Raw genomic sequence first — 141,674 nt, 5'->3', positions numbered from 1 at the left:
AAGGCCAAGAGTTTGAGGTTGCTGTGAGCTGTGTTGCCACGACACTGTATCCAGAGCAACAGCTTCAGACTCTATCTCAAAAAAAAAAAAAAATTCTATTTTAACTAATCAATCACAGCACTCTTTCCTGAACCTGGAAAATAGCTTCAAAATCCGTCTTAACACAATGCTGCAGGTTACTGGTAGTGATAGAAGCCAGCCCTATTTGGCTCTACCTTAACTGAACCCCCATGAGTAGGGTTCTACCAGACCCACCCTCACTCTCGAGACCTGATGCAAAGTGTTCCAGTAAGACTAAAAGAAATACGGGGACTTAAAACTCCTACCTGGAGATCTGGGGGGAAATACTGGGCAAAAAGGGAATGCCTAAATTCCTGAATCTTTGGCTCTCGGTGCCCTACCCTCACTGAGAAACAGGTCACCTGAACAATTTATCCCAGATCCTACGAGTATTCACATGTCCCAGTTCCCTGTGCCAGTATCTGCATCAGTCAGCTTCTGCTGCATAACCCACAATTTAGTGGCTTAAAATACCGATTTACTACCTCTCCATGAGTCTGTGACCAGCTGGGCTGTTCTGGTCTGAGTAAGATCAGGTGAGGCCGGATGAAGGATTAGGACAGCCTCCCTCCCCCCTCACATGTCTGGAGTCTAACGGGACAGCTGGAATTCTTGTCTTTTCAGCATTCACCCAGAGTCCCATTGAGCAAAGCAAATCATGAGAGGTAATAAATCAGCATTATTTTAAGCCTCTGAGTTTTGGGTGGTTACACAGCAGAAGCTGACTGACACAGTTGCTGGCACGGGGAACTGGATCATGTCAGTAAATGCAGGGTTTGGGATAAATCGTCCAGGTGTCCTGGTTCTCAGGGAGGGCTCATAAAAGGCATGAGGCCATTACGGGAATAATCTATCACAGCCTATTTGTGGACCTCTTACCTTCACCTCCCAGCCTTGTTAGCCACCAAATGCCTGGCTACCGCCTATTCTGATGAGAACACTTGCCCTCTGCCATCTTAACCAACCTCCCCTTTCCCTCCCCTGGCCATTTCCCAGGCTGGCCCCACTCCTCTGCTGCTGCCCTGAGCTCAGGCCCTCTGCCCCTCAATGCCCTCGTCACACTGGCCTAGGAAAATGGCCCTGGATCTCCCAGGGCCACTGGCCCCCTAGACACTGTAGTGCCCAAATTCATGATCAGACAACAGCTGGGGCCCCAGTGCTACCTGTTCCCCCTTTGCAGCCTCTCTCCCTATCCCCACAGTGGCCAGAAGCTGTCAAATATGATCCCTGTCCACTTTCTCCAGGCAGGTGACCAGGCTCCACAGAGCACTCTGCTTCACTTTTCTTCAGAACCCACATCTCCACAGGCACATCATGCAGATTTGTTTGTTCCGTTTGTCTGCCCTCTCCAGACTTTAAGCTCTGGAAGTTAAAGGTTTTTGGCTTTTGTCTTTGAACTACTCTATCTTCAGTACCAGAACCATGGCTGGCAATTGGGGGCAGGAAGGGTTAGAGGAACCCTCAGTGTCTCATCCAGGAGGGTGTGTTAAGCTCACGGCTGCCCTGTTCTCTCTCGACTCTCCTCCCTCCAGGACAGGGAAGAGCTTCACCATAGCTCAGAATGAGAGAGCAATCCCCAAGCAGGAGAGGGCATGGGGTAAAACCCCTGGAGTTCAAAGTGTGGCTGCAGACCCCCTGCATAAGAATCACCCACCAGGGGCGGCGCCTGTGGCTCAGTGAGTAGGGCACCGGCCCCATATGCCAAGGGTGGTGGGTTCAAACCCAGCCCCAGCCAAACTGCAACAACAAAAAAATAGCCAGGCGTTGTGGTGGGCGCCTGTAGTCCCAGCTGCTAGGGAGGCTGAGGCAAGAGAATCACATAAGCCCAAGAGCTGGAGGTTGCTGTGAGCCGTGTGACGCCACGGCACTCTACTGAGGGCAGTAAAGTGAGACTCAGTCTCTACAAAAAAAAAAAAAAAAAAGAATCACCCACCATTAGTAGTTAACATCCCTGCTTCCAGGCCACACCCCAGGTGCCTCTCAGTTCGGCTGGAGGGCCCAGGAATCTGCATCTTTAGCCAGTGCCAGGTGATCCCATACTATGCTAGGGTTGCCTCTGAGTCTGAGGAAGGTGTTCCCCAGTCTTGGTGTGGACCTCAGGATAGGGCGACAATCCAGTCCCCATCCTCACCCTGGGCAGAGGTCACCCAACACTGACAGCTCTGTGGGCAGGAGACTGTGGCCTGCAGCCAGCAGTGAGAGCCTGAAGAAGCTGGAGAATGTGGCCATGTGGGCTGTGGGAGTCAGGCCAGAACAGGACCCTGTCCCCTTCTTGGCTCCAGGGCAGGAAATGGGGCACAGGTAGGCTCTATGGGGGCATGACTGGTGTGACTGGCCTGGGATCCCAGGTGTGAGCTCAGCAGGGAGGCAGGTGAGGCCAGTCAGACGTGAGCTCTGGCACCCTAACTCGCAGTCCTCATCTCCTGCCCCAGGAGGGAGGACCTGGCAAATGTCCCTGTGAGTAAGGCTCTGAAGCCAAGTCTATCTAGGGCCTGTCCTAGGCCCACTCAATGTCAGCCCCCAGGGATAGCCATGTACCCCGAACTGTGAACCCTGCTGCTGAAAATGTCACTTCCTGACCCAGGTCTTTAATCGCCAGGGACTCCTCCCCAATACCTGGTGAGTATCAGGCTCTGCCCACTAGGCCTTGACTCATGCAGGCAACAGTCCAGGCTACAACTGCTGCCACAACCTAGGGATTGTGGGCCACTAGGGAGGAGGGTCTGGACCTGCACAGCCTGGGACACAGTGGCTAGGTTTTGCCCACCTAGCTGCCACACCTTGTTAACTGCTGGAACCTGGGGTTGGGCTCAGCTTAAGGTAGGACATCATTGGAGACCAGGAGAGCCACCCATGGCAAGGACCGAGCAAGGGCCTATTGCACTGTGCCACTGACCCCCTTCGCACATCTCTGTCCACCCACCCCTACCCAATGATTTGAGAGTCCTGAGTTTTGCAGGTGCCCACTGGGTGCAGAGGCAAGAAAAACTCTTCCCAGCTCACTAGGGGAAGATGGTGCAGAGCTCCCAGGCTTAGGCTATGCAGACAGGACTGCACTCAGGTCTCCATGTTCCAGAGGGACCCGAAGATAGTCATCAGGGAACCACGAGCAAAACCCTAGAGGGAGGCAGAGCCCAGAGCAGCACGGGGAGAAAGGCAATTTTATTCAAGAAAATGCACCAACAGAGGGTGAGGAAAGCAGCAGTCTGGGCTGCGTCCTGTCCTAAGTGGGGTCTGAGATGAGCCCAGGCCTGCCGGGTGGGAGTGAGAGGAGCTACCTCTGGGCTCCCTGTGGCAGGAGGAGGGAGCCAGGCAGGCCCGGAGTCAGGCCTTGCTCTGTTAGCACCAGGAACCACCCGCAGCTGGGCCTAGCCATGGGACAGTGTGTGGCCTTCCTGCCTCCACCTGAGCAGTCTGGGAGGGGCTGGCAGCAGAAGGCTCCATGTAGGCAGGCGGTCACCTGCGTGTGAGTCTCCAATTCAGATTCCTTCTGTCCCACAGCCCCTGTAAACATGAGAATGAGCTGGTGACCTCCCAGCCCCTCAGGACAAGATGAGGGTCCGAGAGGTGTGGCTGGGCTTCAAGCGGCCCAGGAGCTGCCGGGCTTTCTCCTGCATGAAGAGCTGGTCCCTGGTTCCCCCGCAGGCCACTGTCTTCCAGGCTCTGGTCATCTGGTGGGAGGCAAGAAGGTTACCCATTGAGGCAGGGATGAAGTGCCCAGCAAACCCAGGTGATTCTGGTGGAGAGCAGGGGGCCCCCCTCTCTTCAGAAGCCAGAAAGTTTTGTGTCTCTACCTTCTGGGAGGGCCCAGAGAAGTGACTCCTGGCTGTGGGCTTCCCCACTATAAAGTGGGAAGCTGGACAAGGAGACAGCACAAGGAACACCCTCACTTTACCCCACTGCCATGCCCCCAGTGCAGCACCAGCCTCATGAGGAGAAGCCATAGGGACTCGAGCAACCCAGGCCAGACCCTGCCCTCAAGGACAGACATATACAAAGCAAAGCAAATACAGACATAGCGTCTTGGTTATAAGTGAGACCCAGGCCATGAAGGTGGGAATGAGGGGTGTCTCTGTAGTATGTGGGTCAGGGACGCCTTCCCTATAGAGGCATTTAAACTGAGATCAGAAGAGTACGTTCAGCAAACAGCCAAGGAAGGCTGTGGGAGGAGCTCTAAGCCAGAAACAGCCTATGCAAAGGTCCTGGGGTGAGAAGGGGAGCATGGTAGCACTCACAGGGGCAGGTATTGGGAAGTGGCTTCGGGGCTTCTGGGCCACCACTGCCTTGTTGGGCTTGGCCTGCAGGAATCCCTGGTTGAGCAGGCTGTTGTCCCCTTTGATCCCTGACAGGGTGAGGCTAGAGGAGCTTGACGGGGCATTTGTCGGCTGAAATCAAAACAAGTCAGAGTCGGACATGTTGCCATAAACTCTTAGTGGGAAGGAAAATTGCCCTGCTGGCTGCTGAGATCCAGAGCAGGGGGCACTACCTCTAAGCCTCTGTCCTCTTCCAGATGGGCCATACACAGGAACTGAATCTTACTTTCTTACTTAAAAGATTAAGAATGGAACTTAATCTTTAAACAGGGTCTCATTTTGTCATCTAAGCTGGAGTGCACTGACCTGATCATAGCTCACTGCAACCTCCAATTCCCAGGCTCAAGTGATCCTGCAACCTCAGCCTCCAGAACAGCTGGGACTACAGGCATGAGCAATTAATTTATTTTTTTGTAGAGACAGGGTCTTTCTATGTTGCCCAGGCTGGTCTCAAATTCCTGGCTTCAAGCAAACCTTCCACCTCGGATTCCCAAAGTGCTGGGATTATAGGTATGAGCCAGGCGGCAGGGCTCCATTTACAGTAAACAAAAAACAAGGGCTTGGCTAGGGGCAGTGGCTCACACCTGTAATCCTGGCACTCTGGAAGGCCCAGGCAGGTAGATTGCTTGAGCTTAGGAGTTTGACCCCAGTCTAAGCAAGAGCGAGATTCTGTGTCTATTTTAAAAACAAACAAACAAACCCAAAAAACCAACAGGGGTTCACACCAGGGAGTAGTGCTCATGTCAGGACTCAAACCCAGGCCCACCTGACTCTAAATCTGTGCTCTTCACTGTTGGTCATGACACTTTTTCTTTTTGGCAATCTGGCTGGAGAGCACTAAGCACCAAGTCCCCAGCCTGGCAGGGATCCCCAGCTAGAGTGAGTTTTCTCTGCAAGGACCATGAAGGCAACAGTCGACTTCCAAGATCTGGCAGGCAATTCACAACCTCTGCTCATGACAACCCTGCCACCCCAGCCTCTCAGTACCTCCACACCGGCAGCTGTGCTCACCACACCTTGTGTGAAAGACACAAGCAGAACTGCTGACTGAAGCCAGGGTTGGGCACCCAGACCCACCCTCCCAACAACCCTCTCCCTGCCTGTGTAGCCCAGTGCTCCGGAAGCCCCATTTAAGAATCACTAGACCACTCCAAAGGCAGAAGGCTTCCAGCGAGTCTCCAACCTCCCTGCGCAGAAGAGCCCTCTGCAGTCTTGCAGTGGGCTGACCCCTCACCAAGGACAGAGTCTTGGGCAGCGCGGACATCATCAGCTTCCCATCCTCATCCACAATGTCAAGAGCCAGAGATTTCCGGACTTTCTTGATTGGGCTCCGCCGCAGCTGGGGGGTGTGGAGAGGAACAAGGAGGTGGTCAGGGTGGGTATCAGGGACTCCCGTGGTCAGTACTTGATGACTATGGTCACAGGCAGTCACAGAAACAGGTCCTGCTGCAGTGGGGCTTTGCTGTTGGGGATGTGAGGTCCCTGTGAGACTTGGGACCCATTACACACCTTGCACCCCAGGCAGACTCTGTCCTGCCAAAAGCTACAACAGCAAGGATATAGCGTGAGCCTCCACACACAAAGGAATGTACTCCTCACCCCCAAATGGACCAGACAACCCCCAAGTCTCTACCATACCAAACACACCCTCACAGGGCCAGCAGAGAATCATCCAAGTAACCCCTAAAACGTCCACCCAGACAAGTAATGTGGACACGTAAAAGCCCTCGAGATGGACCCTTCTAAAAATGCCCATTACAAGGAACACCCTAACCTTACCCCCACAGGTCTAGGGTCTGCTCCAATACCAGGGAAGGGCTCTGAGACTAACACCCCCCCCCCAACCCAGCAGCACCCCCAGGAGGAGCTGGCATGGCGCAGAACCAACCCCACATGGAGAGACCAGGGAGGGCCCTGGAGGTAGAGGCTGGCTTAGGGGCCGAGTTCTGTGCTAGCCTCGGGACCCAGGGGTCCCTGGCAACCGCCGCCCCCACACTGCTTCACGCAGCCCAGACACCCAGCAGGGTGCTGCCTTGCCTGGCAGCCCTTCCTGACCGTGCTGCACTCTGGATTCCTGTGGACTCCTCCCTGCCTTCTCTCCATACCCTGTGTTTCTCTAGTGTCTGTCTCACGGAGCTCCGAAGGAGAAATTGTGTCTGGCCTTTGTGCCCAGGCCTCCCTTGGAAGAGGCCAGGCGCAATGCTGGGTGAGTGAACAGTTCAAAGTGGAGCAGGGGAGGGTCCCACCTCATCAGTTCACTGATAACTGCTGTGAGGAAGGGACAAAGGGCACGCGCTGCCCACCCTCTCCCCAACCTCCCTTTATCACCCATCCTTAGACCACCCCCCACCACCACCACCACATGGCTCCCAATCCCCCACCCCACACACTCACCCCCGGCTTCCTCTTCTGCTTCTCTGGCTTCACATCATCCTCCAGGGTGAGCTCGATGCCGGCCTCGGAACGCAGCACCTCCTTCAAGTCCTCCTCCAGGTGCGGGGTCTGGGGCTGCAGGTAGGGGGCGTGGTGGGGATACAGCACCCCACTCAGGTGTGTGGGTGAAGGCCGCAGTACAGACCCAGTCACACCTGGGCTGTCTTGGCTAGGCAGCAGGGAGGCCTGGCGCCAGGATGCTGACCTTGTGCATACCGTTCACAGCCACTAAATGTCCTGCCCTGGACAAGCAGCACGCACCCAAGGCAACCCTCACGTAGCGCAGGGTGGTGGCGGCTGTTGGCCACAGAGATGGAGAGCCTGGCCACAGTCACACAGCCACTGAGTTGAAACCTAGAGTGGCTCAAAGCCAGGCTTGCTCACTCCGCTGTATGAGTAACGAGGATGCCGTCAAAGTCATGAGGCTTCCCCTCTTATACCTGTCCCCTTTCCATACCCAGGAAAGGGCAGTGTGAACTAGTGTCTCACCTGGGCCCATGCAGCACGGTCCCTAGAAACCCTGCTTGACTCAGAATCACTATGTTGCAGGACCAGGGGAGCCCCTGCCCAGCCATCACAGGCTTCACAGGAGGCCCCACACAGTGGGGAGAACCAAGGGTCTACCACAGATCCCACCCATGGTCCAACGCTCCTCCACAACCATGCCTTTCTTTCACCTTCCACTGATTTCTAGACGCCTGCCTATCTCAGACAGCACCAGGTGACAGTGCTTTCTGATGCTGGGAGATGCCAGAGTGGCATTCTTCAGTGGCAAGACCCCCCAGGAGGGGCTTCTCTGTGTTGTAGAGACCCAGGAGTCAGACAGAAAGTTTAGGCTTGAGCAGCCACTTGTCCAAACTAGGTGTAGCACCTGGGAAGTTCTCCGTCCCTGGACTACCCATTTTCTTCACAGCACTGTCACCCAAAAGGATTTTAGTTATTTTTTTAAGTATTTCCTGTTTTTCACCCCCACCCTGAAGGCCAAGCTTTACGGGACACCACCATGCCTCCAGCCCTGGCACACTGAATGCTCTTGGGAAATGTCAGGTGACACCAGCAACCTCAATTTCTCCATTTTTTGTTGAGACAGAATCTCATTTTGTCACCCTCGGTAGAGTGTCATGGCATCAATAGCTCAGTCACCTCCAACTCTTAGGGTCAAGCAATTCTCTTGCCTCAGCCTTCCAAGTTGCTGGGACTACAGGTGCCCACCACAACACCCGGCTATTTTTTTTTTAGCAGGCCCTGGCAGGGTTCAAACCCACCAGCCCTGGAGCATGCGGCTGGCACCCAGCCTTGATTTCTCCATATTATTATACAATGAGAATCTCTGTGTCTTCTTAGGAGGGGAGAAAGTAGCAAGTTTTCAGAGGTACAGAGCCCTATGAACTGCACATGGTTGGACACACCCAAGAGAACCCACCACGAGGAGGGGGCCGTGATCGTACCACGTACCAGGGGCTTTAATGGTCCGTACTTCTCCAGGGCATTCTTGAACGGGGTTGGCGTATGGGGAGTGTTGTCCCTGGAGTACTTCTGATCTGGGGTTACAAACCTGCCAGGGGCCAGAGAAGGATGCTCAGTGACAAGGTGGGGGATAGACACAAGACACTGTGCCACCCTGACCCCACCTTCCCTCCAGCTGACCTTTGGCCCTAGCAGAGGTTTTCCCACAGCACTCACCCATCCTATAGGTCTAAATCAGAGGCCCAGAGGAAGGGCCTACCTCAGAAACAAAGAATAAGAAAGAGCCTAAGAGGGTCCAGGAGACCTGCCCTGTCACAGTCCAGACTCTGGACTTACCAGAAAACACAGCAGCCTGTGGCCACACTTTACACACAGCACGAGAGGGGCCGGGGAGCAGGGGCAAGGTGGGAACCTGGGGAGACCACATCCCCGCCCAGCCTCTCTCTGGAGACCAGGTGGTGAGCAGGGTGGCAGCAGCATAGCCAAGGAAAGGAAGGGCGGACATCAGGAGCCAGCAAGGCCAGCATCTCCAAGTCTCTTCTATGTCACCACTGTGGGGACAGACATGTGGAAGGGACGCTCCAGCAGATAGGACCCTGGGCCCAGCAGGATCCAGAAGCAGATCTGTAAGATGCTATTACATGTGGACTTGCCATGTGTGATATCTGCTTGGGGTGAAAAGGGCCCCGGGGATGTGGAAAGGGACAGCACACCTGGAGCAACAGAGCTTGAGGTGCAGGGCAGGGACAGAGTAGGCTGCTGTGGGCAAACTTCAGCTCAGCCACAGGTACCAGACACCAAAAACATATCCCGGCGTGCTGCCCCATGAAACCTCAGTCACCCACATACTGTCACAGCTAACTCTCAAGGCATAACTGGGGTAGTTAGAGAATGCACAGGACATGCCAGAGAGCCAGGAACTTGGTGCAGAGGCCAGCTCCTAGACACAGTCGCCTGGGGCTGTGCATTCAGCCTGCAGCCACCTCACGGGGAGGGGAAAAGCCCAAACAAGTGCAGGCCACTCTTTGCTCCCTTGATCAAGACCCAGAGACTAGACAGGGATCCAGTCTCTTCCAAAATAGACACAGAAAGCCCCTCTGTGCGGAAGCATGGAGACAGGTACACACAGGTCAGATGTACGTATCACACACATCTCACGGCTCGGACCACAGCTCACAGGGATGAATCTGAGCCATGAGGCCGAGCACATCTGTGGGACATGAAGTTTCTGAGGAAGGTGAGAAAACTCCAAAGCTCTCTAAGTGCGGCATCAGCAAGGACTAGTTTGGGTAGGGAGGGAGGGGGACCTGAAAATGATGGATCATAAAACATATATACATCAATAAAAAATATAGAAACTTCAAAATTAGTAATGTAAATAGTAATGTGGAAACTTGAAAAATAGCTCAGAACTCACACGACAATTAACATGTTAAGTTTTTGGAGAGTCAAAAGTTGTACAACAGCTTATTGCCCGTACCACAGTGGTTATGACACCAGCCACATGCACTGAGGTTGGCGGGATCAAACCCAGCCTGGGCCAGCTAAACAACGAAAACAGCTGCAACAAAAAATAGCGGGCGTTGTGGCAGGTACCTGTAGTCCTAGCTAGCTGAGAGGCTGAGGCAAGAGAGTCGCTTGAGCCCAAGAGTTTGAGGTTGCCGTGAGCTGTGACATTACAGCACTCTACTGAGGGCAACATAGTGAGACTGTCTCAAAAAAAAAGAAGAAGTTATACAAAGATTTGATTGCATGGAGGACAGTGCCCCTAACTCAGCTGTGCAAATACCAACTGTATTTCTAAGTAACTTTAACTGCATCCTGGAACAAAACTCTAGGAAATACATAGGAATACTAAAATATTCAGCACTTGACGAGGTAAAACTCACAATGCCTGGCATGTAATCAAACTGCTCGCCATTCAAATAAGTAGAAAATAACCCAGTAAGACCCATAATGGTAGCTGGGTGTTATGGGTGGGCGCCTATAGTCCCAGCCACCCAGGAGGCTGAGGCAAGAGAATCACCTAAGCTCAAGAGCTGGAGGTTGCTGTGAGCTGTGATGGCACTACACTCTACTGAGGGCAACAAAGTGAGACTCTGTCTCTCGAGAAAAAAAGAAGATCCATAATAAGAAAAAAAAAATCTATCAATTCAAATGAACCCAGAACCAATATGCATGCTCAAATTGGCTAACAAAGACATTAAAATAATTTTTCTTTTTTTTTTGAAACAGAGTCCAGTTGTCGTCCTGGATAGAGTGCTGTGGCATCATCATGGCTCACAGCAACCTCCAACTCTTGGGCTCAAGCTATCCTCTTGCCTCGGTTTCTTCTATTTTTAATAGAGATAGGGTCTCACTTTGTGCTCAGGCTGGTCGTGAGTTCAAGCGATCTACCCACCTTGGCTTCCCAGAGTGCTAGGATTACGGTGCGAGCCACTGGCCTAAAATAATTACTGCATTTCTTTCTCTCTTTCCCTCCCTTTCTTTTTTTTTTTTTTTGAGACAGTCTCACTCTGTAGCCCTGGGTAGAGTGCTGTGGCATCACCTGAGCTCACAGCAACCTCAAAGTCTTGGGCTCAAGAGATCCTCTTGCCTCAGTCTCTCAAGTAGCTGGACTACAAGCACCCTCCACCACTCCTAGCTAGTTTTTCTATTTTTAGCAGAGATGGGGGAGTCTCACTCTTGCTCAGGCTGGTCTCCAACTCCTAAACTAATGGAATCCTCAGCCTCCCAGAGTACTGGGAATATAGGTGTGAGCCATTGCACCCAGCCCAATTATTAAATTTCACATGACCCAAAAGTAGAGATAGGGAAGATAGAGCCAAATTCAGTTGCTAAAGATAAAAATTATAATGTCCAGGGCGATGCCTGTGGCTCAAAGGAGTAGGGCGCTGGCCCCAGGTGCCAGAGGTAGTGCATTCAAACCCAGCCCCGGCCAGAAACTGCAAAAAAAAAAAAAAAAAAATTGTAATGTCCAATGGCTCAGTGCCCATAGCTTAGTGGTTAGGGCGCTGACCACATATACCAAGGCAGGCGGGATCAAACCCAGCCCTGGCTTGCCAAACAACAATGACAACTGCAACAAAAAAATAGCCAGGCTTTGTGGTGGGCACCTGTAATCCCAGCTACTTGGGAGACTGAGGCAAGAGAATCACTTAAGCCCAAGAGTTTGAGGTTGCTGTGAGCTATGATACCATGGTACTCTACTGAGGGTGACATAGTGAGACTGTATCAAAAAAAAAAAAAAGATAATGCCCAAGATGAAAAAATGCACTAGATAGGGTTTCTGGCAAATTAGTAACAGCAGAGGAAAAGATTAATGCACTTGAAGACAACAGAAACTATCCAAAATGAAACAGAAAATAATTTTTTTCTCCTCCTTTTTTTTGAGACAAGAGTCTCACTACGTTGCCCTCAGTAGAGTGCTATGGTATCACAGCTCACAGCAACCTCAAACTCTTGGGTTCAAGTGACTCTCTTGCCTCAGCCTCCCGAGTAGCTGGACTACAGGCACCGGCCACAACACTTGGCTATCTTTAGAGACGAGGTCTCGCTGTGGCTCAGGCTGGTCTCAAAATCATGAGCTCAGGCAATCCACCCACCTCAGCCTCCAAGAGTGCTAGGATTACAAACATGAACCACCACGCCCGGCAAAAAAAAGTTTTTTAAATGAACATCCATAAGCTGTGGGATAATCTTAAGTGGCCAAATACATATTGTAATTGTAGAGTCCCCTGAAGGATGGGGGTGGGGATCCAGGAAGTATTTTTGGAGAAATAATGGCTAAAATTTTTCCAAATTTGATGAAACCATAAACTTACAGGTCCAAAAAACACCCTCAAAGAACAAACACAAGAAACAAAAACTCACCAAAGTACATTATAATCAAACCATTTAAAACCAATGACAAAACAGCACTAGCCAGAAGACCTAAAAACACCTTCAAAGCATTGAAAAATTTAAACAAAAGAACAACAATCTGTCAACCTAGCAGTCTATATCCAGTAAGAATATCTTTCAAAAACTAAGGCAACTTCAGATATACAAAAGCTGGAAGAATTTATCACCAGCAGACACAACAGTACAAACGATGATAAAAGGCGACTTTCAGACAGAAGGAACCAGAAGGAAATGTGGGTCTTCAGAGGAATGAAGGGTGAAGTGTACTAGAAATGGTTCCTGCTGCAGCAGAACAGAGAGCTGAAGAGAGGCAGCAGAGGAGGGGCACAGATGAGAAGGAAACGGAGAAAAGAGAACCCTCAGTGCCTTCTGTGGCACCAGCATCTCTGTTTAAGGGTTTAGATGTAAAATCCAGAGTTCTGGTTTGAATGGAGAATCATTTCTCACAGCAAATACCTGTTAATTGGTGGGACCACACCTGTGGTGCACTTTACAAGGGTACATGTTAAATCTCTAAGTGTAGAATATAAATGTCTTAACAAAATAACTAAAAAAATGCAGTGAAGGTTATGTTAACCGTTTCATGAAAGTATTTCAAATTGTATATAAAACCAGCAGATTGTACCCCATAATTGCATTAATGTACACAGCTATGATTTAATGAAAAAAACAAGAAAAAAACAAAAAAAACCCTGTGTTATGCTTCAGAACAACTGTTTAGAAACTGATATCTGACAGGGGATTTATGACTTTTTTTTCTGAAATCATATACCATTATAAGGGCTAAAATTCTCTAAGTGACTATTTTTTAAAAAATGCAATAGTATCTTATTCTCTCACCCAGGCTGGAGTGCACCATAGCAGCTCATTGTAACCTTGAACTCCTGGGTTCAAGTGATCCTCCCCCGGCCTCTCAAGTAGCTGGAACTACAGGTGTATGCCACCACATCCAGAGATCTTGCTACGTTGCCCATGTTGGTCTCAAGTCTCTAGCCTCAGCCTCCCTGTGCACTGGGATTACAGGCATGAGCCACCACGCCCTGACCTAAACTGATTCCTGAATCACATAACTTACTCATGAAATAACAGCAATGCTTCTCCTGCAGCAAATGTAGCAAGCAAAGAACAGTCAAGCAGCTCTGGAACTCAGAGTTGTGGTGACCTGAGGAAGTAAACTTAGGAAAGCACCTCCACACAAGCAGGATGGCGAGCAACCTGGACGGGCTTTGAGATGGGAAACTCTAAGCTCTATGAGCTACCACTGTAGGTGGGGAGGCAGCTCCTACCGCTGACCAGCACCAGAGATGGAGGGAGTAGGGCACTTTCTTCCTGCACATAAGGCTACTCAAACACACACGAGGGACTTGGGGAACACATTTCCATTTTATGCCAAAGGCAGTGTCCCCAGTTAAAAAACAAAACAAAACATATAATATATATATATTTTACAAAATATGGATTTGCACTTGATCATAAAAGGGAGAAGAGATTATGTTTTGGGGTGCAAATTTGACTCTATTCTTGAGACTAAAAAATTATCAAATTTAAGGCCAGACATGTTAGCTCACGCCTATAATCCTAGCACTCTGGAAGGCCAAGGTGGGTGGATTGCTTGAGTTCAGATGTTTGAGACCAGCCTGAGCAAGAGTCAGACTCTGCCTGTTTTAGAAAAAAAACTACCTGGGCGTTGTGGTGGGCACCTGTAGTCCCAGCTCCTCAGGACTCTAAGGCATGAGGATTGCTTGAGTCTAAGAGTTTGAGGTTGCTGTGAGCTATGATCCCACAGCACTCTACCTGGAGTGATAGTGACACAGTTTCAGAAAAGAAAATTGTCAAATTTGAAAACAAAGCTCGGCACCTGTAGCTCAGTGGCTAGGGTGCCAGCCATACACACTGGAGATGGCAGGTTCGAATCTAGCCCGGGCCTGCCAAACAACAAGAACTAGAACTGAAAAACAGTTGGGTGTTGTGGGCACCTGTTGTCCCAGTTACTTGGGAGGCTGAGGCAAGAGAATCACCTAAGCCCAGGAGTTTAAGGTTGTTGTGAGCTGTGACGCAATGGCATTCTACCGAGGGCAACATGGTGAGACTCTGTCTCAAAAAATAAAAATAAGAAAAGAAAAAAAGGCACGGTGCCTATAGCACAGTGGTAATGGTGTCAGCCACATACACCGAGGCTGGGGGATTCAAAGCCCAGGCCAGCTAAACGACGACAACTGCAGCAGCAGCAACAACAAAAATAGCCGGGCGTGTGGCGGGCGCCTGTAGTCCCAGCTACTGGGAGGCTTAGGCAAGACAATCGCCTAAGCCCAGGGGTTTGAGGTTGTGAGCTATGATGCCACAGCACTCTACCAAGGGCGACATAGTGAGACTCTGTCTCAAAAAATAAATAAATAAAGGCAGCACCTGTGACTCAAGGAGTAGGGCGACGGCCCCATACACCGGAGGTGGCAGGTTCAAACCTGGCACCGGCCAAAACTGCGAAAAATAAATAAATAAATAAAAACAAACGTGAGAAAAAGCAAAAGGTGGGGGCCCTGACTATATTGACGAAAGTGACAAAGCATGTGGCCAGAATAGAGGATGCGTGCTTGAAATCAACAGTGTTTTTTCCAAGGGTACTGCTCTCCATCGCCCTGCCCGCGGACCTGGGGCCCTGGGCTGGCCACAGCTGGGGAGGACACTGGCGGACAGCGCAGCACTCACGCGGCATGCTTCTGGTGCAGGGGTGTCTTGTCCCGGTGCAGGGGCGTGGTGACCACCACCTTCTGGCTGCACACTGGGGTAGACGTCAGTGAGGGGCTCTCCAGCTCCAATGTGTCCTGTTTGTTCCAGAAGTTCAGAAACTGCCAGAGAAGAGAGGAAACAGACAAAACAATGACCTGCACGTGGATTTCTGAGAGGGGAGTGGGAAAGACCCCTCAGCCCCTCCCTGCAACATGGCCGCTCCTCTCCAACACAAAGGCTCCCTCCTAGCCTGTCAAGCACCAGAGAACCAGGACCAGGACAGAGCGAAAGAAGTCCACCAGGGAGGTTCCTGATCACTGCCCCTAAACCTGGCTCTTGTCATCTCAACCCTCACGAGGTAAAGAAAGCTGACTGTGCAGAGCAGCCCCTTTCAGAAGAATCAACGACAGGGAGAAGAGCAGTGTCTTGCCCTTAGTGGACCTGCCAAGGCATGGGGCATGGCAATGGTGGTGAGGTTGCCGTTAAGAGAGCACCTGCTAAGCACATGACACAAATAACCTCATTTACTTCCCACAAACCTGAGACACAGGCTCTCTTACCGACCCCTCCCCCTTCCAGATAAGAAAACCCAGGCTAAGAGAGGCTTAGATTCTTCCACTGAGTACTAGGGTCAGACTCATGAGCCAACGGCCATGCTCCAAAGTGCCAAACTCTCCTCCCTCTCTGCCCTGAAGGTGCTCTGCAGCCTTCAGAGCCACCATGCCCCCTATCCTGGGCTGCCATTTGTTTGGGCAGTTCCACTGTTTTCCTACCAGCCAGCCGGTGGCCCTTACGTGGATGTAAGGATGGGAGTTGGGCTGATCCTCAGCACTTCAGAATGGGGCTGTACTTGGAGACATGGCATTTAAGTGGAAATTAAGTCATTAGGATAGGCCCTAATCCAAAAACTGGTGTCCTTGTAAGATACAAAATAAGAGCTTTTAAAGAAACGATGAGGCTGGGCATGGTAGCTCATGCCTTAATCCCAGAACTTGGGAGGCCCTGGCAGGTGGACTGCCTGAGCTCACAGGTTTGAGATCAGCCTGAGCCAGAGTGAGACTTCATCTCTAAAACTAGCCAAGCATTGTGGCAGGCGCCTGTAGTCCCAGCTACTCGGGAGGCTGAAGCAAGACAATTGCTTGAGCCCAAGTGTTTGAGATTGCTGTGAGCTATGACACCAAGGCACTCTACCAAGGGTCATAAAGTAAGACTCTGTCTCAAAAAAAATAAAATGACAATAAAAAAATAAAGAGAAGATGAGAGATTGAAATACACACAAAGGAGGATCATGTGAAGGCAGGGAGGAGATGGCCAGCTACAAGCCCAGGAGAGCGGCTTCAGGAGACACACAAGCTGCTGAACTTCCGCTAAGCCTCCCAGTCTGTGGTACTATTACGGCAGCCCATGCGGACTGACACAGGGCCTCTCTCAGAAACAGCCGGTGACAGAGTGGCCTCGCTCTCTCCCACAGTGAGACCCTTGCCCTACCACTCCTACCTCGGCCCTTCCCTGTTTCTTTTTCTTTTTTTTTTTTTTTGAGACAGAATCTATGTCACCCTGAGTGCTGTGGCATCACAGCTCACAGCAACCTCAAACTCTTGAGCTTAAGCGATTCTCTCGCCTCAGCCTCCCAAGCAGCTGGGACTACAGGCACCCACCACAATGCCCAGCTATTTTGTTGCTGTAGTTGTTGTATGGCGGGCCCAGGCTGGATTCAAACCCACCAGCTCCAGTGTATGCTCCCTAGCCACTGAGCTAGAGGTGCCAAGCTAGCCCTTCCCTGTTTCTGTTTTTTTTTTTTTTGGCCGGGGCTGGGTTTGAACCCGCCACCTCCGGCATATGGGACCGGCGCCCTACCCGCTGAGCCACAGGCACCGCCCACCCTTCCCTGTTTCTACACCTTTGTTCAAATTGACTGAGGAAACCAGCTCAGGCCCTCTCCAGGAAGCCTGAGCACCTTCCCAACGTCTAGGAAAGACCCTGGTGCTCTCCGGCTCTCCCTGTGGATGTGCCGTGTGTATTACAGAGCCTGGGGATAGCAGCACCCACAGTACTGGAGCTCAGCACCTTCGCACCTGCTATCACCACACCGCTTCCCACACTCCTCTCTGGTTAGCACATTACAAGCCTGTCCCCAGCACCTGGCTGGCCTCTTCAAAGGCAAGGCTGCATCATGTTTACCTTTGCTCCCTCATGCTGGCAAATCTGCTATGAAATAGGTTCAACAAATGAGTTCTTTTGACAAATACGACAGATTCTCTTTCTCCTCTTCATTACGCAGTTATCACCTACTATTTCCTCCACTCAAGCAATTTCTCCTCCTCCTGGAGGTCTTCCTTCCTGGACCTCTCCCAACTAGACTCAGGCACAGTGCCGTAAGCTTTCTTCACACCACTTGTCACACTGGGTGGCCTTTTTTTTTTTTGGCCAGGGCTGGGTTTGAACCCATCACCTCCGGCCTATGGGGCTGGCGCCCTACTCCTCTGAGTCACAGGTGCCGCCCTTGGGGAGGTCTTTTTAAATTTACTACCTGCTGCTGCTACCGGAGTGTGTGCTCCATGAGGGCAGGGCCAGGTCTGGTTTTGCCCACCTTTGTGTTCCCAATGCTGAGCACAAGAACAGTTATAAATAGGTGCTCAGAGAGTACCAGACAGTGGTGTGTGCCTGAGGGCCAGGCCCCAGGCTGGGCACTGGTCATCTGCAAACCAAACCTGACAAGCAGGCGGAGTGGGGGCCACACACCTGCGAGGGGGAGAAGGGCAGTGTCTTGACAGGTGTGCTCTTGGGAGTGAGGCTGTTGCAGGAGTCCAGGAAGGATAGGCTGGCACTATTCTCTGTGACAGGGGACAGAGCCACACGCCTCTTCTTCTGCCTCTTGCGCACCGAGGGCGGTGTACCCAGGCCCAAGCCCCCGACTTCAGTGCTAGGGGAGATAGGGATCAGCTCGCCGCGGCTGCTGCGGCTCAGGTCTGAGATGGTGTGGCCGTCCAGGCGGTACTCAGTCACAGTGGGCACCGGGGCGGCAGGCTGGCGGGGCGGCAGGGCCTGCTGCTGCTGTGATGCCTTGGGCTGAGCAGGGCTGTTGTTGATGCTGCCTTCCACAGATGGCTCCTCGGGGAGGTCAAATTTACTCAGGTCACACCAACCATCGGGGTCCTGCCCAGAGAGGGAGATTCCGAAGAACTACAATTACTCTGCTTTTAATGCAACAGGACTCTGTCACCACTGGGAAACCCCAGCGTCAGATTCACTGCAGTGTGACCCTGCTGCAGAACATTGACCACTGAGAAACATCCTGCAATTTCCTCAGTGGATGGGGCTGGCCCATGATGTATGCCTCTGTGGGGCACTTCAACAGCCCCACCAGGGTTTGCATCACTTTCCCCACTTTTTTTTTTTTTTTTAGAGACAAGAGTCTCACTTTGTCACCGTTGGTAGAATGCTGTGGTGTCACAGCTCACAGCAACCTCCAGCTCTTGGGCTTAAGCGATTCTCTTGCCTCAGCCTCCCGAGTAGCTGGAACTACAGGCACCCGCCACAATGCCCAGCTATTTTTTGTTGCAGTCTGGTGGGGGCCGGAGTTTGAACCCGCCATCCTCAGTATATGGGGCTGGTGCCCTACTCACTGAGCCACAGGCATCGCCCCACTTTCCCCACTTTCATGTTGAGAAACCTAGGGCTGTAATCTGTCCCAAGTCACCAAGTTTCCAAGAACAAACCTGAGAATCTCCCCAGGTCTTAATGCTATACCCAGTAAATTACAACTCAAGCAAGAAGGCTCCTGGAGCCAGGCACAGTGGCTCACGTCTATAATCCTAGCACTCTGGGAGGCTGAGGTGGGGGAATTGCCTGAGCTCACAGGTTCGAGACCAGCCTGAGCAAGAGTGAGTCCTTGTCTCTAAATATAACCAGGCAGGCGCCTGTAGTCCCGACTAGTTGGGTCAGTAGGCTGAGGCAAGAGAGTCGCTTGAGCCCAAGAGTTTGAAGTTGCTGTAAGCTATGATGCCATAGCACTCTACCAAGGGTGACAAAGTGAGAGTCTGTCTCAAACAAACAAAAAACAAAGGATTCTGGAGACAGAACATTCTCCTTTTGTCGTTGTAGGTAAGGCCCTAAGTAGACCCAGACACAAGGGGGTCAACTGGTCCCTGAGTGTTACAGCAGCCTGGGAAGTTCATTTCCAAGGGTAGAAGCCAGCTCAGCACAGGACTGACCTCAGGCCCATAACCCAACTTCAGGGAGATCCCAGAACTGACAGAGTTGGATGGACTGGAAGCACGTCCCACGGTGACTGCTTCAAGGGGATGCCGTTAAGTCCTCCAACAGGCACTGAGGGTCTCTGTGGAAAGAGCCTGAGCTCTGAGCTGGACAGTTGATACTAGCAGTCACCAGGTATGTGACATGGGACAAGTTACCTAACCTCTGAGCATGGGATGTCCTCACTGGTGATGAGCACTCTCCCTCCCGCCCTTCAAAGTTGTTAAAGGACGAAGAGCACATACAAGTAGCAAGGAAGTGGCCCATCCTAGGCACTCAGATGCTGTGTGCTAATCAAGCACTGGGACTGCATATGGTGGGTACTCAATAAAAAGTGAGCTGTGCCTTTCAAGCTGTCTAATGAAAGAGAACAGACTGAGGGGGAAGGGTGGTAACGCTGTGATGTGCCAACAGTGCGAGGCACAGAGGGGCCAATTCTCATCTCCACATCCCTCTTAAGGCCCAGGGAAGCAGCCTCAGAGCCATCTGCTGAAAATCCATGAGTACGCCAAGGCCAAGTAACTTGGAAATTCCCCCAAGGTGGGGCTGCCACAGACCCTGCCGATGGGCCCAGTCCCATCTATCAGGGCCAACAGATGAGACAGCCAGTCAGAGAAGGTATGACCAGGGGTGGCACCATCTGGCTGCCGATCAGCAGGGGTGGCAGCACAGCACAACAGTCATTTGAGACCACCAAGCTTACTTGCTATGCAACCTTTGGTAGTGACCTGACCTCTCTGAGCCTCAGAATCATTCACAAAACAGAGAAAGGACACGCCTCACAGGACACTGAGTGGACAGTACATTAAGCTCAGAGCCTAGTGTAAGGTGTTCGGGGAGGGGATGCCCACACAGGAAGGTGAGTGTAGGCGCCTCTCGTTGAGCTTCCCAGCCCCCAGTCCCCAGCCTGCCTATCACCTCCTGAAACCCACCCCATGCTGCAGGCCTGGCTGACACAACTAGGAGCCAGGGTGTCACACCAAGAGTCGCAGTCCCCAGCAGCCAACTCTCTGCAAAGGGGTACAACCTATAGGCAGCGCAGTCACCACAGCACAGCCTTAGGGGTGCTCTCCCCTGAGAAACCAGAAGCCATTCACCACTGCAGACCCAGGCCCAGTACTTCCTGGGCCTCTTTCCAGGGAGACCCATTCATGTGTGGTGCCATGAGCACCATGCTGTCCCATGCTGTTCTCTGCCCGTCATCCTTGAGGACTTAGCACAGTGTCACCTCCTCTGGGCAGCCTTCCCACCTCATGCTGGACACCTGGGTCAAGTGCCAGTGCACACCCTGCTGCTTGCTGGGAGCTCCCCAGGCAGGGACTACAAGGTGACTACCTTGGTGTCCCCAGGCCCTGGCTCGGGCAGGAGGGGGAGAGGAGGAGTCACAAATATCAAGCCTAAATTCATGAGTAGAACTGTGGAGCGGGCAGGATCTGAGCCCCCAAGTGAAGCACTCCCTGCTTGGGGGTGTTCTGAGCCCACTGTGAAGTGCTCTGACCAACATACCGACTCAATCAAGTCCAGGGCTTCAGAGAGGCTGGACCCCACGGCAGGTATGAGGAGGTTTGCTGCCTCCACCACCCACTTGTAGGGCAGGCTTATTTCTGACGGGGAGCCTTCCTGGTCCTCACGCTTGGGGAAGTCTTCCAAGGGCTCTGGCGTTCGCACCCCATCCAGCTCTGCAGGGACAGGCTCCTGCTCCTTAGAAGTGGTGGCTGCTGCGGCCTCCTCCTCACTGCTTTCCTCCTCCTTTGTGACAGGGAGCACTGAGGGCCAGCTGGTCACAATACTTCCCTATTGGACAGAAGGGCACACTTTTGAGTTTTTTTTATTATCAGATAGAGACTATGCAGTAATTTCCAGCTAACACGTAAGTTGGATCTAATAAACTCAACTGAGCCAAACTGAAAAACGGTCTATAAAATAACTAGCTACACCATATACTTCAAATATATCAGTGTCGGGGCCCACTAAATCCTAGCACTCTGGGAGGCTAAGATGGGTGAATTGCTTGAGCTCAGGAGTTCAAGACCATCCCGAGCAAAAGCCTGTCAATAAAAATAGCCAGGCATTGTGGCGGGCACTTGTCATTGCAGCTACGTAGGAGGCTGAGGCAAGAGAATCACCTGAACTGAAGAGTTTGAGGTTGCTGTGAGCTATGACGCTATGGTACTCTACAAAGAGCAACAAAGTGAGACTCTGTTATATATATCTAAAACAATGTCACAGGACTAATAAAGGCTGATGAAAGACAAGAGTGCAATTATTAATAAATGCAATGTCTGGTCCTAGACTGAATCGTAGGCAGGAAAAAATGGAACATAGACTACATAAAATTCCTGAACCCAGATTAAATACCCTGAATTAGATATAGCTCTACCATGGTACCATGGACTCGTAAGTGAATGGCCTAATTCTCTGGAAACTTCCCACACTAAAGCATTAGGAGATAAAGCGGCATAATATATATATCGATTCTCAAACAGCTCAGATGGAAAACAGTGATTATCTTTTTTTTTTTTTTGAGACAGAGCCTCAAGCTGTTGCCCTGGGTAGAGTGCAGTGGTATCACAGCTCACAGCAACCTCCAACTCCTGGGCTCAAGCGATTCTCCTGCCTCAGCCTCCCAAGTAGCTGGGACTAAAGGCACCCACCACAATGCCTGGCTATTTTTTGGTTGCACCTATCATTGTTGTTTGGCGGGCCCAGGGGCTAGATTTGAACCCGCCAGCTCCGGTGTATGTGGCTTGCGCCTCAGCCACTTGAGCCACAGGCGCCGAGCCGAAAACAGTGATTATCTAGAGAGAAAGATAAAGCAACTACTTTGGCAAAACATTAAAAATTAATGAACTCAGTGCAAGGCATATGTTGAGTTCATTGTAGTACTCTTGCAACTTTTCTCAATGCTTCATATTCTAAAATGAAAGCTTAAGAAGCCTCTACATTAATCTCGTGATTGGGAAAAAAAAAATAAATAAGAGGAAAATCCTTTGCAGAAACAGCACTCCTGGCAGAACCGTAGACACAAGATGGGCACGTTAACCTGACAGGCAACCCATGTCAGGAAGTAGGGGCCAGCCTGGGCAACATAGGGAGACTTCATACCTACAAAAATTTTCTTTCTTTTTTTCCCCTATATTCACAGTTTAAGTTCACTACAAAAAATTTCTAAAATTAATCAAGTGTGGTAGGCGCCTGTACTCTCAGCTAGTCAGGTGGCTAAAGCAGTGGGATCACTTGAGCCAAGGAGTTTGAGATTACAGTAAGCTACTGCACTCCAGCCTGGGTGATAGAACAAGACTCGGTCTGAAAATAAATGAACAAGTAAATATTTTAAGGAAAAAAGAAAATGGCCCATGTAATTAACAGAGGCCCCATGGAAAGCCAGGAGCAAAATCCTCTGCTAATGAGGAACGATGAGGCTAGAGACACAGCACAGACTCCCAGCAGAGACGGAGCTGTGCCATTTACCAGCTGACCTCTCTGAGTTTCAGCATCCTTGCCTGTAAACTGAGGGCACTAAGTTTACCATGCAGGATTATTTTGCAGATCAGCAAAGATACATAAAGTACCCAGTCTACGGTTGCGTGCCTGTGGCTCAAGCGGCTAAGGCGCCAGCCACATATACCTGAGCTGGTGGGTTCGAATCCAACCCGGGCCTGCCAAACAACGACGGCTGCAACCAAAAAATAGCCGGGTGTTGTGGCGGGTGCCTGTAGTCCCAGCTACTTGGGAGGCTGAGGCAAGAGGATCGCTTAAATCCAAGAGTTTGAGGTTGCTGTGAGCTGTTGACGCCAAGGCACTCTACCGAGGGCGATTTAATGAGACTCCGTGTCAACGACGACAAAAAGTTACCAACATGAGAATGACACTTTGAAAACAGTTTGGCAGTTTCTTATAAGTTCGGCATACAGTTACCATATGACCCAGCAATTAATCCCATGCCTAGGTATCTACCCAAGAGAAATGAAAACTTAACATTTAGGCAAAAACCCACACACAGATATTTACAGTGGCTTTATTTGTAAACACTAGCTGGAAACAATGTCCCTCGGATGGTAAATGGAAGAACAACACGGCACATCCACACAATGTGTTACTCAGCAATAAAAAGGAGCAGACCACAGATACGTGCAGCAACACGGAAGGGTCGGAAGCGTACACACAAGTACACGCTAATATTCCATTTTCATGACATTCTTGCAAAGACAACTAGAGACAGAAAATAGGCAAAATGGGGTTAGAGGAATTTCAGAGGTTGACGGAAACGTTCTTGATTGTGATGATGGTCACATGGACTGTATATATTGGTCAAAATGCACAGAACTCTCACTAAAAATGGTAAATTTTGCTGTGTATAAATTATATCTTTATAAAATAAAGAAGTGGGTGGCGCCCGTGGCTCAAAGGAGTAGGGCGCCAGCCCAATATACCAGAGGTGGTGGGTTCAAACCCAGCCCCGGCCAAAAAAAAAAAAAAAGTAAAAAAATAAATAAAGAAGTGAGGAAGATACCAAGAAACTAGAAAAAAATAGTTACTATCTGATAAAGGGATAATACCCTTAATATACAAAATTTGCAAATCAATAAAAAAAAAAAGAAAGGCAAAAAATTAAAGAGAAAGTCACCCTGACCAGTCTTCAAAGAAATGAAAATCAAAACAATTAAATCATCATATATACCATAAATACATACAATTTTTGCCAATTTTATTTATTTATTGAGACAGAGTCTCACTATGTCACCCTCAGTAGAGTGCCGTTGCGTCACAGCTCATAGCAACCTCACACGCTCCAGCTTAAGTGATTCTCTTGCCTCAGCCTCCCAAGTAGCTGGGACTATAGGCACCCACCACAATGCCCGGCTATTTTTAGAGATGAGGTCTTGCTCTGGCTCAGGCTGGTCTTGAACCTTTGAGCTCAGACAATCCACCTGCCTTGGCCTCCCAAATGCTGGGATTACAGGCATAAGCCATTGTGCCCAGCCTGTCAATTATATTTTAATAAAGCTAGGAAAAAAAAAAAAAGATCAACTCCAAAGTAAGAACATGATAATGCATCTGTTGCTCATAACACTGGCAAAGGTGTTTCTCATGTAACCAGTACTGACAATGCTATAGGAAATAAGCAGTCCCCTGTATTTTGCTGAAAGCAGGATAAAACAGCGCAGCCCTACAAGCAGCACTGCAGCCACGTTACCCCGTCATTCCACATCTGTAAAATTAACCACATAAACTGGCAAATGTACAAAGAAATTGAGCAATGATGTTCATTATAGCATTGATGGAAACAGTGTCGGATGTTCACAATCACAAGAATTAGATAAAATCTGAGATACTCAAGAAGTGTTGTAGACACCAAGCATGATGGTTTACACCTATAATCCTAGCACTCTAGGAGGCTGGGGTGGGATGATCTCTTCAGCTCAGGAAGAGCAAGACCCTGTCTCTACCAAAAATAGAAAAATTAGCCAGGAGTAGTGGCAGGCGCCTGTAGTCCCAGCTACTTGGGAGGCTGAGGCGGGAAGATCACATGAACCCAGAAGTTTGAGGTTTTTGTGAACTAGGCTGATGCCCTGGCACTCTAGCCTGGGCAACAGAGTGAGACTCTGTCTCAAAAAAAAAAAAAAAAAAAAAAGAAAAGAAAAAAAATAGGGCAGTGCCTGTGGCTCAAAGGAATAGGGTGCCAGCCCCATATGCCGGAGGTGGCGGGTTCAAACCCAGCCCCGGCCAAAAAACTGCAAAAAAAAAACAAAAAACATCTGTATACACATAAACAACAGGGATAGATATATTAAGTAAAAAAAGCTCTAAGACAGAAAGATACAACATAGATAAAATATGACATTTTGAACTTACTACCCTTAGTATTAAGTGTTGGCAAATATATTAGACAACTCATCAGTTCTCTCTGGAAGTTGAGATGACTGGCACAGCAGCCTTCTGCATTGTCCAATTCTATAAAGTTTGTTACTTGAGTCTCACTTTCTTGCCCTTGGTAGAGTACTGTACCATCACAGCTCACCGGAACCTCCAGCTCCTGGGCTTAGGAGATTCTCTTGCCTCCGCCTCCCCAGTAGCTGGGACCACAGGTGCCCGCCACAACACCTGGCTATATTTTGTTGCAGTTTGGCCGGGGCCGGGTTTGAACCCACCACCCTCAGTATATGGGGTTGGCGCCCGACTCACTGAGCCACAGGTGCCGCCCTTTTATACTGGTAAGTAATGACCATAGGAAAAATTAGCAGGCAATGTAGCAAAATGTATCAAAGGCTTTCTTTTTTCTCCTCCAAATCTGTCTACCTCTAGGAATTTCTCAAGAAATAACTGAGCAAAGGAACAGTGGCCACAAAGCAAATCATAAAAAGTTGTTTCTTTTATCGAGACAGAGTCTCACTTTGTCACCCTGCCGTGGCATCATAGCTCACAGCAACCTCAAACTGTTGGGCTCAAGCAATTCTGTCTCAGCCTCCCAAGTAGCTAGGACTACAGGCGCCTCCTATGCCCTGCTATTTTTAGAGACTGAGTCTATCTTTTGCTCAGGCTGGTCTCGAACTCCTGAGCTCAGGCAATCCACCCACCTCAGCCTCCCTGAGTGCTGGGATGATAGGCATGAGCCACTGTGCCAGGTCTAAAATGTTGTTTCTAATAACAAAAAATTGGAAGTCACCTTTATGTTTGTTGGTAAGGAACTAGTTAAATAAATGATATAAGGGGCTCAGCGCCTATAGCTCAGCAGCTAGGGTGCCAGCCACATACACGGGAGCTGGCAGGTTCAAACCCCACCCAGGCCTGCCAAACAATGACAACTACAACAACAACAAAAAAAAAAATATCCGGGCCTTGTGGCGGGTGCCTGTAGTCCCAGCTACTTGAGAAGCTGAGGCAAGAGAATTGCTTAAGCCCAAGAGTTTGAGGTTGCTATGACCTGTGATGCCACGGCATTCTCCTGAGTGACATGGTGTGACTGTTTCAAAAAATAAATACATAAATAAAATAAAATAAATGATATAAGAAAACCATTAAGGAGGCGGCGCCTGTGGCTCAGTGAGTAGGGCGCCGGCCCCATATGCCGAGGGTGGCGGGTTCAAACCCAGCCCCGGCCAAACTGCAACAAAAAAAAAATAGCTGGGCGTTGTGGCCAGTGCCTGTAGTCCCAGCTGCTCGGGCAAGAGGCAAGAGAATCGCGGAAGCCCAAGAGTTAGAGGTTGCTGTGAGCTGGGTGGTACAGTGAGACTCCGCCTCTACAAAAAAATAAATAAATAAATAAATAAATAAAAAGAAGAAAACCATTAAAATGATGGTGGGAGAGGACAAATAAGGATGAAAGCAACACATCAACTGGAACCCCACAGGGGTCACGGTCAGGGGCTTGGTCCTGGCCCAGCATAGCCAAGTCCTCGACGAAGTGCTGGGGAATGAAGCTAAGCAATAAACTGACATTCAGCAAAGAAGTTTAGAGACTAAGGCAGATCGGTCCCTCTGCCTGATGCTGAAAGACTTCTGAGCCTGCTGACACCCACTGTTTTTCTGTGGAATGGAGGCCTTTCCTTCAATAAAAAGACTGAAAGCACACTACTTAGATTTTTTTTTTTTTACACACAATAAACTGTCAGAAGTACTCCACTAGTTAGGTGACATGCCGGGAGTTGGGACTAGTGGAAGAAGTCATTTTACTTTTCCTTTTATAACTTTCTCTACTGCTTGAATGTTACCCTACAGGTGCATTCATTCTATAGCATCAAGAAATATTCTCTAAAGTTCAGAATTGAGAAATAAGCCAGGCATGATGACCTGAACCTATTGTCTCAGCTACTGGAGAAGCTGCGGCAGGAGGATAGCTTGAGGCCAGGGGTTCAAGTTCAGCCTGAGTAACACAGCAGATCCCATCTCTTAAAAAAATAAAAGGCTGGGCTTAGTGGCTCAAGCCTGTAATTCTAGTACTCTGGGAGGCTGGGGTGAGTGGAACACTTGAGCTCATGAGTTAGAGACCAGCCAGAGCAAGAATGAGACCCTACCTCTACTAAAAATAGAAAAACTGAGGCAAGAGGATCACTTGAGCCCAAAAACTTGAGGTTGCTGTAAGCTATGACACCATGACACTCTAGTCAGGGCACCAGAGACAGACTATCTCAAAAAAAAAAAAAAAAAAAAAGAAAAAAAGAAAGAAAGAAAAGAGCAGCGGGTTCAAACCCAGCCCCGGCCAAACTGAAAAAAAAAAAAAAAAAAAAAAAAAAAAAAGCAGGGCATTGTGGCAGGCACCTGTAGTCCCAGCTACTCGGGAAGCAGAGGCAAGAGAATTGCCTGAGCCCGGGAGTTGGAGGTTGCTGTGAGCTGTGACGCCACAATACTCTACCAAGGGGGACATAGTGACTCTGTCTCAAAAAAAAAAAAAAATTATTATTTAATGCAAACAGTGTAACCTGATTCTTTGTACCCTCAATGAACTTGAAACAAAAAATTAAAAAACAAAATTATTTAATAGTCCATAATTACAGACGATATTAGAAGAGTGTCAAGGATTGCTGTTATCTACTGTGTATCCAGCATCATCAAATTGATACTTTGTCACATGTGCTTCAAATCTCTGTAAGGTGACCACCAAGAAACTGTAACAAAATGGTCAACATACAGGTGTGAACATAAGGAACTAGGCCTACTGTAGTGATACACATACTTCACTTTCTTGTACAGCCTTTATTAGAGAATATCATACAAAATCATACATAATCAAAACACAGTAAATCACACATATAGTATCATACAAAATCAATGTATTTACTATTTTTTTTTTTTTTTTGTAGAGACAGAGTCTCACTTTATGGCCCTCGGTAGAGTGTCGTGGCCTCGCACAGCTCACAGCAACCTCCAACTCCTGGGCTTAAGTGATTCTCTTGCCTCAGCCTCCCGAGTAGCTGGGACTACAGGCGCCCGCCACAACGCCCAGCTATTTTCTGGTTGCAGTTTGGCCGGGGCCGGGCTTGAACCCATCACCCTCGGTGTATGGGGCCGGCGCCTCACCGACTGAGCCACAGGCGCCGCCCTACTATTTTCTAATGGTTTAATCATTCTGGAAGAAAGTCAGCCTTGGTCTGCTTCTTATTCTTATCATTAGCCTAAGTGGAGAAAAGCACTCTCAATACTGGCTACACCACGCGGCATACCTGGGCACCTTTCCACAGCAAAGGACTTCAACTGCATTATCAGATGCCCAACATCCTCTTCGTTTGGAATCTCTGCAATTTCTAGGTTCTCCTCACTTGCTTGTTCCACTTCATTAGCTGCTTTAGCACTTTGAAGCTGGTGTGTACTTTAGTCAACATCGCTTGGAAAACTGCTTGTGGGTCAGGTTCATTACAGGCTGCCGCATCATCGTCCATTGAAACAAAACCTTCAAAATCTACTTCTTCAAATTCTGCCATGGGAGACAGACTCTCTGATAGGGCCAAAACACTGTGCTTTCTTGGGTTGTGACAAATCCAACTTTCTTGAAATACTTCTGTATCATTTCTGGCTGAATATTATGAACTGATCCAGAAGACAGTGTCCAGAGCATGAACTGATGTAGCAGATGAAATTGCTTCCACAGGTGGACCACAGGTTTGTGATTTATAATGACCCACTGCAGAAGCTGAGCTCAGTAGAGCAGTTTAAATGTTTTGATGATGCCTTAGCCAAGAGGTTGGATTTTTAAGGTCACATTTGGAGGCAGAAATTTCAATGTCACATTTGTGAGACAACTCACTTGCAGGTGGCCAGGGAATTTGTCCACTGTCAGTAAGATAGAGCATTTCTTCTTCATTTCTCAGTCAATACCCTTTACCCACTCCTCAGATAGGGCCCCAGTCACACATGTGCATTTCTTTGATCTCCCAGTCACAGGGAGGTCTTCAGCCTTCAGGTGCTTAAATGCCTGTGGCTTTGCCAATTTACCAATCGCCAATGGCTTTAGTTTCTCTCTAGATTAGAGAATGAAAAACAAAACTGTGAAACATTGTTCAGGAAGTAATCCACTCTTATGTTGAGGCTCTCATCAGATATCACCTTAAAAACAGTCCACACTTGTCAGTATTAAAGATGTCATCATCTTTGAAGCCTCCAGGAAGTCCAGGAACTTTTTGGTGAACTCTTCTACAATTCCACCAGGAACTTCACTGGATTCACCACACAAGACGTTCTGGGAGATCTCATGTTGCAGTTTAAATTTCTCAAGCCAACAGCTTCATACTTGAAAATGTGCCACCCCAAATCCCCGTGCATTTTATGTATTTATTTATTTATTCTCACTCTATAGTGCTGTGGTGTCATAGCTTATAAAACTCTTGGGTTCAAGTGATCCTCTTGCCTTAGCTTTCCCAGTAGCTGGAACTACAGGTGCCTGCCACAATGCCCAGTCAGAGTTTCTATTTTAATAGAAATGGGGTCTCGCTCTTGTTCAGACTGGTCTCAAATTCCTGAGTTCAAGCAACCCACCCACCTTGGCCTCCAAGAGTGTTAGGCGTGAGCAACCATGCCCAGGCCCCTGCAAAATTTTTAGTAACTTCTTGGATTATTGGCTGGAGATTTGGGCGTTAACTACCCTCACTTATTTGAATCAGCTTACTATGTCTTCATTAACATCTTTGAGAGGCTGGGCGTGGTGGCTCGCACCTGTAATCCTAGCACTCTGGGAGGCCAAAGTGGGTGGACTGCCTCCCTCACAGGCAAGAGGGAGATCTCATCTCTAAAAATAGCCGGGCGTTGTGGCAGGCGCCTGTAGTGCCAGCTACTTGGGAGGTTGAGGCAAGAGAATTGCTTAAGCCCAAGAGTTTGAGGTTGTTGTGAGCTGTGATGCCATAGCACTCTACCAAGGGCGACAACAGTGAGACTCTAGTCTCCACACACACACACAAAAAAAAAGTCTTTGCAGGAACAGTTTTCCTCCTAATCCTCTGTAGGTCTCCACTTTTCTCAACATCTCTCTCCAAGTACTCGTGTTTACATTTTTGGATGTTGCTAACTGTGCTCTTGCTAACACCAAAATGTTTCACTATCTTTCTTTGGCTGCTACTTTCCAGAAAACATAGATTAACTCTTCTTTCAGTGTTAGCTCTTTGAGTTCTTTCCTTTGGGCCATGATGTCTCAATTAACTGAAAATTAAAATTTTTCAGTTATTGTAGGATGTACCTACAATGCAGACCAGACCTTCACATTGAAAAAGTCTTCTACAACACATGATGGGATGTTGCAATAGGATGTTAGGCCTAATCCAACATGCAGTAATAAAACATGAAAAAAGAACTTATGCTAAAGAAAATACGATACAAGTAAGGGGCAAAGCCCATACCTTCTATCCCTTGGTGTAGAGTAGACTACTAGTTAAGTTATAAAGGATAAATTGTGTGTCACAGTCCCAAGTGGTCAAGATACAACTTACAGGTGATCAATGTAGAGAGGTCAGTCTGCCACTGAATATATATGATGCATGCCAGGTCTATGAAAATTAGGTCAACTTAAGGTGGTCAATGTAGGAAGACAGACGACTATGAAGTTTCTACTGTATAAAGTTTGCTCTGGGATATACAACAAGGATGTTAACATGTGCGCACATTGGTTTCTTTATTAAAACTGCAAATGAAGGCCAGGCACAATGGCTCACATCTGTAATCCTAGCACTGGGAGGATCCCTTGAGCCCAGCTTCAGCAAGAGCAAAACCCCTTATCTCTATTAAAAATAGAAAAAATTAGCCAGGCATTGTGGTAGGTGCCTGTAGTCCCAGCTACTCGGGAGGCTGAGGCAAGAGGATGGTTTGAACCCAGGAGTTTGAGGTTGCTGTGATTTAGGGGGAGACTGTCTCAAAAAAAAAAAAAAAAAACAAAACCCTGGCAAATATGTAATTTCATTTAAGAATTTCTAGAAGACAAATATAACATTATATAATTTAAGAATTTCTTTTTCTTTTTTTGAGACAGAGTCTCACTATGTCGCCCTTGGTAGAGCACTGCAGTGTCACAGAAACCTCAAACTCTGGGGCTTAAGCAATTCTTGCCTTGGTCTTCCAAGCAGCTGTGACTACACGTGCCCATCACAACACCCAGCTATCTTTTGGTTGCAGTTGCCATTGTTGTTTAGCAGGTCCGGGCCAGACTCAAACCTGCAAGCCTCTGTATATGTGGCCAGCACCCCACCCACTGAGCTAGGGATGCCGCCTCATTTAAGAATTTCTATAGGCAGAAAATAGATCAGGGTGCCAGGAGCTAGATGTAGGAAAAAAGCTGATGAAAAGGAATGCACTTGATTGTGGAGGTGGTTACATAATGTATGCTACTGTCAGAACTCGAATGGTACACAAAACCCAGTATGTAAATTATACCTCAATTTGCAAACATACTTTCAGCTTTAAGACAAGAAAGAGCAACATATAAGGAAGCTGCTGATGAGGACATAAAATTGCTGAGAACCTCCTCAATTCATTCTCAGTTTTATCTATCAGCTTCCTCTACCATCCTTCACCTATGGGCAGACAAATGCCAGTTATGTGCAAAAACACCTCACCAGGAAAGGACCCAGAAACACACGGCCTACTTTTAAACTCTGAGTCAGACACCAACAGCTGTCAACGAGGTGCTCAATGAGGTGGTGCTGGATTAGTGCAAACTCTAACAAACCTAAGAGGAGCCCAGAGACTGAGCTGCCTGGGGCGGCCGTCTCACCTGGCCTTCCACGGGCTGGGAACTCTGCTGGCCATCCTTGTCCTCGACCTCCAACAGCAAGTACAAGGGGGGCTTGTAGTCTTTGGACTCACTCAGGAAGCCTCCTGTGTCCACTTTCCTTTTGATGGTAGAGTTCCAGTGATTCTTCACAGCATTGTCCGTCCTATGGAAGGAAACCGGGGGTGGGGTGGGGTTTGAATCCTAGCTCTGTGCCACCAGCACATCACTAACCTCCCTGAGCCAAGTTCTAGCTTATGTAAATAAGGTTACCAGATTCACCCTAAGGTTTCTTTCAGCTCTAAGATGAAGTCTCACATGTCTCTAGCCTTTAACCACGGACAGAACATTTCCACATAGCTCTGTGAAATAAACAAATGTATCATTTGGGCTGTGGCAAAAATTATAAAAACAAAGATGTGTCTGGTACTCTCATCCCCTTCCCTGCCCACTCTGCATCTGCAGACCAGCACAGGCAAGCTGCGGTCTGCAGACTCCCATTCTGAGTGTCACACTGACCTTGAACCCAATCCCTGCTCACCTCCTAGAGACTGACCAATGGTCAGAGGGTAGAGGGCCTGCTACTATTCACTTCTCTGAGCCTCAGTTTCTTTGCTGCAAAATTTAGAAGACAACTCCATACCCCTGCACTTCCTGAAGCCTCAGTGAGGAGACGCACACCTGGCGGTCCAGTAGCACACAGCAGAGCTGCAGGGGGATGTGCAGCAAGGCACTAACAGAGCGCACAGTCGTACAGAACATGTGGGACAGAGCAGCGCAGCCCTACAGAAGCGTGCTACAGGGCAGTGGTAAGCCACACACAGCAGCAGCAGAGCACAGAAGGGCAGGGATGTGGCACTAGAAAGACGTGGAGAAGAGGCCCATGGCAGCAGAGCCATGTGGCAGGACACAGGACCACAGAACATAAGCGCTGACATGGAGTAGGCACTCCCTTCCTCGGGGTTCAAATACAATGCTGTTCCCTTAAAAAGTGAAAAGGCCAGGCACAGTGGCTCAGGCCTGTGGTCCTAGCAGTCTGGGAGGCCAAGATGGGTGGATCACCTGAGCTCAGGAGTTTGAGACCAGCCTGAGCAAGAGCAAGACCTGATCTCTACTAAAAAAATAGAAAAACTAGCCAGGCGTTGTGGTGGCCACCTGTAGTCCCAGCTACTGGGAAGCTAAAGCAGGAGGATCGCTTGAGCCCAAGAGTTGGAGGTTGCTCTCAGCTATGATAATCCCACGGCATTCGATCCAGGGCAACAGAGTGTGAGACTCTGCCTCAAAAATAGATGAATAGGGCGGCGCCTGTGGCTCAGTCGGTAAGGCGCCGGCCCCATATACCGAGGGTGGCGGGTTCAAACCCGGCCCTGGCCAAACTGCAACCAAAAAATAGCCGGGCGTTGTGGCGGGCGCCTGTAGTCCCAGCTACTTGGGAGGCTGAGGCAAGAGAATCGCTTAAGCCCAGGAGTTGGAGGTTGCTGTGAGCTGTGTGAGGCCACGGCACTCTATCGAGGGCCATAAAGTGAGACTGTGTCTCTACAAAAAAAAAAAAAAAAAAATAGATGAATAAAGATTAAAAATTTAACAAAGTAAAAGTCTGACAGAGCAACCAGTCTAAGCTCTGATGACAAGCACTCCAAGCACTCCGATCTTCAGGGCCCATTGCTGACTGGGCAGGGGTAGGGAGCAAGAGATATTCTTGTACTTCACCAGATCCTCTGTGCCCACAGCAGACTCAATCCCCAGCTGCCCTGAGGGCTGCTGCCAGCAGCTTCTACTTTCTTTAGAGAACAGCCCTTAGAAGACACAACCAAAGACGCTCAGGAGTTACCCAACGCACATACACCCTTGCCACACACACACCCCTGGCCTTGTGTCGGGCCACAAGCAGACTTTACCTGAAACACCATCCCTTGCTTGGCCCCGTCCCTCTCCTCCTCCATTCATTCCCTCGTAGGTGTAAGCCGCTCTTCAACAATTCCTTGTACCTGAATTCCTGAGTCTCAAGTTCTGCTTCTGCAAGTCTGACCCAAAAAACTTCCCCAGCTCTCCTACCCTCCAAGACCAGAGTCTGGAGTGCATCTAGCTATCACGAGACTCATTCTTTTGCACATACACAGTATAAAGCACCTGCTACATGCCAGGCATTATCCAGCCACTGGGAATCCACCAGTAAGACAGGTGGCTGCATTTAGAGTTGAATTTATCAGGAGAGATGGATGTCACCTCTAACTATGACTGGGATATACACTACTCGGACAACAGGTCTGGGCACAACACAGAAGTTGCCAGGGACCAACCACAGTCTGGGAAGACACAGAAAACTCCTCTGAAGAAGAACCAAGAGTGGAAGGATGAGAACACATTAGCTGCACAACACGGTAAGGCAGGAGCGTGTCCAGGCAGCAGAGCAGCACCAAGGAGGCCGGCGTCTCCAACCCAGGTGTCAGGGGAAGCCCCCCAAAAGATGACACACTCAAGTCTCAGATCTGAAAATAGACCCCTTCAGACTTCAAGAGAAACACACTACCTGCCACTTCCTCTCCTTTCCCTCCCAGGACCACACTGCCACGACAAAGGATTCAAAATAAAACAAGGCAAAAAGGCACAAGCACAGAACAAGGTAGGAGATTTCTGCAAGTTTCCAGAAGATGGGAAGCACTCAGGGGAACAATACCAACTTTAGGAGACTGGGAGTTGAAACCACAGGGACACAGAGGAAGATTCTGACAAGACTTGAAGCTAAGGCTTGGCGCCCGTAGCACAGTGGTTATGGTGCCAGCCATATACACTGAGGGTGGCAGGTTTGAACCCGGCCCAGGCCAGCTAAACCACCGCAACAAAAAAACAGCCAGACGGGGGCGGCGCCTGTGGCTCAGTGAGTAGGGCGCTGGCCCCATATGCCGAGGGTGGTGGGTTCAAACCCAGCCCCGGCCAAACTGCAACAAAAAATTAGCCGGGTGTTGTGGCGGGCGCCTGTAGTCCCAGCTGCTCGGGAGGCTGAGGCAAGAGAATCGCGTAAGCCCAAGAGTTAGAGGTTGCTGTGAGCCGTGTGACGCCACGGCACTCTACCCGAGGGCAGTACAGTGAGACTCTGTCTCTACAAAAACAAACAAACAAACAAACAAACAAAAACAGCCAGACGTTATGGCAGGCACCTGTAGTCCCAGATACTTGGAAGGCTGAGGCAAGAGGATCACTTAAGCCCTGGAGTTTGAGGTTGCTGTGAGCTGTGGCGCCACAGCACTCTACCGAGGGCTGAGACTCTGTCTCAAAAAAAAAAAAAAAAAAAAAGAATAAGTTGGCCAGGCACAGCGGCTCATGCCTGAAATCCTAGCACTCTAGGAGGCCGAGGTGGGAGTATCCCTTGAGCTCAGGAGTTCAAGACCAGCCTGAGCAAGAGCAAGACCCAGTCTCTACTAAAAATAGAAATACTGAGACAAGAGGATTGCTTGAGCCCAAGAGTTTCGAGATTGCTGTGAGCTATAACAATGCTATGCACTCTACCCAAAGTGGCAGAGAGAGACTCTGTCAAGAAGAAAGGAAAGGGAAAAAGGAAAAAGAAAAAGAAGAAAGAAGCCAAGTCATCCATCTCAAGACCCCTCATAGAACCCCAGGAGGCCTAGGGCTTTGAAGGACTACAAAGTGCCGTGAGGAGCAGGGATGGAGCACAGGCTAGATGTCCAGATCCTGGCCCTGACCTCACAGGCAAAAGAAGAGAAGCTATTTGCTAGGAAAAATAATAACCAAGAACCCTGGCCCCAGCAGAGGGCAGGGAGGGTGCACAGGGCAGAAACTGGCACTAAATGAAAGTTTGCACATGGACCGAGAGCCCCCAACTCCCTGAGCTCCCGGAGAAGAGTCTGAAGGACACATTCCTCTCTAAAGAAAGTAAACAAGTCCAGCTAAATCTGACCCTACTCTTGAAATAGCTTCCAAAAAGGCTGGTGGATAATCAATTATCACAGCAAAACAAGCAGCAGGTGAGCCCTGCCTCCACACAGCAGGCTTCCAAAGGACTTAGAGCGACATGCTCCTAAATGTGAATGGACAGCCAAGGATCAGACGACCTCCAGCGTGACCAGATGACCTCCAAAGGAAGCCCCCAACATGAAAGCAAACTAGCAAAGTAAATAAGAAACACAGAGGAAACAGATAAGGCAGGAAAGAGATTTTAAAAAACACAATATTGACACAGAAATAAGCTTTTAAGACCACAAAGAATAGAGTTGCCAGAAAAAGGACAAGGAGAGGTGAGCCCTTAGAACAGTGGTCCTCAACCTTCCTAATTCCGTGGCCCCCGTTTTTTTTTTTTTTTGTAGAGACAGAGTCTCACTTTATCGCCCTCAGTAGAGTGCCCTGGAGTCACACAGCTCACAGCAACCTCCAACTCCTGGGCTTAAACGATTCTCTTGCCTCAGCCTCCCAAGTAGCTGGGACTACAGGCGCTTGCCACAACGCCCAGCTATTTTTTGGTTGCAGTTTGGCCAGGGCTGGCGCCCTACCCACTGAGCCACAGGTGCCACCCTCCATGGCCCTTTACAGTTCCTGTGGGTCACAGCCCACAGGTTGAGAACCACTGTCTTAGAAAGTAAAACTTTTTAGTCAAAATAATTTCCAAAGGTTTGGAAGGTAAGGTCCAGGAAGCCTCCCAGGTATAAGAGATGAAAAATAACAAGAAAAGAAGAATACATAATGAGATGCTTTCAATATTCAGAAAAAAAATTATTTTCAGGTGGTGCTCGTAGCTCAGTGGGTAGGGTGCCGACCACATACACGGAGGCCAGCTAAAACAACAATGACAACTGCAACAACAAAAATTAGCTGCGCGTTGTGGTGGGCGCCGGTAGTTCCAGCTACTTGGGAGGCTGAGGCAAGAGAATCGTTTGAGCCCCAGAGCTGGAGACTGCTGTGAGCGTTACGCCACAGCACTCTGCCAAGGGCAACATAGTGAGACTCTGTCTCAAAAAGGAAAAAAAAAAAATCATTTTCAAACTTGAATCCTGTATTATCCCATCAGTCAAACGCGAGGCAGAATAAAGGCAACTTTGGATGCAGTTACCTCCCCTGCACTGACCTCAGGATGCTAGTGAAGGACGTGCTCCACCACAGCAAGAGGCAAACCGAGCAAGAGGGAGCCACGCATGACAGAGGCAAAGCAACGTTCCCAGCTGACAGCAAAGCAAGAGGCCTAAAGAGCAAACCACAGAAGGCAACAAGCAGGACACACAGGATTGGTTCTCCAGAGAAAAGCAGAGCCAGTATTACTCTGTGACATTTGGAAAATAGCTCTGGTGGGTGATCTCAGGATGTGACAGGCCACTACCAAAACATCAAGAGCTATGCTGGAGACTATGATAAAAAACAAGACGGCTCGGCACCTGTAGCTCAAGCGGCTAAGGCACTAGCCACATACACCAGAGCTGGCGGGTTCGAAGCCAGCCTGGGCTGCCAAACAACAATGACAACTACAACCAAAAAATGGCCAGGTGTTGTGGCAGGCGCCTGTAGTCCCAGCTACTTAGGAGGCTGAGGCAAGAGAATCGCTTGAGCACAGGAGTTGGAGTTTGCTGTGAGCTGTAATGCCACAGCACTCTAACCAGGGCGACAGCTTGAGGCTCTTTCTCAAAAAATAAAAATAAAAACCGGGCGGCGTCTGTGGCTCAGTGAGTAGGGCTCCGTCCCCATATACAGAGGGTGGCGGGTTCGAGCCCGCCTCAACCAAATTGCAACAAGAAATAGCCAGGCGTTGTGGCAGGCGCCTGTGGTCCCAGCTACTCGGGAGGCTGAGACAAGAGAATCACCAAAGCCCAAGAGCTGGAGGTTGCTGTGAGCTATGATGCTACAGCACTCTACTGAGCGTGATAAAGTGAGACTCTAAAAAATAAATAAAACCAAGATGACTATTAACTCTAAGAAAAATGTCAGACAAAATGGAAATATACTCCAAGGCTGGGCGCAGTGGCTCATGTCTGTAATCCCAGCACTTGGGAGGCCAAGCTGGGTGGATTGCCTGAGTTCACAGGTTCAAGACCAGCCTAAGCCAGAGCAAGACTTTATCTCTAAAAAATTGCTGGGCATTGTGCAGGCACCTGTTGTCCCAGCTACTGGGAGACTGAGGCAAGAGAATCGCTTAAGCCCAAGAGTTTTAGGTTGCTGTGAGCTAATATGCCACAGCATTCTATCAAGGGTGACCAAGTGAGACTCTGTCTCAAAAGAAAAAAAGGAAATATACTCCTAGATCAGTTAGCAGTAGTTCTAGCGCTTGAGTTATTTTTATAAGATAATACTACTATAAGTAGTATATTATTTCAACTAAAAATTACGGTACAATATTGGGGCAACAAAGTGATATGAAGGGGCTGGGAAAGACTAAAAAAGCTAAATCTTCTCTCACAGAAGGGAATATATGAAATTATATTAGGGGAAGACTAATGCATGAAATAGTACATCACTTAGGAAGACAAAGGTGAACACCAGAAGAACTCAAAAATGATAAGTCTCTTTAGTATAGTAATTTAAGAGGGTGGCGGCAAGGACTGATTGATGTTTTTCATTATAATTCTTTTTTTTTTTTTTTTTTTGTAGAGACAGAGTCTCACTTCATGGCCCTCGGTAGAGTGCCGTGGCCTCATACAGCTCACAGCAACCTCCCACTCTTGGGCTTCCGCGATTCTCTTGCCTCAGCCTCCCGAGCAGCTGGGACTACAGGCGCCCGCCACAACGCCCGGCTATTTTTTGGTTGCAGTTTGGCCGGGGCTGGGTTTGAACCCGCCACCCTCGGTATATGGGGCTGGCGCCCTACTCACTGAGCCACAGGCGCCGCCCTTCATTATAATTCTTTTACTAACTTATAGCACTATTTGATTTTTTTTTTTCTTTTTTTTTCCTTTTTGAGACAGTCTCAAACTATCACCCCGGGTAGAGTGCCATGGCATCATAGCTCACAGCAACCTCCAAACTCTTAGGCTCAAGCAATCCTCTTGCCTTAGCTTTCCTATTTTTTTTTTTTTTTTTGAGACAGAGTCTCTTAGACTACGTCTCTCTCGGTAGAATGCCATGGCATCACAGGTCACAGAAACCTCAAACTCTTGGGCTTAAGTGATTCTCTTGCCTCAGCCTCCCAAGTAACTGGGACTACAGGTGCCCACGACAACACCTATTTTGTTGTTGTTGTTTAGCAAGCCCGGGCCAGGCTCGAACCCACCAGCATTGGTATATGTGGCAGCGCCATACCCACTGAGCTATGGGCCCCAAGCCAGCTTTCCTATTTTTAGTAGAGATGAGGGTCTCACTCTTGCTCACACTGGTCTTTAACTCCTGAGCTCAAGGTATCCACCTACCTTGGCCTCCCAGAGTGCTAGGATTATAGGTGTGAGCCACCAGACCAGGTCAATTTTTTTTTTCTTCTTAAAGAAAGCCTATCTTCCCATAACCCCAGCACAATTTATATCAGCTGAAGAAACAGGTGCGGAAGAGAAAGGTGGCCAAACATAATGGCAAGCTGGGAAAGGGTGAGAGCCTGACTCCAGGGCTCCTGATTACGGCTGAGGCCACCCTTACTACCTCTTGTCTTTTCAAGCTGACGTGTTCAGGGCCTTCCCAGGGGGACTAGGCATGTCTGACAACCCTGGAGCTGAGACTGAGGGTTAAGGAAAAGAGCACGGTGACCCCCCTGGGATCCCTCCTCCGTCACCAGCAGAGACCCCACCTGCTCACGTCCACCCCAGCCTGAGGCAGCTTACCTCCCTGGCAGCATCTTGGCGATCTCAGCCCAGCGGTTGCCCAGCACCTTATGGGCCTCGCAGATGATGCGGTCCTCCTCCTCCGTCCAGCAGGACTTCTTCACCTCAGGGTTGAGGTGGTTGTGCCAACGTTCACGGCACTGCTTCCCCAGCCGGCCCTTTAGGTGCTTGGCGATCAGCGTCCACTGCTTCGTGCCATACTTCTTGACGAGCTCGATCACCTTGAGGAAGAGCCTCTTTGAAGCCTGTGGGACCTCCCCACGCCCAGCCACATCACCTTCACATCCACATAAGCCTCACCATGGCCCTAAGAGATGCCACCTGCCTGCCATCTCCCACCCCCACCCACCCCTGCTGGCCACATGGAGCCAGTGAGGTGGTTAGTAGTAGGTGCCCTGCATAGTCCACAGGCACCAGCCTGACTTAACATATCCCTGTCACTCACTACTTAAAATAAATCGAGGCCAAGAGTACTGAAGACTCCCTGTCAAACAGAGCTCAAGCAAAGAAAAAAGAGCCAGGGTCCTGTCTTCCTCTTCAGGGCTCAACACAGTCAACTTGCTCTGGAGAAAAGGGTAAAGGGACAAGGAGGACCTGAGGGAGAGCATCCAAGGCTCAGTCTCACCACGGGACATGTAAAGTACAGGGGCCGCTGTTTCCTCCCCCAGCCATGCCCCAGGCTGCCATAAGCCCCTCCAATACCTCTGTAGAAACCACAAGGGCACAGCCCTGAGCCTTGGTGCCAGGCATGGGGAGCTGACCCAGCTGGATTTGAGTACCTACCCTGTTTCCTCGAAAATAAGACCTACTGACAGGAAAGATAAGACGTCCCCTGAAAATAAGACCTAGCGCATCTTTGGGAGCACGCCTTAAAATAAGACACTGTCTTATGGGTGGCGCCTGTGGCTCAGTGAGTAGGGCGCCGGCCCCATATGCTGAGGGTGGCGGGTTCAAACCCAGCCCCGGCCAAACTGCAACAAAAAAATAGCTGGGCATTGTGGCGGGTGCCTGTAGTCCCAGCTGCTCGGGAGGCTGAGGCAAGAGAATCGCGTAAGCCCAAGAGTAGAGGTTGCTGTGAGCCGTGTAACACCACGGCACTCTACCCGAGGGCCATAAAGTGAGACTCTGTCTCTACAAAAAAAAAAAAAAAAAAGATATTGTCTTATTTTCGGGGAAACAGGGTACCTGTCCCTCAGCCAGGCCTCTCCCTCAGGAAACCTAACACATGTGTGGCCACCTGTGCCAGGCCTGGCCTGGCCAGGCCCAGCCCCTCCTTACAACAGATTCACACATTCTCAAGTGTACACAGGCTGCAGCCAAATTGGAAGAGTCAACATTTCAGCAACAAGATTTTGTGAGGAAATATTCTACTTCATTTCTGTGTGGTTTAAGTTTTTACAGCAACTACCTATCACTTTGTTTTTTTTTTTTTTTTTTTTTTTTTTTGAGACAGTTTCATTCTATGTCCTGGGTAGTGCTGTGGCTTCATAGCTCACAGCAACCTCAAACTCTTGGGCTCAAGCAATCCTCCTGCCCCAGTCTCCAGAGTAGCTGAAACTACCCGCACCTGCCAGAAGGTCCAGCTAGTTTTTTTCTATTTTTAGTAGAAATGGGGTCTTATTCTCACTCAGGCCGAACTCGAACTCCGGAGTTCACGGCATGGGCTCCTGCCACCTCAGCCTCCCAGAGTGCTAGAGTTATAGGTATGAGCCACTGGACCTGGCTCACTTTGATTTTTTAATAAAAGAAGAATTTTTTTTTTTTTTGTAGAGACAGAGTCTCACTTTATGGCCCTCGGTAGAGTGCTGTGGTGTCACACAGCTCACAGCAACCTCCAACTCCTGGGCTTAAGCGATTCTCTTGCCTCAGCCTCCCGAGTAGCTGGGACTACAGGCGCCCACCACAACGCCCGGCTATTTTTTGGTTGCAGTTTGGTCGGGGCCGGGTTTGAACCCACCACCCTCAGTATATTGGGCCGGCACCTTACCGACTGAGCCACAGGCACCACCCCATAAAAGAAGAATTTTAAAACTAATCTGTAACACCTGGTTCCCTACACCTCCTCCCTTGGTCCCCCCACCATGCCTCCCACAGGTTGACGTCAGGGAGAAGTACCAAAGGTGAGGGGACTGCTGAGCAGTAGCCCTGGACAGTCCCCCACCATGCCTCCTACAGGCTGACGTCAGGGAGAAGTACCAAAGGTGAGGGGACTGCTGAGCAGTAGCCCTGGACAGTCCACTTAGGACGTGCCATTGCCACCTCCTGGCCTGTGGGCACCCTCTGAGCCTTGGTCTCCTCACCTATAAAACAGACCTGACAACTCCTCTTCTGCCCTCTTCACAGGCTGCCTTGGAAATAAGGCATCTGCGAGGCTTTGTGTCCTGTGAAGGACACCACACAGGGTGATCCCGACACTCTTCGAGGGTGACAGCAGCTGCGTTTGCTCAGCTCACCATGTGCAACTCCGTGATGTACGTAACAACTCTGCACTATTGCTGCCTCCTTAAGACAGAGCAAGAGAAGCCAAGTGATCTGCACAGTGGCCCTCAGTTTGTGGGGAGATCTGAAATCACCCTGAGTCTTGAGACCTTGGTGCTAGAGTGCGGGCAGTGGAAAGGTCCAGACTGGCCCGTGGATGACTCTCACCCAACGTTCAGCCTGACCCTCTGCCAACATGGAAGCAGCCTCGCGGCCCTGACTCACTGGTGTCAGGGGAGTGGCCACTGTGTGCAAGGCACAGTACTGGCAATTACCTTTTGATCTTCCTCTTTGGTCCAAGGCCCTTTGACGAGATCTGGATTCAAAACTCTCAGCCAGCGGTACTGGCATTGCTGGTCAGTGCGGTTCTGGGAAGAGAATAGGAAGATGGGGTCTGTGAGAACTTATGGGACGGCAGGCTGGGACCCTGGTTGAGTACTAGGCCCAGGGGCCTGGGGTTGAGCACGCCTCAGGTAGGTGTGCCCCGTTCCATACCCACCACATGTCCCTGTGCCAGAACACAGGTGGTATCCCTTTATTACAAAAAGAGGGCCAAATTCAGGCCCCGGTGGGGAGCCACTTCCCACCACCCAAACATAGGGGGGCCACCACCACAAGCCCTTCTGGGAGAGCATGTTTATTCACTGAAGAGTTCAGACTACATGGTAAAGGCATGGGGAGATGAGGAAATCATGTAGGAAGGGGTGCCCTGAGGGGTCCTGGCAGGAAGCTATGTGACAGCTCCTATCACACCCCCTCCCTCTGGCACCAGCAGTCCTGGGAGATGAGGGCCTGCAAGGACCCCTGCCCATCAGGAGGCTGTAAATACTCAGATGTAGTGGCACCCCCACCCCTGCAGGGGGCTCAAGAAATCTACTGACGGCAGTTTCCCTTCATATCAGCCTCACTGTTGAAAACCCAGCACCTATTCACTCCCAACTCCAGGAAGCAACGCAAATACCCATCACTGGATGCAAAGGTCTCAGAGGCTAAAGACCACTGGCAATGCCGAGGCAGCTGTGTGGAGATGCTTACATCAGGGAGCCTCCGATGCTGGTACAAGCAGAGAGGTCCCGTGAAGGTCATTCTGTCTTGTTTTATTCAGTTTTGTTTTGGGGGCCTTGGTGAGGCCATTGCTTTGCTTCTCCTTTGTAGAAAGTCTGTCCCAGGCACAATGGCCACCCAGAACCCTTGCCCAAGTGGAGGGGACATACTCACAGGAAAGTGGCTGGCTAAGAACTTCCAGTCCTGCTGTCCAAACTGCCTCACCAGTGCCCTCAGCTGCTCATCCTGCCGATACCAGAGAGATGGAGGGCTCAGCTCACACACCTGCAGACAGCCTCCAGCTGCTGGTGACTGAGCCCTCTCCAACAGGAAAAGCCTCATTCAACACAGTCAGTCACCTGTTATGTGCTGGGCAGAGTGCCAGGCGCTGCAGTCACGGCAATGGGCAGCAAGAGAGTCCCCCTGCCCTCACAGGGCTCGCAGTCTTCAAGGAGGCAGATACTAATCAAAGGCTCACATGAACAGAAGTGAAGCTACCCCATGGTGGGGGATACAGAGAGGTACATGGTGACTGCCTATTCAGGGAGACCAAAGGACAGATTCAAAGGAAATGTAGCAGAACTAGAATGCAGGAAGTGAGAGAAACAGGTGCAAGATGACCTTGGAATGTTTGGGAGGCAATGGTAATGCTCTAGAACCTCACAGAACTAGTCGTTTCATGATTGCATATGCACATCTGTCAAAAACCAAAAACTGGGCTCAGCACCTGTAAGTCAGAGGGTAGGGCACCAGCCACATACACCGGAGCTGGTGGGTTCGAATCCAACCCAGGCCTGCCAAACAACAACGACAACTCCAACCCAAAAAATAGTCGGGTGTTATGGCGGGCGCCTGTAGTCCCAGCTACTTGGGAGGCTAAAGCAAGAGAATCGCTTAAGCCCAAGAGTTTGAGGTTGCTGTGAGCTGTGACGCCACAGCACCCTACACAGGGTGACATGGTGAGATTCCATCCAAAAAAAAAAAAAAAAACCCATAAAATTATTCAACAAATGGGTAGTAGTTGATCATACATGAATTATTCCTTGTTTTAATTTAATATATAGGCAAAGAAAACGTGATATATACATACAGTAGATTAGTCACATTACAACATAGATGAACCTCTGAGGACATTATGCGCCACTCACAAAAGGATAAGTCCTGTATGATTCCACTCACATGAGGTATCTAAAGTAGTCAGAATCAGAGAAACAAAGTACAAAGGCAAATGCCAAGACCTGGAGTAGAGGGCAGAGGGAATTAGTGTTGAATGGGTACAGTTTCAGCTTGCAAAGATGAAAAAGTTCTGAGATCTGTTGCACGACAATGGGAAAATACCTAACACTACTGACACGCATACTTAAAGATAGTTAAAAGGATATACTTGGGCAGTGCCTGTGGCTCAGTGGGTAGGGCTCCAGCCCCATATACCAAGGAGGGCGGGTTCAAACCCAGCCCCGGCCAAACTGCAACAACAACAACAAAAAATAGCCAGGTGTTGTCGTAGCCGCCTATAGTCCCAACTACTCAGGAGGTTGAGGCAAGAGAATCGCCTAAGCACAGGAGTTGGAGGTTGCTGTGAGCTGTGACGCCACAGCACTCTACCGAGGGCGATAAAGTAAGACTCTTATCTCAAAAAAAGGGATATATTTTAAGTTACATGGCTTTTGTCAAACAAACAAACAAAAAAATCTGTGTGTATGTATATAGACAGAAAAATTGGCCATCATGTGGCTGCCACAGGAATCCAGACCCTCAACCACAGTTTAGCCAGATAATGGCTCAGGCTAGGCAAAGTCTCCATAAATCCTCTATGCGAAACAGCCCACAGCCATACGTTCACCCTTGGCCAGACCAAGACACTCCTCACTCAAGGCCAGGCCAGACCTTCACTGCTTTCCCCCTTCACTCTGGTCAACCATACCCACCTCCAGCACCACTGCCCTTCCTGACAACTGGCATGCATGCTGCTGTTACCAATCTCCAACTCCTCCTAGTGCCCCTAGCCTCCTTCCCTCATCTCCACTCCTCTGCAGCAGCGGTTCTCAACCTGTGGGTCGAGAACCACAGGAACTGTATTAAAAGGCCGCAGCATTAGGAAGGCTGAGAACCACTGCTCTACAATTAAGAAAAGGGTTTCAGGCGGCGCCTGTGGCTCAAGGAGTAAGGCGCCGGTCCCATATGCCGGAGGTGGTGGGTTCAAACCCAGCCCCGGCCAAAAAAAAAAAAAAAAAGAAAAGGGTTTCAGTTTCTATAAGATTAAACATATACCTATCCCATCACCATATCTAATTATGTCCCCAAGAGAAGTAAAAGTATCTGCAAAAAGATGTACCCAAGAACCTTCATAGCAATGCTATCCACAACAGCTAAAAACTGGCAACAGTCCAAACATCTACCATTACTTGAAACACACTGGCACTACCCCTACAATGAGGCAGCAGGTGGCAATGAAGGGCAATTACGAAAAAAAAAAAAAAAAATACAGCCGTGTGATTTCACTTATAGGAAGTTCAAAAATGGGCAAAATTCGGCTTGGCACCCTATAGCTCAGTGGCTTCGGCGCCAGCCACATACACCAGAGCTGGTGGGTTCGAATCCAGCCCAGACCTGCCAAACAATGACAACTATAACCAAAAAATAGCCAGGCGTTGTGGCAGGAGCCTATAGTCCCAGCTACTTGGGAGGCTGAGGCAAGAGAATCACTTAAGCCCAAGATTGGAGGTTGCTGTGAGCTGTGACGCCACAGCACTCTACTGAGGGCGACATAGTGAAACTCTGTCTCAAAAAAAAAAAAAGAATGGGCAAAATTCAAACTGAGTAAACTGCCTGGAGCTGAGGGAGCCTGACCACAAAAGGCCACAAGAGGATGTCTTGAGATAATCATGGTGGTGCTAAGTGGGCATATGCACTTACCAAAACTGAGACCTCACCTTAAAAAAGGGCATGTGATTGCACGTAAGTTATACTTTAATAAAGCTGATAAATAAATAAAAAGATGTGGCTAACAGAAAAATCAATTCAGAGCTTGATGTCACCAGATTAGACATAATTAAATTTTTTAAAAAATTAAAGAGGCTGCAGATTTGTCCGAACCTCCTAGCAGACAGAAGGCAAGAAGCAAAACTGACATCCATGATGTAGGACACGCCAGCTTCTCGGGAGACAAGTGCTGGCCCTGAGATCTGAGAGACACATTCCCCCTTGAGCTCTCAGAATTAAGAAGAGGCATCAGAAAGAACCAGAAGACCCATGTGTTCCTTTCTCTGGCTCCTCCCCTTCACCCCATGTGTCAGAGCATCAGGCAGACACTCCAGGCTCAGGTCTCTGGCCAGCTCCCCAGCTCACAGAGTTGCATAGCACTCACTTCCTCCTGGGTCCACTTGACCTTGCATTTGCTGTCTCTCTGCTCTGGCACGTCTGAATCTGTGTCCTGGTAGTGCAGCTCCTCCAGCTCCTCGCTGCAGAGAAAGCAAACGGTCAAGGACAGCATGTCCACATGCTTTTACATGATAGATGGAGAGTGTGCGGGCAGTGGCCAATCAATTCTATGAAACAATGTGGGAGAAACTGGCTTTCACTTTTCCTGCTTTTCAAAGTGTAGGTAACTTCAACCCTCCTAATTTTTTTATGAGACTGAGCATAGTGGCTCACACCTGTAATCCTTGCACTCTTGGAAGCCAAGGCGGAAGAATCACTTTTGAGAGTAGGAGTTCAAGATCAGCATAAGCAGGGCAGCGCCTGAGGCTCAGTCGACAAGGCGCCGGCCCCATATACCGAGGGTGGCGAGTTCAAACCCGGCCCCGGCCAAACTGCAACCAAAAAATAGCCGGGCGTTGTGGCAGGCGCCTGTAGTCCCAGCTACTTGGGAGGCTGAGGCAAGAGAATCGCTTAAGCCCAGGAGTTGGAGGTTGCTGTGAGCTGTGTGAGGCCACGGCACTCTATCGAGGGCCATAAATTGAGACTCTGTCTCTACAAAAAAAAAAAAAAAAAGATCAGCATAAGCAAGAGTGAGAAACCCTGTCTCTACTGAAAATAAAAAAACTAGCCTGGCATTGTGGCAGGTGCCTGTAGTCCTAGCTACTCGGGAGACTGAGGCAGGAGGATCACTTGAACCCCCGAGTCCAAGGTTGTTGTCAGGGGCTGATGCCACTACACTCCACCCTGGACAACAGAGTAAGACTCTGTCAAAAAAAAAAAAAAAAAACCGATTTTTTAATGAAATGGGTTATTAGCTTTTATTTTATTTTTTATTTTACTCTTTAATTTTCAAGAACACTGTAATGATTTCAAAAGCTACCAAAAAAAATCGTTAAGGCCAGGTACAGTGGCTCACACCTGTAATCTCAGTACTCTGGGTGGCCTAGGTGGAAGGATTCCCTGACTTCAGGAGTTCAAGACCAGCCTCAGCAAGAGCAAGAGCCCATCTCTACTAAAAATAGAAAAACTAGCTGGGCATCATAGCAAGCACCTGTAGTCCCAGCTACTCGGGAGACTGAGGCAAAAGGATCGAATGAGCCCAAGAGTTTGAGTTTGCTGTGAGCTATGACACCATAGCACTCAACACAGGGTGACTGAGCTAGACTCTATCTCAGTCTGAAAAAAAGGAAAAAGTAGTTACAATTTCACCAAGAATATTGTATTCAAAACCAGATTGCCACTTTAATATTTTCAATAACAAACTTAAACTTGCATGGGTATTTTAAGGATTAAAGCTGATAATATAAGAATTTTAAGCAATATTAGTTATTTGGAAGAAAACTTTTTTTTAATTTTATTTATTTGAGACAGTCTCAGTCTTATAACTAAGTCCATTTTTGCAAATAACTTTTCTTCTTTTTTTCAAGATAGGCTCTTGCTCTGACACCCAAGCTATGTGACAGAAATGTGATATCACAACTCACTGTAGCCTTGAAGTCTTGGGCTCCAAAGAAGTGATCCTCCTACTTTAGCCCCCCATGTAGAGATAGGGTCTCGCTATGTTGCCCAGGCTGGTCTCAAACTTCTGGCCTCCAGTGATACTCCCAAATCAGCATCCCAACATAGTGGGATTACAAACATGAGCCACTGAGCACAGCCTTATCTTCTTAACCTCTAAAAGGCAATTTCCCAAGTTGTTCCAAAAAATCCTCATACTTTTATCCAGTTTAAAGGTTAGAAAAATGGAGGGCACACTATCCCCACCTAGAGAGATATCAGGTGCTAGAGGAAGGTAAGTATCCCTCCCCTGACTCAATGTGACAAGATCTGTATCAGGTGACCTTAGTCAGATAAGTTCCTAGGGTCAGGCATTTGTAAACTGGGAAAAGCCTACAGATTTCCAAATGAGCAAGGGAACCAGAAGCCTTGTGCTCAAAAGAAGAGGGTTTCTTTTCAAGTCCACAAACCACCTCCTTATTCTCCAAAATCCATCATTGCTTCTTTTTTTTTTATTTTATTATTAAATCATAGCTGTGTGCATTAATGCGATCATGGGGCACCATACACTGGTTTATTAGACCATGTGACATATTTTCATCACACTAACATAGCCTTCCTCTTAGGTCATTCCCACCGCACACAGAAATCCCTCCCACCTGGGGCCTTGGTGTGTGCCACACCTTCTGGGGGCAAAATGTGATTGCAAGAGGGACTTTACCTAACAAATGCAATCAGTGTAACTTGGCTTATTGTACCCTCAATGAATCCCCAACAATAAAAAAAAAAAAAAAGAAAGAAAAGAAATCCCTCCCACCTTAGGCCCTCAGGCAGCATTGCATTTCTCCTTCACATCATCTACACTGATAAGTTTCATCTCCATATCCTCAGGGTTTAGCACCTAAAGGCTTTTAAGAAATGTTGGCTCCGGGCCTGGCGGGCCTGGCGCTGTAGCTCACACCTGTAATCCTAGCACACTGGGAGGCTGAGATGGGATTGCTCAAACTCAGGAGTTTGAGACCAGCCTGAGCAGAGCCAGACCCCATCTCTACTAAAAGTAGAAAAACTAACAGGGCATTGTAGCACACATCTGTAGTCCCACCTACTCGGGAGGTTGAGGCAAGGGGATCACCTGAACCCAAGAGTTTGAGGTTGCTATGAGCTATTGTGCCATGGATTCTACCCAGGGCATGAGAGACTCTACCTCAAAAGAAAAAAAAAAAAGAAAGAAAGAATGAAAGAAAAGAAAAAAATGTTTGCTCAGGGAATAGTCGGATACATGATGAATAAACCAGAAACAGTGACTCAGGAGGCTGAGACCAGAGGATCACTTATGCCCAGGATTTTGAGGCTATAATGAGCTATGACTGCACCACAGCAGCCCAGCCTGGGTGATAGAACAAGCTCCATTTCATTTTAAGAAAAAAAAAAAAAGAAAGAAAGAAAAAAAGTAATCTGCAAAGCTGCTATTAGTCGATAATACTAATATTTTACAAGTAGGAAGAGACGGTACCTAAACCCAGCAGTGCATCAGTTCCAGAAGGATCTGAATTCAGCCTTCTCCTGTCACTTCTGACCCAATTAATGGTTCCCTCACCACTGCAGAGTAGGAGGCAACAATTTATAAGATACTAATAATAGAATGACCTGGGCTTGCAAAGGAACTACCCCCGGACTCCTTCCTGACAGAAACTATCTTTGCTTTTCCAGCACTCAGTGCAAGGCCTAGCTTCTCAAAAGAAGTTCAGCAAATGTTCCTTCTAGGATGAAAGGGTATCTGTGTGGACAATCTCTAGTGTTCCAATGCTGTTTAATGGGGACAGCATCTCAGACAGCTAGGAGAACAATGTGAGATAATATCCCTCTATCACTCACATGTGCTAGCCATCTACTTCACATACATCCTCAGTATTTCCATTTAACAGATGCAGAAACTGAGGCTTAGAGGTTATGCCACCTGCCAAGTCCACAAAGGCAGGCTCTGTGCCTCCTTACTCCCACACCTGCAAGTCCTCACCTCATAACCCCAGCTGAAAAAGCAGAGCCCAACTAGCGCTGGCAAACACATTTTGGTCCAACATAGCTCTCTTTTGGCCTTCCATGTGCTGGGCTCAGCTCAAGGGCTAGAAGTGGGACACTGGAGAAGGGATTTATAGCAAGTGGACAAGAAATGAGCTGAGAGTTGTGCGGGTGCCAGGGGGCACTCCCTCAACCAGGAGAGGGTTTCCCCCACTGGGCCCCAGAAGCAGCGGAAGACCTGGGAGTGGTTTAGGGGTGGTCAGTGGCTCCCGGATCAAAGATCAAAACATGACAAGTACCCAAACAGAAAACTAACTCCTCCTGGGCACTGAAGCTGCCCTGAGGGAACACAGTCCCTGCTACGCTGCCCAAGGATCAGATGCTTCCTCACTGAAACTCTGGGGAAAGCCAACAACAAAACCTGCTAAGATCTATATCCTCACCATGAGAAGGCAAACTCCACCACCTAAAAAGGGCTCTGAGATCTGGAGAGAAGAGGGGCTGCACAAATGCAGAGAGGGAACAGGACAAGACCCCATTGCCCTGTCGCCCAGGCAGTCTTTAAAAGCCCAGAGCTCAGGTGTAAGAAAGGGACCTAGCGCCCACAGACCCGGCTGCAGCCTTGACTGTGCCACTAATTCTGGGGAATAAATAGAGACCACAGTTCCTGCCTTTACCCCAGGGACTACTGAGCAGGGCAGTCTTGATACACATCAGTCTCTCTTCCTCTCACCATCAACCCCAGCTGCCCAAAACTCGTGTGGAACAGGAAGGAGGTCTCAAACTAAACCCGGGTGAACATGGAACCCAGTGACAGAGACAAAAGAGCTCCCGCCTCAGCACCCTTCTCAGTATCGGGAAGAGGGGGCGCCTGGGCTTCCCGGAACGTTGAGAAGAAATGCCCACCCGCAAGGCTGAGCCAAAGCTGGGCTTGGACGACAAGTGTCTCCCAAGTGTGGCCTCCCACTAGCTGTAACCTGGAAAAATCGCCCCCCCCACCTTCCAGGGCTCGCCTCTCTCCCCAGTAAAGGCCCTTCCAGCTGACACCGATCGTCCCACCCCCACCCCACAATTAGGCGGGAGGCAACGTGACATCATGCAGAGCTTGGCCCAGGTCCCAGGAGACCCGCCCGTCCTGGCTCCAAAGCCCAGAAGGCCCGGGCAGCCTAGTGAAGGGCCTCCAAGGGCCCCCGGGCTTTGCGAGTGCCCCTTTCCTCCGGCGGCCCAAGACGCAGCATTTCCCGAGGAACACCCCCACACACACACAACACACACACCCCGCTCAGAGGAGCTTGGGCGAGGGTGGGGGTGCCAGGATGGGTGGAAAGGGTTGGGGGGAGGGGCTCTCAGCCCACCCGGCTCCGCTCACCAGCGCGCCCGCCGAGACATCCCCCCGGCCCGGCCGCGCCGCCCTCTCCCGCCCGCCGGCAGAGCCCGGAGCGGGAGCCGGGCCGGGGTCAGGACGCCGGCTGCTCCGGCCGCTCCGGGCCCGGGACCGCGTTTGGAGGCGTCAGCGTGTCCGCAGCTTCCGCGCTGCCCGCCAGCAGGAACTGCAGACTCCGCCGGCGCGCGCAGAAGCACTTTTCTATCTCCCGCCAAGCGCTTCGGCGCCGCCCTGGACTGGCGCGCGGCGCAGGGGCGGAGCCTGTAGGGAGCTGGGGGCGGGGCCTACCGGGCAAGGCGGGGCCTACCGGGCAAGGCGGAGCCTGCAGGGCGGGGCCGGCGGGCGGGCGGGGCACCAGCTCAGAGCTTAGAGAGAAACTACCCCAGCGCTGGGGCGGTGTCAACTACCGCGAGGTTTAACTCGGAGCCGGCTGCCGAGAGGCTGAAGTCTGACTCAGGCCATGTGTCGATCCGGAACCGCCCACGAGTAGCGCTACACTTTGGTCCCTGCAGCCCCTACTTAGACCAGGCCACGCCTTCGACCCTGCTTCCTCTCCAGTCTGAGTGACCCTCTAGCATTTAAAGCAGACGGGACTTTGCCTCTCTAGATCTTAAAACCTCCCCCTCTGCCTTGGGGTAAATTCCTAACTCCACAATCAGACTTTAAGGATTCTGCCAAATCACCACCAAGCCTCTGGCCAAAGGAAATTTAGCTTGCTTGCCTTTACACCCTTGAACCAGAAACATTACCCGCCCCTCCCACCGGGCTAATTTCTGTTTATCTTTGGGGTCCAAGTCCCACAATCTGCTTGTTGATTTTTGTGTTTCCTTATTTGGGCATCCAAGGGGCCTCTGGATTCACCCCAGTATCCCTAGGGCCCACCTCAGAACCTGATTTAGGAGGCCCCAAATAAAGAATAAAAGTTTGGTGAGTTAAATTGAGTTTAAAGTGGTAGAGACTTAGCAAGAATTTTCCCTTTTACATTGACATTTACTCAAGCCCACCCCCGGCCAAAAAATACATTGACATTTACTAAGGGGGATGCCACACTGAGCTTCCAGGGAGGAGTGCTGGGAAGAAAGTCAGTGAACTCTGAGACAGGAGCCTGAGGAGACCAGGCCAAACCTCTGCGTCTCAGCCCCTGCTCAAGCCTCAGATCCCTCTTCCAGAAACTGCTGGCCACTTGGGAATAGTCCAGCAGCTACAGCAAACTTCATTTATCATAGCAGAATGAAGATTGACATCTTAAGTGCTATAAGTTTCCACATGCTTAATTCAAGGATTCTCCCACACACACCCCTCATAAAGGAATAAATATGGACATCCCCTCATCACTGCTAACACAGACGCTATGACCAATCTGGGGGTTGATTTCCAGCTCTAATAGACTTAATAGTTGCATTATCTTAGGCAAATTACCTAACTCTTCTGCCAGGCACAGTGGCTTATGTGTATAATCCCAGCACTATGAGAGGCAGAGACCAGAGGATCCCTTCAGCTCAGGAGTATGAGACCAGCCTGAGCAAGAGCAAGATCCCCTCTCTCTACTAAAAATAGAAAAATTAGCCAGGTATTGTGGCCAGCGCCTATAGTCCAAACTACTCAGAAGGCTGAGGCAAGAAGATCACTTTGATCGCTTTGAGGTTACTGTGAACTATGACACAATGGTACTCCTTAACCCAGGCTGAGAGTGAGACTGTCTCAAAAAACAGCTGGGCGCAGTGGCAAATGCCTGTAATCCTAGCATTTGGGAGGCCAAGGCGGGTAGCTTGCCTGAGCTTGCAGGTTCAAGACCAGAGGAGCCACACCTCAACTCTAAAAATAGCTAGGCATCAGACAGAGCCTGTGGCTCAAAGGAGTAGGGTGCCGGCCCCATATACCGGAGGTGGCGGGTTCAAACCCAGCTCCGGCCAAAAAAATAGCCAGGAATTGTGGCAGTTGCCTGTAGTTCCAGCTACTTGGGAGGCTGAGGCAAGAGAATCGCTTAAGCCCAAGAGTCTGAGGTTGCTGTGAGTTGTAACGCCATGGGCACTCTACGAAGAATAACAAAGTAAGACTCTGTCTCAAAAAAGAAAAAAAAATACATAACTCTTTTATGTGTTTCCTCATCTGTAAAAATGGGATTTATGAAAATTTTAGATAGTTTTTACTATGACAAGCCACTTTTCTACATATAATTTTAACCTATTTAATCCTTACAACAACCCTATGAGGTAGATACTACTATTATCCTCTTTTGCAGATAGGGAAACTGAGGCATATACTCTCCTGAGGTCACACTGGTAGTAAATAAATGGCAAAGCAGGGATTCAGACCTGGGCTGCCTAGTTCTAAATCTATCCAGGGGTCCTCACAACTGTGGCCCGTGGGCCACATGAGGAGGTGTAATTGGATTTGTTCCCATTTTGTTTTTTTTACATCAAAATAAGATATGTACAGTGTGCATAGGAATTTGTTTATAGTTTTTTGTTTTTTTTTTTAACTATAGTCCGGCACTCCAATGGTCTGAGGGACAGTGAACTGGCCCCCTGTTTAAAAAGTTTGAGGACACCTGAATGCTCTTTATCACTACACTGGTACTTACTTTGTAGGGTGATTATAAGGTTAAATGAATGAATATGTGTAAAAAACAGTCCCTGGCAAATAAGTTCCCTAATACTGTTAGCTATTACTATTGCTATTCTTCAGCCAGCCTCACACTCGTCTTTGAGGTCCAGGCAACTGCTTTGCAAACAGCACATACTCTCACATGGGTTATTAGTCCCTTTTTAGGGAGAGGCAGGACCTGGCAGCTTGGACAAGGTATTTGCCCAAGGTAAGAGGTGGCGAACAGCTGTAGAGTCCACCTGGAACTGGGGCCAGCTGGCCAATACCCTGGAACCAGAGGAGCTTGGAATCAATGCCTGAGTCAGGAAAGCAACAGGGTGATCACTCTGGTGCCAAATAGAATCTGGTGATCTCTACACGTGTGTCCTCTCGTTATCATCATGCCAACAAACACCCCCTGAATAAAAGACTCCCTGTGGCCTGGGTGCAACCACACCTGGTCTTTGGGCCCTTGTTGATAAAATACAGGGTCAACTCTGCTGAAAAACTTCCTTGATGTGCTCTCCTCAGACAGGGAGGCTCCAGCTATTTAGTCATTCAACAATCTGCCCCACCCTGGGTTCCAGGACCTGACCCCCTATAGGGAAGACAGGATCAAATCTACTTGATCTAAATGCTCAGGGCCTAGCACTAGGGTGGACACAAAACAAACACTGACTGATTGATGGTAAGTAGGATCACATGGCCTTTTTTTTTTTTTGAGATTCTCACTTTCTAGCCCCAGACTAGAGTGCAGCCTAGCTCATAGCAACCTCAAACTTCTAGACTGAAGTAATCCTCCTGCCTCAGCCTCCTGAGTATCTGGGACTACAGGCCTGTGCCTCAAAACCTGGCTTATTTTTCTGTTTTTAGTAGAAATGAAGTATCACTCTCACTTAGGCTAGTCTCGAACTGCTACATAATTCCATTTATAGAACATTCTAGAAATCATAAAAAAATCTATAGTGACGGAAACCAAAATAAAATGACAAAGGATGTGGAAAGGAAGGGACTACAAGGGGACGCAAGGAAATTTTGGGAGATGAGGGATATGTTTCATTTGTATGACTCTCTCACTTGGAGAAGTGTGGGGCCCCAGACCACAGGATTGGGCCATCAACCCTGTCTGGGTTTGGTCAGGTTCATACCAGCCCCAGCTGTGTCCTCATGTAAGTGCGTGAAAGGAATTCTCATAACCCTGACTGAAGTGCAGCCATTTTAGAAAATCAGGTCAGAAACCAGCAATCCAGCATTACTCTCCCCAGACTCCTGGAGTGCCTCAAGGACAGAGTTCCTGGAAATACTCTACCCATATTCTGGCCAGTACTAAGGATATGCCTATAATCCCTACCAGCACTAGAGAAGAGCCCCAGGCATGGGCGGCACCTCAGGCTCAAGGAATAGGGCGCAGACCCCATATCCCGGAACCTGCCTCGGCCAAAAGAAGAGCCCCAGGCGGTACTGTCCCATTCCAGCTATACAGATAAGGCTAACAAAAGCCTTCCACTACTGTGGGAGCTGAGCTGACACCTGGTAAGTGTCCAGTTTCCTTTTCCCTTCTATTAAAGTCTTTCCTTGTCCCTAGACTGGCCTCCTTTCCTTTCTTGAGGACCCTCACTCCAGTTTGTTTTTTGTTGTTTGTTTGTTTTGTTGCCGTGGCCTCACAGCTCACAGAAATCTCCAGCTCTTGGGCTTAGGTGATTCTCTTGCCACAGCCTCCGGAGTAGCTGGGACTACAGGCACCCGCCCGGCTATTTTTTTTTTTTTTTTTGGTAGAGACAGAGTCTCACTGTACCGCCCTCGGGTAGAGTACCGTGGCGTCACACAGCTCACAGCAACCTCTAACTCTTGGGCTTACACGATTCTCTTGCCTCAGCCTCCCGAGCAGCTGGGACTACAGGAGCCCGCCACAACGCCCGGCTATTTTTTTGTTGCAGTTTGGCCGGGGCTGGGTTTGAACCCGCCACCCTCGGCATATGGGGCTGGCACCCTACTCATTGAGCCACAGGCGCCGCCCCCGGCTATTTTTTTTTTTTTTTGCTGCAGTTTGGCAAGGGCCGGGTTTGAACCCGCCTCCCTCGGTATATGGGGCCGCCTGTCTCAACCAGGTTTTATACCAGAACCTCTCAGTATGCAATTGCAAAGTGGGAGAACTCGGGTTTCTTAGAAACCATCTAAGTTCCTCGTGTTCCTGAATAAATGAGCCACGGACAGTACTAGGACCCTGGGTTACTGTACACACACATCACGGTGAGGTCCACGCCCCTGACCTCTAACCTGGACCTTCTGGAGCATCAGCTTTCGCCAACACTTAGCTCTTTTGTAATACAGTCACTTGCAGTTTGTCAGTCGAACAGGGTAGGACCTGTTAGGGTACGTCAATGTGGATGATAGTTTAGGTACAACATCAGGGAGAAAATGCCAAGGCCTAGTGCCGAAACCGCTGGAAATCAACTGCATAGCTCCGTCAGCCTTGTGGCTGGCCTCGCGACATCCATACTTTCCTCAGACCTCGGAGTCCACCCGGGAGTCCCGCCGGCGGCGGGTGACATGACCTGTTTCGAAGGACGCCAAAGGCCCCAAGCTATCCGGCAGCAGCACCTGCGCCGGGGCCACCTGTCTACAGGGTCAAGACAGACCCCCAGAACACAGCTCGCGAACAGCAGGTGCAGCAGCTCAGGCCCGGGAGCCGCACTAGGCATCGCGGGAGCCGCATCGCCTGACGTCACTAGCGGGCGCCTGCGCGGGGGTCCGGCTGCTGGCCTGTAAGCTCGGTCCTGCTCCGCGTCCCTGGAGTCTTCACCTCTAGGAGGCTTCACCCGATGCTTGCTGTTTCTTTAGTGTAGGAGACAGGTGAAAGAAAGACCCAGCCGAGAAGGAACAAGGGCGGGGACGTGGCCAGCCTAAGACATTATATTGATCGCAGGAGTTCGCGTTCACCTGTCGCCCCCAGCCCTGAGCGGTCCCTGACTCCCCAGTGTGGGTCAGAGGCCCTGGGAAAGTTCCTGACACCGCGTTTCCTTCTTTGTCACCGTTTGTGTCTGATTAGATTCCGAGCTGCCGAAGAGCGGGATACATCAGTAGGCTTCATGTTCAAGTCTATTTATCAATAAGCAAGGAGATTCTTTTTTTTTGTTGTTTAAAGTACTAATTTCTACCTATCTCTTGAAGGCATTGAAAGAAATTGATAACATTGATTGCAGGGGGGAACTGGATGGTTGAACAGTGTGTTTGTTCTCCTCAACATCCTTTAGTTCCTTGCTCATTTTTTTTTTTTTTTTTTGAGACAGAGTCTCTCTGATGTCGTCCTGGGTAGAATGCCATGGCGTCATAGCTCACAACAACTCAAACTCTTGGGCTTAAGCCATTCCCTTTGCCTCAGCCTCCGGACAGATGCCGGCCACAACACCTGGCTATTTTTTGTCTGTTTGTTTAGCAGGTCTGGACCGGGTTCAAACCCACCAACCCTGGTGCATGTGGCCAACACCCTAACTGCTGAGCTATTAGTGCCGAGCCCTTGCTCAAATATTATCTACATTTTTTAAATTAAAAAAATTAAATTAAAAAATTTAAATTATGACTCAAGCCGCTAAGGTACCAGCCACATACACCTGAGCTGAAAGGTTCGAATCCAGCCTGGGCTGGCCAAACAATGACATAGCTGGGCATTGTGGCCGGTGCCTGTAGTCTCAGCTATATGGGAGGCTGAGGCAAGAGGATTGCTTGAACCCAAGAGTTTGGGGTTGCTGTGAGCTATGATGATGCCACAGCACTCTACCTGAAGGAAAGTACTACCAAATCCAAAAAGGGGGGGGGGGACCAGATACGTAGCAGCACCCCTCGCCCCCTACCATAAGAATGTGACCTTTTGTAACTGTCCTAGGAAATAGTCCCGAGCTGAAGCAGATAACCGGTAACTGGTTCTGAAAGAAAAAAGCTAAGCAAATGTTTAACTGCTGATCTTGTCTTAAGACAGATGAGTAATGAACTAGAGTTCTTCTTATCTGGAAAAGCCCCTATGTCTGCTACTCCTCCCTAAAGCCCCTGCTATGTCTGCTACCCCTCCCTAAAGCCCCTGCTATGTCTGCTACCCCTCCCTAAAGCCCCTGCTATGTCTGCTACCCCTCCCTACTTTGTGGTTTTTGCCTTTATAAGCTTGTAAAACTGCTGTTCAGGGCTTGACTCCTCGGCTCCTAAAAGAGTTGCGAGTCAAGCCCCAGCATGCTGGAATAAAATCCTCTTGCTGTTTGCATCAAGCGCCGTCTCTTGCGGTTGATTGGGGTCGTCATCGCTCAGGGCAGAGTGGGGGGTCCTGCCCCAAGTCTTTCATACCTAGGGCAAGGGAGGGAGGCTGTCTCAAAAACAAAATAAAACACACACACAGACACACAAAAACACCCTGTACCTCGCTTTAGTTAACTAAACTTAATTTTACTAATGGAGGACCAATCTGACATCATACACGTGACTACCTGTGAAAGATTTTTACAAAAGTTTATTTTTTTCTTTTCTGAGACAGTGTCACTATGTCACCCTCGCTAGAAGGCCGTGGCGTCACAGCTCACAGCAACCTCCAACTCTTGGGCTTAAGCAATTCTCTTGCCTCAGCCTCCCAAGTAGCTGGGACTACAGGTGCCCACCACAACACCCGGCTACTTTTTGTTCTATGGCCCAGGCCAGGTTCAAACCTGCCACCTTCGGTGTATGTGGCTGGTGCCATAACCACTGTGCTATGGGTGCTGCCACAAAAAAAAAAAAAGTTTTAATTCAAAGCTCTTCAAGCCTTTAGATCTAACTTCCAGTTTATAGGAAACAAAGGAGATAAAGGAACAAGTTAATAAAAACAATGATTAGCCAGGCTGGTGGCTCATGCCTGTAATCCTAGCACTCTGGGAGGCTGAAGCTGTTGGAATGCCTGAGCTCACGGTTTCGAGACCAGCATGAGCAGGCAACAGCCACATACACCAGGGCTGGTGGGTTCGAACCCAGTTCAGACCTGCCAAACAACAACTGACAACTACAACCAAAAAATAACCAGGCATTGTGGCGGGCGCCTGTAGTCCCAGCTACAGGGACTTGGGCAAAAGAATCACTTGTGGCCGAGTTTGAGGTTGCTGTGAGCTGTGACGGCATAGCACTCTACCAAGGGCAACATAGTGAAACTCTTCTCAAAAAAAAAAGTTGGGCATTGTGGCAGGTACCTATAGTCCCAGCTATTTGAGAGGCTGAGGCAAGAGAATAACTTGAGTCCATGAGTTGGAGGTTGCTGTGAGCTATGATGCTATGGCACTCTACTGAGGGTGACAAAGTGAGACTGTCTCATTTCTTTTTTTTTTTGGTTTTTGGCCGGGACTGGGTTTGAACCCGCCACCTCCGGCATATGGGACCAGCGCCCTACTCCTTGAGCCACAGGCGCCACCCCGTGAGACTGTCTCAAAAAAAAAAAAGATCAAACAATCAGATAAATCCAGAATGTGAAATATACTCTGCACAACATCTAATTCAATCTCTTTGAAAAGTTAATGTCATACTATATAAATAAAACTAGAACAAAAAGAAAACTCAATGTCATTAATTAAAAAAAAAAAAAAGGGGCGGCGCCTGTGGCTCAGCGAGTAGGGCGCTAGCCCCATATACCGAGGGTGGCGGGTTCAAACCCGGCCCTGGCCAAACTGCAACCAAAAAATAGCCGGGCGTTGTGCGGGCACCTGCAGTCCCAGCTACTCGGGAGGCTGAGGCAAGAGAATCGCCTAAGCCCAAGAGCTGGAGATTGCTGTGAGCCATGTGACGCCACGGCACTCTACCGAGGGCAGTAAAGTGAGACTCTGCCTCTACAAAAAAAAAAAGGCAGGAAGATGCTGTTTTGGATTTAAAATAAAATGAATACAATGTATGAGATTTTACTAAATCCTGGCTGGAAAAACTCTATACATACATTTTGGGGACAATTGGGGAACAATCTGAATATACATTAAATCTTAGGTGATAGCAGAAATGATAATGGCATATAATTATATGTACACATAATGAAGTATTCTGGGATGAAGTGCTGTGTGTCTGAAATTTCATCTCAGATGTTCAGTTTAATATACACACATAAAGCATATACAGCAATGTTAATGTTTAATTTTTTATATATTTATTTTTTTAGAGACAGAGTCTCACTTTGTCACCCTCGGTAGAGTGCCATGGCGTCACGCAGCTCACAGCAACCTCCAACTCCTGGGCTTAGGCGATTCTCTTGCCTCAGCCTCCCGAGTAGCTGGGACTATAGGCACATGCCACAATGCCTGGCTATTTTTTTTGTTGTTGCAGTTTGGCTGGGGCTGGATTCAAACCCGCCACCCTCGGTATATGGGGCGGGCGCCCTACTCACTGAGCCACAGGCGCCGCCCATTAATGTTTAATTTTTTTTTTTTTTGTAGAGACAGAGTCTCACTGTACCGCCCTCGGGTAGAGTGCCGTGGCGTCACACGGCTCACAGCAACCTCTAACTCTTGGGCTTACGCGATTCTCTTGCCTCAGCCTCCCGAGCAGCTGGGACTACAGGCATCTGCCACAACGCCCGGCTATTTTTTTGTTAGTTTGGCCGGGGCTGGGTTTGAACCCACCACCCTCGGCATATGGGGCCGGCGCCCTATTCACTGAGCCACAGGCGCCGCCCCCATTAATGTTTAATTTTTAACATCAATGTTTATTTTACTATTCTTTCTACTCTTCTTTCTTTTCTTTTTTTTTTTTTTTTTGAGACAGAGCCTCAAGCTGTTGCCCTGGGTCGAGTGCTATGGCATCACAGCTCACAGCAACCTCCAACTCCTGGGCTCAAGCGATTCTCCTGCCTCTGCCTCCCAAGTAGCTGGGACTACAGGTGCCCACCACAACACCCGGCTATTTTTTGGTTGCAGCCGTCATTGCTTGGTGGGCCCAGGTGGGATTTGAACCTGCCGGCTCAGGTGTATGTAGGTGGCGCCCTAGTCGCTTGAGCCACAGGCGCCGAGCCCTTTCTACTTTTCTATGTTCCAAAATTTTCATAGAAGTGGAGTAAAAAAAAAAAAAATACATCCTTGCTGCAAAGCATCCCTGGATGAAGGGCAAAAGCCTGTCCTGTGGTGGACAGGCCTTGCCTCTTCCAGACCACCTTCTTGGGCTGGGAAGGTGTGGTGGAGAAGTGGGTTAGTAGGCAGGCTGTCAGTCTCTTCTCCACCTCGGCCTCCCTAGGCCTCAGTTAACCTTTTGGAAAGTAACCTTTTAGAAAGTAAAGTTGGATTAGGTTCAGATAGAGCCCCAAAATTCCAAGATTGTAGATATTTATTTTAGTTATCTATTGCTACATAACAAATTACTGCAAATCAGTGGCTTAAAACTGCCATTTTGTTATATTTATGGATTCTGAGTCAGGAATTCACAAAGGACACAACAGAGATGGTTGTCTCTGCTCCATCATGTCTGGGCCTTGGTTGGGATGACTTAAAGACTGGGGTGACTTGATGGCTGGAGCCAGGAATCATGTTAGCGGTATCCTGTTTGTCAGGTGATGCTAGTACAGATTGAGACCTCTAGTGGTTGACCAGAACACTTGTATGTGGCCTATCCACATGGCCTTGAGCTTCCTACATGGAGGCTTGTGCTCTAAAGGTGAGAGTCCTAAGTGAACCAGGCAGAAGCTGTAATAACCTCTTATGACCTAGCTTCAGAAGTCACATTAGCATCACAGTGCCAGATTCAGAGGGTGGGAATAGAGACCCCCACCTCTCTCATAGGAAGAACATCAGACTCAGTGTTAGGAGAAGAGCTATGGGTTGGGAGACAATGTCTCCCAGCTGACAGAAAGTGAGACAGAGCCCTTAGACTCTGTTCTCAGAACAAAGTGGCTCCCCCTTCTATCTTTCTTACAATGGTCCTTTAGTCCACATCCCTGTTACTTCCTCTTGGGTTTATGTATTTTCTCCCCTAAAGGACCTTCCTTCTGCTGTTGCCATCTTTACTGGACCCTCCAGCTAAACTATCACCTTTGTGTCACAACCCTCACACACCTTTAGTGGCTCTGCAACCTTCTTTCTGGCCTTCGGGGCTCCCCAAAGCTGGTCCCTAGTGTATTCCAGTGCACTGTGTGTATTTCCATCACTAGGCAGGTGCAGTCTCTCCCACTGTCCCATGACAATACTATCTAGCCTCCTTTGGAGAGATGACCATATCTTACTTTATATTATAATCCCAAATGATGACATAATTGAGGGCTTCAGGAGGACAGAAGAGGAAGGAAAAAACATGGGTAGAGACTACAACTTTTTATTTTTTGAGACAGTGTTATTATGTTGCCCTCGGTAGAGTGCTATGGGCATCATAGCTCACAGCAACCTCAAACTCTTGGGCTTAAGCGATTCCCTTGCCTCAGCCTCCCTAGTAGCTGGGACTACAGGTGCCCACCACAACACCCAGCTATTTTTTTTTTTTTTTTTTGGTCGAAGTTGTCATTGTTGTTTAGCAGGCCCAGGCCAGGCTTGAGTCTGCCAGCTTCAGTGTATGTAGCCGGCGCTCTACTCACTGAGCTACAGTCGCCAAGCCAAGACTACAACTTCTTTTTTTTTTTTGTAGAGACAGAGTCTCACTTTATGGCCCTCGGTAGAGTGCCATGGCATCACACAGCTCACAGCAATCTCCAACTCCTGGGCCTAAGCGATTCTCTTGCCTCAGCCTCCCGAGTAGCTGGGACTACAGGCGCCCGCCACAACGCCCAGCTATTTTTTAGTTGCAGTTCAGCCGGGGCCGGGCTTGAACCCGCCACCCTCGGTATATGGGGCCGGCACCTCACCAACTGAGCCACACGCGCTGCCCCAAAACTACAACTTCTAAATGGTTATGTCCTGTGGGCAGCTAGGAGATGAAGATGTGAATATCTATATATGGAAGGTATCTATTATTTTTTTCCCCTACATATGGTGGGAAAAACAGACTGCAGGTTAAGTTTGTTTTGTATCCTTCTGAACTAGTTCAGAAAGCTGTACAGTATTTATAACAATCTAGAGATTTATACTTTTGATAAAAGAGACTCAAATCCAGCACTGGACTTGGAAAAAAACTTCATAAACTATAAAAGTACAGATTCAACATAGATTTAATTAAAAATGGAGTACATCTTACATAAGGATTTTGTAAATTAGAAATCTCATACCATTCCAGGTACTATCCAAAATGCACAGACCTTCCACAGCTCTCGAGGAAAGAGCATATAGAGAATTTTGATAAGGAGTTGAGGAAAATTCAAAAACAGATTACAAACAGAGTCAGAAGGCAAAAAATGCTTCAAGAGGCACAGTCCTCAGAAATTGTTCTGGAACGCTGTTTCACTTGTATCAATGTCATGCTCCTGGATAAGAGAATAAGGCATAGAATTTTAATATTTTAGTACAAAGCCTGAAACATAACTCTTTCGTGTTTTGGGCTTTAATTAGAGATTTTGAATTATCTTTTTTTTTTTTTTAGACAGAGTCTCAAGCTGTTACCCTGGATAGAGTGCCGTGGCATCACAGCTCACAGCAACCTCAAACTCTAGGGCTTAAGCAATTCTCTTGCCTCAGCCTCTCAAGTAGCTGGGACTACAAGCGCCTGCCACAACGCTTGGCTATTTTTTTTGTTGCAGTTGTCATTGTTTTAGCTGGCCCAGGCCGGGTTCGAACCCACCAGCCTTGGTGTACGTGGCCAGCGTACAGGCTCTGCCTGAATTATCATTAATTGGTACATATCTCTAGATTCAGGGCTGAATCCAACCCAAGGATCAAATTATCACTACCAGGACAGCGCTTTTGATCACTGCCTATCACCCACCATAATGAGTAACAAATACAGTGGAAGGTACTGGTGGAAAGACCACACCAAACTTCATACTGTGGCATGGGGGCCTGCGCTGCCACATCACCAGGATTAGGACTGTTGGGTACCTACCTGTGCCCCCATCCCACATTTCACTGCTGAGCAGCCACATCAACACCCTCAGTTATTAACTATAACTAAGTTATAACTGTAGTGCACTCAGAGCACTATAATTGCAGAAACACTCCTGTCTCTCACTGCACGTGGTTCTAGAGACAGCCAGGACTGCACTCATCTTGTTCCCTGCAATGGCCCCAGCCTCTAGCACGATGCCTGGAGCACACGAGGTATACACTGAAAGAATGCCACCTGGGTACCCAGCAGAGCCAGCCTCCTTCCACTAGAGCAGTGGTTCTCAACCTTCCTAATGCCTCCTAATGCTGCAACCCTTTAATATAGTTCCTCCTGTTGTGGTGACCCCCAACCATAAAATTATTTTCATTGCTACTTCATAACTATAATTTTGCTACTGTTATGAATTGTTACAAAGGGGTCATGACCCACAGGTTGAGAACCGATACACTAGAGGCTCAGACCCTAATAGGGTTTTCTACTCAGCATCTAAAATCCTAAGCTCATATTCTGCCTGCTTACATTAAAAAACGCTATTTTCTCCCATGAAAAGTGAAATATTCTTTTTTTTGTTTTTTCCTCAGACAGAGTCCCAAGCTGTTGCCCTGGGTAGAGGGCCACGGCGTCATAGCTCACAGCAACTTCAAACTCTCAGGCTCAAGTGATCCTCTTGCCTCAGTTCTTTTTCTTTTTTTTTCTATTTTTAGTAGAGACTGGGTTTTGCTTTCGCTCAGGCTGGTCTTGAACTTGTGAGCTCAAGCAATACACCTGCCTCGGCCTACCAGAGTGTAGGATTATAGGCAGGAGCGACTTGCTTATACATTATTGTTTACTATCTGCATCCTCCAGCTAGAATCTAAGTTCAGGGACCATTGCCTGTTTTATTCCCTAGTAGACACTTAATAAATACTTGAGTACTGAACAAATGCCATAAAACACGGGAAGCACAGTTTATGGATGATACCACTGGAGGGATTCCTAGTTCAGTGGCCTTCTAGGTTCTGTACCTGGTTCAGTTTCTTGAACTCCACCACTTGGAAGAAGATGTGCTCAAGGATATGTTTGGCATCTTGTTGGTCCTTTGGTAGTTTACTGGTTACTCCAAGAATGTCACCACACTTCCTGACATAGAATTCCAGATCTTCTTCAGTACCTAAGTGCAGTTCAGGAAATTAGATTAACCCTTTATTTCTGCCTTCCCTAACATACAGACTTAGTTTTTTATATTATTTTATTTTTTTTTGTAGAGACAGAGTCTCACTTTATGGCCCTTGGTAGAGTGCCATGGCATCACACAGCTCACAGCAACCTCCAACTCCTGGGCCTAAGCGATTCTCTTGCCTCAGCCTCCCGAGTAGCTGGGACTACAGGCACCCGCCACAACGCCCAGCTATTTTTTGGTTTGCAGTTCAGCCGGGGCTGGGCTTGAACCCGCCACCCTTGGCATATGGGGCCAGCGTCTTTCCGACTGAGCCACAGGCGCCGCCCTATTTTATTTTATTTTTTGAGACAGAGCCTCAAGCTGTCACCCTAGGTAGAGTGCCATGGCATGACAGCTCACAGCAACCTCTGACTCCTGGGCTCAAGCGATTCTCCTGCCTCCACCTCCCAAGTAGCTGGGACTACAGGCGCCCACCACAATGCCCGGCTATTTTTTGGTTGCAGCCATCATTGTTGTTTGGCGGGCCCAGGCTGGATTCGAACCCGCCAGCTCAGGTGTACGTGGGCACTGAGCCTAAAATACAGACTTAGTGTGTTCTAGGTATTGCCTATCAAGTTTGTATATCTCTTAAGATCATTTACCTTTCTTGGGTAATGTGACTATAGGACTTCAACAGTGACAGACCTTAGAGATCTCCAATGTGCTGCTTTTATGAATTAGTACAAAAGTATGACACTCTTCACCAGAATAAAGTTGGACTGGTTCTGGCTTTCCCCAGGTCTAACATTCCCACATTACAAACTCTAGGAGCAATCAATAGCGAAAAATCAAATTACCATTTTCTGAACATAACATGGATCACCATGAGAAAAAAATATTGGTATTTTGGGTGGTGCCTGTGGCTCAGTGAGTAGGAGGCTGGTCCCATATACCAAGGGTGGTGGGTTTGAACCTGGTCCCAGCCAAACTTCAACAAAAAAATAGCCAGGCATTGTGGTGGGCACATATAGTCCCAGCTACTTGGGAGGCTGAGGCAAGAGAATCACCTAAGCCCAAAAGCTGGAGGTTGCTGTGAGCTGTGACGTCATAGCACTCTACCGAGGGTGACAAAATGAGACTCTGTCTCTAAAAAAAAAAACAGGTATTTTAAAACAGCATTTACAATAACAATTAAAGAAAAAGAAATCAGTCTGGGCAAGGTGGCTCACACCAGTAATCCTAGCATGCTGGGAGGCCGAGACAGGTGGATTGCTTGAGCTCACAGGTTTGAGACCAACCTGAGCCAGAGCCAGAGCCAGACCCTATCTCTACTAAAAATACAAAAGAAAAAACTGAGACAAGAAAACTGCTTGAGCCCAAGAGTTGGAGGTTGCTGTGAGTTATGATATCGCCATGGCACTCTACCCAGGGCAACAGCTTGAGATTCTGTCTCAAAAAAAAAAAAAAAGAAGAAGAAGAAATCACCCATAATTATCTCTGTGAAGCCATTCCCAGCAGCCCTATATGGAATGGACAGTCATCACTGTCTTTCTCATGGTGTACTGAAATTTTGTTTTTCACCTTCTGATTTACATTTTTAAAGTTATAACAGAAATCAAAGTTTTTTTATTAAGATATTCAAATATACAGGTGTAACACTCTCGTCCTAGCTCTATGCCCACCAATACCACGGAGAATTATTGTTATGTATGCTTCTGTGTGTAAATGCAAAAATAAGATCAGATTTTAATAGTTTTATAAGTTGCCTTCATCATTTAATGATATATTGTAGACATTCCATATTCTTAGATTCATGAAAGAGGCAGAGTGCCGTGGCGTCATAGCTCACAGCAACCTCAAACTCTTGGGCTTAAGCGATTCTCTTGCCTCAGTCTCCCAAGTAGACGGGACTACAGGCACTCACCACAAAGCCCAGCTATTTTTTGGTTATAATTGTCACTGTTGTTTGGCAGGCCCAGGCTGGATTCGAACCTGCCAGATCTGGTGTATGTGGCTGGTGCGCTAGCTGCTGAGTTACAGGCACCAAGCCCCCAGCTTCTATTTTTAAATAAATAGTGCAGAAGTCATCTGTGTATCTTCATTCATTTCCTTAGATTCCCAGGAATGGGGTCACTGTCTCAAGTGGATGGTTAACTGTACACCTCTGAGTGTATATATACAGGCCCATTTGGTCTGTTGGAGGCAGTTCGTGTCAGAAGCAGCACGGGGCTAAGAGTCAGGAGGATCATTCACCATAGAGCTGTGCTGCCTAGGGCCTCATTTTCTCATCCACATGTCAAGGTAGGCATACTTGGCTCTCTCTGGAATCCTGTCCCAGAGAGTCCCCTAGAAGTCTTTATGATTGTTTTCCCTAAATCAATTTCCTTATTAAACTGCTCCTCTGACATCTGACCAAGACTTGCTAAGTAGCAGCCAAGGTCAGGATTCATCCTATGGTCTTTCAGACCGTAGAATGGTGAGAACTAAGGACCTATAGGTATAAAAGTTGAGACCTTTGGTGTTCTGCTCAGTACCATGTTCTAACTCACTGAGCTAACTAGCTTCAGGAAAAACAACCAAAATCCTTTACGTGAAATAAACAAGAATTTTAACTTTATACTCCTGTTCTCATTTTGTTCTCCCTAAACAAACTCTTAAATTTTCTCTCATAACAAATCTCAAAAGTTTATGATTAAATCAAACAAGAGAAAACAAAAAAAAAAATTTTTTTTTTTGAGACAGAGTATCATTATGTCACCCCCGTAGAGTGCCATACCGTCACAGCTCACAGCAACCTCAAACTCTTGGGCTTAAGCAATTCTCTTGCCTCAGCCTCCCAAATAGCTGAGACTAAAGGCGCCTGCCACAACGCTCAGCTATTTTTTTATTGCAGTTGTCACTGTTGTTTAGCTGGCCCAGGCCAGGTTCGAACCCGCTACCCTCAATGTCTGAACCTGGCCTTCTAACCACTGTGCTACAGGATCTGAGCCAGAAAACAAACTTTTAAAATTGGCCAAACTTACACTTATTGGTAATCTGAGCAAGCCGAGTCTTCTCAGAGGAGAATGTCTCATCTAAGTCAAACAGCTCCAGAGGAGGAGGTGGTAATTCCCTGAAACTAGGAGGAAAAACCTAAAAGGAGATAAAGTCTTTCATGAAGGAGTGTATCTAACATTGGTAAGTCACAAGGGCAGTAAAGGGTCAACTCAGCCTTTCCTCTGGGAAGAACCACCCAAACTCCCATCACATCTCCTCTACCTCATCCATGAGACCCATATCAAGGAAGACTACTAGCCCATTGTAAGCAACCAAATGGAACCAGCTCTAACCATTCCATGAAACCAACCAAACCAATGTATCAGAGCCATTTAACTCTGCACAATGATGCAAAAGCTTGGGGCATAGATTTGTGTTGTATATATATTTTTTTTTTGTGTGGTTTTTTTTTTTTTTTGCTGGGTTTGAACCCGCCACCTCCGGCATATGGGACCGGCGCCCTACCCGCTGAGCCACAGGCACCGCCCTTGTGTTGTATATTTAATTGCAGAACTTGTTTCTCATTCATTCATTTATTTTTGAGACAGGTTTCTTCTCTGTCACCTAGGCTGGAGTGTAGTGGTGTGATCACAGCTCACTTATAACCCTGACCTCCTACGCACAAATGATTCTTCTACCTCAGCCTCCCAAGCAGCAAGGACTACATGTGTGCTACCATGCCTGGCTGATTTTCAAGTTGCCTTTACAATTGTCCTGTTGGGTGTTCTGTAGAGATTGGGTTTCACTATATTGCCCAGGCTGACCTCAAACTCCTGGGGTCAAAAAATCCTCATGCCTCAGCCTCCAGAATGCTAGAATTATATGTGTGAGCCACTGTGCCTGACCTTGTTTCTTATTTAATCGTGAGTTCTTTAGGGACAGAAATTATTTGGGGAAGCAGATGTAGATTAATATAGAAAGTGTTCAACTTGGAGTCAGAATTCGTAGAACTGAACCAATGACGTGCTAGGAGATGTTTAACTACTACCTCTCATCATGGGCAATTTCAAGCCACCAAGATTAAGCCAATTAGCTTGTAACATTCCAAAATGTGGTTGGACAGGACAATTTTATTTTATTTTATTATTTTTTTTTTTTGTAGAGACAGAGTTTCACTTTATGGCCCTCGGTAGAGTGCCGTGGCATCACACAGCTCACAGCAACCTCCAACTCCTGGGCTTAGGCGATTCTCCTGCCTCAGCCTCCCGAGTAGCTGGGACTACAGGCGCCCGCCACAACGCCCAGCTATTTTTTTGTTGCAGTTTGGCCGGGGCTGGGTTTGAACCCGCCACCCTCGGCATATGGGGCCAGCGCCCTGCTCACTGAGCCACAGGCGCCGCCCAATTTTATTTTATTTTAAAAAATTTTTTTTTTGAGACAAGAGTTTTACTTTGTTGCCCTTGGTAGAGTGCCGTGGCATCACAGTTCACAACAACCTCCAGCTCTTGGGCTTAGGCGATTCCCTTGCCTCAGCCTCCTGAGTAGCTGGGATTACAGGCACCTACCACAACACCCAGCTATTTTTGTTGTTGTTGTGGCAGTTTGGCTGGGGATGGGTTCGAACCCGCCAACCTCGGTATATGGGGCTGGTGCCCTACTCACTGAGCCACAGGCGCCACCCAACAGGACAATTTTAAAGGCAAGTTGAGTTAATGCTGGACCAAAGCCAGGTGTGATGGCTTACGCGGGTAATCCCAGCACTTTGGAAGGCCAAGGAGGGAAGAGTACTTGATACCAGGAGTTCCAAATCAGCCAGATAACGTAGTGAGACCCTGTCACTATGGGGAAAAAAAAAAAGTCTGGACTAAAATGTCAAAAAATAACTTTTCTTTTCACATGACTATCCCCTGGGCTTTAGAATTGTGCTATGAAACAGTGCTCAATGCCTGGAAAGTCAGTGCAAGGCTTTTCCTCCTTTTGATCCAGGCATTCTCATATATGCCCTCTGACCCTACAAGATGGGAAGTATTTAATAGCCAAGAAAGTCCACACCTTTGATTCCTAAGCTGGGAACAATACCACATGGAAATCTCTATAGAATACTAACGGGTGTGGTGCCTGAGTATGTTTGGAGGTGGAGCACTACAAATCCATGAGTAGTGTGCCACACATAGCACACGGAAGGTTCCATAGTGAGGGCCCAGCTGGAAGCATAAGGGCCAACAGCAGATCCCCCAAATGCACCTACTTACCGCAGGCTGAAGGGCTGGCAGCGGTGTCTCAAACTGAGGTTGGATAAGCTGGAGTGGTTCATGTTTCACGTTTAGCTGCTCGTGTGCCCTGTGTTAATAAGATAAAAAAGTAGGCTCCAGATAAGAAACTGGCAAAGCATATCTAACTGACCCCATTGTTCTGCTCTTCATCAGTTATGGTGGTTCAGTACTTTTTTAGAAAAACAGGCAAAATCGGGCAGCGCCTGTGGCTCAGTGAGTAGGGCGCAGGCCCCATATGCCGAGGGTAGCGGTTCAAACCCGGCCCCGGCCAAACTGCAACCAAAAAATAGCCGGGCATTGTGGCGGGCGCCTGTAGTCTCAGCTGCTCGGAGGCTGAGGCAAGAGAATCGCTTAAGCCCAAGAGTTAGAGGTTGCTGTGAGCCATGTGACGCCACGGCACTCTACCCAAGGGCGGTACAGTGAGACTCTGTCTCTACAAAAAAAGAAAAACAGGCAAAATATATTGTTATATCTAAAGTAATGATCCTTCCAGGAATTGTCTCTATTGTATCATACAATATTATTCATTGAGAACTGAAAGGAAAAATTTCTTTCAAGTTTTGTATTAGACTTCTCCTAAACAGGCCCTTTTTTTTTTTTTTTTTTTTTGAGACAGGGTCTCATTCTGTTGTCTGGGCTCATCATAGCTCACTGCAACCTCAAACTCCTAGGCTCAAGGGATCCTCCTGTCTTAGTTCCCAAGTAGCTGGGACTACAGGTATGAGCCACTACACTCAGCTAATTTTTCTACTTTTTGTAAAAATGAGGTCTAACTATGTTACTCAGGTTAGTCTTAAACTCCTGGCCTCAAGCGATCCTCCCACCTTGACTTCCCAAAGTGCTGGGATTAAAGGATGAGCCACTGTGCCTGGCTCTAAATAGGCTTTTTGGTTTTGGCTGATGGATACTCTGAATCTTGTAACTCATTGTGCATCCTTATTTATTTATTTTTTTGAGTCTCACTTTGTCACCCTTGGTAGAGTGCCATGGCGTCACAGCTCACATCAACCTCCAACTTTTGGGTTCAAGTGATTCTCTTGCCTCAGCCTCCTGAGTAGCTGCGACTACAGGCACCTGCCACAATGCCCAGCTATTTTTTAGAGGTGAGGTCTTGCTCTGGCTCAGGCTGGTCTTGAACCTACCTGACTGCTGGGATTACACTCTGAATCCCAGAATGCTGGGATTACAGGTGTGAACCACTGAGCCCAGCCCTGTATCCTTGTTTTCCTCATCAAGAGGTAGGAGTTGGCAGGGTACGGTGGCTCACGCCTATAATCCCAGCACTTGGGAGGCCGAGGCAGGTGGATCACCTGAGGTCAGGAGTTTGAGATCAGCCTAAGTAAGAGCAAGATCCTGTCTCTATAAAAGAAAAGTAGCTGGGCGTTGTGGCAGGTGCCTGTAGTCCCAGCAATTCAGGAGGCTGAGGTAAGAAAATTGCATAAGCCCAAGACTTTGAGGTTGCTATGAGCTGTGACACCATGACACTCTATTGAGGGCGACAAAGTGAGACTCTGTCTCAAAAAAAAAAAAAAAAAGAGCTAGGAGTCAAGGCCAGGTGCAGTGGCTCACACCTATAATCCTAGCACTCTGGGAGGCCAAGGCAGGTGGATTGCTTGAGCTCAAGTTCCAGAACAGCCTGAGCAAGAGACCCCATCTCTAAAAAAAATAGCTGGGTGTTGTGGCAAGAGCCTATAATCCCAGCTACTTGGTAGGCTGAAGCAAAAGGATCACTCGAGTCCAAGAATTTGAGTTTGTTGTGAGCGATGATACCACGGCACCCTACTGAGGGCAACAAAGACTCTGCCTCAAAAGAAAAAGAGGGAGGAATCAAATCTGAAGTCTGCTGCTGCCAAATGAATGAATCTGTACAATATGCACTTTAGTGGATCACTCAACAAATGTTTCCTGAATATCCACTATGTTCCAAGCAATTTTATATACCAGGAGTATAGTAGTAATGGAAAAGGGGATCACGGAAGGCCCTTATGGAACTTACATTATGGAGGAAGAGAGACAAACACTAGAGGAAAAACCCACTAAGATCCCAGGTATTCATAAGTATTAAGAAGAAAAATAGAGACAACTTGCCATGCCGCTCCCAGCCACAGCCTCGGTGCCTCGCTCAGCTCCAGCATGGCAAAAGTCCCCAGCCCCACTGAGACCGAGTGGTGCATTGAGTCCCTGATCGCTGTGTTCCAGAAGTACGCTGGAAAGGACAGCTACAGCTACACCCTGTCCAAGACTGAGTTCCTGAACTTCATGAACACAGAGCTGGCTGCCTTCACAAAGAATCAGAAGGACCCTGGCGTGCTTGACCGCATGATGAAGAAACTGGACCTCAACTCTGATGGGCAGTTAGATTTCCAAGAATTCCTTAATCTTATCGGAGGCATGGCTGTGGCTTGTCATGAATCCTTTCTCAAGGCTGCCCATCCTCACAAGCGGATGTGAGGACCCCACCTGGCCTCCAAACCCACCCCATTTCCTTCTAGACCCCATCATCAACCCCTCCTCAGAGCCCACACATCCCCTGAGCCCAGCACACCCACCACCCCATGCAGGCCTCACTTGCAGTTAGCAATAAAACAGTATCATTTAAAAAAAAAAAAAAAGAAGAAGAAAAATAGAGCCTTTTACCCCTTTGCAGAGAACACTCCCCTTATTCCCAGGAAGCCACTGAAATGGAGTGAAAGTGCATCCTTCAGGTGGGTTGCCTCTTTTGGAGTCCCTTCCAGGGGCTGGGGCAAAGCTAGAGCATGAAGAAGCCAATTCCCTGTAAACTGTGCATGAGGGATGAGGTTGTGGCTCCTTTTGAGAATCTAATGCCTGATGATCTGAGGTGGTGCTGAGGCAGTGATGCTAGTGCTGGGGGGTGGCTATAAATGTAGATCATCATTAGTAGAGAAGGTTGACTGCACAGAGACCTTAATCCACCAATTGCTTGCTGATTCATATCTAAACCCTATTAGTGAGTAGCAAGTGACAATTAAGCTGCATCTGCATTAGGATAGGTTGCATAATTATTTCATTATATAATTGCAGTGAAATAATAGAAATAAAGTGTACAACAAATGTAACACACTGGGATCATCATCCCTAAACCATGTGCAAAACTAACACTCAAGCAAGTCCCTCCTATAGAGGACTTTACTAGTGGCCCTGACCTTCAGGCTGCTCCCTTGCCTGGACAAGCCCTGCAGACACAAGCCTCTAAAAAATGTTTGTTGAGGGTGGCGCCTGTGGCTCAGTGAGTAGGGCGCCGGCCCCATATGCCGAGGGTGGCGGGTTCAGGCCCAGCCCCGGCCAAAAACTGCAACAAAAAAATAGCCGGGCGTTGTGGCGGGCGCCTGTAGTCCCAGCTGCTCGGGAGGCTGAGGCAAGAGAATCGCGTAAGCCCAAGAGTTGGAGGTTGCTGTGAGCCGTGTGACGCCATGGCACTCTACCCGAGGGCGGTACAGTGAGACTCTGTCTCTACAAAAAAAAAAAAAAAAAAATGTTTGTTGAGGCTTGGCGCCCATAGCACAGTGGTTACAGCACCAGCCACATATACCAAGGCTGGCGGGTTCGAAACTGGCCCGACCAGCTCAACAACGACAACTGCAACAAAAAATAGCTGTTGTGGCGGGTACCTGTAGTCCCAGCTACTTGGGAGGCTGAGGCAAGAGAATCGCTTAAGCCCAAGAGTTTGAGGTTGCTGTGAGCTGTGACACCACAGCACTCTACTGAGAGCAACATAGTGAGGGCAACTCTGTCTCAAAAAAAAAAAAAAAAGAAATGTTATGTACATGTGCAGCCAAAAAAGCACCTCCTTCTCAAAGACCTTCCTGCTCACTCCTAAATATCAAATTCTCTTTCTTCTTTGTACCCATACCTCTAGTTTATACTTTACATAAAGTCTGTCTTATCTTGTCTGTTCTATAACACCACAAACCTCAGGCATAGTGTCTGGTACAGTAGGATCTCAGTAAGGATTTGTTGAACCTGAACATAAGTACAGGGGTAGGAAGACAATTATTTGTAGCTGTACCCCTCAGCCTTTGGTTTATCCAGATGTGAATCCTATGCCAGGCCAAAGATACTCAAAAATGCTACTTCCTGTCCTTGTCATTAGGGATGGAAAACAACAGCAAAGCAGGTGAAAGCACTGACTTTAAAGTCACTGAAGCTTGCGTTTAAATCCATGATCCCATCTTGGGAAAATACCTTCCCTTCTTCAAAACCTCAGTTTATTCATTTGGAAATGAGGCCAGTAACTCAGAGGACTGCTCAAAATATTAAGTGAAGTAAGAAGGTGAAGTGCCTGCTAGACCTAAACTAGTAGTTCCACCTATATTTTTTTCTTTTTTTTTTTGAGGCAGAGTCTCATTTATCACCCTTGGTAGAATGCTGTGGCATCCTAGCTCACAGCACCATCAAGCTCTTGGGCTCAAGCAATCCTCTTGTTTCAGCTTCCCAAGTAGCTGAGACTTCAGGCACCTGCCACAACACCCAGCTAGTTTTATTTATTTATTTACTTATTTATCTATTTAGATAAGAGTCTCACTATGTCACCCTCGGTAGAGTGCCATGGCGTCACAGCTCACAGCAACCTCCAACTCTTGGGCTTAAGTGAGATTCTCTTGCCTCCCAAGTAGCTGGAACTACAGGAACCCGCCATAATGCATGGCTATTTTTTTTTTTTTTTTTTTTGTAGAGACAGAGTCTCACTTTATGCCTCAGTAGAGTGCAATGGCCTCACACAGCTCACAGCAACCTCCAAATCCTTGGGCTTAGGCGATTCTCTTGCCTCAGCCTCCCGAGCAGCTGGGACTACAGGCGCCCGCCACAATGCCCGGCTATTTTTTGGTTGCAGTTTGGCCGGGGCCGGGTTTGAACCTGCCACCCTCAGCATATGGGGCCGGCGCCCTACTCACTGAGCCACAGGCGCCGCCCGGCTATTTTTTTCTTTTGCAGTTTTTGGCCAGGGCAGGTTTGAACCTGCCACCTCCAGTATATGGGGCCAGCACCCTACTCCTTTGAGCCACAGGTGCTGCCCCGTATGGCTATTTTTTTGTTGCAGTTGTCATTGTTATTTAGCTGTCCCGGGCCAGATTCAAACTCGCCAGCCTCAGTTTATGTGGCTGTTGCCCTACCCAGTGAACTACGGGCACCACCAGGTGGCTAGTTTTAGAGACAGGGTCTTGTTCTGCTGGCTCAGGCTGTTCTGAAACTCATAAGCTCAGGCAATCCACCTGCCTCGGCCTTCCAGAGTGGTGATTACAGGTATGAACCATTGTGCCCGGCCCCACCTGTGTTTCTCACAGGGAAACCTCTCAGCCACTTTAGACTGAGAGTGCTCAGAACAGAACCCATTTATTTATACCCTTCCTGTATTATTTTTTGAGACAGAGTCTCACTATGTCACCTTCAGTAGAGTGCCGTAGCATAACTCACAGCAACCTCAAACTCTTGGGCTTAAGTGATTCTCTTGCCTTGGCCTCTAATAGCTGGAACTACAGGTGACCACCACAACACCTGGCTATTTTTGTTGCAGCTGTCATTGTTGTTTTGCTGGCCCAGGCTGGGTTTGAACCCACCAGCCTGGGTGTATGTGGCCAGGCTGTAACCACTGTGTTAAAGGCGCCAAACCCCCTTTCTGCATTCTTAGTGTCAGTTAATAAATAGCACTGTCAGTCTCCCAGATCAAATGATAGTGACCACCATCTCCATTTACTGAGTGGTCTGCTACAACTTAGAGGACTCTCTGCGCTAAAACTAGGAGAAGTCTTAGATAAAAAAGAATAAAGTTTACCTTAAATGTCTGGTGCAGAGCCTGGCACAGACAGGGGCTAATCACTGCTGACAGTTCTTTTGCACCAACCGTGCATCCCCACCCCAGCTCCTTTGTTGACCTTACCATAGACCTGAGAACACATTTTGCATGCCACATTTGCAGTGACCCTAACTCCCACCCTCAGGCTCATGTTTTCAAACCAATACTCTGAATGGAGTACAATGAAGGTCAGAGAGCCATAGGTACTGACTTGATGACCTTAGGGAGAGATGTGGTATCCAGCTGGTAAATAGACAGGTCGAAGAGGGTGGTAAAGTCCCGAGGGTTCTCATCGCCCTCCTGTAGACATACTCGAAGTCGCTCTGATAGGGTGGCTGTGTCAGGCAGCATCATGTAGTCAGAAATCTGAAAATCACAAGAGTTCCTTTCAGCACAGCAGGATCAAGAGTTTATCTGTCATCAAGTCTCAACTGTCTCAGGTCTAAATCTGTAATATTTACACTCTCTTCCTAAGAGATTTCACTGTTTGTGATTACCAACAACTAAATCTTATTAAGTCACTTTATGTGGAAAGAGGAACAAAACTCACTTACTTGGCTAAACCTCGACACTGGATCCAATTTTTTTGTTTTTGCTTTTTTGTGTTTTTTTTGGCCGGGGCTAGGTTTGAACCTGCCACCTCCGGCATATGGGACCGGCGCCCTACTCCTTGAGCCATAGGTGCCGCCCAACCCTGGATCCAATTAATCCAGTACACATGAAGCTGAACACAGCTGGAGAAACATAAAATCACGTTGACTGAGCTCCTTTTCATTTTGTGATCTCTGATCTTGAGTGCTCAGCTACTATAGCTCCCTAGCCCACTCGGTTTCCCACTTTCCCAGACAATACTTCTCTTTTGTCACTTCAACCATCCAAAACAATTTTCACTTTCAAAAATTTCAGCAGATGACTTTATTTTCTATTTTAGTACAAAAATAGAGGCAATCATGAAAGAAAGTCCATAAGCTTCCACTATGACATGTGGGACCCATCAGCACCTGACTGTTATCTTTTGCTTTCCTCCTGTTAGATGCCTGAGTGCCCTTGACAGCAGCACAGACAGCCCCTTCTCCGCTATACTAGATCCCAGCCCTTCTGCCCTAGCCAATGACATCCCTCCAGCACTGCTGTGAGTCTCAATCATAACACATGCTATGGGTTCATAACAGTAAAAGACCAGAAAAATGTAAATGTCTATCAATAGGAGACTGGTTAAACATATTTAGGCCAGCCACAGTGGCTCATGCCTGTAATTCCACCACTTTGGAGGCCAAGGCAAGAGGATTGCTTAAGGCCAAGAGTTCAAGACCAGCCTGAGCAACATAGCAAGACGCTGCCGCCATAAAAATTTTTGTAAATTAGCCAGATATGGTGGACACACACCTGAAGTCCCAGGTATTCAGGGGGCTGAGGTGGGAGGATCAATTGAGCCTAGGAGTTTGAGGTTACTGTCAACCATGATGCCAGTGCATACCAGCCTGGGAGACAGAACAAGCTCCCGTCTCTAAAAATAATTCTTTCTATCTACCAAAAAAAAATTAAACAATGAAAAATATAGTCTTCAAAATAAAACAAAAAGAAAGCTCATTATATATGTATATGGAAAAATCTTCAAGACATATTGTTAATTTTAAGAAGGTGCTATATCGTATACGTGTGTAACCAGAAAGAGCACTGTTTACTGTGTATGCTTTTGAATTCCAAACTGTATGAATGTATCAGCTATTAAAAATAAATTCAAATTTAGGTTTGGCACCCATAGCACAGAGGTTACGGCACCAGTCACATACACCCAGGGTGGCGGGTTCGAACCTGGCCCAGGCCAGCTAAACAACAATGATAACTGCAACCCAAAATAGCCGGGCGTTGTGGTGGGCGCCTGTAGTCTCAGCTACATGGGAGGTTGAGGTAAGAGAATCGCTTAAGCCCAAGAGTTTCAGGTTGCTGTGAGCTGTGACATCACAGCACTCTACCGAGGGCAACATAGTGAGACTCTGTCTCAAAAAAAAAAAAAAAATTCAAATTTAATAAATGCATGCTGACAACAAGAAATTTATTCCTAAATGCCCTCTGAACTGCATTAAGCCAACAAGGCCAACTTGGTAAGCTGAAAAACTGGTCCTCTGAAGCCACCTGTAACATACTTTTTTCCATATTCCCTCACTCTCACACTGGAGGAGACATGTCTGAGCATTACAGAAATAACTGGTCAAAACAGATAGCCCGAGGCACCTGTGGCTCAGTGAGTAGGGCGCTGGCCTCAAATACTGAAGGTGGCGGGTTCAAACTGGCCCCAAACTGCAAAAAAAACCCAGACAGCCTCACTTTTCCGTTGCCCAGAGATCAAAAAGTTCCCCTAATCCTTATTTTTTTTTAAGATAAAAAATTGAGAAAAACACAAACAAATAAGTTGTCCATCCCAGTAACCTTTGGCAGTTTTATTTTTATTTTATTTTATTTTTTTTTTGAGACAGAGCCTCAAGCTGTCGCCCTGGGTAGAGTGCTGCAGCGTCACAGCTCACAGCAACCTCCAACTCCTGGGCTCAAGCGATTCTCCTGCCTCCGCCTCCCAAGTAGCTGAGACTACAGGCGCCCGCCACAATGCCCGGCTATTTTTTGGTTGCAGCTGTCATTGTTGTTTGGCGGCCCCAGCTGGATTCAAACCCGCCATCTCAGGTGTATGTGGCTGGTGCCTTAGCCACTTGAGCCACAGGTGCTGCACCACCTTTGGCAGTTTTAGAGGCTTTGGCCCACTAACATGACAGTGGTTGAAGGTGAGAGCAATAACGTGGACACTGGGTGTGTTCTAACACACCCAGCACTCAACACAGAGGTCAGTGATGGGCCCAGCAGTCCCAAAGGTCCTGAAATGGATTCTTTTATCATCCTGCACAGAGGCCTTTACGAAATCTTAGTTCAAAAACCCAGCAAAGGGCTTAGATGTCCAGATAGAAACAAACAAACAAAATATTCCCGGGACCCTTGGCTTTCATGAGTTCCTGGCAGGCTTTGAGGAATTTAAATAACAAATTTTAAGTAGCTCTTTCTTGAGCTACTGTTTCGTTTTATTAAATACAGTTTGAAACCCATCCTGATACAACATGATGTGATCTGAAATCACAGGAAGTTTAAGTTTTGGGAATTTCTCATTTTACAATGTTATTGGGTCCAGCATTTTACTTTCTAAAGCCTTACTTTCTTCCAGGTCTCACATCTGGAAAGTATATACAATAGTTTTAGGGAAAAATCTTTTTTTTTTTTTTTTTGAGACAGAGTCTATGTCACTCTTAGCAGAGTGCCATGGCGTCATAGCTCATAGCAACCTCAAACCACTTGGGCTTAAGTGATTCTCTTGCCTTACCCTCCCAAGTAGCTGGGACTACAGGCGCCTGCCAGAGAGAAAAATCTTAACAACACTAAGATCTTCCACTGGCTTTCCATTGCCACTTCCCTTCTCAGCTCAGTCCAGTGTCATATGCAGTAGACAGTGAATAACAGGGTAGTAGAAAAGTTAGAGGTGGGCGGCGCCTGTGGCTCATTCGGTAAGGCGCCGGCCCCATATACCGAGTGTGGCGGGTTCAAACCCGGCCCCTGCCAAACTGCAACCAAAAAATAGCCGAGCGTTGTGGCGGGCGCCTGTAGTCCCAGCTACTCGGGAGGCTGAGGCAAGAGAATCGCTTAAGCCCAGGAGTTGGAGGTTGCTGTGAGCTGTGTGACGCCATGGCACTCTACCCGAGGGCCATAAAGTGACACTCTGTCTCTACAAAAAAAAAAAAAATAGCTGGGCACTGTGGCAGGTGCCTTTAGTCCCAGCTACTTGGGAGGCTGAGGCAAGAGAATTGCTGAAGCCCACGAATTTGAGGTTGCTGTGAGCTGTGATGCCACAGCACTCTACTGAGGGTGACAAAGTAAGACTCTGTCTCAAAACAAACAAACAAAAAAACAGTGCCTGATATAAAATAGTTGTTTTTTTTTTGTTTGTTTGTTTTTGAGACAGAGTCTCAAGCTATCACCCTGGGTAGAGTGCTGTGGCATCACAGCTCACAATAACCTCAAACTCCTGAGCTTAAGTGATTCTCTTGCCTCAGCCTCCCAAGTAGCTGGGACTATAGGCACCCACCACAATGCCCGACTATTTTTTGTTGTTTTTGCAGTTGGTTAGCTGGCCTGGGCCGGGTTCGAACCCACCACCCTTAGTATATGTGGCTGGCACCGTAACCACTATGCTATGGGGACCGAGCCTAAATACAAAAGTTTAAAAAGCCTATAGATATATAGCAGTTTTTAAACCTTTTCATTTATTTATTCAATTTCTATTTTTTTTTTTTTAGGTAGAGTCTCACTCTTGTGCCCCAAGTGCCATGTTGTCATAGCTCACAGCAACCTCAAGCTCTTGAGCTCAAGTGATCTTCTTGCCTCCGTTTGTCTATTTTTAGGAGAGACAGGGTCTCACTCTTCTGCTCAGGCTGGTCTTGAACTCCAGAGCTCAAGCAATCCACCCATATTGGCCTCCCAGAGTGCCAGGATTATAGGTGTGAGCCACTACACCCAGTCACCTTTTACTTTAATAAATAAATGTCCATCTATGAATTCAGGCTTCATAATCATCCTAGGGGACAGAGAGCACAGGTGTTGATTCTTACATCGCCCTGCACAGAGGTCCCCAATTCACCGATGAAAAAACTAGGATGACAAAAGGTCAGATAGAACCTGCTTAAGGGGCTGGGGTGATGCCAGACCCAGAATGGAGGTTATTATTTCCTATTTCACTGCTAGTTTCACCACCCTCCCTCCCTGGTCTAATGAATAGAAATTAGAAATTATTATTAATATTATTTTTGTTTTATGGAGACAAGAGTCTCACTATGTGACCCTCGGTAGAGTGCTGTGGCGTCATAGCTCACAGCAGCCTCAAACTCTTGGGCTCAAACGATTCTCTTGCCTCAGCCTCCCAAATAGCTGGGACTACAGGTGTCCGCCACAATGCCCTCTTTTTTTGTTGTATTTGTCATTGTTGTTTGGCAGGCGTGGGCTGGGTTCGAATCCACCATGCCCGATGTCTGTGGCTGGCACCCTAGCTGAGGAGCTACAGGCGCCAAGTCTGTTTCTTTTTTTTCCTTTTTGAGACAGAGTTTCACTTTGTCACCCTCAGTACAGTGCTGTAGAATCACAGCTCACTCAATCTCAAAATCTTGGGCTTAAGTGATTCTCTTGCCTCAGCCTCCCATGTAGCTAGTTTTATAGGTGCCCACCACAAAGCCCAGCTAAGAAATTAGAAATTATTATTCCTTTTTTTTTTTTGTAGAGACAGAGTTTCACTTTATGTCCATCGGTAGAGTGCCATGGCATCATACAGCTCACAGCAACCTCCAACTCCTGGGCCCAAGTGATTCTCCTGCGTCAGCCTCCCAAGTAGCTGGGACTACAGGCGCCTGCCACAACACCTGGCTATTTTTTTTTTTGGTTGCAGTTCAGCCGGGGCCGGGTTTGAACCCGCCACCCTCGGTATATGGGGCCGGCGCCTTACCAACTGAGCCACAGGTGCCGCCCCTATGATTCCTATTTTTAATTTTTTTTTAGAGACAGAGTCTCACTTTGTCGCCCGTGGTAGAGTGCCTTGACGTCACAGCTCACAGCAACCTCCAGCTCTTGGGCGTAGGTGATTCTCTTGCCTCAGCCTCCCGAGTAGCTGAGACTGCAGGCGCCTACCACAACACCTGGCTATTTTTTTTTTGTTGTTGCTGTTTGGCCAGGGCTGGGTTCAAACCTGCCACCCTCAGTATATGGGGCTGGTGCCCTACTAACTGTGCCACAGGCATGGCCCTATTCCTATTTTTTTCATAAAGAAACAAAATTATCAGAATTTAACTTGTTAGCTATAATTTTGTTAACCTTAGAAATAACAATTCCAAAGGTATAGTTCCAATTAATTCTATGATTAGTTATAAAATTTGTTTATTGACTTTTCTTCTTCAAATAATGTGGCTGTAATCTCGCCAAAGAGCATCCCTTTTTCCCTCTGTCTTTCAGGCCAGGTAAGGCAGGAACTCCTCTGGAACTACTAGAAGTGAGAAGTGTGGTGGCACTTGTGGCCACAGCTACTCTGGAGGCTGAGGCAAAAGAATTGCCTAAGCCCAAGAACTAGAGGTTGTTGTGAGCTCTGACGCCATGGCACTCTACCGAGGGTGACAAAATGAAACTCTTGTCTCTAAAAAAAAAAAAGTAAGAAGCTGGACCCATTTTTCATTTAAAGTCTTTTAATGGTTCGCAACCTCCTACCTCAGGGTCCTCAGCATCAATCTGATTTAGCTGGATGTCTTCTGTTGTGAGCCATTGGAAAACAACATCCTGGGTTTAAAAAAATAAACACAGAATTAGTTAGCTGTATGAGAAACCTAAGGATCAGGACCAGAGAATTAAATTAAGAAAATGATAAAGGGAAAAAGACTAAACCAGTGATTTAAAAAAGGGTAGCTAGCCTCCTCTTGGTGAAATCCTGAGAACTGAAAGGCACCCTTTGTTATCAGAAATTTATAATTTATCTTAAGGCATTCTAACATTTTACCACATGCCAAATTTTATTAAAATTTGTTCACAGTTCCAAAGGAATCCCTGTCTAATGTGACAAGAGTCTGTACTTAAAAGTAAGCTTTTAAAAAGTATAATATCTAGATCTCCCAGAATACCTAGAGACACTAAAAGTTCATATGGATTCCACAGAAATAAGATCTTAATCAACTTCCTAATATTACAAGTGTAACACTGAAGGAATTTATTTCATTAATGAAAAAGCTCAGGGGCAGCTTCTCCTTCTGGCAGATTAGTAGCTGGAATCAAACTGAAGTACAGCTCTTGCATGCACTGGAAAGATATTTTTTCCCCAACTCTGTTATTCTTCCTAAGACAAGCTCCTTTTGTGTTATTTTGACAGAGTAATTGCAATACCTTTACTTTATTTGCCATATCAGTCAGTGACACATCTGTACATAAGCCCTCCTGAGTACCATCATGCCATCAGCCCCCTCCTCTCCATTCACACCTTTGTTACCTTAATTCAGGCCCTCAACCCTTGCTGCTGGCTGACTCCACCCACTTCCCACTAGTTCTAGGCTGCTTCCTCCTTTCCACCTTCCATAAACTGATGGAAGAGTCTATTTTTTTTTTTTTTTTGAGACAGAGTCTCACTTTGTCACCCTTGGTGGAGAGCCATGGTGTCACAGCTCAGCAACCTCCAACTCTTGGGCATAAGCAATTCTCTTGTCTCAGCCTCCCGAGTAGCTGGGACTACAGGCACCCACCACAACGCCCGGCTACTTTTTGTTGCAATTCTTATTCCTGTCTTTTTAGCTGGCTGGGGACAGGTTCGAACCTGCCACCCTCAGTATACGGGGTCGGCGGCCTACCCCTTAAGCCACAGGCGCCGCCCAGAAGAGTCTTTCTAAAAGCACAAATCTAAGTATGTCAAGGCTGCTAAAAACACTGCATGCGCTCCCAGGGCTTTTGGCAGCTTTATGGTAGCTTCACCCCTTGGTAGCTTCACCCCTTTCCCAAGGGCAGCTCCTATGACCCACTCAGAAAAGTCCTTCTGGACTTAACTAATTTGTCTCTCACTCCCTCTCAATGTATATAAACTTTTTCAAAGCAGAGGCTATGCCTGAGTCAACTTTGTTTTTATTCATTCATTTATTTATTTATTTATTTATTTATTTTTGTGGTTTTTGGCCAGGGCTGGGTTTGAACCCACCACCTCCGGCATATGGGACCGGCGCCCTACTCCTTGAGCCACAGGCGCCGCCCCTCAACTTTGTATTCAATAGGTTCCAAATAGCTGGTTTTAAAAAAGTAAATAAACTGATCAGTATTTTCTAATGACATGAAAGTCATATTTACATATTATACATTAATGTGGTGAGAGCAAAAGCTTACCATGATTTTGCTGTTTTCTTCTTTATCCAAATATTGGTCACTGAACATGTGACATGAGCCAAGCACTGCCAGCTTCCCACCTTGACTCTATTAATAGCAAACCAGTGTTAGATACTTAGATCCCAAAATGCATTACATGTATTTTAGTCCCCAAACACTTATCATCAAAATCATGTTAGCAGGCTGGGTGCAGTGGTTCACCCTTACTCCTAGCATTCTGAGAGGCTGAGGCAGGTGGATTGCTTGAGCTCATGAGTTTGAGGACAGCCTTAGTAAGAGTGAGACCCTGTCTCCACTAAAAATGAAAAACTGAGGCAAGAGGATCGCTTGAGCCCAAGAGTTTGAGGTTGCTATGATGCCATAGCACTTTACCCAGGGCAACAAAATGAGACTGTCTCAAAAAAAAAAAAGAAAAAGAAAAAAAAAATTTCATGTTAGCAACTATCTTATACACCAATAAGTGTCAATCACATCGGGATTTTTTTTTTTTTTGAGACAAAGCCTCAAGCTTTCACCCTGGGTAGAGTGCCCTGGCATCACAGCTCACAGCAATCTCCAACTCCTGGGCTCAAGCGAGTCTCCTGCCTCCGCCTCCCAAGTAGCTAGGACTATAGGCGCCTGCCACAACGCCCAGCTATTCTTTGGTTGCAGCCATCATTGTTGTTTGGCAGGCCCAGGCTGGATTTGAACCAGTCAGCTCAGGTGTATGTGGCTGGCACCTTAGCTGCTTTTTTTTTTTTTTGAGACAGTCTCATTATGTCACCCTTGGTAGAGTGCCATGGTATCACAGCTCACAGCAACCTCAAACTCTTGGGCTTAAGCAATTCTCTTACCTCAGCCTCCCAAATAGCTGGGACTATAGGCACCTGCCACAACACCCGGCTATTTTTTGTTGCAGTTGTTGTTGCTGTTTAGCTGGCCCAGGCCGGTTTCGAACCTGCCAGCCTCGGTGTATATGGCTGGCGCTGTTACCACTGTGCTACAGGCGCCGAGCCCACATCAGGATTTTTTTTTTTATTAATATTAAATCATAGGTGTGTACATTAATGCGATCATGGGGCACCATACATTCCACATCAGGATTTTAACAGTACATTCTAGGTATACCAACTATGATAACTACTATACTTTAACCTGTCTCTCATTTTAGACACTTCCAAATTTTTCTATTTGACTTTAACAAAAAGTAATGTAAATTGGTTTTAGAAGATTATAATTTTTTTCTTTTGAGATACGGTCTCACTCTGTCACCCAGGCTGGAGTATGGTAGCACAATCATAGCTTACTATTGCCTCAAACTTCTGAGCTCAAACTTCCTGCCTTAGCCTCCCCAGTAACTAGGACTACAAGGCATATGCCACTGTGCCAGGGTGACTTTTTAAAGTTTGTAGAGACAGGGTCTCACTGTGTTGCCCAGGCTGGTTTTTTATTCCTGCCCTCAAGAGATCCTCCTGACTCAGCCTCCCAAAGTGCTGGGATCACAGGTGTTAGCCACCACGTAATTTTACACGAAAAAGAAGACAAACCCAAAGACAATCATATAGTTAAAGACACTTATGAGTACCAATAAAAAGTGTTTAAGCCCAGTGACAGTGTGGCTCATAACTGTAATCCTAGGTGTATGTTACATTAGGTATAATTCTTTCCCTAGTGCCATTATAACTGTGCCTGTTTCCTGTTTGTGATATAGCCTAAGCCAGAGACATCAAAGGATATAAATACACAAATTCTATAAATTAAAAAAAAAACTGGCAGGCTGGGCACAGTGGCTGTAATCCCAGCATTTGGGAGGCCGAGGCAGATGGATTGCCTGAGCTCACAAGTACAAGACCAGCCTGAGCCAGAGCGAGACCTTGTCTCTAACAAAATAGCTGGTGTTGTGGCGGGCACCTGTAATTGCAACTACTTGGGAGGCTGAGGCAAGAGAATCACTTAAGCCCAGGGGTTTGAGGATGCTGTGGCATCAAACGGGACTCTACTAAGAGTGACAAAGTTAGACTCTGTCTCAAAAGAAAAAAAACAAAACTGGCAAAACAAACTGTCAGACCTGTACCATATTAAAAGAAAATGCTTCATAGGAAAAGCAGCAATACTCCTTAGAGAACAAGAAGTCCACTTGGTGGCAATCTAAAAAAAGAGAAGGGAAGTGACTATAAGGAATCGTGCTGTGATTTGTATTCACATACATGAATAAATATAAGAAAGGAAGTTAAAGGGCTTTCTGTTTTCCTTTTACTATTCAAAATCAATCTTATATTTTCTTTTAATATTATTTTTTCTTTTTTCATAGAGACAAAGTCTCACTTTATGGCCCTCGGTAGAGTGCCGTGGCCTCACGCAGCTCACAGCAACCTCCAACTCCTGGGCTTAAGCGATTTCTTGCCTCAGCCTCCCGAGTAGCTGGGACTACAGGTGCTTTTAATATTATTTTTTGTATCCTACCCTGTTTATTTCAAATAATTATAAATCTCCCTTTAATCCTTTTATTCTGATAGATTCTACAATTGTCTTCAGCTTTCTTTTCCAGCCATTTGTCTGTAGTTTGTTTTAATTAAGAATAGAGACTGATCGGCGGTGCCTGTGGCTCAGTGAGCAGGGCGCTGGCCCCATATACCGAGGGTGGCGGGTTCAAACCCAGCCCCGGCCGAACTGCAACAAAAAAAATAGCTGGGCATTGTAGCAGGCACCTGTAGTCCCAGCTACTTGGGAGGCTGAGGCAAGAGAATCGCCTAAGCCCAGGAACTGGAGGTTGCAGAGAGCTGTGTGACACCACAGCACTCTACTAAGGGTGATAAAGTAAGACTCTGCCTCTACCAAAAAAAAAAAAAAAAAAAAGAATACAGGGCGGCGCTTGTGGCTCAGTGAGTAGGGCGCCGGCCCCATATGCTGAGGGTGGCGGGTTCAAACCCAGCCCCGGCCAAACTGCAACAAAAAAATAGCCGGGCGTTGTGGCGGGCGCCTGTAGTCCCAGCTGCTTGTGAGGCTGAGGCAAGAGAATCGCGTGAGCCCAAGAGTTAGAGGTTGCTGTGAGCCGTGTGACGCCACGGCACTCTACCTGAGGGCGGTACAGTGAGACTCTGTCTCTACAAAAAAAAAAAAAAAAAAAAAAAAAAGAATTGTAATACAGGCTCAGCGCCTATAGCTCAACAGCTAGGGCGCCAGCCACATACATCGGAGCTGGAGGGTTCAAATCCAGCCCGGGCCCACCAAACAACAATGACGACCACAACCAAAAAATAGCCGGGCGTTGTGGTGGGTGCCTGTAGTCCTAGCTACTTGGAGGCTGAGGCAAGAGAACGCTTAAGCCAAAGAGTTTGAGGTTGCTGTGAGCTGTGATGCCACAGCACTCTACCCAGGGTGACATAGTGAGACTCTGTCTCAAAAAAAAAAAAAAAAAAGAATTATAATACAGACAGCCTCATGTTACAGTGGAAAAGCTTTGGATTTAGAATAATAAGACCTAGGTTTAGGGTGGCACCTATGGCTCGGTCGGTAAGGCACCGGCCCCATATACCGAGGGTGGCGGGTTCAAACCTGGCCCCGGCTGAATTGCAACAAAGAAAAAATAGCCAGGCATTGTGGCGGGTGCTTGTAGTCCCAGCTACTCGGGAGGCTGAGGCAAGAGAATCGCTTAAGCCCAGGAGTTGGAAGTTGCTGTGAGCTGTGTGACGCCACAGCACTCTACTGAGGGCCATAAAGTGAAACTCTGTCGCTACAAAAAAATAAATAAATAAATGCTTTATAGTTTAAAAAAAAAAGACCTAGGTTTAGTCTGCGATTATATCAACTCCTGGACAATCCCTGTTTCCGCATAAGTAAAATGAAGATAACTGAAATAGTGGTGTGAACACCAATGAGAAAACATGAAAACCCTCTGGCAATGGCAAGGTAGTTTTTATTATTTCAACAATAAAAATAACATACACATCCATATCTACAAAAGGTTGTACCTTTGAGTGATAGAAAGCCAGGATGGGTCTGTTAAGTGGAAAGCAAACAGAGCCTGTAGACAGAACAGCCACTGCTGGTTTCATGACACTCAATGTGGCACCAAAAGGATAGACAAAGGTGAGAGCCCTGTAAAAAAATTAAACATTCAAATTTTTAAAAAATGAATATAAAAAATTCTGAAAATAATCTGTTTCTTGAGCAATCTCAGTGTTCTCTTTGATCCACCATCAAACACAAAATTTCTTCTAAGCTTTGTTTTCTTAACTCAAAAATTGGGACAATTCTAGCTGCAACTTTAATAAAGCATTTTAACAAACATGAATATAAATTAACAGTAAAGTATAAATGAGTTTAACTGGGAGAACTTAACAGCCTCTAATGGATGAGGAAGGAAGGAGATGGGGCCTGATCTAAGAAGAGAAGCAGAGCAATACATGAATCTGCTCTGCATAAGAATTATCTTTTTTTTTTGTTTTTAAGAGACAGTCTCACTTTATCGCCCTCAGTAGAGTGCCATGGTGTCATAGCTCACAGCAACCTCCAACTCCTAGGCTTAGGTGATTCTCCTGCCTCAGCCTCCTGAGTAGCTAGGACCACAGGTGCCCACCACAACCCCCAGCTATTTTTTGTTGCAGTTTGGCCGGGGCCGGGTTCGAACCCGCCACTCTTGGTATATGGGGCCAGCACCCTACCCACTGAGCCACAGGGGCCGCTTTGCATAATAATTATCTTAGAGGTAAATATTTTCTTCTTCCTCAGATTTGGCTGGTCTTCAATCTAAGAATGAATGTCAGTCACTGGAAACATATGTTACTAGCTGAATGCTCACATGAATACCCACCTTGGACACTTCCACACAGACCTGCCTTAGAGTGCCTCCTCTATTCTCCACTGACCTAAAAAAGACTTAGAGTATCTGGTGAATTGGTCTGACTTAGGACAAGGAGTTCCAGGAGAGGGTGTGGGATGGAGGAGCAGAGTAAGGTGTATATCCTGGTGTGAGGTCAAACCATTTAGGCGGGGCTAGGGTTTACTGAAAGACGGAGCTCTGCAAAGATAGCTGTTTGAAGGAAGCACTCTCGGAATGGAGAGAAACAGAGACCTTAAGATGAAAGAATAAGGTTAGAAGTTTAGGGGGAGGGGGGCAGGGGACGCACCCATGAAGAGTCCCCTACAGAGATTTTTTTTTAAAGAATCAACAGTGTTTTATTTTATTTTATTATTTTGCAGTTTTTGGCTGGGGCTGGGTTTGAACCCGCCACCTCCAGCATATGGGGCCGGTGCCCTACTCCTTTGAGCCACAGGCGCCGCCCCCCTACAGAGATTTTAATTTATCTTTTCCTTTAGAATGAGAAAAACTTCTTTCTAGCATACATTTAAAATATTTCCCACTAGTGTTAGTTTTTCCCATCCCTGCACTAGAGTCTCGTCTACCCTATGACTTTCATGCTCATACCATAGAGAAAGTGGTACCTGGCCCACATTTTTTGTTCTCCCCCTTCTACCCTTACCCCCGGAGTATCCCAGCAAGGGAGAACACAGCCCATGAGTTCCAGTCCAGCAGCAAAAGAAAAGGAACAGTTATGGGCAGCGCCTGTGGCTCAAGGAGTAGGGCGCCGGTCCCATATGCCGGAGGTGGCGGGTTCAAACCCAGCCCCGGCCAAAAACCACAAAAAAAAAAAAAGAAAAGGAACAGTTGCCCAAGAAGAAAGAAAAGTAACTGGGAGAAACGTCCCATGGATGTCAATGCACACCTCTTTCTAACACTTTCCCCAAATGCACTCAAGAAAGATGATTCTTTTTTTTTTTTTTTTTGTAGAGACAGAGTCTCACTTTATGGCCCTCGGTAGAGTGCCGTGGCATCACACAGCTCACAGCAACCTCCAACTCCTAGGCTTAAGTGATTCTCTTGCCTCAGCCTCCCGAGTAGCTGGGACTACAGGCGCCCGCCACAACGCCCGGCTATTTTTTGGTTGCAGTTTGGCTGGGGCCGGGTTTGAACCCGCCACCCTCGGTATATGGGCCCGGTGCCCTACCTACTGAGCCACAGGCGCCACCCAAGAAAGATGATTCTTAAGGCAAAGGGGAGACTAGACACCTGATTTATATGATACATAAACTATTAGCTATTATTTACACTCTTCTATTTCGTTTATTACTACTAAGAAATCAATGAAACTACTATTTTGATAAAACTTTAAGTATACCATTTAAACATACATCTCCCAAACAGAACTTTTTCAAACCAAATGTGAATAATTAAGATTAGCTGGCTAAAAAGTTTGGGAAAGACCATTCCTGGACAAGGAAAACAGCTTATGTAAAGTCCCTAAGGTGAGCATGATCTTAGCATATTCAATGAATTAAAACAAAATCAGTATGGCTACAGCAGAATGAGAGAAGGGAGAAGGGACATAATAAGAAGTGAGGCTAAATGAGAATTCGATACTCTAAAACGCCAAGGTATTTCAAAACTTGACTAAATATTCACATCTCAAAGACCATCAGGAGGCTGTGCTGCATTCTGGATAATGTAGGAAACGAACAACCAGACATTAGCCCTTCACATCAATTAACTCTACAGTGCAACAAGAGGCAGGGTACTATGCCTTACACCTTACAATGCACTTTCACAAATATCACTTCACTGAAATTTTCTAGCAACTCTGTAAGATTACTATTGTTCCCCTTATACCAGCGGTTCTCAGCCTGTGGGTCGCGACCCCTTTGTAACAATGAAAATACATCATGGCATTAGGAAGGTTGGGAACCACTGCCTTATACAGATATAGAAACAGATGTAAGAGTCACTTGGCCTTGGGTCACCCTTGGCAAATAAGAGATGGAATCAGAAACTTGTAATTCTTTCTAACTCTAAGTCTACTTTTTTTTTTTTTTTTTTTTACTTATACCAACTGGATAAGCTGATACTAAGTTAAGGTCTTGATTACTTTTTTTTTGTGTGTGTGTGATTTTTTTTTGGCCAGGGCTGGGTTTGAACCCGCCACCTCTGGCATATGGGACCGGCGCCCCACTCCTTGAGCCACAGGCGCCGCACCAGGACTTGATTACTTCTTGAAAGTCAAAAATAATACCTGTGAAATATGCTGGTATATATTTTTCCTTAATGACTTTATCCTGGTTTCATACTAAGAAAGATCATAAAACAGTCACCTGTTATTTTCCTTAAGTACTTTTATGGTTTCATTTTTAATATTTAAATTTTTAATCCATCCAGAAAACATTTGGGGTGTAATGTGAAAATGGAAATGTTTCTTCAAATGTACGTCAGCCAAAAGTATAGCATCCATCCCCAACTTGAAATGCCACTTTTACTATATACAAATAACCCCCATCCTTTATATACTGTACGTTTTAGGTCTGATTCTAATCAGTATTATTTATTTTTCACTATTTCTGCTCTTGTACTACATTATTTTAATTAGAATTTTTTCTTTTTCTTTTTTTTTTTTTTTGAGACAGAGTCTCACTATGCCGCCTTAGTAGAATAGTGTGGTGCCACAGCTCACAGCAACCTCAAACTCTTGGGCTTAAGCAATTCTCTTGCCTCAGCCTCTCAAGTACCTGGGGCTACAGGTGCCCACGACACTACCCGGCTATTTTTTTGTTGTAGTCATCATTGTTGTTTAGCAAGCCCGTGACAAGTTCAAACCGGCCAGTCCCAGTATATGTGGCGGGCGCCCTAACCACTGAGCTACAGGCGCTGAGCCTAATTACTAGAATTTTGTAACATGCTTTAACTATATAAAAATGTCACCTTGTGGGCGGCGCCTGTGGCTCAGTCGGTAAGGCGCCGGCCCCATATACTGAGGGTGGCGGGTTCAAACACGGCCCCGGCCAAACTGCAACCAAAAAGTAGCCGGGCGTTGTGGCGGGCGCCTGTAGTCCCAGCTACTCGGGAGGCTGAGGCAAGAGAATCGCTTAAGCCCAGGAGTTGGAGGTTGCTGTGAGCTGTGTGAGGCCACGGTACTCTACTGAGGGCCATAAAGTGAGACTCTGTCTCTACAAAAAAAAAAAAGTCACCCTGTATGTGGTGAAATAACCCCAAAGTAAAAAAGGAAGCTGGAAAAAATGTTTGTAACACACAAATATACACAAATGTGTATCTGCAACACATTTCCTATAAATGAATAAGAGAAGACAAACCATTCATAGAAAAACGATTAAAAAGCAGTGAACAGAAAACTAACAGAAATACAAACAGCCCACAGACTTTTTTTGTGAGACAAGAGTCTCAAGCTGTTGCCCTAGGTAGAATGCCATGGCATCACAACTCACAGCAAACTTCAACTCTTGGGCTCAAGTGATCCTCTTGCCTCAGTTTTTCTATTTTTAGTAGAGATGGGGTCTCGCTTTTGCTCAGGCTGATTTCAAACTTGTGACCTTAAGCAATCCACCCACCTCGGCCTCCCAGTGCTAGGATTACAGGCATGAGCCACTGTGCCCAGCCAAGCCCCTAGACATTAAAGAACATCCCAAGTATTAATAATCAAAGAAATGTAAATTTTAAAAAAGAAGTATCATTTTAACTAGGATACTCCATGCCAGCAAGAGAGGAAAAAGGGATGTATTTATAGGGACTATACTAGCTACAAGCTCCCTGAAGAGCTATCTGGCAATGTATTACATTTGGCAAATGTATCAGAAATTCCAATGCTAAGAAACTAAAATATTAGCACAAGTACACAAAAACATAGAGTAGACGCTAAGAATACACACTCTGAAGGAGACTGCCAATGACCGAATCTAAGCAGTCTCGTGAACTGGGGCAATTACCTCTGGGTATTTCATCTCTAACCTTCCAAAATTGTTGTTTAAGGATTAAATAAGGTAATACGTGCCTGTCACATAGTAAATGCTTGGTAAACATCAGGTGGTACTATTAAAACAAAACATAGTCAACTAACTAAAATGTCTAATAATAAGGAGCTAGGTAGATAAATTAAGATATAACTAATTTAATCCAGTCATTCAAAAAGAAGTACTTACCTATGACTTCATAAATAAAAAAAAAAATCTAGAAATCTTACTATATGTTATGATTGATTATCTTCAGGGGAGAGGCACAGACTTATAGTGCAGAACCTCTACTTTCTTCCTTTTAAACTGTACAAATTTTTTTTTTTTTTTTGGTGAGAATTACTTTTGTAATCAAAAAACAAAAACTTCTTTCATTTTGAAAAAGAAAACTCTTTAAAATGATAAACACATCCTCCTCAGGTGGCCTCAGAAAACACACTCACTCTCTTGGGGGCGGGACACAAGGAAGTATAAGAGGGATTGTATCTAACAAATGCCATCAGTGTAACCTAATTCTTTGTACCCCCAATGAATCCCAAACAATAAGAAATAAATAAATAAACAAATAAATAAATAAATAAAAATATCAAGTATGCAGAAAAAAAAAAACCCCACACTCACTGGGCATTGTTGCCACTGCTTTCTTCATCAATGATTCCAGGCACAGCTTTTCCTGCAGCTCGGCTAATTTCCCTTAAAGAAAAAAATTAAAATCTAGTAAATAAAAAAAATTGAGAATTTCACACTGCACTCACTAATATAGTTAATTTGAAATATTACAGATGCAAGAATTTTATAGATTTCGGCATACAATTTTTAGTTAAATATTAATAAAAGTACACCTCACCTTTTTTGATATGCTTAGAAGAGTTAACATTAAAATATTATAATCAGTTCTCCTCTTTCTTGAGTTCTGAGGAAAGGGTCTATATGCTAGGCTTGTATTATAGATTCTATATCCTTAGAGCCAGCAGGATGCCTGCCACATAGGAAGTTCAAGTGTGTAATGAATAATTTTGAACATGGAAAAAGCTCACGGAGACATCTGATGTGGATACATAACGCATTCATTTCCTACTTCCCCAAAAGCCTTGATTTATTTTTAGGATCCAAATCAGAGAACGCTCACACCATTCCAGGCTCTAGGAAACAACCTGTGCTATCAGGCCAGTTTGGGATGGGCACTGTGCTGTAGGGCAGCTCAAAAAAGAACAAATCTCCTCATGCCTATAATCCCATGCAAGGTGGGAGGATCGCTTGAGGGCAGGAGTTAGAGACTAGCCCCAGCAAGAGCAATAGCTGTCTCTACAAAATATGGAAAAATTAGCCAGGTGTGGCATCATGTGCCTATAGTCCCACCTACTCAGGAGGCCGAGGCAAGAGGATTACTTGATCCCAGGGTTAGAGGTTGCAGTGAGCTATGATGATGCCACTGCACTCTATCCTGGGTAATAAACCAAAAAAAGAAGAAGAAAACCCAAAAACCACTAAAACAAAACAAAACAAAAAAGAAAGAGTAAATCTCAGGACTTCTCTTGCTGGGAATGCTGGGACCAAGGTATGCTATCTTACCCCAGATGGTGTGACATACACATACGAATTTAGGAATTGTTAAAACTATTCAGCCTATACATACGGGAGAGCAGAGCCAAGAAAACTGAAGGGAAATGGAACTTGAGCCCTGATGACATGAATCTTTTAGTCAATTCATACCCCAAACCCACCCTATTTCTGGGCTTAAGTACATCAATCAATAAAGTCTTCCTATTGTTTAATCCCACCTGAATAGGGCTTACTGTCACTTGCAACTAAAAATATGTTAAGTAATGTTTCAAAAGATGAAATAATGTAATTTGATGAATGAGAAGTAGTACTAAAACAAAACAAAAAGGCAAGAAAGGAAAAGGGGCAGTGAAAAGAATGTGTGAGAAGAGATGACAGAAGTTGCACAGAGATGAGTCATTTGTAAAAATACTTCTGCTTTTTGACATGCTTACCTGTTCAAGACTCCATTGGAAACTAGAGCTTCTTTAGGATGGAAATACTTGTAATATACATTTCTAACAACAGCATCTTTAAAAGAGAAGAAGGTATATTTTAGGTTAGAGTAAGTTTGGTATTATAGACTCACACAAATTTTACTTGAAAGGACCCTGGAACTCTGCTCCAATCCCTTTCATTTTATATGAGTAAGTGTAGGCCCAGAACACTCAGCCTACTGGTGAGACCAGAATCCTGAACCATGTACCCTCAGCCCAGGGCTTTTTCCATTTTACCACTGGGCCTACAGGGCTATGATATGAAGAATAATGTTACTACCTCCACTTAAAATAATAATAACAATTACCATTATTAACCATGATTCCATATTCTTCTAGCAAAAAGTTGATATTGGTATCAAATCTGGATTCTCCACCTTCTCCTAGCATCACAAGGATATCGCCACCACTTTCAAGGTACTTCTTCAGGACTTCAAACTACACAAAGGAAAAAAACAATCTACGAATATATTCAAAATACCCCTTTTGTTCAAAATAATATGAGTAAGACCTTAAGTAGCTGAAAAATAGATATTTCACATCTATAAGGTGTTTAAGAAAAAATGTATATAAGGTAAAATTTATTCTCTATGTAGGATCTCCAAGCTTATCTTTGAGCATAAAGCTCCAAAATATTCAAAATAAACTGATAATTACCAAGTTGACTATCTGGATGGCAAAACAAGTTATAAAATTCAGCTAAAGGAAGCTCACTCTATTCAGCAGCAGCCCTTTGGTCTCTACCCACTAGATGCCAGTTGCACCTACCCTCCCTTGACAACCAGAAACATCTGCAGACATTGCTAAACGTCTCCGCAGGAAGAAGCAGAAACACTCCTGGTTGAGAACCATCAATCCTCTAGACCAGTGTTTCTCAATCTTTATGATCGCACAGCATACATGAACCTATAGTTAAGCTTCCCAGCACACTTAAATTGTGTTGATAAAAAAAAAAAAGAAGAGTAAAATAGAGAGTATGCTTCCTGTGCTTTGAACTTCTTTTGAAAATTTTTTTAATTATTATTATTATTTTTTTTTTTTTAGAGACAATAGTCTCACAGCAACCTTCCAGCAGGGCTTAGGCGATTCTCTTGCCTACAGGCACCCACCACAACACCCGGCTATTTTTTTGTTGCAGTTTGGCCAGGGCCAGGTTCAAACCTGCCACCCTTGGTATACGGGGCCGGCGCCCTACTCACTGAGCCATAGTCACCACCCAAATATATGTTTTGAAAAATTTTTAATTAATGATCTTTAAAATTTTTCATGGCACACCTAAGATCCTCTCACAGCACATTGGTTGAAAATCACTGTATTAAGGTCGGCTACGGTGGCTCACACCTATTATCCTAACACTCTGGGAGGCCAAGGATGGTGGGTTGCTTGAGCTCACAGGTTGGAGACCAGCCTGAACCTAAGTGAGACCTCATCTCTAAAAATAGCCAGGTGCTGTGGCAGGCGCTACTCAGCTACTCAGGAGACTGAGGCAAGAGAATCACTTAAGCCCAAGAGTTTGAGGTTGCTGTGAGCTGTGACGCCACAGCACTCTACGGAGGGTAACATACAGAGACTATCTCAAAAAAAAAAAAAAGAAAGAAAATAAAATCACTGTATTAGAGATTTCTTATTTCTTTTTTTTTTCTTTCTTTTTTTTTTTTTTGTAGAGACAGAGTCTCACTTTATGGCCCTCGGTAGAATGCCGTGGCCTCATACAGCTCACAGCAACCTCCAACTCCTGGGCTTAAGCAATTCTCTTGCCTCAGCCTCCCGAGTAGCTGGGACTACAGGCGCCCGCCACAACGCCCAGCTATTTTTTGGTTGCAGTTTGGCCGGGGCCGGGTTTGAACCCGCCACCCTCGGTATATGGGGCCAGCGCCTTACCAACTGAGCCACAGGTGCCACCCGGTTTCTTATTTCTTTACAGCAAAAATAGGATTAAAGATTAATTTTGCAGACTTAAATTTTACAAACTGATTTCCTAACAGGAATGCATTTACACTGGTAAGTTTTACAGTATGGCACCAAATGTGGGGCTTTTGGGTTTTTTTGTTTTTTGTTTTTTTTTCAGTTTCTGGCCAGGGCTGGGTTTGAACCCTCCACCTCTGGCATATGGGGCCGGTGCACTACTCCTTTGAGCCATAGGCGCTGCCCAAATGTGGGATATTTTATAACATTATTGACACTGGATGATCCAGCCCAGTGGCTCTCAGTGGAGGCATATAAGCCACCTAGCAGGTGTTTTTGATTGTCATAATATTAATGTTTAAGAATATTTTAGTGTGTGGATAGGGAGAGCTACTAAAGGATACACAATGTTCAGGCCAGTTCCACATGGTGAACAAGTGTCCCACAACATTTGAATGTCTTCTCAGATAGTTATGTAGGTTTAAAAAAGAAAAACAAAACTTGGCCTATAATCTAACTCCAATTTATACATGAATACCATACAAAGTATTTCTTGCATGGTGTAATAGGTACTGAATTCCCAGGTATGTACTACCATGTAAATCGAGGAAAATTAAGGCAAGAATTATACTCAGGTTTTTTTTTTTTTAGACTTTACCAAGAGTTAGTCAGTATTTTGGAAACCCACATTGCCATTAGCATGGTTCATGGTTTGAATTGCCAACACAACATACCTGCACCAGCCTCAATTTGTAGACTGTTGGTTTTATATATTTATCAACCTTTATTTCAAAATGTCAAACATAAAGAAGTGTATGTAGGCCCAAGCATTAACAAACTGAAATATACATATTCTTCTAGTGCATATATGCCTAAACACTTATAATTTCAAATACATATATTCTTTTAAAAATCATCTTCTGGGCAGCGCCTGTGGCTCAGTGGGTAGGGCACGGCCCCATATACCGAGGGTGGCGGATTCAAGCTCGACCCCGGCCAAATTCCAACAAAAAAAATAGCTGGGCATTGTGGTGGGCACCTGTAGTCCCAGCTACTTGGGAGGCTGAGGCAAGAGAACTGCAAAAGCCCAGGAACTGGAGGTTGCTGAGCTGTGTGATGCCACAGCACTCTACTGAGGGCGATAAAGTGAGACTCTGTCTCTAAAAAAAAAAAAAAAATCATCTTCCTGGGCGGCGCCTGTGGCTCAAGGAGTAGGGCACCGGTCCCATATGCCGGAGGTGGTGGGTTCAAACCTAGCCCTGGCCAAAAAAAAACCATCTTCCTTCAATTTCTTTATAGTTAGGACATTATATTGACTTATTTCTTAAAATGGTAGTAGGTTATATTATCTATGCATTTTTGTTCAAGATGATAGGCTCAGCGCCGGTAGCTCAGTGACTAGGGCATCAGCCACATACACCAAGCAGGTTAGAACCAGGCCTGAGCCTGCTAAACAACAATGACAACTGCAACAAAAAAAATAGCTGGGCGTTGTGGCAGGCGCCTGCAGTCCCAGCTACTTGGGAGGCTGAGGCAAGAGAATCATTTAAGCCCAAGAGTTAGAGGTTGCTGTGAGCTGTGACACCACGGCACTCTACCCATGGCGACATAGTAAGACACTGTCTCAAAAAAATATAAATAAATAAATAAATAAGTTCAGGATGATAAAGGTGGCATTTGCAATACAGGCGGATGCTGGCCTGAAAGGGTTGGAAAATACTGGTCTCAGCCACATGGTAACCTGGTATTAACTGAATCTCCCACCAAGCCAGTATAATGAGTCAAAGTATTTTCTACCTGATACTAGCATCTAATACCAGATATATGACATCTGTCCTGTTACAGAAATTTCTAGAGGACAGTATAAAAAAGGTATCACACAGGTTTTGAGGAGTAAAATGACCCCTTTACTAATACTAGAAGGCCAGCAACAATGATAAGGAAGGCAGTGATCTTACAAGGATGATCCCACTAGAAGAATAAAAGAACAAGGTAATATTGGTTCTTAGAAAAAAGCTAATGGGGCAGCACCTGTGGCTCAGTGGGTAGGATGCCGGCCCCATATATCAAGGGTGATGGGTTCCAACCCAGCCCTGGCCAGCTAAAACAGCAGTGGCAACTGCAATAAAAATAGCCAGGCACTGTAGTGGGTACCTGTAGACCCAGCAACTCAGGAGGCTGAGGCAAGAGAATCGCCCTAGCCCAAGAAGCTAGAGGTTGCTGTGAGCTGTGATGCCACAGCACTCTACCAAGGGTGACAAAGTGAGACTCTGTCTCTAGAAAAAAAAATAAATAAATAAAGCTAATGGTGGCTCAGCACCTGCAGCTCAAAGGCTAGGGCTCCAGCCACAAATACCAGAGTTGGCAGGTTCGAATCCAGCCTGGGCCTGCTAAACAATGACAACTGCAACAACAAAAAAATAGCCAGGTGTTGTGGCAGGTACCTGTAGTCCCAGCTACTTGGGAGGCTGAGGCAAGAAAATCACTTAAGGCCCAGAGTTTGAGGTTGCTGTGAGGTGTGATGCCACGGCACTCTACCGAGGGCAACATAAGACTGTCTCAAAAAAAAGAAAAAGAAAAAAGCTAACGGCTTTCCTTCTTATCCTTCCCACCTAACCTCACTCCAACTCTAAAGAGAAGGCATGCTGCCAGTGACTGGTCTGATGAAAAGACATTTTATTAGGCTAAAGTACCAAAAGAACTAAACCTGCTTCTTAGAAGATTTGTTGTCTTGGGTGGCGCCTGTAGCTCAAGAAGCTAAGGCGCCAGCCACATACACCAGAACTGGCGGGTTCAAATCCGGCCCAGGCCTGCCAAACAATGACAACTACAACCAAAAAATAGCCGGGTGTTGCGGTGGGCACCTGTAGTCCCAGCTACTAAGAAGGTTGAGGTAAGAGAATCGCTTAAGCCCAGGAGTTGGAGGTTGCTGTGAGCTGTGATGCCACAGCACTCTACCCAGGGCGATAGCTTGAGGCTCTATCTCAAAAACAAAAAGAAAGAAAAAAAAAATTCTTTCAAAGGGCAGTGCCTGTGGCTCAGTGGGTAGGGCACCAGCCCCATATACCGAGGTTGGTGGGTTCAAACCTGGCCCAGGCCAAACTGCAACAAAAAAATAGCTGGCCATTGTGGCGGGCACCTGTAGTTCCAGCTACTCTGGAGGCTGAGGCAAGAGAATTGCCTAAGCCCAGGAGTTGGAGGTTGCTGTGAGCTGTGTGACACCACAGCACTCTATCGAGGGTGATAAAGTGAGACTCTATCTCTACAGAAAAAAAGAAAAAGAAAGAAAGAAAGATTTCTGTCTTTTGGAAGCCATAACCTTCCAAACCTAGGAGCCTGAAGTAAGGCTTGGCCTGGTGCCCATCTCCGCTTAGGAAAACACCCAGGCACTGGGCTCTGACCCTTTCTCTACATGTCCCTGTTTTCCTGAGGCTGTCTGCTCTTTGGCAAAGACCTAGTCACCTTTCTATTTGGCTTCCCTAGGTGGAGGGAAGAAGTGGAATGAAAACCCAACAAGTAATAAACTATTCCCTTGCAAGGTACTGACTTGTGTGCAAATGTTCCCTCAGGTTCTCAGTGGGTAGAGGTAGCTGGTCACCTCTACATTCCCAGTAGTGATCCCTACTCTTTCTCTCAATGAACCTGACCAAACAGTTATGTCTCTCTTTGGGCCCTTCCCAGGTGGGAAGGTTGCCTTGAAATCAAATTGAAAAAAAAAAAAGGACAATAGAAATACTTTTCTGTTGTAAAACAAAAAAAGAAAAAATATGGCGAAGAATTATGGCTAATATTGAATTAGCCCACAATATTTGTCTGGCATTTTACATGGATTATCGATTAAGCATCACACCTCCAAGATGAAGAGAGAGAAATGACTATGTTAAGGCAACACAGTTAAGTGGTGAAAGGGGATCTAAATTCAGGATTTCAGAGCCCAAGCTCCTAACCATCTCACCATATTTCTTCTTTTTATTTTTCTTTTGAGACAGAGTCTCTTTCTCTTGCCCTGGGTAGAATGACGTGGCATCACTGCTCACAGCAACCTCAAAATCCTGGGTTCAAGCCATCCTCTTGTTTCAGCCCTCTGAGGAGTAGGTGGGATTATAGACACCCACCACTATGCCCAGCTGATTTTTCTATTTTTAGTTGAGACAGGGTCTAGCTTTTTCTCAGGCTGGTCTTAAACTCCTGAGCCCAAACAATCCACCAATCTCAGCCTCCCAAAGTGTTAGGATTACACGCATGAGCCACCGCACCCAACCTGTATTTCTTCTTTATGGACATTTACTTACCTCAGCTGCAGTAAATTTTTCCCTTGGTCCAGCTGTAATCCACAGTTTTGCCCCAATTAGCTTCTCAGATGTGATTTCATCTTTTAAGCTAGAAAATATGATTTTAAAAGCAGCTGTTAGATCCATAATTCAAACCAATTTATGAATTATTTTAGCCTCTCTACTAAACCAGAGGCCACAATGGCCAACAGATAAAGCGACTTAGAGGTACCTGGTCCCCCAACTCTCCCAAAGTGAGAATCCCCTCTACGGGCCTACACCACAGAGTCATTCAGCCTGTGTTCTAATACTTCCAGTAAGCCAAGGTATTCAAATTAAACTAGCGTAAATCATAAAAAGGTCCTCTATTACTAATTCAATCAGCTCTACCATCAGCATGTATACCTCACTCATTTAAAAAAAAATACAGGCTGGGTGGTCAGCCTGTAGGTCATTGGTTAGGGTGCCAGCCACATGCTCCAGGGCTGGTAGGTTCAAACCCTGCCCGGGCCTGCTACACAAAAAAAATAGTCAGGTGCTGTGGCAGGTACCTGTAGTCCCAGCTACTAGGAAGGCTGAAGCAAGAGAAATCACCTGAGCCCCAGAGTTTGAGGTTGCTGTGAGCTATGACGCCAAGGTACTCTACCAAGGGTGACAAAGTGACACTCTGTCTCAAAAATAAATAAATAAAATAAATAAATAAAAATGCATGCATATATACATGAAGACAGATAGTGTCATTTAATTTTCATTTTCCTAAAGTACTGACCCAAGTTAAAATACAGAGAAAGCCTCTAAAATTATTTGTGTATAATCATAGTAATTTTTTGGTTTGTACTTTGGAGGATAACCTAATAATATGCTGACTGCTTACTTTAAAAGCGATGCTTTAATAATAATTTATTTAATTCTGAACAATATTTTATTTAATTTATTTATTTATTTATTTATTTTTTTTTCATAACACTAAGGAAACACTCAAATTATAGAGACAAGTTTTGTTTTTTTTTTGTTTTTTTTTATTGTTGGGGATTCATTGAGGGTATTTATTTTTTTTTTGAGACATAGTCTCAAGCTGTCACTCTGGGTAGAGTGCCTTGGCATCACAACTCAATGCTACCTCAAACTCTTACGCTTAAGTGATTCTCTTGTCTCAGCCTCCCAAACAGCTGGGACTACCGTGCCTGCCACAAAGCTTGACTATTTTTGTTGTTGCAGCAGTTGTCATTGTTATTTTAGCTGGCCCAGGCTCTAACCCGCCAGCCTCGGTGTATGTGGCTGGCACCCTACCCACTGAGTTATGGGCATCGCCTGAACGATCCTTAAATTGAGTTCCTCCCACCTAAACAATCTATGTTATATAATAAAGATTTTTTGGTTTTACCAACAGGCTATTGTTATCACTTAGAGGGAAAATAATACAAATGATCACACTCACCTCTGAATTTTCCAGTTACTCCGAAGTTTCTTCTGCATGGATTTATACCCATTGTTGGTAGTAAATAGCTCCTTTTTGTATGCATTAAATAGAATGGTGCTCCGGAGTTCTTTCTCCATGGTTACCTTATGGAAGGAAGATGAGATAAGAAAAACAATAAATAGTTCAAAATAAAAACCCCAAAAGGGTTAAATAGTTGCCTTCCACTTCTAATGTATCAAAAAAGGGTATACCTATCCTGCAACCTATCTATGAAAACCCCTCAATTCTCAAAGGTTGAGAGTAAAAGGCAAAATCATAAATGCATGGCTCAGCACTCGTAGCTCAGTCATTAGGGCACTGGCCACATGTACGGGAGCTAGTGGGATCAAACTTGGCCTGGGCATGCTAAAAACACTGACACTACCATCACCAACAACAACAAAAAAAATATCCGGGTGTTGTGGCTGGTGCGTAGTCCCAGCTACTTGGAAGGCTGAGGCAAGAGAATTACTTAAGCCCAAGAGTTTGAGGTTGCTACAAGCTGTGATGCCAAGCACTCTACCGAGGGTGACATACTTAGATTCTTTCTCAAAAAAAAAAAAAAAATCATAGCTGCATAAACCCAAGGCCAAACCCTGCCCACCCAAGGCCCTGCTCCACAAACACTCTACTCTTGTGCCCTGAGACCATGTTTCCAATCTGATTCCTTACTGCTATTTCTAAGAGTGTAGTACAGTCTTCAAGATTCTTTTTATATACATTAACTTAAGTTTTTTGGTTTGGTTTTGTTTTTTGAGATAGAGCCTCAAGCTGTTGCCCTGGGTAGAATGCCTTGGCATCACAGCTCACAGCAACCTCCAACTCCTGGGCTCAAGCAATTCTCCTGCCTCTACCTCCCAAGTAGCTGGGCCTACAGGCGCCCGCCACAACGCCCGACTATTTTTTGGTTGCAGCCGTCATTGTTGTTTGGTGGGCCGGGGCTGGATTCAAACCCCCCAGCTCAGGTATATGTGGCTGGCGCCTTAGCCACTTGAGCCACAGGCACTGAGCCTAACCTACAGTTTTGTCTCATGAAATAGGATCTTATTATATGCACTATTCTACAAGACACTTTTTTTTCACCTAACCTTGTATATTTGACATCTTTCCACATTCGTACATATGGCTCTATGTCATTCTTTTATTTTGTTTTGTTTTGTTTTTTGTAGAGACAGAGTCTCACTGTACCGCCCTCGGGTAGAGTGCCGTGGCGTCACACGGCTCACAGCAACCTCTAGCTCTTGGGCTTCAGCGATTCTCTTGCCTCAGCCTCCTGAGCAGCTGGGACTACAGGCGCCCGCCACAACGCCTGGCTATTTTTTTGTTGCAGTTTGGCTGGGGCTGGGTTTGAACCCGCCACTCTCGGCATATGGGGCCGGCGCCCTACTCACTGAGCCACAGGCACCGCCCTACGTCATTCTTTTAAACAGCTGCACATTATTTCATTTTTTGCATGTACCATAACTAATTTAACCACTCATATAGTGATTAATATTTTATTTCAGTTTTGGTAGTAAAATACTAAAAACATCACTGTTAAACTTGATGTTTTTCTGCACTTTGCATATTTGTAGAATAAATTCCTACCTTTTGAATGGCTGAGTAAATCATTTCCAAATTGCCCTCCAAAAATTTGTACTAATTTATACTATTACTAACACTAATACATTTCTGTTTCCACACAATCCTATCTATTTCCAATCTTTCTCATCTTTGCCAATAAAATATTTTTAAAAACTGTGCTTATTGGGCGGCGCCTGTGGCTCAGTGGGTAGAACGCCAGCCCCATATACCGAGGTTGGCGGGTTCAAACCCAGCCCCGGCCAAACTGCAACAAAAAGCTAGGCGTAGTCTCAGGTACTCTCAGGTACTCAGGAGGATGAGGCAAGAAAATCGCTTAAGCCCAGGAGTTGGAGGTTGCTGTGAGCTGTGTGATGGCCACGGCCCTCTATTGAGGGTGATAAAGTGAGACTTTGTCTCAAAAAAAACTGTGCTTATTGCTTTAATTTGCCCATTGAAATTAGTGAGATAAGTAACTTTCACTATATATATAGGCCCCTTGAATTTCTTCTGATTTTCTTGTCCATGTACTCCTTTCCTTTGGGTTCCATATTTTTCTAATTTATCATTGAACAAACATTTTCATGAGGTCATCTGTCTCAAGATTTGGCTTCTGGTATCTTTTTTTGGTTTGGTTTGGTTGAATGTTGCAGGCCATATACATTATAAATTTTATAGAATCAAAAGTATTAATCTTTTCCTTTCTGGCTTCTGGATTACCTGACACATTAGGAGTTTTTGTCATGCTAAGATTATAAATATACCCAACAATGCTTTCTTCCAGTACTTCTGCTATGTATTTTTTTTAATTTAAAGTTTGGCCCATTTGGAATTTATTTTGGCACTCAAAATGGGCTTCAGCATTTTCTAAATTACTAGAAAGCTGCCTGATACCAATCCAACTTTTCATGGCTGACTTGAGATACAGTACTACTTTGACTATATAATAAACCCCTGTATATATCTTGGTCTTATTCCTATTTCTATTATGTTCTGTCTGTAAGTTTCTGCTCAGTTTCATAATTGCTATACCTTGATGTTACAATATCTGGTGGTGCTACAGAGCTAATTCCCCTTACTACATCTAATTTTTAGAATTTTCCTGGCTACTTTCACATATTTATTCTTTTTTACGAACTCTGGAAATCCTTTTGTCTGTTTGAAAAAAAATCCCCCTATGATCTCACAACTTGGCACAGCTATTTTTTTATGTTCTAGTCCATCCATGTGCATGCTTGTTTTCACATTGTGGACATACAACATTGCATTCTGCTTTCTCCAGTTCCCTAAAAGTCTCCCATGATTAGGTTAGTGGGTATGAGCTACTGCACAGTTATGCCAAAAGGAACTCAACCATTGTCTTTGTGGGCATCTTTTCAACTTTTTGCCATCACAGTACTGGAATTTACCTATTTCTTCTTTGCCATTAATTATTTTTGCCAGAGGATGGATTCCTAGGAAAATTAAAGGAACTCTTTTTGTCATTTATGGCTCTGACAGGGAGGGCAAAAAAAAAAGTTACATTTCCAGTTAACAGTTTATTGTAGCTCACAGGGGCAGCAGATCTGGATTCCTCTACTGTCAGAATTACCCAGAAATGAGTTTCCTTAACGATGGGAAAGAACTTAAAAATAATAAAAATAAGCAATATCTGGACAGCACTATACACCCATTTTCTAGATTTCTCTCCAATTACGTTAACAGTCAAATCAGTGTTTTCCCAGATAAGCAGTGGAATCGACAAAGGGTCGCAGCAGTTAACAGGAGACTAAGATCCTACTATTCTTCGTGCAGTGCTCTCTATACTCAGGACAACTAAAAACCCGTGATAAAGACTGAGGTCCAGCCAGAGCCGCGCCCCTAATTTACCCCTGTGGACCTGGGATTTTCTACAGGTTGAGGCAAAAAGATCGCTTGAGCCCAAGAGACTGGCCCAGCGGCTTCGATGAGTGTGGCGAAGCCCTCGCCAGCTCCCAGGGTGCCCCAACGCCCCGGCCGGCCCATCACTTGGAGCCCTTCTTACCTGAGGCGCAGTGACCACCATCTTCACCTGACGCCGCCCAGCATCCTGCCGCCAGGTATCCAAGGCCGCTTAGCAACGGCAGAGGCCCGGCGCGCTGGAAAGGCGTGGCCCGGACGAGGCGCTACCTCCGGCGACGTGATGACGACAGAGCGGAAGGTGCCTGTTCGCGGCGGACGCCAAGAGAGGAGGGAGGGGGCGTGGCTAATGCCAGATTATACCAATTCTTTGGATGAGGGGTCCAGACACGATAAGAACGAGCTTTTCGCCCAAAATAAAACTGTTTAATTCTGTTCCTTAATATCAATGATTATTAAAGGCTGATAAAAGTGGTGGGTCCCAAGGTCCCTCTGAGGGAGGAGAATAATGAAGGCTTCCGGCGGGGGAGGGGGCGAACTCCCCCTCCAACCCTTCGTCCCTAAGGCGCAGGCGCAGAGCGGCGGCGCCGGACGTAGGGCGGCGTCATACTCTTAGAAACGCTTAGGTGGTGAACGCTTGGCGGAAGAGGATTAGGAGGCCAGGGAACACTTCCCGGGAGAGCGGGGGCAGGTTTAGTGGTGAGAATGGTGACAGGAAATGGTTCTTTCCCTTTGATTAGCCCCGCATCTCCCAGCGCCGCAGTGCTAGGCCTGAGCACCGAAGAATGTGGGGTGAACTCCCTAAGAGGGAGGTAGACGTTGACCAGCCAGTCTGCAAAAATGTAAAAACATAAACTGTATCAGGGAATTGTGAGGGGCCCGAGCTGATCAAAAAGGAGCCTTCGTTGAGCAGAGATCAAGTATTCATTAAAGCAGGGGCTCGGATAGGGCATTGCTGGCGGAAGCAACTGCTTGTGCAAAAAAGCCATCGTCTTGAAAATGGAAAATCGGACGCCTGCGATGCCACACAGGGCACTTGCTCCTCAGGGGAGCGCTCGGTGCCTTCTTGGAGGTCTGTGGATTTGTGTACAACGCCGCAGGAGCCTGGAAGACTCAAACCAATGAATGCAGAGACTTATGACAGTTTCGATTTACATTTATACTTGTCTTTAAAGAGGACAGAGTAGTAGGAGTTTGGAATATTGAAGTACACACACAGCCGGGCGCGGTGGCTCATGCCTGTAATCCTAGCACTCTGGGAGGCGGGATCGCTTGTGCTCACGTGTTGGAGATCAGCCTGAGCTAGAGCAAGAACCCATCTCTAAAAATAGCCAGGCCTTGAGGCTGGCGCCTGTAGGCCCAGCTACATGGGAGGCTGAGGCAAGAGGATCGCTTGAGCCCAAGAGTCTAAGATTGCTGTGAGTTATGATGCCACATCACTCTACTGGGGGTGACAAAGTGAGACACTGTCTCAAAAAAATAAAGTACACACACAATTGGTATTACTTTTTCACAATACTGTCCCTGCAAATTTAAAAAGTGGAGAAGAAGGTGATTGAGAATTCTCTTTGTGGGGGGGATGCTGTATTTTGGTGCCAAATTGGGTGAATACAGTCTCTTTTAGGGTAAAAATGGAAGTGATACATTCCCACTGAAGAGAAAGCTGTTCCACTTGAGGGTTGGGACAAGTCTTGGGAACTTTCTGCCTGTTGTGCTAAAGCATCTGCCCAGAACACGTCTGTTAGAGGTTGCAGGAAGAGCAGTAGTTTTAGAATCCGCTGCCACTACATTCACCTCTACCAAGTTCTGCTGTGTCAAGTTCAGCTCTTGACTGTGCTGAATTCCTTACCAAGTGGGTGACCTTGGGCAAATTGTTTAATCTCTCTGAGCAAATGTTTCCTATCTGCAAAGTGAAGTTAATAATTTCTAACTGCTGGTTTATAATGAGGATTGTAGATTATGCATATAAAACTTGGAATGTGCTCAATCTCAACGAACGTAGGTGTAGCCTGATCAATTCACTAGCCTAGTTTTCCATTTTTATTTTTTATCCTAGTGAACATGTTTATGATTTTACAATCTTAGAACAGGTAGAACCATTACAAATTTTACAACTCATAGCTGATTTTGTATTTTTGACAGTACTATCTTGTGTCCAATGATTAAACTCTTCCAGGTTTTGTTTTGGGAAGTTAGGGGGGATTTTGACCTCTCCCTCATCTTATTCCACATTTGTCAATTAACAAGAGCTATTAAGATAGAAACCAGATAGTTTCTTTGAGAGTTCTCAGCACATGTAAAAATTGAACAGTAGTTCATCCTGACTCAGCTTTGATCTCCAACAGGCAGTGTCATTGGTGTTTTCCCCTGGTTGTTTGGATTTTTCTCCTATAATTGCTGGGGCAGGGGACTAGGTGGACAAAAATGGAAGGGAAAGAGTGAGACTGAGTTAAGAGGAAGGGCAATAAATTCACCTTTATACACTGATCCTAAGAAAGTTCCTCATTGGGCAGCGCCTGTGGCTCAGTGGGTAGGGTGCTGGCCCCATATACCCGGGGTGGTGGGTTCAAACCCAGCCCTGGCCATACTGCAACAAAAAAATAGCTGGGCATTGTGGCGGGCACCTGTAGTCCCAGCTACTGGGGAGGCAAGAAAATCGCTTAAGCCCAGGAGTTGGAGGTTGCTGTGAGCTGTGTGATGCCACGGCACTCTACCGAGGGCGATAAATTGTCCCCAAACCAAAAAGCTAATAAGGCCACCCTCAAGTAGGAACTACAGGTTTGTGAAAAAAACACCAAAGGAAACATGATCCATTCCACAAGTGTAGGGTGTCCTGAATTCATGAAGTGTTATATGCTCATGTTCTGTCCAATCAGAATTACCTTTAGAAATGACTAATCTGGCTCAGCACCCGTAGCTCAGTGAGTAAGGGCAGGGGCCACATACATCGAGGGTGGTGGGTTCAAGCCCAGCTCAGGCCTGCTCAACAATGACAAATGCAACCAAAAATAGCCGGGCGTTGTGACGGGCGCCTGTAGTCCCAGCTACTTGGGAGGCTGAGGCACAAAAATCACTTAAGCCCAAGAATTTGAGGTTGTTGTCAGCTGTGAGGCCACAGCACTCTACCGAGGGTGACACAGTGAGACTCTGTCTCAAAAAAACAAAAAAATGGCGGTGCCTGTGGCTCAAGGAGTAGTGCACCGGCCCCATATACAGGGGTGGTGGGATCAAGCCCAGCTCTGGTCAAAACTGAAAAAAAAAAAAAAATAGAAATGACTAATCTTGAACATATGGAGCTCCATGGGTGGGCAGGAAGCTCTGGTGGCCAAGTCTACAGCAGCCTCCTTCTCTGCCCAAGGCCTGAGCATCCAATGTGAGGGGGAATGCTACACAACATGCATTTGGCAGCCAGGCTCAGACCACGCACAGCATCCAGCTGAATAGATCTCCTTTGAGACCCCATTTCTCAGCACCTCACTTGGTCCAACCATTTCTTGTCTCGGTTGTCATTAGAGATTTTGACAGTCATTTTGCTTGGACCTAACACCCAGAGTTAGGGGCAGAACAGCATGAAAGTTCAATGTGGGGGCCAGGCTTAGTGGCTCACAGATGTAATCCTAGCACTCTGGGAGGCCAAGGCAGATAGATTGCTTGGGCTCAGGAGTTCTAGACCAGCCTAAACAAGAGTGAGATCCCCATCTCTACCAAAAATAGCTGGGCGTTGTGGTGATCTCTTGTAGTCCCAGCTGCTTGGGACGCTGAGGCAAGAGGGTCGTTTGAGCCCACCAGTTTTGAGGTTGCTGTGAGCTGTGACACCACATCACTTTACCCACAGTGACAAAGTGAGACTCTGTCTCAAAAAAAAAAATAAATAAAAATTCAACCTGAGAGCTAAATATGGCACCAAGTTCCAGTGCTGGCCCTTGTTAGCTATGCATCCTTCAAGCAAGGAACAACTTCTCTGATCCTGTTTCTTCATTGGTTAAAAGGGGATAGTAATAATTCGTACCTTAAGGTTGTTTGAATGAAAAGTGTTAACGGGGGGCAGCGCCTGTGGCTCAAAGGGTTGAGCGCTGACCCCATATGCCAGAGGTAGTGGGTTCAAGCCCAGCCCCGGCCAAAAACTGAAAAAAGAAAGAAAAGTGTTAACGGACATTAAAGAGTTTAGCACAAAAACTGGCCAAGCATGGCAGGTGATCTAAAGCTGACTTTGGCCAATGAAGCAATAAAGGAGTGTGTTAAAAGGATCTAAAGCTGGCTTGGTGCCTGTAGCTCTGCGGCTAAGGCACCAGCCATATATACACAGGAGCTGGCGGGTTCAAACCCAGCCTGGGCCTGCCAAAGAACGACAACTACAACAACAACAACAACAACAACAAAAAATAGCTGGGTGTTGTGGTAGGTGCCTGTAGTCCCAGCTACTTGGGAGGCTGAGGCAAGGGAATCGCTTAAGCCCAAGAGTTTGAGGTTGCTGTGAGCTGTGACACCACTGCACTCTATGAAAAGCAACATAGTGAGACTCCGTCTCAAAGAAAAAGTATCTAAAGCTCTGAACATCATTAGGAAAGCTGGAGAGTGAGTCTTGAGACTTCCAGAAAGACACTGCAGTGCTGGTCTGATGAGAAAACTGCTGCTGTTGCTGATGCTGTACTAATTGCTACAATTTGCGTTGTTGCTACTTCTACACCAGAAACTCGGTTTTGTGGGTATGTTCCACGATCAACACATGAAAGAGAGCTCCTAGTCCCTTTCTTGAGTCAAGGACTGGCGTAGGTGCATCCCTGGGACTGTGCCTGGCCCTAGTTCAGGGGAAGCTGGGAAAGTCAGTGTCTGGCATTTTCAGCTACTCTAAATGGAGGTAGTTCTTGCACTTCTGGAAGGCTTATAATGTAGGGGACTCCCTAAATATAGGAAGGGGTTCAGTTAGTAGGCAGCCAACCCAAAACAACAAAGACACCATTGATATGGAAAAATAAGAGATGTTGGCTAATACCCTATAAGCGTGTTACATCTCTGTCATTCTGCACATTGAGATCAAAATATGAACACTATGAGGCCTTCTGGTAAAGAGTGCTGGTTGCCTAGCCAACATTCTCCCTTTCTCCCTTACTGTCAAAACCCCTTTTTGGGGGGGTAATCATGTGTCCAGCTAATGAGCCAGACAGTGCAGCCTCCAATCTAGGCAAGCGTGGGTAGTTAGTCAGATGTAAGCAGAGTCATCAGTGAGGTTTCTGGGAAAGCTTTTAACAGTCATGTTGCTCTTCCCCCTTCATCTTTTTTCCTTGCTCAGAACATAAAAGCTCCAATAACCATCTTGTGATAATGCAGCAACCCTAACATTGGAAGCCCTTGCCTTTGAGTGTCTGATGACATGGCATACCAGCCTTGGACCACCTGACACTATTCTTTTATGTGATGGAAAAAAATTAACTTGTTTCTCATTCAGGTCATTATTATTTTGCTGACAGTAAGTCCTTACTAATACCAAGCTGGTCTCAGTGGTTTCACAGGTGCTTCTCTTCTAGCAATCCAAGAGGTCATTATCCTCCTGCGCATAAGAAAATCCCAGAAATGCGCTTGAGGCCCCAGAGCTGCTGGCCACAGTGTCAGGGGTGCAGCCAATGGACTTGGACACAGCTTCCTGGGTGAACTCTGGGTCAAAGTGTTTCAGGTCAGCAGGTCCTTCCTGTCAACAGAAGCCAATGATGAGGAGGGAACACTGGAGTCACAGTTGCCAAGAGATCACAGCGTCTCAGAGAGGGAAGTCAGGACTCTCCTCCAATTGGATGATTCTAATTAGCCACTGGTAATTAATGTTTAAACACTAACCACCAGCCGGGCGCAGTAGGTCATGCTTGTAATCCCGGCAGGTGGATTGCCTAAGATCATGGGTTCAAGACCAGCCTGAGCAAGAGCAAGACCCTGTCTCTAAAAATAGCTGGGTGTTGTGGTAGGCGCATGTAGTCCCAGTTACTTGGGAGGCTGAGGCAAGAGGATCACTTGAGGCCCAGAGTTGGAGGTTGCTGTGAACTATGATGCTACGGCACTCCACCAAGGGTAACAAAGTATGACTCTGTCTAAACAAATAAATAAACAAACAAACACTAACTGCCTTCACCACACATCAAAGCACTATAAATTAAAACAATGAAATGCTGTTTTTTCCTTACCAAAGTAAAGTACTTTGCAAAGTACTTTCCTTTGCAAAGTAAAAAACAGTAACAACACACACTACAAAGGGCCAGTAAGATACGAACTCCCTAGCAGACTCCACTGGTAAGAAGTAGATTGTTTTCCCTTCCACAAGGTAGGATCAAGAACCTAAAAATGTTCACATTCTCTGACCTGGCAATTCCCCATCAGGAATCCATCTTAGCGAAGTGACCAGAACTCTGGGCAAAGACATATACGTAAAGAGCATGTTATGATAGAGAGAAAAAAAAAAGGTAATAAACCAAGGTTCACCATTAGAAGCATGGTTGAATGACTGGGCACGGTGGCTCACGCCTGTAATCCTAGCACTTCAGAAGCCAAGGTGGGTGGATTGACTGAGCTTACAGGATTGAGACCAGCCTGAGCCAGAGCAAGACTCTGCCTCTAAAAATAGCTGGGTGTTGTTTAGGGCACCTGTAGTCCCAGCTACTCAGGAAGATGAGGCAAGAGAGTTTGAGCCCAAGAGTTTGAGGTTGCTGTGAGCTATGATACCACAGCACTACTGAGGACAACAAAGTGAGACTCTGTCTCAAAAAAAAAAAAAATGGTCGAGTAAAATATGTTACAAATGTTAAGATTGAAATATGCAGCCACTAAAAATGATATTTATAAAGTTCCATATGATATACAGAAATAACAGTTTTTAGCAGAAAACTAGGGAACCCAGGCATGGTAATGCGTGCCCGTAGTCCCAGCTACTTGGGAGGCTGAGATGGAAGATCACTTAAGGCCAGGAGTTTGAGGCTGCAGTGAGCTATGATCAGATCACTGCACTCCAGCCGGGGCAATAGAGCAAGACCTAGTAATTTAAATAAATAAAATTTTTAAAACAAGGGGAGAGGGCCGTGTCTGTGGCTCAAGGAGCAGGGTGCTAGCCCCACATGCCAGAGGTGGTGGTTTCAAACCCAGCCCTGGCCAAAAAAAAAAAAACATGAGCATATGTAATTTCCTTGTTGCCATAGTTTATCTGTAAAACACTGTCTTTGAAGATTAAAAAAAAAAAACAACAAGGGGAGAAAGGCCATGTGCAGTAGCTCATGCCTATAATCCTAGCAATCTGGGAGGCTGAGGGGGGCGGATTGCTTGAGCCTGGGTTCGAGACCAGCCTGAGCCAGAGCTAGACCCCACCTCTAACAACAACAAAATAAAAAGGGCTTGGCACCTGTAGCACAGTGGTTATGGTGCCAGCCACATGCACCGAGGTTGGTGGGTTGAGCCTGGCCGGGCCAGCTAAACAAAAATAACAATTGCAACAAGAAAATAGCCAGGCATTGTGGCAGGCACCTATAGTCCCAGCTACTTGGGAGGCTGAGGCAAGAGAATCACTTATGCCCAAGAGTTTGAGGTTGCTGTGAGCTGTGATGCCACCGCATTCTACCAAGGGTGACGTAGTGAGACTCTCTCTCTCAAAAAAAAAAAAAAAGACTGGAAGGAAATATGCCTTTATCTTAGTTGGTGATATAATAAGCATTTCCCTGATGCTGCTTTAAATTTCTCTGCTTTATACAAACATTTTCTACAAGGACTATATCACATTGTTTTTATTATCAGGAACAAGTCTAAAAATAGAAAAAGATAAAACATCTCTGTGGTGGTTGGCTCTGTCTGGGTGTCCTACGTGACACAGGACTTTAAAAACCATAAAAGGCCCTGTAGTTATTGGTGCTAAAGATAAAGGGCAGCAGCCTGTCACCCAAGAACTGAGCTAGCAGGCAGGACTTAGAGGTTCTAGACCCAGTTTTGCCTCTAAGTTGCTGTGTGGCCTTGGACAAATCAGCCAGCCTCTTGGCCCTCCCCCACCCCAATTTTTCCATCTATCTAAAGAAAGCTGGCCCACATATTAAGCTCCCACCAGATATGGAAATCCAGAAGGTAGAACGCCGTGACCTCTTACCACATTTGGATTGAAGGGTGGAATCAGCCTCTTGTGGTACAAGTCATCCCAGTTTATGGGGCTGAAGAATACATGATTCTTTATCTCAAGCTGCAGGAAGAAAGGGCTAGTTAGATGTAGCCTCCCCATAGGCACTCCACCCCCCCCCCCACATCTGCAGGGGCCCCGATTCTACCAGCAGCTGGCTGTCAACTGGAAAGTAACTGGCAGTTCTGGCTGGTTTGCTGGGACAAGAAAGCATTCTGCAGCCAGGCCTCTCCCATCATCCAGAATCCAAACCTTTCTCCCCCACGGCATCTGTTTAGTCTGCAGCTATTTACTGAGCATCTACTGTGTGCCAACTATTTACTGAGCACCTTTTTTGAGCTCCTGCACCATCCTAGGCTTTGGAGGCATGTCACCAAACCTGTTCTGTCAGGGGAGGGCATGGAAGGCTCCCAAGGGGTGCTTGGGGCCTCTCCCCTCATTCTGATTCAGTACATCTTGAGTCTTTCAGAATGCAAACCAGAGAAATAGACCAAATCAACTCACTAAGAAAGGTTAGAGAAGTAAAACTCCAAGAAAATCTGCAGATTTCTAGAAACCCGGAATTTAGGACTTGGACTGGGCCATGATTCACCCTGTCTTTATGAATTAAAATCAACATCGGCACCAATGTCTTCCTCTTCATAGTAGAACCTTCCTCATACCTGTGTATCTCAAAAAATGATTCCCCAACTCCCTGGATCAGAACCCCCTAATCAACTGGTGAAAAAGCCAGATCTGAGAATAGAATAATAGATGCTGGAGGGCAGAGTGGGAGAAGAAACTACCAAATGGGTACACTAAATGTGTGAATGGGTGCTGGCTACACAAAAAGCCCAGAGCAGGCCTGGCATGGTATTTCACACCTGTAATCCCAGCACTTTAGGAGGCCGAAGCTGGGAGGATCACTTGAGACTAGTTGTTGAAGACCAGCCCGGGCAACACAGCAAGACACTGTCTCTACAAAACATAAAAGTAAATCAATAGGGCGGCGCCTGTGGCTCAGTGAGTAGGGCACTGGCCCCATATACCGAGGGTGGCGGGATCAAACCCAGCCCCGGCTGAACTGCAACCAAAAAATAGCCGGGCGTTGTGGCGGGCGCCTGTAGTCCCAGCTGCTCTGGAGGCTGAGGCAGGAGAATCACGGAAGCCCAAGAGCTAGAGGTTGCTGTGAGTCCTGTGACATCATGGCACCCTACCGAAGGCGGTAAAGTGAGACTCTGTCTCTACAAAAAAAAACCAAAAATAAATAAATAAATAAAAGCCTAGACTTGGCTCGGCACCCGTAGCTCAGTGAGTAGGGCGCCAACCACATACACTGAAATTGGCAGGTTCGAACCCGGCCTGGGCCTGCTAAACAACAATGACAACTGCAATCAAAAAATAGCAGGGCGTTGTGGTGGGCACCTGTAGTCCCAGCTACTTGGGAGGCTGAGGCAAGAGAATCGCTTAAGCCCAAGAGTTGGAGGTTGCTGTGAGTTATGACACCACAGCACTCTACCAAGGGTGACATAGTGAGACTCTGTCTCAAAAAAAAAAAAAATAAGCCTAGACTTCCCCACTATGCAATACACCATGTAACAAGCTGCAATTGTATCCTCTAAATCTATCTATCTATCTATGGGTTTTTTGGTTTATTTTTGTTTTTTGTTTTTTTTTTTTTTTGAGACAGAGTCTCACTCTGTGCCCTGGGTAGAGTACTGTGGCATCATAATTCACAGCAATCTCAAACTCTTGGGCTCAATCAATCCTCTTTCCTCAGCCTCCCAAGTAGCTGAGACTACAGGTGCCAGCCACAACGGCTGCTATTTTTTGAGACGGGTTCTTACTCTTGTTCAGGCTGGTCTCGAGCTTGTGAGCTCAGGCAATCTACCTGCCTCAGCCTCCCAGAGTGCTAGGATTACAGGTGTGAGCCACCTCGCCCAGCCTAGAGGAATCTTCTAAAAATGTAAATGGGTCATGTCACTTCCCTGCTCAAAATCCCCGGAAGCTTGCTACTGTCTTCATTCCCACCACAGGACTTTTGCATGTGTTACGCCCTGGGTCTGGGGTGCCTTTGCCCAGCTCTCCACATGACTGGCTCCTTTTATCGAAGCCTCACAAACATCTTAATTGTCACCTCCTCTGAGAGAACCTTCCTGACCATACTAGAGTGAATCTGTCCCATCTCCCATTGTTGTCTGTCTCAGCTCACCATTCATTTCCTTCCTGACACTTGTCACACTTTATGATACTGCTACATAATTTTTTTTTGGTCATCCCTAAATGGGCAGAGACCCAGTCTATTGAATCCCTAGCACCAAGTTCAATAACCCCCTGTACAGCAGGTGCTCAGTAAATATTGACTAAGAGAACTAGACTACAGACAACAGTCAGCTGGCAGCAGCAGTGAATTTCCTAGTGAACTAGTCAGCAGCGCCTGACTTTAACGGTGGTAGGACACATGTCCAGCCTTCTGAGCTGCCTTTCCAGGAAACCGAAAGCCACACGAAGGGCCAGTGCTGCACTGGCAGGTCACCTACGAAGTCTGCTTTGGAGCCCAGCCGCTGCTTCTGGTCCTTATGGAGAAGACCCTGCAGGAGGTCGCAGGCAGCCACCGTCCGGCCCCCAGGGATCTGCAGTGGCTGGTGTAGAATGTTATCATACATCTGGGCCACATCTTGACTGTAGAAGGGTGGCTGGTGGGAAAGAGAGAGAGAGCAGGTGGAGGATCACCCATGTGAAAGGGGGTAAAGCCTCAGGGAGACGCAGAGTAAGCTGGGCAGCTGGGAGGATTCCCCAGACCTGGGTGTTGTGCCATGGCTCACATGGTAGACGAGAGAGACAGGACCTTCAGGCTTCTAGCATGGTGAGGAGGGGTTCTGGGAAGGCCGGGGGTCTCTCCTCACCAGCATGAGGCTTGTGAACGTCCCAGGAGCATCCCCTGGTCTATCTCTCTCTCTTTCTAGCACTGCATTTGCAGAGCAATGTTACAAGGACATGGACTTCACACTTGGCAAAGTTTGTACTCCCACCCTCCTCATTTTATCCAAGCCTCATAAACATCCAGGAGAGGCTGGGATTTTTCAGAAGGGAACGCAAGGCTCAGAGCAATTACACACAGATCTGGGAAGAGACCAGGCAGGGGCCACTTTTCTTTCTAGCTGCTCTTCCTCCCACTTCTCTGCCAGATGTTCCTTCTGACTCTGCTGAGCCTGTGCCTTTTTACACACCAGGCTATGTGGGTGAAATCCCCCAGAGTAAATTGGCGCATCCTGGGGCGAGTCGACGCATGCCTCCACCTAAGCAGGCAGCCCTGGGTTGGTTCCACAATCTACTGGGACACAACCTCTCTTGGCCTCAATTTCCCTCTCAGTAAAATAAAAATAACTCCATTTCCTTCAGTGTCAATCTCCAAAGGCTGTTTTGATGTACCCAAGGCGAGACAGTGTATTGTAAACTGTAAAGTGCTAAACTAACATTATTGGAAAGATCTATAATCCTCACATTCACTTTGGCATTCATTTTTTTAGCCTGGAATGAAGAGATGGTTTGTTCAGTTCCCTGACCAGAGTTGTGTGGACCACCTTGGGAGAGACCCAGCCCAGCTCGCTGCAGACCCAGATGTCCCCTGCAGACGGCTACCTGCTACTCACCAGGCCCTGTAGCATCTCGTAGAGGACTGCCCCCAAGCACCACCAGTCCACTGCACGGTCATAAGGCTCTTTCCGAAGCACTTCGGGAGCCAAGTACTATTAGAAGGAAGCACACTTGTTTGAAGTAAGTTGTTCAGCCTCAGTTGCCCCACCTCTAAACATGGTCTTAATACTTAGAGGAGGATCGGGGAGGGCTGATCCTGCTGCTGTGTCCCATGACTGCACATGGTTCATTCACCATCCATTTGTGCAGAGCCCTTTCCCAGGTGCTATGGATTGGAAGGGTTCAGGAAGCTTTTCCCAACTGTACATGTTGGGAACCACAGAAAAGTACAGCCACAGTGGGAAAGGGGCCTGCAACCCTGGCTATGATCCACTCACCAAGCCATAATTCTAGTTCAGCAGTCTCCCTGGCAGTTTTATTTTTGTTTTTTTTCTCTGTTGCCCTTGGTATAGTACTGTGGTGCCATAGCTCACAGCAACCTCAAATGCCTGGGCTCAAATGATCTTCTTGTCTCAGCCTCCTGAGGCATGCACCACAACACCCGGCTAGTTTTTCGATTTTTTTTTTTCTTTTTTTTTTTTTTGAGACAGAGTCTCACTCTGTCGCCCTCGGTAGAGTGCTGTGGCATAAGAACTCATAACAACCTCAAATTTTGGGGTCCAAGTGATCCTCTTGCCTCAGCCTCCCAAGTAGCTGGGACTACAGGTGCCTGCCACAATGCCTGGCTACTTTGGTTGCAGTTGTCATTGTTGTCTGGCAGGCCTGGGCTGGATTCAAACCCGCCAGCTCCAGTGTATGTGCCTGGCACCCTGGCTGCTGAGCTACAGGCACCAAGACACATCACCTTTTTCATTATTCAGCCACTGCTGTGGTACCAGAGAGCACAGACAGGGGTTGTTTCCATTGTTTGAGGGCCTGCATTTATATTAGTACATATTTTTAAACAGCCCCCAGCAGGAATTCAGCGTGCCCATTTCATGGATGAGGAAGCCAAGGCCCTGGGAAGTTAAATGACCTGAGATTACATACCAACTAGGGCTTAGGGTTGTGTGACTCTGCCCTTCCCCAGACCCATGTGGTCTCAGGGTGGCTTTGTCTGTTGCTGAGACCCCTCTCCTAAGGGCAGAGACACTAGGTTAAGAGGTCCTTTTTTGGCAGGAATCAAAGCTCTGCCCCTTGTTTCTGTCCTGGTATGCATGGCGCGCGTCCACCTGTCAGTATGAGCATCGGGGTCACCTCCTCTCTCCTACCCTGTCCTCTGTCGCTAAGGTTTCCAGCACAAGTATCAGCCACATTTACTCACACTTGTCCGTCAGCCTCCCTGCTGCAAGTACTGTACGTACTCCCAGGGTTTTCCTACATCAGGGATACTGAGAGCCCATCAGATGCCTCCTCTGGGCAGATGAATTACAAAAAGCACCCTGGGGCGGCGCCTGTGGCTTACTGGGTAGGGCTCTAGCCTCATATAACGAGGGTAGCGGGTTCAAACCCAGCCCCAGCCAAACTGCAACAAAAAAATAGCCGGGCGTTGTGGCAGGAGCCTGTAGTCCCAGCTACTTGGGAGGCTGAGGCAAGAGAATCTCCTAAACCCAGGAGTTGGAGGTTGCTGTGAGCCTTGTGACATGATGGCACTCTACCGAGGGCGATAAAGTAAGACTCTGTCTCTACACAAAGTAAAAAAATTAAAAAAAACAAAACAAAGAAAAAGCCCCAGGGAGGCTGACGGACAAGAGTTGGAGGTTGCTGTGAGCTGTGATACCATAGCACTCTACGGAGGGCGATAGTGAGACTCTGCCTCAAAAAAGAAAAGAAAAGAAAAGTAATGTATGGGGCCTCCTGTCTCCTGTATGAGCCTGGGGTCCACATTCTCTGCTCCCCATCCTTGGCAGAGTCCAGGAAAGGGATGGCTGGGCTGTCAGGCTCTGGGGGGCCAGCTTTGCCCAGCAAACACTTGCCTCACAAATACAAACACAGGCACTGGCTCCTGCTCAGAGGTGGTTCCAGAGTCCCTTGGTTCCCTGAGAACCAAACTGAGGAGGTCCATCAGATCCAAGAGTCAGCTTTTCAAGCTGAACCCAGCCTTTCCTTTGGACAAAAAGGGAGCAGCTGAAGTACTGCCCTAAGCCAGGTGGGGAGAGGTCTCCTAGTTTGTAGCCTCAGTCCTCCTCCCATGCCCTCCCTGATGTCTGCCCAAGGCATTGGGGACCTCTTCAGGTTCAAGGTCCAAGAGTGATGGAGTTCAGGGAAAGGTTTTAACTTCAGGGCTGCAAGGAGGCCTTGGCAGGACAGACAGATATGTGAATTGCTGCTGAGACCTGGGAATTTTAAAACTCCAGCCTCTTGGCAGCTAGAAGATGGAGGAGGACCAGTGTTTTGCACTTGTAAGCTCCGACTTAACTCTCAGGCCAGGTCCTTCTGCTGCATGTGTACTTCACCCTGTAGGGCAGTGCTCTCCAGTACAGCCACTAGCCACAAATGGGTATAGAACACTTAAAATGTGGTTGGTCCAGGGTGGTGCCTATGGCCCAGTGGTAGGGCACTGGCCCCATATACTAAGGGTGGCAGGTTCAAACCTGGCCCTGGCCAAACTGCAACAAAAAAAATAGTGGGGTGTCATGGTGGGTGCCTGTAGACCCAGCTACTCGGGAGGCTGAGGCAAGAGAATCGCCTAAGCCTAGGAGTTGGAAGTTGCTGTAAGCTGTGTGACGCCACGGCACTCTACCGAGGGAGATAAAATGAGACTCTATCTCTACAAAAAAAAAAAAAATGTGGCTGGTCCAAATTGAGATGGGAAGTCCACGCCAGATTTCAAAGATTTATTTAGGGACAAAAATATTAAAATATTTCAATAATTTTTATATGATTGTATGTTGAAATGAGAATATTTTAGATATATTAGGTTAAATAAAATGTATCATTAAAATTAGTTTTACCTGTTACTTTTCATACCTTTTCTTTTTTTTTTTAAAGATTTTTTTAGAGATGAGGTCTTAGTTCTGTTACCCAGGCTGGAGTGCAGCCTTGAACTCCTGGGGTTAAGCCATCCTCCCACCTCAGCTTCCTGAGTAGCTGGGACTACAGGGCATTCACCACCATGCCCAGCTAATTTTAAATTTGTTTTAGAGTCAGGGTCTTGTTATGTTGCCCAGGGTGGTCTCAAACTCTAGGCCTCAAATGATTCCCCTACCTTGGCCTTCTGAAGTACTGGGATTATAGGCATAAACCACCATGCCTGGACATTTTACTTTTTAAATGTAGCTGCTGGCAAATGTTAAATTGTGTATGTGGCTTGCACTTCTGTTTCTGTCCCTACTGAACAATACCGCTGTGGAGCTTCACCAGCAGCTGGCTGGGTCTCTGCAGCCCTAGGGCTGGTGTCCAATTACACAGATGAGGAAACCAAGGCTCTGTGCACAGCCAGCTCAGGGGAAGTGCTCCCGTCAAGAGAGTGAGTCCCCTCAGCTGTAATCTGTTGGCTTTAATCAGGAACTATACCCTCAACTACTCCGACTGGCCCACTCCTAGGATGCATATACTTACCTCGGGGGTGCCACAGAAGGTGGACGTGGTCTCCTTGGGCTCGACACCTTCCTTGCAGAGGCCGAAATCTGTCAGTACAATGTGTCCCTGAGGATGGGGGTGGGCAGGAACAGGAGGGTGGTCTAAGCCTGACAGGGCATGGCCAGGCCTAACCCCAAAGACCAGATGCCACTCTCCAGGGCAGCAGCTGTGGAATCTGATGCCCAGGAACAGACTGGAGGCTCCACTCAGACCCAGGGTCCCTGGGCATCATGGAGACACAGCATTTCACAGTCTGCTCCCAGCTCATGATAGTCTCAGACCCATCCCTGCAAGAGTGGCAGCTCCAGGATGTCCTTGCTGGACAGCAACCTCCTTAACAGAAGGCTGGGGACTCAGAAAGTAACACAGCTGGTGGCAGCCGGGCAGTGAGGACACTGCCCTCACCCAAAGCTATGCCCTTCCCCAGGGGCAATCCACATCCAGTGACCAGTGGACGCAGGGACACAAAGGCCCACAGTCTTTGCCTCAGTGTGGGACAATCCTAACTAGGTACCTGCTCAGGCCCTTTCTCTTAGGCGATTCTCTTGCCTCAGCCTCCCAAGTAGCTGGGACTATAGGCACCCGCCACAATGCCTGGCTATTTTTTTGTTGCAGTTTAGTCGGGGCTGGGTTTGAACCCCCCCTACCCTCGGTATATGGGGCCAGTGCCTTACTCAATGAGCCACAGGTGCTGCCCTCAGTTCCGTTTTCTTAACCCCCTTAAAGATATTTCACCTCTCTCTTTTTTGAGACAGTTTTACTCTGTTGCCTTGGGTAGAATGCCATAGCGTCATAGTTCACAGCAACCTCTAACTCCTAGGCTCAAGCAATCCTCCTGCCTTAGCCTCCAGAGTACCTGGGACTACAGGTGCCCACCACCATGTCTGGCTAGTATTTCTATTTTTTGTTTTGTTTTAGTTTTTCTGTTTTTATTTTTTTTTTTTTTTTGTAGAGACAGAGTCTCACTGTACCGCCCTCGGGTAGAGTGCCGTGGCGTCACACGGCTCACAGCAACCTCTAACTCCTGGGCTTCCGCGATTCTCTTGCCTCAGCCTCCCTAGTAGCTGGGACTACAGGCGCCCGCCACAACGCCCGGCTAAGTTTTTCTGTTTTTATTATTATTATTTTTGAGACAGAATCTCGCTTTGTTGCCCTTAGTAGAACGCCATGGTGTCATTGCTCACAGCAGCCTCCAACTCTTGGATTCTCTTGCCTCAACCTCCCAAGCAGCTGGGACTACAGGTACCCACCACAATGCCCTGCTATTTTTAGAGATGAGGTCTCGCTCTGGCTCAGGCTAGTCTCAAACCTGTGATATCAGGCCATCCACCTGCCTTGGCCTCCCAGAGTGCTAGGATAAATTGTGTGAGCCACCATAGCCAGTTTTTCTATTTTTAGTAGTGATGGGGTGTTACTCTTGTTCAGGCTGGTCTGGAACTCCTGAGCTCAAAGAATCCCTCACCTCAGCCTCCCAGAGCCCTAGGGCTACAGGTATGAGCTACTGCGCATAGCCAGTATTTTATCTTTGAGAGTGTTCCCCAGTAAACCTTCTGCTCTCACCTTGCCATCTCAGGGTCTGGTTCTAGGGAACCCAGTCAAAGACACAATCCACCAGCCTCCCCCCGACTCTGCCCCTGCCCCACACAGACCACATGTACTCATGTGTGCACCCACATATACACATACAGGGTCTCATGTGCAAAGCACGTATACGTGTGTGTACACATGCATGGGCACAGAGGTACACACATCCTTGTGTGTATCCTCTACCCAAATGTACACATGTACAATGCACATACACCCACATGCACAGACATGGTCAGCACACACGAACAGCCACGTCCATACACACACCAACCTGGCAGTCCAAGAGAATGTTCTCTGGTTTCAGGTCCCTGCAGAAAATAAGAGAAAGGAGCCTTGTGTGTCTCTGCCATTTAGGAAGGAGAGTTGGAGACTCGAGGTCCTAGCAGGAGGACCATTCCTAGTGGCTGCCAGAGATGTAGAGGGAGAGCCCAGTGAGGCTGGGCACCAGGTTCGGGGAAGAAGGAGACCCCAACTGCACCCCAAACAGAAGACCAAGTTTACTGGGATTTTATTAGGATTTAGAGGTCTGCACAACCCCTAGCTAGGGGAACAAGAAGGGCCTGGGCCTGGTTCTGAGCTACAGGCACACCTCACCTGTAAATGATGTTGAGGGAGTGCAGGTAGCCAATGGCGCTGGCCACCTCTGCAGCGTAGAAGCGGGCCCGGGGCTCCAGGAACCGGCGCTCTCTCTGCAGATGGAAGAAGAGCTGGGGGTGGGGGAAGGTGTGTTAGAGGAGTTCCTGGGGCTCCAGCTTCTAGGGTACAGAGTAGGGCCCCAGGACCCCCAATCCGTGCAGCTGGCCAAGTCATCCCTCTCTGAGCTGCCATATATTCCTACCAAAGAGAGCATGCTGGCCCCCAGCCCACACAGCAGTCCTCGGTATCCAAATGTCAACAAGAGAGGAGAATAATTAGCACTGATTATACACCTATGGTGTTCCAGGCTCCCAGTCGGGCCCTGTTATATCTCTTAGTTCAGGTAATCCTCACAACGACCTTCAAGGTACAAATATTGTGTCCATTTCATGTAAGAGGATGCTGGGAGGGGTCAGAATAGTTAGATAACTTGCCCAAGATCCACCTAGTTGTAATTGGCAGAGCTGAGATTTGAACCTGGGTGGGTCAAGAATGTGCTTTTCCACTAATCAAGCAGATGATAAATGATATGGCTGTCAAACCGAGCCCAGGCTAGATGTGCCCATGGGCCACTTGCTTCGGCCTATTTTGTGAGCATGGAAAACACTTCAGTTAGGGATGCTGGACAAAAACTCCCCTGAAGTAGAGCTTCTCAGGGGTCAGACTGAAAGGCATGAGGTCTCTCAGGTTAAATCTGGGGTCACTGAGTGGAGCCTTGCTACATTTTGTCATCTTGCCCAGAGAGACAGAATAAAGTCCAGGATAGTGCCCTGTCTCAGCTGGGCTTCTGGGTCACCAGATGGCCTTGGTCAGGTCTCTTTTTACCACAGTGACCGGTCAATCCCACCCTGTGGCTTATGGTGTGCAATGGGAATGCTGGGAGTCCTGACCACAGAGTTTCTCTTAGCATTGACCTCTCCCAGGTCTATCAAAAGGAGTCGTGGGCAGTTTGGGTCACGAGCCAGGAAAGCATTACGGCTGGGAGTCCAACAGACCTGCATTCAAATCCTGGCTCCACCAGGTATGGACTGGGTGGCTTTGAGCAGGTGGTTTACTCCCTAAGCCTCCATTTCTTTGACTACAAAATGGGTCTGTTGGAAGGATGAGCTGACATCATTCCAGAACTTTCACACAGTCGTCATGTGTTTTGGATGGCTCCCAGCCACGAGCTGGCCCAGGGAAGCCTCCCTTGGGGCCCACTCACCTCTCCCCCATTGACATAGTCGAGCACGAAGTAGAGCTTCTCGGGAGTCTGGAAGGAGTAGCGCAGGCCTACCAAGAAGGGGTGCCTCACATTCTTCAGTAGCACATTGCGCTCTGCCATGATGTGGCTCTGCTGTGGAAGCACACAGACGGGGTCTGTGTCACGGCCCCCACATCCCTGGCACAGCCCAAACAGCCTTGCTGGTGGGAGTTTCCTGCCCAGAACTTTCCCATGCTCCTGCTCAATCACCCATGATGGCTCCCTATTGCCCTCAGAGCCAGGCCCAGGCTCCCTGTCTGACATTCAATGTTCAGTGAGGCCAGCCTCACCCCTAGCCACTCCCTGTGGGTGCAGCTCCAGTCCCTGGAGGCCCTGCCCTTGGGTTAAAAGGTGAAGTACTTATGATGACGCGTAAGTGAGTTCCAGGAAAAATCTCTAAGGGAAAAGAAGCCCGAAATGATCCACGTGCGTGCCTTTGCTTGAGCTATTTCCCCTGCCTTATGTCCCTCAAGAAATCCTGCAAGGCCAGCTGCAAGGCTGCCTTCTTCAGGCAGACCTCCTCTTCCCCCCATCCCATAATGTCCTTATTAACATTAATCACACTTTCCTGAGCCCTCCAACTTCACATTCAGTCATCTGGGGCCTGCTCCATCCTATTGATGGGGCCATGTGTAAAGGGACTCAAGTCAGCTGAAGCATCAAGAAATCCAGGCCTTCGCAGAGGCATGATCCCACACTGCACAGTTGGCAAGCCTGGCACCTGGAGAGGACAGAAGACTTGTCCACTGTGGTGCCCTGCCTGAGGGAAGGCCAAGGCAGGGACAGGCCCCCTGAAGGCCCTATGGGCAAAGTGGCTTGGCCTGCCTTCTTAGAGAAGAGTCAGCACTCTGGACCCCTCTGCCCCACCCAGACTGTCTCTGCACCCAGATTCACAGGCCCCTTGGAGGTGGGACCCATTTTTAAAAGCCACCCTAGCCTGGGGGTCGAGAAGCAGGAGAGGAAATGCTTGTGCCTCAGCTCTGGTACCTCTTTCCTCTTTAGGATGGATTTTTTCTGCAGCACCTTCACTGCATAGAACACCCCGTCAGTCTTGTGCTTGGCTAGGAGGACCTGAGCAGAAGCACAACACAAGGCCTTGTGGGTGACTTTGGACTTGCTGATGGACAGGCCCTCCTGCCAATCTTGCTTCCATCCTCAGGTGGCACACAGAGGCTGGAGGAGGCACAGTGGGGGAGACCAGACCCCCACCCCCCATCCCCATCAAGTTATTCACCTTCCCATAGTTCCCCTTGCCGATGACTTTGAGGAAGTCGAAGTCTGTGGGCCTGGCGCTGGGGGAAGAGGAAAAAACTCTGATCAGCATTCTTGAATTCTGAAAACCTGGTACCCAAGGACATACCTTGCCTTCTTTTTAGCTTTAGGGCTCAGAAATGTAAGAAGCCTTCTAGAAGTCACAGGCCCTTGGCCCTGAAGAATGCCCCTTCTCCCAACCAAGGGAGGGCTTATAAGAGTCACCCCTAGGCCAAGTGCAGTGTCTCACGCCTATAATTCCAGCACTCTGGGAGACTGAGGCAGGTGGATTGCTGGAATTCTGGAGTTCGAGACCAGCTTGAGCAAGAACTAAAACCAAATCCCTAAAAATAGCCGGGCATTGTGGTGGGCACCAGAAGTCCCAGCTGCTTGGGAGGCTGAGGCAAGAGGATCACCTGAGTCCAAGAGTCTGAGGTTGCTGTGAGCTATGACACCACAGCACTCTGCCAAAGATGACAACAAAGTGAGACTCTGGCTCAAAAAAAAGGACTCTCTCCTGCTCCAGGGGGGCTTACATTCAAGTTGACAACAGACAAGGTGGAGGTAAAACCAGAAACCCTGCAGAGGTGGCAGGGTTCTTGCCCCCCAATTCCAGAAAGGGCCTGAAGTGAAGAGTTGCTAACAAGGCAGATATTACGGGGGCTCTGCCTGCAGTGGGTTCAGCAAGAGCAAAGGCTGGGAAGTTAGTGGGAGGTAAAGCTGAGGGAGAGTGCTCGGTCCAGACGGCAAAGGGTCTTTGAAAGCCAGACCAGAGAACTTGGGTTCTATTCTCAGGCGAGGGAGCCAGGTAGGAAAGCTACTGGAGAGACCTAAACTCACTTTGGGTTGGCTGAAGGTCCCAGTTGGATGTTCCCATTGGCCCTGGAGGGCTAAAGACAGTAAAGAAAGAGTTGATTAAGATCAGCAAAACCCTACTCCCTGGGCCTCCCTTTCTTTTCCCGACCCAGGCCTTGATTCCTTCTCCAAAAAATCTTCCTTCCATCTTTCATCCTTTTCACCCAACAGGCTGCTGACTATTGTACCAATCGCATGAGTGAGGAAACAGGTGCAGAGAGTTGTCCAAGGTCTCACAGGCAACCAGGCTGGTCCTCAGGACCATTTCCCTGATTTTTCTCTTCCATCAACCTTTTTTTTTTTTCAGAAAAATTCAGATTCTTTTTAATGTAACACTTGTTTTTTCCCCACAGTGCAAGCTATCTATATGTGAATCAGATATTCGTTACTCCATTTAAGTTTTTTCCAACAACTTGATGGGATTATCCTTGAACATACATCCCAAGAAATACGAATGAATGTTTTGGTTCCTCAAAGAAGCCCACCTATTTCTTGGAGCCCTTGCTCACATCTCTTCTCTCTTTACCCTGCCAGAAGTCCTCTCCTGTGTGCTCTTGGTGACCCCTGGCAGCCCCCAGTCCTGGGACAGCCCAGGGGGCTGGCTGGTGTTTCTACAGATCCTTAGCCTTGGAAGGAACTGAGCCTCTGGGGATGAGTGGGGTACCAAAGCCACTCACCTGTGGACTGGGGGGCCCGGCCAGGCTAGTGTCCATCTGTGGCAGTGATCAGCTGGGCTCTGCGGGCACAGGGAATAGCAGACATGAGAAAGCTGGTGCTAGTGAGTTAGTGTCACCTCTCCAGCGCTTCAGGAGCCATTGTCCTCTTGGTCTCCCCCAACCTTTGCATCTGCTTCAGTGGGAGTATCTCCTACCCCAGAGCCTAGCACCCCCAGTATAGACGAGACGAAAAATGACGACTCTTGGACCAGCCTCTCTAACCAAATTTCTCAGGAGGGATGGAGGGTGCAGCCCCTCCCAGGCTAAGTCTTTTCAAGAATTGGGGACATCCAAGGCAGCAAGACCCCCTGTGAGCTAGGGCATCTCCAGAAGTCCAACATGGCCAGGGCTGGAAGGGCCCCTGCAGGGCATATAGACTTCATAGGTGGGGAGCCTGAGGCCAACAGAAGGACTTCCCCAGGGACACACAGTTGTCGAGGTGCAGGCTGGGCTCTCCAGAGTCCAGCTGGCAACCCTGAATTACCATGTCGCATCCCAGCTGGGCTTTCTGCTGACTATTATTGCCTTACCACAAGGAATGGCAGCTGACCTGGGGCCTTGGGTCAGCTGCCAGAACCGCAGAGAGACTCAAGACTGGCCACGGTCTGTTTGAAGTGAAACAGCAGAGGCTGTGACTAGCTAGCTAGTCTACGCAGCCAAGAGCACAGTGTGGAGGAGGCCAGGGCGCCTAGGGCCTGGATCAGTGTACTTGGGGTCCCACAGCCTCATCCTTGCTTGCAAGGTCAAGGCCAAGAGCAGAGATCTCACCTGAGAATCCAGCTGCTCACAGGAGCTGCTGAGCTCTGTGCACCCCAGGACTGTAGGCTTAGCCCATTGTGGGGCCTGGGCTGTGGCCCAGCCTCTCTGGGTAGAGATCACCTGTCTCTACTCCCTTGAGGGGGGTCCTAAAGGCACCCTTCCCATGGCCTCCTTGGAAACTGAGAAAATAAAGGGGATGGGAGGGGACGCCCCCAGCCCTGCCAGGTTAGAACTGCTGAATAGGGGGAGCAGCCTGGCTCCGGCCAAGGCCATGGGTCTGAGCTCCTTCAGACAGCCCACCACTCTGCCACACCCTCTCCGGGACTGACCCTGATGGCCCGCTGCCAGGCCCTGCCCTCCCTGGCCCCATGTACCTGTATAGCCTGAGGAGAAGCCTCTGGGAGAATCAGCAGTTGGAGCTAAGGACGGGTAGTGGACAAGAGAGCCTCTCTCTGTTTTCCCAACAAGGGCCTAAGTGTCTGTGTCTGGTGCCGGCCTGACCCCAGCACTGAGCTCGCAGCTCCTGGCAGCAGTGAAGGGGTTGGCTGATGTCACACAGAATCCAGCAGAGCTTACGATGGGACTGGAAACCTCTGTTCCCTCAGGGACATCATCTCCCCCGGAAAGTGGGGTGGAGGGGGTGGGCAACAGCCCCAGGAGAGCTCATTAGTACATGTGTGACTGCACGTGTCAGGTGTGTGCGTGGTGTGCACGTGCAAGTGTTTGGACATACTTGTGCTTCAGTGAGTCTGTGTGGTGTGTCTGTGAGACTCTATTTCAGGCAGTTATGTCAGTGTGTGTGTGTGTGTGTGTAAGCCTGCATGTATGTATCGGTGTGAACACATCTGCACTTTTGTTTTTTTGAGACAGAGCCTCAAGCTGTCTCCTTGGGTAGAGTGCTGTAGCATCACAGCTCACAGCAACCTCCAACTCTGGGGCTCAAGCGATTCTCCTGCCTCCGCCTCCCAAGTAGCTGGGACAACAGGCTCCCGCCACAATGCCCAGCTGTTTTTTTTTTTTTTTTTTTTGGTTGCAGCCATCATTGTTTGGTGGGCCCGGGCTGGATTCGAACCCGCCAGCTCAGGTGTATGTGGCTGGTGCCTTAGCTGCTGGAGCCACAGGCGCCGAGCCACATGTGCACTTTCTTGTCAGCGTATGTGTGCCGTGACTGTGCATCACTCGCTTTCCACAGTGTGTGCAGCGTGGGTGCAAGTGTGTCTCAGCGTGCCTCTGTGTAGCCTGTGCTAACATGTCTTCATATAGGGTGAGGTGCTGTGTGTATGCGGGGGAGAGTGAGTCTGTGTGTGGGAGTCTATAGGTGTGTGTGCAGCGGAGTATGGCTTTATATCGCTACGTGTGTGTGCCAGTGTAAGCACATTGTGCATAGGTATGTCATCGTGGGTCTGTTCATATTGGTGTGTATCAGTAAACTTCTGTGTGAGTGGGGGTGTGTGTGCGCATGTGTACAGGGCCTGTTTGTAAGAAGGTATGATCCCTGGGGCTTTTGCAAGCCTGGTATTGACCATCTGGGATGAAGACAAGGCTCACAGACCTTGACCATGGTGGCTGAGAGCCATCCATCACCCAAGGCCTGCAGATGTTCCAAAGGTGCTGGCTTCTTTGCTGAGCACCTTCCCCTGCCAGCCGCTGAGGGCTCTGGCCCAGTCTGCAGGGCAGGCCTGGCTGGCACACAGCTCTACTGTGTAAGAAGCAGGGTCCCTGGGGGCGCCCTGGCTCAGGAAGGCCTAGCCATCTGTAGCAATGGAGCCCTTCCTCTCCCCAGGAGTTCAAAGGGGTGGGCCAATGTTCTAGGAAATGAAGGATTTGATGGGTCTAACACAGCCTGCCCCTCTGGAACTTTCGGTATGGCTATATCACTACAGGAGGGGGACCCATGGGGCTGGGCCAAGGGACTTGATTTGGGAGAAAACTAAACCCACTGTCCACAGGGGTACAGTCGGTGGGCTTTGAAGTACAGGGGACTTGGAGGTGCTGGTCAAAGGACACTGGAGTGAATGATCTCAAAGCCTTCCATCGTTCCACAAAGTGTAAGTGTTGAACCAATACACAACCAGTAAGATGTCATGTTGATAAAACACACACCCAGAACAAGGACATTTCTTTTCAAAAACAAGACCCTGATGGGGCCTTCATTCAGCAGCATTATTTATAACAGCAGATCTCAGTGCTAACAGTAACCTGAATGTCCCACTACAGGGCGCTTTGGAATACCTGTGGCTATCACAGCCCTCCCTCTTGACCTCACATGGTGTTCAGATACTGTTCCATTCCTCTGTTCCCCTTTTCTGTTAAACTTCTCAAAAGGGTCATCTGGACTCATTATCTGTCCTCCTCTTGTTTTTCTCTTTTGAGCCCACTCGGAAAGGGCTTCCATCCTGACAGTCCTGTGAAACCGCAGACCAGTGACCTCCATGTGACACAGCTAGGGATGCATTCTTCCTCTTCACCTGATTCAGGTTCTCTGAAGCATGTGGCACACTCACTTTACCCAGCCTTCTCCATCTCTTGTGCTGGGTTTTTCTCCTTTTGAAAATCATTAAACATGGACCTATCCGAGGGCTTAGTCCTCGTACCTCTATCAACACTTGTCCCTTAGCTGATTGCAACCAGTTGAATGGCTTCACCAACTACATCCGACAACTCCCAAATTTATCTCTCTAGTTCCGACTCACTCCTGAGCTCTGGATAGTTCACTAGTTAGATGTGTAGTGGTGTCTCAGTCTTCACATATCAAAACAAAGATTCTCCCTCCCATGCCTTCCCTTGCCTGCTCTTCCAGCAGCGTTTCAGCTCAGTAATGGCACCATCACTTACTCAAAAAGTCAAGCCAGAAACTTGAAATTCACTCTAGAAACCTTGTGCCCTCACCCTACTTCCTCCCCATCATGAGATCCCATGAAAAACACCACTGCTGCCACAGCCATCCCGCCTGCACTCCCATCCTCACTCACGTGGATTATTGCAAAAGCTTTTTCACCAACTTCCTGCTTCTATATTTTCTTTTTTACAAAAGAGTTGTTTCGAGACAGGATCCCACTATGTTGCTCATGCTGATCCCAAACTCCTGGGCTCAAATGGTCCTCCTGCTTCAGCCTCCCAAGTAGCTGGAACTGCAGGCACGAGCCACCATACCCAGCTCTTGCCCCTATATTTACCCACTACAGTCTTTCTCTGCTAAAAGCCAGGCTGAGTCATTCAAAATGTAAATCACATCATGTACCTCACAATCTCCCCTGGCTTCCCCCCCACCGCCCCACATGTAACCCAAGGCTCTACCTCGGTCCTGGCGAGTCCATGGACCTGGCTGCTGTCTCGGTCTCCACTGTGGCCTCCGTCAGCCTCTTCCTGACTTCCCCAGTCTCTCTGGTGTTCTCCTGCTGTCCCTTAAACACACAAAATGCCCTCTGGCCTCTGACTCCTTGCACTTCCTTTTTCTTCGGCCTAGACCGTCCTCCCCAAGCATGTGCACAGCTGGTTTCCACCAACATCTCAGAAGTCTCTGCTTAAATGTCCCCTCTTGCAGAGGCCTGTGCTGATTGCAGGTGACAGGTCATCTTAGTGTGTCTGCGACTCAGGGGTTTGAGTGCTTAGACCGGCACAGTTCTGCGCAAACCAGTCCTGCTCATTCCCTACACACTTCTTCTGCTTTATATTTTACCTTGTAGCACTGAGCAGACTCTGATGCCTTTTATGCAACTATTTGGTTTTATTTTGTTTCAGACTAGAACGTCAGCTCCATGAGGACTGCTACTGAATCGCCACCACCTCGCACGGGCCCTGAAATGCAGTAGGTGCTCCATACACATCTGACTACCAATATTTCATAAATTTTGGTACATGTACAAAATGGGAAATTATGCAACCAAAAATCTATATGTAAACCTACATAAATCAAAACAGCAAAATATGGCCAGGCGCAGTGCTCACGCCTGTAATCCTAGCACTCGGGGAGGCTGAGGCAGGTGGATTGCTTGAGCTCACGAGTTTGAGACCAGCCTGAGCAAAAGCGAGAACCCCATCTCTACTAAAAATAGCAAAACTGAGGCAATAGGATTGCTTGAGCCCAAGTTGGAGGTTGCTGTGAGCTATGACGCCATGGCACTCTACCCAGGGCGGCAGCTTGAGACTCTGTCTCAAACAAAACAAAACAAAACAAAACAAAACAAAAAAACAGATTCGGCACCCATAACAGTGGTTATGGTGCCAGCCACATACACTGAGGCTGGTGGGTTCAAATCCAGCCCAGGCCAGCTAAAACAACAATGACAACTGCAACAAAAAATAGCTGAGCGTTGTGGCAGGCGCCTATAGTCCCAGCTACTTGGGAGGCTGAGGCAAGAGAATCACTTGAGCCCAAGAGTTTGAGGTTGCTGTGAGCTGTGACACCATAGCACTCTATTGAGAGTGACATAGTGAGACTCTGTCTCAAAAGCAAAACAAAACAAAAACCCAGCAAAATATATATGATACAATGTCAAGCAAAAAAAAAATTGTTTCAAAATGGTAAGTGTGCTAGGAGTATGAATTCTATAAAAGAAAAAAGAAGAGGGCAGTGCCTGTGGCTCAGTGAGTAGGGCACCGACCCCATATAGAGCCCACCGAAGGTGGCGGGTTCTAGCCCAGCCCCAGCCAAACTGCAACAAAAAAATAGTCGAGTGTTGTGTGGGCGCCTGTAGTCCCAGCTACTCGGGAGGCTGAGGCAAGAGGATCACCTAAGCCCAAGAGCTGGAGGTTGCTGTGAGCTATGACACCACAGCACTCTACCGAGGGCGACAAAGTGAGACTCTGTCTCCAAAAAAAAAAAAAAAATTTTTTTTTAATAAAAAATAGATAAATAAAAATGAAAAAAGAAGACATGTATACACATACCTTCTGTGTGTACAGATACAGACACACACAAAAAAGCTGGAAGGTCATGACCCAAGGTAACAGTGGGTTGTGTTAGGTCATTTTTATCTTTACACTATTGTGGACAGTTTCTCAAGATGTTGCTGTGCAGTTAATATTTCAGTACAAAGTCCTGCTTGGAACTTCCCAGGGCCCATCACTACCCTCCCCCATCACCTTGACTGTGACCCCACGCCTGTACAGGTCTCAGTACCTGAGGCTTTCTTCTCTCTTACACCAATGCTTTCTGATTTTCTGGCCAGAGGCTGGACATCAATATTTTTTCCTAACTTTTCAGACCTATAGAAGTCCTGGTGAATTCCCAACGGGGTCACCCAAGCCCCTGCATAAGCCATCAAGCCTGTCCCTTAAGCCCATCTGTCTCCTAACTTGCTACAGCCTAGACTTGTCCCCTCTGTCCCATCACTATCTGGACCTTTTACATCTCCCTGGACCTGCTGAATGGGATGAGGGGTGGTGGTGTCACACCGCTCTCTCTCCTTGGAACATTCCCCCCAACCAACCTGGTCTGCTGGGCTAAGCCTCTCACCACCTGGAAGCCAGACCACCTCCTGATCTCATGAACCCTCTTCTTTTAGGCTTGTCTTCACTCCACTGCCAACCCGGTTCAAAGTACCAGCTTGATCTTACTTTGTTACTGTAACCCCCCAGGTCAGGAACTTACCATCATCCCTGTCTTAAGGAGGAAAAACTGAGGCATGAATGGGGACATGACAGGATTAAAGACACAATTAATAAATGACATCATTAGCGTTTGTATCCAGGCAGCCTGACTCCAGAGCCCATGGCTGGAATTTCAGGGAGAAGTTAGAAAGTTAGGAAGGAATGAAGTTAATGGGAAGGGAGTGAGGACATAAGTTGGTTAGTTAAGGAGGAAGAAATTTAGGCAGCTGTGAAAGCAGAGAGGGGTTGGGAGGGAAGGAAATAAAGAAAGGAGGGAGAGAAGACAGAAGACAGGCGGGAAGAAAGGAGGGAAGGAAGTAGCTAGGAACAGAGTGAGCTAAGTAACCAGTTAGTCCGTTTGGTAGACCAGTAGGCCAGCAGGCAGGTGTCCTGCTCACAGGCGAGCCTCTCACCTGGCAGCTCTGGGTCCCAGCTCAGGTCCTGGGGAGCAGCCTGGAGCTCGGCTCTGTCCTCCGCTCTCTCTGCATGATCCTCTGACCTGTAGCCCAATCCTGACGCACAGAGCAACCTTCCCAGTCAGGAGCAACTTGTCGCCCACTTGCCCAGTCTCCCAAACCGGCTCAAGTTCAACCTCCCAGCTTTCCCAGCTGAGAGCTGGCTTCAGGACCTTCCAGTTATTAATTAACCACTGGACCTGAATTACCATGCTGGTGGCACCCACTGGCTCGGGACAGGCCCTGCCCTGGGGACCCTCTGAACCTTCAAAAGCTACTCCATAACTTAAGTTGTGTGACCTTGGGCAGGTGACTTCAGCTCCCTGAGCCTCCTGTGAATTAGTGATGATGGCATGTCCTGCCTTGAGGGAGGGACTCTGATGGCCCTTTCGACACTGGGAATCACCCAGCCTTCTCAGGGCCCAGCTGGAATGCTGACTCTTCCACACACTGTCCCTGATCCCTGTGCTCAGTGCTGACTCTTCCACACACTGTCCCTTCTCCCTCTCCTCACACAACTCTCTCTTCCACCCTTCCCTTGATGGGGGCCACCAGTCTCTCCTTTTGCCTTTCCCATTTTTTTAGACAGAGTCTTGCTCAGGTCGCCCTAGGTAGACTACCCTGGCATCATCATAGCTCACAGTAACCTCAAACTTTTGGGCTCAAGAGATCCTCTTGCTTCAGCCTCCCAAGTAGCTGGGACTACAGGCATCTGCCACAATGCCAGGCTAGTTTTTCTATTTTTAGTAGAGATGGAATATTACACTTGCTCAGGCTGGTCTTGAACCCCTGAGCTCCGGTGATCCATCCTCCTCAGCCTCCCAGAGTGCTAGGATTACAGGTCTGAGCCACTGCGCCTCCTTTGGGCCTGTCACAGACAGTTACAGGGATGGGCAGCTCATTCCCTCCTGAGCCAGTCTCTGGCATTCTCTTGTGTGGAGCCAAAGCCTATCACCCAGAGCTGTACTGGCTAGGAGGAGAATCGCAGCTGAGCTAAAACCCACACCCTACTCTTCCCTTCGGAGACCAAAGGAGGCAGCTTTTTTTTTTTTTTTGAGACAGAGCCTCAAGCTGTCACCCTGGGTGGAGTGCCATGGCATCTTAGCTCACGGAAACCTCCAACTCCTGGGCTTAAGCGATTCTCTTGCCTCAGCCTCCCAAGTAGCTGGGACTACAGGCGCCCGCCACAACGCCCAGCTATTTTTTTTGGTTATAGCCGTCATTGTTGTTTGGCAGGCCCCGGGCAGGATTCGAACCCACCAGCTCAGGTGTATGTGGCTGGCACCTTAGCCACTTGAGCCACAGGCGCCGAGCCAGGAGGCAGCTTTCTTATGCTGTGTTCTAACTCAGGGCAGTGGCAGGACCTAGCCTCCTGGACAGATAGGAAAAGCTCTGGCCTGGGCCGTGCCTATGACACAGTGAGTAGAGCGCCGGCCCCATATACCGAGGGTGGCGGGTTCAAACTGCAACAAAAAATAGCTGGGTGTTGTGGTGGGCACCTGTGGTCCCAGCTACTCGGGAGGCTGAGGCAAGGGAATTGCTTAAGCTCAAGAGCTGGAGGTTGCTGTGAGCTGTGATGCCACAGCAGTCTACTGAGGGTGACATAGTGAGACTCTGTGTCAAAAAAAAAAAAGAGAGTAAAGCTCTGCCCAGTGATCCCTCCTTAGCGGGCACCTCAGAGCCTGACTTTCACTCTGCTGCTTCCATTGCCTTTAATTATTGGGGGGGTGGGGTGGAGGAAAAGCAGAAAGAGGGAAGGAGGGAGGGGGTGGGGCCTTGGTGTGCGTCACACTTTATGGGGGCAAGACATGATTGCAAGAGGGACTTTACCTAACAATTGCAATCAGTGTAACCTGGCTTATTGTACCCTCAATGAATCCCCAACAATAAAAAAAAGAAAAGAAAAAAAATAAATAAAAATCAATGTATATGCGTGGCAGCTGTGGCTCAGTGAGTAGGTGCCAGCCCCATATACTGAGGGTGGTGGGTTCAAACCCGGCCCCAGTCAAACTGCAACAAGAAAAATAGCTGGGCATTCCAAGTTACTCTGGAGGCTAAGGCAAGAGAATCGCCTAAAGCCCAGGATTTGGAGGTTGCTGTGAGCTGTGATGCTACAGAACTCTACCGTGGGCGATAAAGTAAAACTGTCTCTACCAAAAAAAAAAAAAATGTATGTATTCATTATTTCAAAATATTCAGGGAGTACAATTGGTTTTCTTACATGGATACCTTTTATAATGCTCAATCTGGGCTTTGAATGTGCCCTTCACCCCAATAGTGTCCACGGTACCAACGGGTAGGTTTTTACCCCTCCTCTCCTATGTCCCCCTGCCCCTTGATTTTCCAATGACCCTTACATCTCTGTGTGCCTGTGTGTGCCCATTGTCAGCTCCCAGTTATTAGAGATTATGCATGGTGTTTGTGTTTCCATTCCTGAGATACTTCACTTTGGATAGTGGTTGGGCTCCAGTTCCATCCAGGTTGCTTTAGTGAAAGACTTTGGCTGAAGGTAAGAGAATGCCAGAGGCTGACTCAGGAGAGAATGAGCTGACTGTCCTTGGAAGTGTCCTTGAAAGGCTAAACAGAGAGGTTGGCGGCTTCTGTCACGACCCTTCCATTAAAATGTCTACCACCTTCCAGTCAGTTTAATGACTTAAAAAGGGGCTGCTCTAATTAGCTCAGAGGCACCTGAGTGGCCACACTCCCTACCTTCGCCAACACACACACCAGTCCTCATGTGTCTGGCCCCCCGCCCAGACAGGGGAGGCAGCCCAAGTGCACAGAGCAATTCAGGGCGGGGTCCGGGTCCTGCCCCGTCCCTGGAGCTGGTGGCTGCTGCTCCACCAAGCTCCTCCTCCCCTGCCCTCCCAGAGAGGGTTTGATTGCATAAACTGCAATCAAAGAATTCCAACTTACAAAGGAATGTCAAATAAAAGGTAAAAGCTTCCCTTCCAGCCCATCTTCAACCTCATTTCCAGAGGGAGCTGCTATTAACCAAAGGGTGACAGTTCTTTCAGATTTTTGTCTTTGTTCTAATCTACAAAGACAAAAAAATCTACAAAGCTGCAGATATTTTCTTCCCAGAAAAACAGGCCATGCTAAATATATCAGTGTTTTTCAAACGTTTTTTTAATCTCACGGCACACTGAACCTATAGTTAAACTTCTGAGGCACACTTAAATTACATTGATTGAAAAAAAGTATAAAACAAAGAATATATTTGAACTTCTGAAAATAATTTAATTAATGATCTTTAAAAATTTTCACAGTACATCTAAGATCCTCTCATGGCACACCGGTTAAAAATCACTGATATAACAATCCTTTCTTTTTTTAATGACAGTCTCACTCTGTTGCTGCCCACACTAGAGGGTCATGGATTTATAGCTCAGAGCAACCTCAAACTCTTCGGCTCAAGAGATCCTTCTAGCCTCAGCCTCCTGAGTAGCTGGGACTCAAGGCACCTGCCACTACACCTGGCCAATTTTTCTATTTTTAGTAGAGACAGGGTGTCACTCTTGCTCAGGCTGGTCTCAAACTCCTGAGCTCAGGTGATCCACCTGCCTCGGCCACTCAGAGTGCTAGGATTACAGGTGTGAGCCAACTTGCCCAGCCTGGTACAAGGTTTTCAAGGCTCAACCCTGTTGTAACATGTGTCAGAACATGTTAGAAATTATCCCTTTTAAATATTTTTTAGTGTGTCTTTTTTTTTTAATTTCAGATTAATATAAGGATAGAAACTGTTAGGTTATATTGTTTGCATTTTGTTAGGTAAAGTCCTGGTTGTAGTTGAGCCCTTTACCCAGGTGTGCCATATATCCCTACATTGTGCCCGTTAGGTGAGAGCACACCAATCTTCCTCCCTCCTCCCCTGCCTCACCTCTACTTGAATTTAATTGTTTTTCTCTTGTGTGGGCTGTAGTTAGAACAGTATTCCTTTTTATGGCTGAATAATATTCCACTGAATGGATATACCACCTTTTGTTTATCCATTCATCTGTCTGTGGCTATCTGGGTTGTTTCCACCTTTTCGCTATTGTGAATAATGCTACAATGAGTACTGATGTACAAGTTATCTTTTCGAATCTTTCAGGTGTATACACAAACCTAGGAGAATGGCTGGGTACTATTATTATTCCATGCTTAGCTTTTTGAAAAACTGCAGAACACTTTTCCACAACAGCTGCACCATTTCACATTCCCACCAGCAATGTACAGGGTCCCAATTTCTCCACACTCCACCAACATTTGTTTTGTTTTGTTTTGTTTTAGAGACAGAGTCTCATTTTGTCGCCTTTGGTAGAGTGCCATGACATCACAGCTCACAGCAACCTCTAACTCCTGGGCTTAGACAATTCTCTTGCCTCAGCCTCCCAAGTAGCTGGGACTACAGACACCGGCCACAATGCCCGGCTATTTTTTTGTTGCAGTTTGGCTGGGGCTGGGTTTGAACCCACCACCCTCAGTATATGGGGCTGGCGCCCTACCCACTGAGCAATAGACGCCACCCATCCACCAACATTTGTTATTTTCTGTATTTTTCATAACAGCCATCCTAATGGGTTTGAAGTGGTACCTCATTATGGGGTTTTTGGTCTTTCTTTTTTTTTTTTTGAGACAGTCTCACTTTGTCACCCTCAGTACAGTGCTGTGGTGTCATAGCTCACAGCAACCTCAAACTCTTGGGCACAAGTGATTCTCTTGCCTTAGTAGCTGGGACTACAGGTCCCCACCACAACACCCGGCTGTTTTTAGAGATGGGGTCTCACTCTGGCTCAGGCTGGTCTCGAACCTGTGAGTGCAGGGCAATCCACCTGCCTCGGCCTCCGAGTGCTAGGATTACAGGTGTGAGCCACTGTACCCAGCCTCTCATTATGGTTTTAATTTGCATTTGCCCAACACCTAATGATACTGAGTGTCTTGCTATGTGCTCACTGGCCATTTATACATATCATTTTTGAGAAATGTCTATCTAAATACTTTGCCCATCTTTAAATTAGACCTCCTTTTTGTGTTTTAGGAATTCTTTATATATCCTAGATTTTAAACTCTTATGTGATTTGTGACCTTGGATGATGCCTTACACCTATAATCATACACTTTGGGAGGCTGAGGCAAGAGGATCACTTGAGCCCTGAAGTTTGAGGCTGCAGTGAACTATGATAAGGCCACTGTACTTCAGCTGTTTTAAGAGACAGAATAAGACACTATGTCTTAAAAAAAGGGGACTTGAAATATTTTCTCCCATTCTTTAGGTGCTTCTTACTTTCTCATTAATGTCATTTGATACAAAAAAGTTTTTAATTTTGGCTCTGTGCCCGTAGCTCACTGGTTAGGGTGCCGGATGCATACACCGAGGCTGGTGGGTTCGAACCCAACTTGGGCCTGCTAAACAACAATGACGACAACAACAACAAAAGCCAGGCATTGTGGCGGGCACCTGTTGTCCCAGCTACTTGGGAGGTTGAGGCAAGAGAATCACTTAAGCCCAAGAGTTTGAAGTTGCTGTGAGCTGTGACAAGGACGACTTAGTGAGACTCTCTCTCAAAGAAAAAAAAGATTTTAATTTTGATGAAGTTCAATTGATCTGTTTTTCTTCTGTTGCTTATGTTTTTGGTATCATAGCTAAGAATTCCAATACCGAGGTCATGAAGATTTACTCCATGTCTCCTTCTAAAAGTTTTTTTTTTTTTTAATTAATTTTATTATTTTTTTTGAGACAGTCTCACTATGTCTGTCACCTCGGTAGAGTATTGTGGTGTCACAGCTCACAGCAACCTCTAACTCTTGGGTTTAAGCGATTCTCTCTTTTTTTTTTTTGATTTTGGCCAGGGCTAGGTTTGAACCTGCCACCTCTGGCATATGGGACCGGCGCCCTACTCCTTGAGCCACAGGCACCGCCCTTTTTTTTTTTTTTATAGAGACAGAGTCTCACTTTATCGCCCTCGGTAGAGTGCCGTGGCATCACAGCTCACAGCAACCTGCAACTCCTGGGTTTAAGCGATTCTCTTGCCTCAGCCTCCCAAGTAGCTGGGACTACAGGTGCCCACCAGAATGCCCGGCTATTTTTTTTGTTGTTGCAGTTTGGCCAGGGCCAGGTTCGAACCCACCACCCTCAGTATATGGGGCTAGCACCCTACCCACTGAGCCACAGGTGCTGCCCTCCTTCTAAAAGTTTTATGGTTTAAGTTATTATATTTAGATCATCTTATATTTAGGTCCATTCTTTGTTTGTCTGGGACAGAGTCTTACTTTTCCACCCTCGGCAGAATGCCACAGTGTCATAGCTCACAGTAACCTCCAACTTCTGGGCTCAAGTGATACTCTTGCCTCAGCCTCCCAAGTAGCTGGGACTACAGGTGTCCCCCCCCCCAACACCCAGCTAGTTTTTAGAGCAGGGGTCTTGCTCTTGCTCAGGCTGGTCTTGAACTCCTGACCTCAGGCAATCCACCTGCCTTAGCCTTCCAGAATGCTAGGATTACAGGTGGGAGCCACCAAGCCTGGCCTTGTCAATCCACTTTGAATTAATTTTTCAGTATAGGGTGAAGCAGACATCCAATTTTTCTAGATATAAAGTCACATTATCTATAAATAAAGTTTTACTTTATTTCCAATTTAGATGCCTTTTATTTCATTTTCTTATCTAATTGCTCTGGCTAGAACTTCCAGTATTAAGTTTGAATAGCAGAAGAGGAGAGCAGGCATCCTTGTCCTGTTCCTGATCTTTGGGAGGGAGCACACAGCCTTTCACCATTCAGTATGATTTTAGCTGTGGAATTTTTACAGATTCCCTTTATCAAGTTGATGAAGTTCCCCTCTTTTTCTAGTTTTCTGAAAAAAAATTTTTTTTGAGACAGTCTCACTATGTCACCCTCGGTAGAGTGCTGTAACATCAAAGCTCACAGCAACTTCAAACTCTTGGGCTTAAGTGAGTCTCTTGCCTCAGCTTCCCACCACAACACCCAGCTATTTTTTTTTTTTTTTTTGAGACAGAGTCTCAAACTGTTGCCCTTGGTAGAGTACCGTGCTGTGGTGTCACAGCTCACAGCAACCTCAGACTCCTGGGCTTAAGTGATTCTCTTGCTTCAGCCTCCCAAGTAGCTGGGACTATAGATGCATGCCACAATACCTGGCTACTTTTTAGTTTAATTTTTTTTTTTTTTTTTTTTTGAGACAGAGCCTCAAGCTGTCGCCCTGGGTAGAGTGCTGTGGCATCACAGCTCACGGCAACCTCCAACTCCTGGGCTTAAGCGATTCTCTTGCCTCAGCCT

At 47.3% G+C, this 141,674-nt stretch overlaps 4 protein-coding genes across 15 annotated transcripts; 1 reads left to right on the top strand and 3 right to left on the bottom strand.

Annotated features, from left to right (window-relative positions):
* Positions 1-3,207: 3,207 nt before the first annotated feature.
* MYBL2 (MYB proto-oncogene like 2) lies at positions 3,208-51,669 on the bottom strand. Of its 2 annotated transcripts, XM_053574116.1 has the most exons (14): positions 51,421-51,669; positions 46,483-46,576; positions 43,290-43,361; positions 42,347-42,439; positions 39,594-39,814; positions 31,852-32,014; positions 20,667-20,954; positions 17,646-18,059; positions 14,883-15,022; positions 8,262-8,361; positions 6,768-6,881; positions 5,608-5,712; positions 4,296-4,445; positions 3,208-3,731 (listed from the first exon to the last, which is right to left on the bottom strand). In XM_053574116.1, the coding sequence occupies exons 1-14, from the start codon at positions 51,438-51,440 to the stop codon at positions 3,603-3,605; spliced, it is 2,103 nt and encodes a 700-aa protein (XP_053430091.1). In that variant the 5' UTR covers positions 51,441-51,669; the 3' UTR covers positions 3,208-3,602. The 2 variants fall into 2 exon arrangements, with proteins under 2 accessions (XP_053430091.1, XP_053430092.1); XM_053574117.1 differs by lacking the exon at positions 17,646-18,059 and having other exon boundaries at positions 51,421-51,650.
* Positions 51,670-63,110: 11,441 nt separating this feature from the next.
* IFT52 (intraflagellar transport 52) lies at positions 63,111-106,298 on the bottom strand. 2 transcript variants are annotated; one of them, XM_053573366.1, is made up of 14 exons: positions 106,124-106,298; positions 102,520-102,644; positions 101,103-101,190; positions 95,214-95,343; positions 94,864-94,939; positions 93,488-93,559; positions 88,045-88,171; positions 84,095-84,181; positions 82,448-82,516; positions 76,377-76,531; positions 70,333-70,420; positions 68,128-68,236; positions 64,971-65,116; positions 63,111-63,388 (listed from the first exon to the last, which is right to left on the bottom strand). In XM_053573366.1, the coding sequence occupies exons 1-14, from the start codon at positions 106,142-106,144 to the stop codon at positions 63,341-63,343; spliced, it is 1,341 nt and encodes a 446-aa protein (XP_053429341.1). In that variant the 5' UTR covers positions 106,145-106,298; the 3' UTR covers positions 63,111-63,340. The 2 variants fall into 2 exon arrangements, with proteins under 2 accessions (XP_053429341.1, XP_053429342.1); XM_053573367.1 differs by lacking the exons at positions 88,045-88,171; positions 95,214-95,343; positions 101,103-101,190; positions 102,520-102,644; positions 106,124-106,298 and having other exon boundaries at positions 94,864-94,908.
* LOC128573296 (protein S100-A11-like) lies at positions 70,469-72,969 on the top strand. The gene has a single exon (XM_053573380.1). The coding sequence runs from the start codon at positions 72,487-72,489 to the stop codon at positions 72,802-72,804; it is 318 nt and encodes a 105-aa protein (XP_053429355.1). The 5' UTR covers positions 70,469-72,486; the 3' UTR covers positions 72,805-72,969.
* A 264-nt stretch (positions 106,299-106,562) lies between the features above and the next one.
* Positions 106,563-134,586, bottom strand: SGK2 (serum/glucocorticoid regulated kinase 2). Of its 10 annotated transcripts, none has more exons than XM_053573374.1 (13): positions 134,362-134,586; positions 127,559-127,617; positions 126,867-126,916; positions 126,010-126,067; positions 125,763-125,846; positions 124,737-124,868; positions 123,491-123,603; positions 123,168-123,204; positions 121,289-121,375; positions 117,745-117,840; positions 116,632-116,787; positions 114,086-114,175; positions 106,563-106,810 (listed from the first exon to the last, which is right to left on the bottom strand). In XM_053573374.1, exons 2-13 carry the CDS (start codon positions 127,592-127,594, stop codon positions 106,715-106,717), a joined length of 1,035 nt encoding a protein of 344 aa, XP_053429349.1. In that variant the 5' UTR covers positions 127,595-127,617; positions 134,362-134,586; the 3' UTR covers positions 106,563-106,714. The 10 variants fall into 10 exon arrangements, with proteins under 10 accessions (XP_053429349.1, XP_053429348.1, XP_053429347.1 ...); XM_053573373.1 differs by lacking the exon at positions 106,563-106,810 and adding an exon at positions 106,825-111,664 and having other exon boundaries at positions 123,491-123,585; positions 134,362-134,582; XM_053573372.1 differs by lacking the exon at positions 106,563-106,810 and adding an exon at positions 106,825-111,664 and having other exon boundaries at positions 124,737-124,865; positions 134,362-134,582.
* Between the last annotated feature and the right edge of the window lie 7,088 nt (positions 134,587-141,674).

This window comes from Nycticebus coucang, chromosome 21, assembly GCF_027406575.1.
Source record: "Nycticebus coucang isolate mNycCou1 chromosome 21, mNycCou1.pri, whole genome shotgun sequence".
NCBI classification, from domain to species: Eukaryota; Metazoa; Chordata; class Mammalia; order Primates; family Lorisidae; genus Nycticebus; species Nycticebus coucang.
Note: the sequence above shows the minus strand (reverse complement) of the source record. Positions and strands in the feature narration are given on the sequence as shown.

Excerpts from the sequence above, each read along its gene's own strand:
- MYBL2 (XM_053574116.1), bottom strand. The coding sequence starts at position 51,440 with ATGTCTCGGCGGGCGCGCTG. Across the intron at positions 32,015-39,593 it reads GCCAAGATGCTGCCAGGGAG|GACGGACAATGCTGTGAAGA; the intron begins GTAAGCTGCCTC and ends TTCCTTCCATAG. Across the intron at positions 18,060-20,666 it reads CCCTGGACTTGATTGAGTCG|GACCCCGATGGTTGGTGTGA; the intron begins GTATGTTGGTCA and ends CTCTCTGGGCAG.
- LOC128573296 (XM_053573380.1), top strand. The coding sequence starts at position 72,487 with ATGGCAAAAGTCCCCAGCCCCACTGAGACCGAGTGGTGCATTGAGTCC.
- IFT52 (XM_053573366.1), bottom strand. The coding sequence starts at position 106,144 with ATGGTGGTCACTGCGCCTCAG. Across the intron at positions 93,560-94,863 it reads TCCAATGGAGTCTTGAACAG|GGAAATTAGCCGAGCTGCAG; the intron begins GTAAGCATGTCA and ends TTTTTCTTTAAG. Across the intron at positions 82,517-84,094 it reads AAGAAAACAGCAAAATCATG|GATGTTGTTTTCCAATGGCT; the intron begins GTAAGCTTTTGC and ends TTTTAAACCCAG.
- SGK2 (XM_053573368.1), bottom strand. The coding sequence starts at position 127,594 with ATGGACACTAGCCTGGCCGGGCCCCCCAGTCCACAG. Across the intron at positions 123,604-124,736 it reads ACTATGTCAATGGGGGAGAG|CTCTTCTTCCATCTGCAGAG; the intron begins GTGAGTGGGCCC and ends CCCCACCCCCAG. Across the intron at positions 117,841-121,288 it reads CCTTCTGTGGCACCCCCGAG|TACTTGGCTCCCGAAGTGCT; the intron begins GTAAGTATATGC and ends TCCTTCTAATAG.